The sequence below is a fragment of the Lithobates pipiens genome, unplaced genomic scaffold, assembly GCF_037356315.1.
Source record: "Lithobates pipiens isolate NorthernLeopardFrog02 unplaced genomic scaffold, aLitPip1_a1.2 Scaffold_16, whole genome shotgun sequence".
Classification (NCBI taxonomy): Eukaryota; Metazoa; Chordata; class Amphibia; order Anura; family Ranidae; genus Lithobates; species Lithobates pipiens.
The window spans coordinates 569011747-569155925 of NW_027507748.1; the positions used below are offsets into that span (position 1 = coordinate 569011747).

Genomic DNA, 144179 nt, shown 5'->3' on the forward strand with positions numbered 1-144179 from the left:
ACAGACTTGCTTGTAGAACTACAACTCTAAGGACCAGCTAGCACTGATCGAATTGTCTGACAAGAGCATGATCAGACCATAGAAAATGACCTTTGCAAGCAGGGACCGGGACCTCTGCAAGCAGGACTCATGCCTGAGCCCAGGCATGAGTCCCCCCCCCCCCCCCCCAGCCTGGGGAGCTACTCTCAAAGGCCCCGACAGTCTAACACTCCATCTTCCAACCAAACTCCACACTTCCCCAGCTGGGCTGACCCTGATTATTTGAGAAGGCCTACCCCCTGCCAACTCATCAACTCATCTGTTGGGGATTGGTCAAGGCCCTCAGAATACTCCAGCCAGCTCCTCTTAGACCCCTCCCAACTGCTTCTGCAATCTTCTTCAAGCATGCAGGGAGGAGTCACAAGAGAAGCTGCTGCTGAGTGATTGAGCATACCTGAGTCACTTAAACCCTGATCCAGAAAAACACACAGACTTGGCTGCCAGCCAAGCCTGAATTTACCTACACTAACAAAAAACCTATCCTTAGCACTCTAGCCACGCTATGGAGTGCTACAGCACATTTTGCGTTTTCCCGTGGGCAGTGGTCAAAATGTTCTTATCCTGAACATGATTCTTATGCATTCAGGAGAAGGAGGTTGAACCTCACCTAACTGCAGCAGCTCCTAAACTCTGCTAAAAGCCGATGTGTACATGGACAAATAGGCTTTTATGGAGTTGAGTTTAGAAGCTTTGACAATAAAATGACAATAGCTCCTAAACGCATGTTTAGGAGTGTACACAAAGTCTAAGCAGGAGAGCACACCGTGGTCAGTTCTCTAGTTATTCTAGGAACTCGGCCTGCTCTCCTCCAATGATCAGACTTGTCCAGACACTTAGACATGTGCAATTTGTTCCATTCCAAATTCGTTTTTTAACAAACTTCTGCAAATTCGTTAATTTGGAAATATCCGAATTAATGAAAAACCTGTTTAACTACTTAAGGACCGAACCTCTTTCTGAGATTTTTTTTTTGCTAGAACATTACTTAGAACCCCCAAACATTATATATTTTTTTTCTAACACCCTAGAGAACAAAATGGCGATCGTTCCAATATTTTCTGTCAAAATGTATTTGCCCAGCATTCTTACAAGCGCACTTTTTTTGAAAAAATACACCTTTTTGAGTTAAAAAATAACACAACAGTAAAGTTAGCCCAATTATTTTTTACATTGTGAAAGATAATGTTACGCAAAGTAAATTGATACCCAACACGCTTCAAAATTGCGCCTGCTCATGGAATGGCGACAAATTTTTTTAAAAATCTCCTTAGGCGGTGATTACAAAATTCTACTGGTTGCATGTTTAGTCACAGAGGAGCTCTAGGGCTATAATTATTGCTCTCGCTCTACCGATCACGCCGATACCTCATATGTGTGGTTTGAACACCGTTTTCATATGCAGGTGCTTCTGCACGCAAGCTCGGCGGGACTGGGTGTATTTAAAATTAAATTTTTTTATCATCTACTTTACCTTTTATTCTGTTCTTTTAAAAAAAAAAAAAAAAAGTGTCACTTTTATTCTTATTACAAGGAATGTAAACATCCCTTGTAATAGAAAAAAAGCATGACAGGACCTCTTAAATATGAGATCTGGGGTAAAAAAGACCCCAGATCTCATATTTACTCTAAAATGCATAATAAATGTTTTTTTATGTCATTTGAAATAAATAAATAAATGTCCCTTTAAGATCTATGGGTGGAAGTGACATTTTGAAGTCACTTCCTCACTCGTCTCCATGCCAAGCCAGGGACAGGATACAATCGCCTCCGCCTCTGCCGACTGCTCCGAGAATGGGCAGAGGGCACCACAGAGCGTTGGGAGGAGGGGGGTCCTTTCCTGCCGCCGATAAAAGTGATCTTGCTGCGAATCCGCCGCAGAGACAACGTTTATCTTGAAGCGGACCGCCCGCTGAAGAAGAGGATACCGGAGTTATGGCAGCTAGCTGCTACCATAACAACGGTATTCCTCTTCAATGTAGCAATGTAAAATTATGGCGGGTGGTCCGTAAGTGGTTAACAAATTTTTCTGTATACATTTTCAGTATAAATTTGAATTTAAAAAATTTGTAAATTTGTAAATTCGTAAGTTCCAAAATTCCTAAATTCGAAAATTCCTAGATTCATAAATACGAAAAATTTGAAAACCCAAAAATTCTAAATAATAACTAATAATAACTTAACTATTACTAACTATTAAATTATAGGTATTGGAATTTCCTTTCAAATTTGGCTGTTAGTGAGCATAACGAATATGAATTTATCAGAATTTACAAATTATTCAAAATATCGAATACTATATCTAAATGATTGAATCAGAACAAATCAATAATTAATAATTAACAATAATAATAAAAACTTTTTATTATTGTTATTATTTATTATTAATTTGTTCCATTCCATTTGTTTAGATGCGGTATTCGTTATTTCGGATAACTTGTGACTTCGGATAAATTCGTATTCATTACGTTAACTAAAATCCAAATTTGAAAGGAAATTCCAATACCTATAATTTAATAGTTCAGATTTTCTTTCTTATTTTTGAATTTACAAAATATTTGAATTTACGAATTGCGATCATAATGAATGACCCGAAAAACAAACAAACAAAAAAAAAAACATACTGATGTGCTGTACTGTACTGATCCTGCTCCTGATCCTGAGGTCTGACCATCATTTCCTCAGTTGATCCTTGGATCGCCGAACCCCAAAATTCTTCTGCAGACTTTTCACAACTTTAGGTATGATCTTGGCCTTTCTCCCATTTGGATTTGGGTAAGGTCAATGCTTCCCATCATTGTCATCCCTCTTCAAGATTTCCACCATCTCCACCATCTCTACAAAGGACATATTTGAGACCTTAAATTTACTGGATCGGGACGTTTGTGGCTCCGGGCTTTCGTTGTCCTCCTCATTGCTGCTCTCCACTGCATGCACTTGCTCTTTCTTCGCCATGTGCTCTCCCACTGCGCCCAAAGGGAAGGGGCGGGGAATATACTAGAAAGAAGGTCGGTCAGGCAGAGTTTCACACATGAGCAGTGTATATAAAGCGTAACACGCGTGCGTCGTACGTACAATCTGAGGACGGAGTAGCGTAAGCACCGACCATGCTAACGAAGGTACCATTTTAACTTGGGGCATAAGTGACCTATACTGCTTATAAATTGAGGCCTATATTGGGACAAGATTAGGAGAGTTTAGCCTGACATTAGGGTTTGTCTTGTGTTGTGTCTTGGTACAATGTATAAGGGCGCTCTGAGCATGAGGGCCAAGCAGACAGTATCTTTAGAGAGACAAGGGTCCAATGAAATATATCCAATACTGAGGGCTGCACTCAGAAAAGAGGAGCAAACTCTGAAATAAAACAAGACAGAGGCACCTCTAAATGCAGAATTAGTAGCTGTGTATTTCCCCAAACAAGATTAAAAACAAGAGGCTGAAAAGGAACTTACTAATGTTCCGAAATGCTTCTCTTACTGATGAGTACATCCGGTTCATGCTGGCTCCCGTCTCTCACTGCTGACATCACTTCCGGGATGTCCGTCCATCATGAACTTGGTGTGTGTATCCATTCATCAGCTTACCAGTAGCTCTATGTTTTTGGTACAGCACAGGACACAACTGTGAGAGTCTTTACATGCCGGGGACCCATCCGCCTGCTGGACCATTTGCACTATCAATGACTACATGCATTTTAATTCACCAGATTTTGTAAGTGTTTTTAATCTTGTTTGGGGAAATAAACCGCTACTAATTCTGCACTTAGAGGCGCCTCTCTCTTCTGTCTTGTGTTGTGTATTGCAGATAAAATGGATAGATTCAATGATCGTGACTTCCTCCCCAACTTCATTGATAAGTAAAGGGAGCTGCCCTGTCTCTGGCAGGTGAAACACCCTTTTTATAATAATAAAATAAAGAGGAGGGCAGCGCTGGATCAATTGCTGGAATTTGCGAAGGCGGTGATTCCCACGGCAACCATCCCTTATTTGACATGCAAAATTGGTGGCCTGAGGACCACATATAATAGGGAGCGCAAAAAGGTCCAGGATTCCATGAGATCAGGAACAGCGGCAGATGACATTTATGTCCTCAAGCTCTGGTACTACAACAGACTGTGGTTTTTGTTAGACCAGAGTGAAATCAGGCCATCATTGTCAACCCTTCCTTCCACTCTTCCTTCCACACTTCCTTCCACCTCAGATGAGGCTTCCGATGTACAACCTGGGCCTTCCACCAGGAAGATGTGGATGAGCCCAGCTTGAGCCAGGTATAGCATTGTTCAACATATTTCTTGTCCAAATATGTAATGATGTTAACTAGATGTTAGTATTGATCACTAATTTCAGAATTAACAAAGTGGTTTACATATTAATAGACAATAGTAGCCAAAAATGATTGGGACAAGAATGACAAATGCTGGGGTCAGAATGATAGTCTTTTCTATTTGTTAACATTCAGTTTGCAACGGTCATGAGCTTGAAATTGTGTGTGATTAACCACTTCCCAACCAGCGCACGCCGATGTACGTCGGCAGAATGGCACGGGCAGGCATATTGGCGTACAGGTACGTCCAATCTTAAATGCCGCCCTGCCATTGCGAGCGCGCTGCGTGCTGGTCAGGACCCCCGCAAGTCCGGCCGCGGGTCCTGCGGACTCGATTGCCGTGGGCATACCCACGATCGTCTCACGGGGCGGCTGAACTGGGAGATGCCATTGTAAACAGCATCTCCCAGTTCTGCCTAGCATCAAGTGATGCTGATCTCTGCTCCATGTGATTGGAGTAGAGATCAGTGTTCACTAAAAGAAAGCCCAGCCCCCAACAGTTAGTAACACACCCCTAGGAACACTTAACCCCTACACTGCCACCCACTGGTTAACCCCTTCACTGCCAGTGTCATTTAAACAGGAATAACTGCATTTGTATAACAGTGATTGCTATATAAATGACAATGGTCCCAAAAATGTGTAAAAAATGTCCGATGTGTCCCCCACAATGTCGCAGTCACAATAAAAATCGCTGATCACTGCCATTACTAGTAAAACATTATTAATAAAAATGCCATAAAACTATCCCCTATTTTGTAAACACTATAACTTTTGCGCAAACCAATCAATAATCGCTTATTGCAATTTTTTTTACCAAAAATATGTAGAAGAATACGTATCGGCCTAAACTGAGGGAAAAAAAATGTTTTTTTTATATATTTTTGGGGGATATTTATTATAACAAAAAGTAAAAAAAAATGCCTTTTTTTCAAAATTGTCACTCTATTTTTGTTTATAGCGCAAAAAATAAAAACCGCAGGGGTGATCAAATACCACCAAAAGAAGGCTCTATCTGTGGGAAAAAAAGGACGTCAATTTTGTTTGGGAGTCACATCGCATGACCGCGCAATTGTCAGTTAAAGCGTCACAGTGCCGATTTGCAAAACGTGGTCTGGTCTTTGGCCAGCAAAAAACTAAAACTATGTCCCATTTAAATACACAGGAAAGTCTCAGCCAGGAGGAGGCCATGGAAAGTCTCAGCCAGGGGGAGGCCGTGGAAAGTCACAGCCAGGAGGCCGTAGAAAGTCTCAGCCAGGAGGAGGCGGGGGTAAGTGGCAGCCAGAAGGTGGCCATGCCCAGTAACCTGACCAAATCCAAGGTTCCTCCCCTCTGCCTTCCAACAAAAAGTACCAGGAAGGGGAGAAACATGGAGACGTCAGCGCTTTCTTTGATTCGGGAGGCTACTGTGGCCCTCAGAACCCCCCCCCCCCAATATTCAAGAGGCCTATGCCTGCATGGTAGCCAGAAAATTGTAAGAAATGGAGGTGGGCCAATGCCTCATTTGTGAGGAAGTGATCCATCTGGCCCTAAATAAGGGGTTGAGGGGTGAACTCACAAGCAAAATCCACCTGTGTGAGTTGGACCATCCTCCTCCTCCTCCACCTCCTGCCACAACTCCAACACCAGAGCCACAGCCTGGAAGCAAGCATGGAAGGAAGCGTGCAAGTCTGGTCTGGTCAGGTCTGGTCTGGGAAAAGACACAGGCTGTTGTAAGAACACAGCCTCGGGACATATATGTAATTTGCTGCTGTTCCTGATCTCTCGGAGTCCTGAACCAGATTGTGCTCCCTATTAAATGGACTCCTTAGGCTTCCAATTTTGCCTGTCAAATAGTTGATGTGTGCCCTGGGGTACAAAGGCTTTGCCGATTCCACCAGTTTATCCAACGTTGCCTTCCTCTTTATTTTGTTATGATCCCTAATAAATGTCTATTTTTTTAGCACAAATACTTGGCTATGTGTTTTACTTCAAAAAGCAGAGTTTGTTTGTGAGTAGGAAGGTACATTTTAAAAATACAATGTCAAATTAACAAGGGACACCAACACCAACTCCCTCTCCTTGAGGTTAAAAAATACAAGATAATGGTGTTGTGGTAACTTGATACACAAAACGAAAAAAATATTATGGAGATCACTAGACACACAAAACGAAAAAAATATTATGGAGATCACTAGAAAAAAAAGGGAGATCAGGAGATCTTGACCAAAAAAAAAAGTAGAACACTATAAAAAAATATATAAACATTATTATGGAGATTTGGCGATAAAAAATAGATTATTCAGGAGATCATGGGAAATGATAAAGAAATCAGTTTGTTTGAATATCAGCAGCAAAACAACTTAATTATTCTAGCATTATGAAGAAGAAGAAAATGAGCTGCATTAAAAGATTAAAAACTTTGCAGCGTGGCGAATGTGCTATCTCCATTAAGAATGCTAGTTTTACCAGACTGAGCGTTTCCATCTTGTAATTGATTCAGAGCATTCGTAGAATTTTGTGCGTCGGAATTGTTTACACGCTCGCAATTTGCGACAACGGATTTTGTTGTTGGAAAATTTGAGATCCAGCTCTCAAATTTTTGTTGTGGGAAATTCCGACAGAAAATGTCCGATGGAGCTTACACACAGTCGGAATTTCCGACAAGCTCACATCGAACATTTGTTGACGGAAATTCCGATCGTGTGTACGCGGCATTACAGCCAATATAGTCACAAAAAACAGAAAATGACATTGAAAATGTCTGTGGAGACGGGATGAGATGACATGTCTGTGGAGACGGGATGAGTTCTGAGACCTTCCCCTTATAACGGTGGTTAAGGAGGGTTGCCAACCAGTAATCATCCTTCTCCTTTGTGCCATGTATTCTTGAGTCTTTTTGCAGGCTTTGAAGCATGAGGTTGCCCATGCGCCTCAAATTTGCCAAGGCTTGAGAAGCAGATTCCTCAGGGTCACTCAGGATGACAGCATGTGGAACTTCCTGCTTCCAGCCACATACTACTCCCAAGGGTCCTGGGGATGGAAAACCATCACTTACAGATTGACGCATTTCTTCCTCTTCTATAAAGCCTATGAAAGTGCCAGAATCCTCCTCATCCTCCTCCTCCCCTCTCTCCTCCTGTTTGTTCTGTGACATAGGAATGATGATGTCTGGATAAAGTTGGCCTTTAGAGGAAAGGAAGTCCTCCTCTTCCTCCTGCTGCTCTGCCTCCAGTGCCCTGTCCATAATGCCATGCAGAGTCTGCTGCAGCAGGGACACAACAGGGATTGTGTCACTGATGCATACACTGTCACTGCTCACCATCCTTGTGGCCTCCTCAAATGGTGACAATACAGTACAGTGCACCCTTAATGATCAGCCATTGGCATGGGGAAAAAAAAAGCAGAGGCGGCCTGAGCCTGTCGTCATGCCGTACTGGCACAGGTGCTCGTTGACGGCCCTCTGCTGCCTGTATAGCCACTGCAGCATTTCCAAAGTTGAGTTCCAGCTGGTGGGCATGTCACAAACCAGGCGGTTTTTACGGAGAGGTGGAATTCCTGCTGAATTTCAGCCAACCGAGCACTGGATGTATATGACCACCTGAAATGGCTACAGCCTCTTCTGGCCTGCTTTAGTACATCTTGCAACCCTGGGTACATGCTTAGGAAATACTGAACCACCAAATTGAGGACATGTGCCAGGCATGGCACATGTCAACTTTTCCTGTCTAAGGGCGGATTTGAGGTTTGAGCCATTATTGGACACCACCACCATTCCTGGCTCCAGCTGGTGTAGTGTGAGCCACCTCTGGGCCTGTCCCTGCAGAGCTGCAAGAATCTCTGCTCCGGTGTGGTTCCTGTCCCCTAAACACACCAACTGGAGCACTTGCATGGCACCTTTTAGCCTGACTCTGGTAATAGCCCTTTGAACGCTTAGGAGGTACCTGATGTTCATAGGACAATTCTGAAGAGGAGGGCATGGAGGTGGCGGAGGAGGAGGGGTAGAGCTCACAGGTCTGGCATCATCACCACCAGCTGTATGGAGACGTGGGGGCACAACAAGCTGCAGCACCGAGCCCTGGCCTGCATCCTTTCAAATTGCAAGCAGCGTCACCCAGTGTGCTGTGAACCAAATATATCTTCCCTGCCCATGCTTGCTGGACCATGTGTCAGCAGTAAGGTGGATATTACGGCTGACTGCCTTGCCCAACAATGCCAGAACATTCCCTTTTACGTGATGGTAGAGAGATGGAACAGTCTTACGTGAAAAGTAGTAGCGACTGGGAACCTGCCATTGTGGTACAGCTCATTGTGTGAATTCAAGGAAGGGGGCAGAATCCACCAGACTGAAAGGCAGAAGCTGGAGAGCCAACAGCTTTGACAAGCTTGCATTCAAATGCTGGGCATGTGGGTGGCAGAGACTGTATTTTTTTTCTGCTGCAGCAGATGGGGCAGACAAATTTGCTGGTTACAGTATACAGCTGGTGGTGTGCTGCTGGCAGATGTGCTGCTAGGACCTGGGACACCCTGTGCCATACCATCATCCCTGTCAGTGGAGGCTGCTGAGAGGTAATGACTCGGTATCACAAGGACAGACTGAAGTGGGTAAGGAGGAGGAGGGACAGATTTGTGCACCTTTTGTGTGGTTTTTAGGTGCTCTTGTCAACGGCTGATTGGTTGGATGCTAAATGCCTTGTTAAGCATGTGGTACCCAAATGGTTGGCGTTTTTTCCACGTTTGATGTGCCTGAGACACAGGTTGCAGATAGCAACAGTGTGATCTGCTGCAGATGTGCTGAAAAAGGCCCCGACAGCTGAGCTTTGGGGAGTGGGCCTAGAAATAACAGCTGCAGAATGTGTTGGAATAGGGTGGCTGCTCGCTACTCTTTCTTGATGTTGGCCTCCTTGGGGTTGTGCCGCCTCACTTTCAGGTTCCAACTCTACTCTATCTGGCACACAAGTCGCATCAGCGACCTGATCATCATCTTCATCTCCTCCATCTTCCTCATTACCACTGGAGACAACTTGGCAATACTCTGCAGCTTGGGGAACATGAATGTCAATTTGTCTACCAGTGTTCCTCCTTCTCTCTAGACTCATGTTCCTGTCATCCTCAACTTCAGAATCAACATTTGAATCCAGTAAGGGGCTGGGCATCATCAAGGGGCAAGTGGCTGATGCTGTGGTCAAATAACTCAGCTGACTTCTCAATGGCTGATGTTGGGGCTATGGCAGGAATAGATGTGTACAAGGAGGCAGGTTTATCCACTCTGGCAACAGCAGGGGACTGCACACTTGTCTCTGCTTGCGTGACAGCGGATGAGGAGGATGAGGAAAGTTTAGTAAGCCAGTCCACCACCTTCTATGCATGCTATGGCTGGATAGCACACAAACTCACTAAACAAAGGAAATGATGCCTTGCCTGAGGACTGACCACCACGTCCACCTTTGCCTATGAACACATTTGTTGCTGGCTCCCTTACAGGGCCAAGGGAATGTCTGCCTCTCCTTGTTGTCCTCCCAAACATTATTGGGAGGGAGGGGGCAATGCTTATAAGCAAATGTAAAGAATAAGTTGAAATCTGTACATAGATGCACTTTAATCAATGTAAAGAGGTGTTTGGTGTACTTTAATTCGAGTACTCACACTACACTGACACAGTCCACAAATACACTATAATATACTGCAATATAATATGCCAAACGTACTGTGACACACAGAACTATATGGCGTTGAACTGGCAGTAAAGCACACAAAACTATATGGCATTAAACTGACAGTAACGCACACAAAACAATAAGACGTTAAACTGGCAATAACACACACAGAAGTAAATGGCGTTAAACTGGCAGGAAACGCAATCAAATAGACAGTGTTCAACCGTCACTACATTGACGTTATCTGAACTGTTCCAACTCTAGCTATAGACTAATGTAAAGAATACCGACACTGTCTCACTACACTACAGTGAAAATATCACAGCTGTCTCTACTCTAGCTGCACACTATGCAAAGCTGAATGATGGTCCTCCTCACTACACTCACACTATCCCTAGACTGACACTAAACTAATATTCTACACTGACAAGCAGCTTTTTTGAAGCAAAATAGCACAGTATAGCACACTAATAGCACTGAACAGAGCCTTATTCTATCTCTCTCCATGCCAAAATCACACTGAAAATGGCTGCCATTGAAAGAATACTTTTTTACTGTGGGGTGGGAATGGGCCATGATTGGATAAAGTCATGACAACAGTGTCCAATCATGACTCTGACAGTGCTCTGTGCCCTGATTGGCTAAATCTTTTACTGCTTCAGCCAATCAGGGCTTGCAATGCACTGTTCAGCGCCGCAATACATTATGGTCGGTTCACGGTCGAATGACTGAACAATGAAAGTTGGGCCTGAACTTATACTCAGGCCTAATCGTTCGCCCACCCCTAGTATCACCTAAGTCTAGTCTCTTCAGTGGATATATGTAAGGGTTTACAACAACTTTAAGCTCGGGTTTCTTTTAGAGCACTACTAATGTCTTTTGATCCAGGAAGTATGGATATATTTTTTTTTTCCAGGAGGCTTTTACTGGGTAGTGTGGGCCATTGTAGCTGTCTTTTGATCTAGGGATTATGGCTGTGCATCTTTTAATCTGCTGGTCAAATGCTGGTGTGTGTCTTAAAGTGATTGTAAAGTCTCAATTTTTTCCCCAATAAAAATAAAAAAAAACATGTAATACTTACCTAATCTGTTGCAGACTATCTCTCTTTAACACCTCCAGCACATCACTTTCTTGCTCTTCCAGGACCAGCTAGCACTGATATTTAGACCTGACACTGTCTCAGCAAGGCCTTAGCAAATGCCCTTTGCAGGCAGGGACCACAGGCCCCTTTAGTGTATAACAAATGTAAGTAGGTAGTCCTGGTGCTAGTTATCCACGTTGCTACTGAGCCCAGTACAACATCTTCAGGCCCTGCCAGTCCTGGCTGCAGCTGCCTCTCTCCACTACCCGTGTCTCCACAGTCCACTTCACTGGCTCTGCACCCATCCCAGACTGGAATCTCCCAGTCCTCTCTGGCATGCCTCCCTAGTCCTCTCTTGACTGTGAGTCACTCACCAGCCCTCTTGGCTGCGACCAGTTGTTCCTCCCTGGAGACTTGCCTGGCAGTGCTCTCTCCTGCTGTCCTCTCTTTCTCCTTCTGTGCCTCTTGTCCAGGATCTCAAGCCCAAGGTCACCCCCCCCACACTGGGGGGCTCCCTCAAAGGCCACGACAGCCTGGCACTCCATCTCCAGCCTTCTGAACAACTCCTCCCCAGCTGGGCTGACCCTGGATATTTAGCAGAATAGTGGAACTTCCACTCATCTGATTCCTCCCCCCCCCCTCCGGTGCCACAATTGGCACCTTTTGGGGGGGGGAGGGGGGACAGGATATCTGTCTTTGACAGGTATCCTTTCCCACTTCTGGGAGTCCAGGCCATGGTCCATGACGTCACCGCGGGGCTCCCTCCTCCTCCCCTGGCCGCCAGGCCAGTAGGAGAGAGGAGTGGGCCTTGTGCATATGCAGTAGGATTCCAGGCATGAAGCTGAAAGGCTACACTGCCAGGTTCCCTTACCCGCAATGGCGGCGGCAGCACCCAACAGCTGATGGAAACATCAGCTGCCGGTGCTGACACTGCGGGCTCCCTGGACAGGTAAGTGCCCTATTATTAAAAATGAGCAGCTGCAGTATGTGTAGCTGCTGGCTTTTAATTTTTTTTGTGGTAGAACACTCCATTAAGGAGGCCTGCCCCCTGCCAACCCAAGTTGGGAATGGGTCAGGGCTCCTCAGAATACCCCAGGCAGCTCTCCTCCTTCCTTTCCAGAAGATACTAGAATATTCTGGAAAGAAGTGGGAGGTTTTGTTGATGCTGCCTGTGTGTCACCAGATCTGCCCTGAGTTACTCCCAACCCAGATCAAATCACACCCAGGCTTGGCTGTAAACCAAGCCTGAAAATGTACCTACGCTATCAAAATTCCTAGCCATACTATTTCTAGCACACTAGAGGGTGATAACTGAGCAATCAGCCATGTTTGATCAATCAGTTCTCAGTCTTAGAGCTGTTGGGAGACTGATGAAGCATTAGATAGATGCTGCATCCACCTAAGTAAGTATGATTGCTAAAGAAAGAAAAAAAAAGTCTCTTTTAATTTCCATTTACTCGTGTTAAAACCAGATAGTTAGTAGGGCTATTAAACCTGATGGGTTTACTTCCTCTTTGTCTCCCTGCAAAGGTAAAGCATAATGAACTACTATGCATCGCATAGTAGCCCATTATGTGTCACTTACCTGACACAGGAGCCAGCGATGTCACTGCTTTCTCCTGTAGCACAAAGCATCTATCTTCTTCCGAGTATCGTTGCTGTTAGCGGCCGGAGCAGCGATGATGTCACTTGCACACGGGAGCCGTAAGTGAGGCATGTTTGCCTTCACTTGTGGCACACCCAGTGCGCCTGCGCTGTTGTCTACGGCGCGCATGTGCCGTAGACAGTGGTGCCCTATTTTTGGAAATTATCTCCTTAACAGTGTAGGTTAAGAAGATATTTCATGGACCTACAGGTAAGCCTTTATCTAGACTTACCTGTAGGTCAAAGTGGTTTGTAAAGGTTTACAACCAATTTAATGTGCTAAGGGAAGGGGGCCAGGGTGCAACTTTTTATCCCCTCTTACATATAAAAATATTTGATCTGATATGCAGTAATACCTTTCAATTATGGGTCTTGAAGTTGGCCTTAACCACTGATTCTACATGCAGCAGGACAACCTGCTTCCTGTTTTTTGTGGCTTGTATGTTTCATTTTCAGAATAATGAAGCTGGGAATTTCCCCGTACTGCATAGCCAATACCGTTACATTACAGGAACAAAAACATATGCACTGCTCTTCAGTGTATTCAGAAAAACTTCTGAAAAGGCTTTTGCTTAGGATTCTTTTAACCCTATTGAATAGCCGTGTGCTGCTGTGTAGTTGTACTGGAGGTTGAATGTTCACTGAAGTATTTCTGACAGGTTAGAGGTAAGTGCTTCTAGTAACCACTATATATATGCAACATACTTCAAAGTATAAACAACAAACCTCTCTAGTTATAGTATCATAAGTAGGACAGAATGGTATTTCTTGCATTTGGATGAGGAACTGACAGGTCTGAGCGTTTTATGTGTAAGTTCAATTATATAAACGACTGTACTTTGCTATGACTCAAAAGAACCCTGTTCAGTAAAGGAATGCTTGCTCTTCTATTCTGAGAAACGTTTGCACATGCGTATACACAAGTGTGGGCTCTGCATGGAAGGGTTGTTTTATAATGTACTTAATTAATTAATTAGTTCTTCACAATCTTGTTAAATTGGCAGGATTGTGAGACAATGCTGAGTACCAAACAAATCAGAATAAAATACAACTATCAGGGAAAATTTATTTAAAAAAAATCTGTTTTTCGGAAATGCAGAATGGCGAAAAAGAAGCCTATTTGTACCACGTGCCATTTAAGCAGTATTTTTATTGTTTGAAAACGTCTACCTTGCTTGTTTATACTGCTGAGTGTCACTTTGAGCCCATCACCTGTTTACATCATCAGTACCTACTAATTACTGGGTCTTTTTTATATGATTGCCAAATCAGGAGATTCCAGCGGTAGAACCTCTGCACAGCAAAGGTTAGTCTTTGATACAGAGGATCCTAGCACAAGAGAATTAATATACAAAGGTTAGGTTTATGTAAGGGGGAGTTGTTTTTAGGATTACAGAGAGCCTTAAGGCCCATACACAGAATAAGAAGATTGGAAGAAAATGTTCGTACAACAAACGATCGGCCGATTATCTCATTGTCAGTATAGTGTTTTCGACAGCCGATTCCGACTTTTCGGACGCCAAAAACTGAAGGTGCAGGCTGGAAAAATTTTATCGTAAGAGAACACAACGTCCATTTTTCGTTTAATCAGTACAGTTTTCGTCCGATTAAAAAAACATTAGAACAAGGCTACGTGTCCTCGGAAAACCAAAGGATACATTGCAATACAATTCAACACATTACATCACTTTCGAAGTTGTATATTGTCATACAAGAATTTTAGTTGAGTAACCTCTTCATTTTTCATATGAGACTAGCATGCAACAGAAAACAGACGATCATTCGTCTGATATTCTCATCATGTGTACAAGGCTTTAGAGTGAGGGTTAGTATTGGGGTTACAGGATGGGCTAGGTTTAGGTTTACAGCAAAGGTTAGTGTAAGGGCTGGTGTTAGGGTCACAGAAAGGGTTAGCATTATGATTACAGGGAGGGATAGTGTTAGCGTTACATGGGTGGCTAGTGTTAGGGTTACAGGGCAGGCTAGTGTTAGGGTTAAAATGAGCCACTGTAAAGCCCCGTACATGATCGGATTTTCCGACAACAAAACAGGTTCCACGTGGTTTCCTCTGTGAAATACAGTGCAAGCCTTGAGACCGGGTTCACACTGATGTGGTGCAAGACACTGTATGTAATTCACACAAGAATCGCAGCACATTTGTGTGCCAATTATATGCGGTATCTCTGGGGTGTAATTTTAGCCATGGATTTGTATGCCTCATTTCACACCAAACTGGTGCAGGACCCTTTTTTTGTCTACACTGATCACTTGAGTGTTCAAAACCCATGCAATCCGATTCTGCAAATCGTTCTGTGTTTTGCAAACCGATTGTGGGGTGCTGTTAACTTAACATACGCTTTGCAATCAATTTGCATGGACGAATTGCGCATTCACAATCTTATGTCCTGTACAGACGATCGGGCTTTCTGACAATAGAACCGTGGATTTTTGTTCGAAAGATGTTGGCTCAAACTTGTCTTGCATACACACGGTCACACAAATGTTTGCCAAAAATTCCGAACATGAGAATGCAGTGACGTACAAGACATACGACGAGCCGAGAAAAGGGAAGTTCAATAGCCAGTGTGGCTCCTTCTGCTTGATTTCGAGCATGTGTGAACTATTGTCCGACGGACTTGTGTACACATGATCGACTTTCTGACAACAAGTTTTGTATGTATATATATAAAATTAATTGTGTTTTATAGTTGGCCCCCCCACTTTTGTCCCTCTCCCCCCATGTGCCGACCCAAATATGAAAGCTGGAGAAGCCACTGGAAGGGATTAACACTAGGGGGCAATCAAGGGGTTAACTACGTTCCCTGGGTGTTTTCTAACTGTGTGGGGGATGGGCTTACTGAGACATGCTGTCCCCTGTCAGAACGGGGGATCCGCCTTGTTTACATAGATCCCCGTTCTGCCTCTCTGTATCTCAGATGGGCGGTGGACATCGAGTCCTCGGGACCCCCGCGCATGCACCCACTGTATCTCATGCACGGACTGACGTACAGCTACGTTAGTTGGAGCAGCCAGGCCGCTGTGTATATGTGTGGTGGGCAGTTGGAATGTGGTTAAACAATGATGTTTTGAAGAGTGCTGCAGAACAAAATCAGATTGACACTTGCATCGAAAAAGGAACAATTTGGTTGTTTCAGAGCCATAAAAACAGTTCTGCTTACTATTAGGGCTCGTTTACACATATATATATAGGAGTCTATGACAAAGCTAGCTTACAGAACCTAAAGCTTTTGAAGGGCTTTTAGTCAGTGTTAGCTTCACTTTCTTTTGGAGGTATTGCAGGAATGCAATATCCCAGGCTGCACAGGGAAACCAAACAAGCGAACTGGAAAGACGTCATCAGCAGTTAATTTTGGTTCATGTTTATATATTCTGAAAGATCCCGCGTGCAGTGTGGAGCAGCAGTAAGGTGAGTGGGGTTTTATTATGTAGCGGCATCCCCGACCTTCAAAGGCCTAATGGTGACCTCCAGAATCAGGGATTGCTGACATCCTTCCTTGTAGTGTGGGTTATTAGGCATGGTGGGTGTATTGCAAGTTGGAAACATGGGCTCCAGTCACTCTTTGGAATGTAAAAAAAAGAGATTTATTGTCTCTGAAACAGAATTGGGGGAGAAAGGGTTAGGGCAAGGACACCCTTAGGCAGAAGCAATAGTAATTGGCAGACTCTGAGACAAAATAATAGGCAGACAGCAATACAGGTAGAAGGCCTTTAAAGTGGTTGTAAACCCACTACAAAAAAATAAAAATAAAAAAACCTGCAAGACAAAGGCATAATGAGCTAGTATGCATAGTATACTAGCTCATTATGAAATACTCACCTTAGATCGAAGCCCCCACTGCGGTCCCTGCACACTGCTCCGGCCGGCGCATCGCTCCCAGAGTTATTTCCAGATATCGCGGGTTCTGGTGCTGTGATGACATCACTCCTGCGCATACACATCAGCTGAAGCAACTACACAAACAAGCTGTTGCTTCAGTGCGCATGTGCCAATAACGTAGACACATGCTGATACAGGGGATATATTCTAAACCATGCAGGTTTAGGAGATATCCACGGTAGCTACAGGCAAGCCTTATTATAGGCTTACCTGTAGTAAAAAGTGGATTCTAAGGGTTTACAACCACTTTAAGCTGGATGCAGCAACTGTGTTTGTAGAACTGCTGTCTCCTATGACACCTGAACTTTTAACATTGAATAGATATCCATACATGTAGCTCACAGTAACCCCTTATTCCGCGTACACACGAGCGGACTTTTCAACGTCCAAAGTCCGACGGACTGAGTCCGTCAGACTATTCGATCGTGTGTGGGCTGCAACGGACTTTTGACTCGCCAAAGTCCGAAGGACTTTAGAATATGGAACATGCTTCAAATTTTCCCGACGGAACTCCGCCGGACCCGGGTCCCTTCGAAAACTCCGCTCGTGTGTATGCTATTCCGACGGACTAAAACCGATGCTAGGGCAGCTATTGGCTACTGGCTATGAACTTCCGTATTCGAATCCAGTCGTACGTCATCACGTTCAAATCCGTCGGAGTTTAGTGTGATTGTGTGTGGCCAAGTCCGCTCCGCCGAAAAGTCCGTCAGAACTCCGTCGGAACTCCGGCAGAACTCCGACGGAACTCCTTCGGAAGTCTGTCGGACATAAGTCCTCTCGTGTGTACGGGGCTTTATAGATCTTTTCTCACATCTCACAATATCCTACTGTAGATCTTCACTCACTGAGCTCCTGGTCTCTCACTAGACTTCAAGATCCCAATCGTCACTGGATGCCCTGAGCTCTTTCACAGCTAACCCACTGTAAACTCCTCAAGCTTCACCCCCACTAACCCGCTGGGTTCCTGGCTTGGCACTCTGATTAAGCTTTCCCACTTCTTCACCATACCCAGCTGATGAAAAGGCTGCTTTATTACTCCTTCAGACTTCCATACACTGGCCTCTGATAACAGAAATGTTTGTCTCTTGCTGGCGACTATTCCTCCTTTTAGCTCTGGTCTTACTCATCACTTACCCCTGGCGACAGGAGTGGTTGTCCCTTGTGGCAACTGCTTCTCCCTCACTGTTGGCAATGATCCAGCTCCCTTTGCTCTGTATTGGAAATCCATGACCGACCGGAAGTGTTCGGCTGATGGTACACATGGAAGTTCCGGTCGTTGGAACGCATGATTAGACCGGAAGGCCCACATCAGGGGGACATACGTCACTTCCGTGGGGATTGTGCCGCTATTTCGGGCGGACGTCTCAGTATTAAAGCGTTTTTTAGCGGGATACATATATGTTACCTTTGGGAGGAATGTTCAACATTCCGGTGGATGGTTTATTGTTATTGGGATATAAGGGGGATATATAATTTATTGCTCTCCGTTTTTTAAGTTGTTTCCGGCCGCTGAAACGCACGTTGAACCAGAAGTTCCGGGTATTGGAACGCATGGCGGACTGGAAGTTTCGCATTTGGTTTATCCTACCTTTTTATGTGTTGGAACGCACGCTAATCATGGCGGGAACACACATTATGAAATGGCGGTTTCCTTCACATTTTGAAGACAACACCTGCAAAAGGTTAATCTTTTCAATTGGTTATTTTCCTTTAAGATTCTTATATATAGCTCTCTCTCTATTGTCACGGTCATGCCCCTGAGGACGCACGTTTGTGACGAAACGTCGGGCGAATGAGAGACTTGTGACACTAGAAGGAGCACGGGAGTGGTTTCTATCCTTATTGTTGGATGCTGCTAATATTTTTGATGCTGTTTTTACCTTATCTGAAATGTGAGTTTAAAATCTTTTTATTAAAGAGTGATTGACTTATCATGGAGTCTGCGCAATGAAACCATTCTGTTTATATTTTTTATGTGGCCATTGGGGAAACAAATTTTTCTGAGAACGCTTTTTGAGGAGGTCTTGAGAAGCACAGAATTAAGTGAGGAGGGAAAAAGATTTTCCTTTATGCCCTTTGGACGGTTCCCTCTAAGTGGATCAATCATGTTGTGATAAGGAGAAGTCTGGAAATACGATCTTTTACAATTTAATCCTACATGCATTTGATATGCAGACTGACGATAAGAGTCAGTAATATCGGGTGTTGGTGGTGGTTCCCTTTGTTCCTCGTATGAATTTAAAGACAACGATTTTGTCTAGATCATTTTCCTGGAATCCGTTCATTAATAATTTGAACTTTACATTTATTACTTTTTAAAGCGCTATATCATAATTTATTTCCAGCCTGAAGCCCCAACCCCACGCTGCCTCTCTCAAACCTGGATAGGCCTCAGACAGGCTACCAGCCAGTTGCTCCCAGGATAGGCCTCAGGCTTCTGGCCTAGAAGCCCGGAGCCTTGTGACACACGTCCACCCAGACAGTCATCCAGGTGGCACAGGACATTGATCACCTGACTCCTCCCGAATAAATAGGCGCTCCCAGCAGGCCAAGGGACCAAAGAGACCCCTGCCAATTGGCTGAGTCAACCTGTTCACTCCTAGTCTGGATTCACTATGCCCTTATCATTCTACTGCCACAGGCAACAATGCCACTTAGTGAAGGAAGAGAATGGTGCATAAAATCCAGTGTTAGGGAAAAAGCTAGTGAATCATTTATCAATCAGCCAGGCTAGTTACCACCTAGCAAGCCAAATTTGTTAGAAACCCTGCCTACTATCAGGGTGCTACAATTATAAGAACTGCTTTGCCATTACCTTATTATATGAATTGTATAATGCCATATCTTCTCAATAAAGACCCACTTTGTTTGTTAAAAAAAACTAAAAGCAAGAGTAGAATAACTAGCAGACTGCACACATGGTGTGCGACATGGGAACACTATAGCAGAAGTTGAGTGGGACATAAGAGAGAGGACTGAACAGCAGAGGATCAGCAGAGATGGGGGACCAGATCTGGAGAAACTAGCAATGTCAAATTTGGTGCGCAGCTTTGGAACAATATGGCGGGAGGTGAGCGGGGCTGGAGAGAGAGGAGGATCAGCAAATCAGAGGATTAGCAGAGCTGGGAGTTACTACTGAGCAGAGGATCAGCAAAGTTAGGGGTACTACTGAGTGGTGCATCAGCAGAGCTGGAGATACTACTGAGCAGAGGATTTGCTGAATGAGGGTGCTAATAAGCTGGGGATGTACTGAACAGGGGTAATAATGAGCTGGGGATCTGCTTAGTGTGGTTACTACTGAGCCAGGGTTCTACTGGGCCCCTTTAAAATAAAATAAAGATCCTGTTCCTTTAAAGCATTATATACAGCACAGTGCTTGTGCTGTGCCATTTTGCCCCCTGTATCACCTGTAAAACCTGGCTGATCCTGCCAGTTTCTACCCTCCCCTCTCTGCAATGACTCTGATATATCAGAGCTGCTGAACTCTGACACCAGAGTCAGTGTATGTGTCTCCGTCATCCGCAGCTCTGCTCTGTGACTCCTGTGTCCACGCCTCCATCCTCTCCACCCTCCCCTCTCTGACTGTCTGCTCCGTGTCCACGCTGCATCCTCCCATGCTGCTGCTCAAATTAGGATTAACTTTACATTATCCTCTTTGTTGATTAATCGAATGTCCCCCTGTGACTGTGCTTTATTAAAAATGCAGCTATATACCTTGTTTATCTAGCACCGATTGGCAATCACATGACATGCCACCTCTCTCTTCTCTCACATGGCAGACGCAGCGGGTGGGCTGAGAGAAGAGAGAGGCGGCATGTCACATTATCGCCGTTCTTTGTTTAGTAAACAAGGTATATACAGTGGTGTGAAAAAGTGTTTGCCCCCTTCCTCATTTCCTGTTCCTTTGCATGTTTGTCACACTTAAGTGTTTCGGAACATCAAACCAATTTAAACAATAGTCAAGGACAACACAAGTAAACACAAAATGCAATTTGTAAATGAAGGTGTTTATTATTAAAGGTGAAAAAAAATCCAAACCATCATGGCCCTGTGTGAAAAAGTGATTGCCCCTAAACCTAATAACTGGTTGGGCCACCCTTAGCAGCAACAACTGCAACCAAGCGTTTGCAATAACGTGCAATGAGGCTTTTACAGCGTCCTGGAGGAATTTTGGCCCACTCATCTTTGCAGAATTGTCCTAATTCAGTTACATTAGAGGGTTTTCGAGCATGAACTGCCTTTTTAAGGTCATACCACAACATCTCAATAGGATTCAGGTCAGGACTTTGGCTAGGCCACTCCAAAGTCTTCATTTTGTTTTTCTTCAGCCATTCGGTGGTGGACTTGCTGGTGTGTTTAGGATCATTGTCCTGCTGCAGAACCCAAGTTCGTTTCAGCTTGAGTACACGAACAGATGGTCGGACATTCTCCTTCAGGATCTCTTGGTAGACAGCAGAATTCATAGTTCCTTTTATCACGACAAGTCTTCCAGGTCCTGAAGCAGCAAAACAGCCCCAGACCATCACACTACCACCACCATATTTTACTGTTGGTATAATGTTCTTTTTATGAAATGCAGTGTTCCTTCTACGCCAGATATACTTGGACACACACCTTCCAAAGAGTTCCACTTTTGTCTCATCGGTCCACAGAATGTTGTCCCAAAAGTCTTGGGGATCATCAAGATGTGTTGTGGAGAAATTGAGATGAGCTTTGATGTTCTTTTTGCTCAGCAGTGGTTTTCTCCTTGGAACTCTGCCATGCAGGCCATTTTTGCCCAGTCTTTTCCTGATGGTGGGGCATGAACGCTGACCTTAACTGAGGCAAGTGAGGCCTGCAGTTCCTTGGACGTTGTTGTGGGGTCTTTTGTGACCTCTTGGATGAGTCGTCGCTGCGCTCTTGGGGTAATTTTGGGTGGCCGGCCACTCCTGGGAAGGTTCACCACTGTTCCATGTCTTCGCCATTTGTGGATAATGGCTCTCACTGTGGTTCGCTGGATTCCCAAAGCTTTGGAAATGGCTTTATAACCCTTTCCAGACTGATAGATCTCAATTACTTTCTTTCTCAATTGTTCCTGAATTTCTTTGGGTCTCGGCATGATGTGTAGCTTTTAAGGATCTTCTGGTGGACCTTACTGTGTCAAGCAGCTCCTATTTAAGTGATGCCTTGATTGTGAACAGGTGTGGCAATAATCAGGCCTGGGTGTGGCTAGAGAAAGTGAACTCAGGTGTGGACAACCACAGTTATAGTATGTTTTAACAAGGGGGGCAATCACTTTTTCACACAGGGCCATGATAGTTTGGATTTTTTTTCACCTTTAATAATAAACACCTTCATTTACAAATTGCATTTTGTGTTTACTTGTGTTGTCCTTGACTATTGTTTAAATTGGTTTGATGTTCCGAAACACTTAAGTGTGACAAACATGCAAAGGAACAGGAAATGAGGAAGGGGGCAAACACTTTTTCACACCACTGTAGATATAGATTCATTTTTAATAAAGCACAGTTACAGGGGGAAATTAGATTTATCAACAAAGAGGATAATGTAAAATTAACCCTGTGGGTTAGCAAACACTTTAAAGCTTCAAAAAAGCATTGCTGAAGCATTGCTGAAGAATTACTGAAGCAACACAGAAGCATCAAAAACGTGTCAAAAAATTGTTCATGTTATATTTTGGTTATATGGTATTTTTTTTATTCTGTAGTGCTTTACGGCGTACAGTAGACATACAGTACATACACCTTAACAATATAGGACATCTGCAAGGATTAAAAATTCAGTTCTGGGAGGCGTGGCTTAGCGTATGGCGGTGTAGTGTGTGAGTGCTGACTCTCCCCCTCCAGCGTCCTGTTAAGAAGCTGATGGCAGCCCGCAGCAGTGAGGACCGTTGATCGCTGATTCCCTGCCGTGTCCCTGCTGAGCTCTCCTGTCTTTACACAGCGCTCGTTGATAACCCCGCCGGACTCGCTGGGCATCCGTGCTGAGCCGTGCTGCGTTGTGTTGTACCGCCTCCCCCCCCTGCTGGGAATCAATCTGGTCGGTGCGGTGAGTGGACGGGCGGTTCGGCGGTGCGGCAGAGTGTGTGACAGAGGAGGGAGTGGAGGAGATGGAGGAGCAGATGTGAGAGAGAGCGGAGGCGAAGGCGGACGTGAGTGTCATTGTGAGAAGTCAGCCCTAGGAGCAACAGGGCTGTTAGTGCTGCTGGTGTTCCGTCTTTCTGCCTTTCTGCCTAGATCCATCCTATCCCTCCCCATTCATTCAAGCCCATTGTAAAGATAGGAGCCTTGGGAGAATTAAGTGAAAGCAAGTTGGCTGCTGGAATCTGCTGGTCTGGAGGTATAGAATTGGAAGAAAGTATACAGCATATGGAGAGGTGAGCCTATATATAACTGTTGGAGAGTGCTGAATTTACACTATCCCATAGACTGAGTTAAGACTGTTAAAGAAATCCATGGTGAAGCCTGTGCTAAATAATAGTTGGAGAGTGCTATATCTATACTATCCTATTACAGGGTTGATATTGATACTGATAGAGATATATAGGGCATTGCCTCTTTCCTTTTTCTAAATCTGGACTTTGTCTCCTCACCGGGGATGAAAAAAAGAGGAAAAAACTGCGCAAAAGGAGTTATCCCAACAGGAGATTAGAGGTTTTTTTCCGAATACTCGAGCAGCAACAGCTCGGGCGTCCACATTAGAGACAAGGGAGACAGCTGGTATTGAGATCCCAATGGCAGCACCCCGGATGAGTCTCCCATTATCACCAGATGCAGCATTGGACATAAATCAGGCCCGGGCAAGATCTGAAACGGGGTCAGAGGCAGGATGTTGGGGAATAACAGGGGAATCCTCAGGCGGTATGGATTTAAGATCAGTGATGCAAGCCCTACCAACTCACCAAGAAATAGAGGCCCTGAGAACAATTATGCAGGCTCTTCCAACGCGCCAAGAAATGGAAGCCCTGGTGTCCCGATTGGAGGAGGGACACAGAAGGGAAATGCAGGCAATACGTTCAGAGGTTCAGGCTTTAACAGAAAGGGTAAATGTGGAAACATCAGCCTTCAATAGTATAGAGGAAAGGGTGTCTAAATTAGAAAGTGAGCAGATAGCACAGACGTGCATCACACAACTAAAATTTGAAGCGGCTGAAGACCGAAGCAGGAGAAACAATCTCAGATTTAGAGGCATCCTCGAAAGTATTGAGGAGGAACATCTACATAGGACCGTGATCTCTATCTGCCATAACCTGGGGGTTAATATGGCCCCAGGTGAAATTGAATTTGACAGACTTCACAGAGCTCTAGGCCCACGCTCTATAGACTTATCCAGACCGAGAGATGTAATCGGATGTCTACATAGATACGCTCACAGGGAGATGATTAGTCGGAAAGCATGGGATGTAGGCCCGATAGCTTATGAGGGTGCCAAGATCAGTATTCTACCGGACTTATCAAAAGCTACTTTACAGCGGAGGGCTCAACTGCGGCCAATACTGGAGAAAATAAAATCTTCGGGGAGCACTTACCGATGGGGATACCCAATCTCCCTGACGGTTAAAAGGGGAGGGGCTTCTTTTGTGCTTTCATCTCCACAGGATTTACCGGCTTTATTTTCCTTTTTGGAAACTGATGGGTGCGAGGTGCAGGATTGGCTCCAGCCTATAAAGAAAAGACGTGTAAAAGAGGGGGCTTTAAGGATTGGTGGGGAAAAAGTCCTGATGGGAAGTAAAGAAGCAACTGCACAGCAAATAGCTGATGCGGGCTCTTTCCCCTAAATTTCTTGGTCAAAGTGTTATAAGAGAATAAGGCTTAGGCATATATATGGGGTGATATTTTCCCTATTGTTAAGGGTCAAGGTATAGTACGACCCTGGATAATTTACTTTACTTCATATGAATTATATATAGGACGATATAAAATAACATGCATATGAATGCCATGTTACCCCTCCCCCCCCCTATTTTTTTTTGGGATAGACACAAACATTAGTTAATAAAATAAAACTTGGGTGTTTTTTACACAATAAAATATGGAGAATTGATATCACTGATTTAGAGTTCACAGGTATTTGGTCTAATATAGGATTCAGGGGGTAAAAGGGTGGGGGTGGGAGGGGTGGGGATTAAGGAGGGTAGGTGGGCGGATGGGGGGTGATATAAAGATTATAACTACAATATACACTAAAAAGTACACACTAAAAATATACACTTATTGTTGGGTTAAGGGGATAAGGATTAGGAGAACCTGATAGAAATGAAAAGATAAAAAAATATATATATTTTTTTGGGGTTGGGGAGAGAAAAGGGGTTCTGTCCCTAAATAGTAGGGTATGGTTGATGGTCTGGGGGACTATAGATGGACCTGGATGGGAATACATGGTAAGGGTATGGGAGAATTATATATATTGTGGGTTGTACAGTATTGAATAAAGGGAGAGGGAATTGATGAGAAAAAACTGGATTAAATTACTGAAGTTGCGGGAATGGATGTGAATATAAAGGGACTATCTGGAGGGGGAGTAGCACTGCATGTGCTCTGTATTTGCTAGCTACCCTCCCATACCTTACACCTACGGGAAACTGAGAACCCATAGGTAGGTGTGGGGGAAACTTGATATTCCCCACGGGGATTCGGCCTTCTCCTTTGGTTTTTTTTTTTTTTCCTTTTAGCCCAGGCATGATGGCGGGATTACGTGTAACATCACCTGATACTAGAGGACTCAATGTTCCCGAAAAACGTAAAATGCTATTAAATGACTTAAAACGCTCCAAAACTGACATTGGCATGGTACAAGAAACACACCTAAAGGAGGGAAAATTTCCCTACCTTCAAAATAGAAACTTCCCAAATGTTTACCATGCCATAAATCATGAAGCTAAAACCAAGGGAGTGGCCATCTTCATTTCTAATCGAATAACATGGTCTCTGTTGGATAAATGTCAAGAACCAGAAGATATTTATTTCTTAAAGGACTTATAGGAAAGGTTAAAATAACTCTTGCTACAGTTTATGCCCCAAACATACATCAAGATTAGTTTTTGAATAAAGCCCTATGAAAATTAATGGAATTTAAGGAAGGGATTCTTATTATTGGGGGGGATTTTAATGTCCCTCTAGATCCAAAATTAGATACTTCAAATGGGACATCTGTTTCTGAAAAAATTAGGAAAAATATCCTTCGCAAATTAAACGAATTTCAGTTGGTTGATGTATGGAGGGCTTTCCATGCAGACGAAAGGGATTATACATTCTTTTCAAACCCCCACCAACGGTATTCACGCATCGATTTCTTTTTGCTACCTCAACGAACACTATCGTTAGTACAGGACATAAGTAATGGAAATATAACATGGTCTGACCATGCGCCAGTTACGATCAATATTTTTCTGAAGGAAGCTACACATAAGATGGATTGGAACTGGAAACTGAATGAAAGTCTTTTGCAACGTCCTGAAATTAGAGAAGAGGTGGTAAGGGAAATCGATTCGTATTTTAAAATGAATGATAATGGAGAGACTAAAATGGGGATAGTGTGGGAAGCCCACAAAGTAGTAATTAGAGGAATTCTAATAAAACATGGGTCCCGAATAAAGAGAGCCAGAGAAGAGGAAACAGGTAGATTATTGGAGAAGATAAGGGAGATAGAGATACAACATAAGAAGTCAATGGAAAGGGACATGGGGATAGAATTAGCATATTTAAGAAGACAGTTATCTGATATCCTACGGTATAAGGCAAGGGCTATTTTACAACAAGAGAGTAGAGTAATAGATGAATCAGGAGATAAATGCGGTAAAGTATTAGCAAGGACATTAAAAAAGCAACGACTCCGCTCCTATATACCCTATATTAGAACAAAAGGAAATCTCAAATGCTCACTACCGAAAGATATTGCAGAGGAATTTAGACAATACTATACTTCACTGTATAATCTTTCAGCTCCCTCCTATCCCTCCTCATCATTAGAAGAATATCTTGAATCCTCAAATTAAGTGAGACTGTCATCTCCAGCGCGAAGAAAGCTCGAGTTACCAATAACAGCAGAAGAAGTAATTTCGGCAATAAAGATGCTAAGGCAAGGAAAGGCCCCTGGCCCAGACTAGTCACAACTAGTCCCCTATATGGTTAAAACATTTAACATACAAGGAAAAACCGAGCCTCCACCTGTAGAAGCATTAAGGGCACATATTGTACTTATTCCAAAAGAAGGAGAGGATCAATCAATATGCAGTAACTATCGTCCAATATCATTACTAAATACGGATTATAAAATATTTACAAAGATACTCGCATCTCGCCTACAGTCATTTATGATGCAATTGGCCCAATTGGACCAAGTGGGGTTTGTCCCCACACGTGAAGCTAGGGATAGTACAATTAAGGTCCTGAACTTAATTCAATATGCAAATCACAGGAAGCTGCCGAGTATCTTTGTCAATACAGACGCAGAAAAGGCCTTCGATAGGGTCAATTGGCCCTTCATGTTAGGAGTTTTAAAACAAATGGGCTTTGGTGATCGAATGTTAGATTGGATAGCAGGAATATATTCAAAGCCACAAGCATTGGTGAAGGTCAATGGGAGGGATAAACTCTGAAAATTTTCCAATGTCCAATGGGACGCCATCAGGGATTTCCCCTGTCGCCTCTTTTATTTGCGTTGTCATTAAAACCTTTGTTAAATAGAATTAGACAGAACCCTGATATTAAAGGTATTCCTTTAGCGGACCAGGAATATAAACTTTCAGCATATGCGGATGATTTATTATTTTCACTCTCTAGTCCACAAATATCACTACATAATCTATTGGAGGAAATAGAGCGTTACGGAGCTCTGTCTAGTTTTAAAATAAACTATAGCAAGTCAGAGGCGATGGGGATATCACTGGAGGGCTCCATTCAAAAAAATTTAGAGGATAATTTTAAGTTTAAATGGACAGCTACAGCGCTGAACTATTTAGGGATACAGATTCCACCTAATTTAATAGACGCATATGTATTGAATTTCCCACCCTTATTAAGGGAAATTAGTACAACGTTGAATGAATGGAGTAAATCCTCACATTCCTGGTTTGGGAGAAGTAATATTATGAAAATAAACATAGTCCCCAAGTTTCTTTATCTGTTTCAGGCGCTACCAATCCGGATTCCACAGGCCTTTTTTAGTAAAATTCGAACAATTTTTACAAAGTTTATATGGGCAAATAAGCGTCCTAGGATTAATAGGAAGTTACTAACAATGCCTAAAGAGGCGGGTGGAATCGCAGCACCAGATTTATACAAATACTACCAGGCTACTCAGCTCGGTAGAATTTTGGATTGGTGCCGACATAGAGACAGTAAAAGGTGGGTTGCCATGGAACAACAAGTAAGCCCCATTCCCTTAGATAGAGCCATGTGGTGTGGTACGGCTATACCTCCTTTATTAAGAGCCCATCCTTTAATAGGACCTACGCTCCAGATGGGAGCTAAAGCCGTACGTATCCCCAGAATCTCAACAGCAAAATCTCCCTTATTTCCCATTCTTGGGAACCCACATTTTCTGCCCAGTCTGGAACCAGGAATATTTGGGAAATTAAGAGAGAGGGGATGTTTTCAGGCATCACATTTCTTGAAGTCTAAAAAATGGCTATCAATTGAAATGTTAATGCAATCAGGAGGACAATATGAATTACCCCTATGGCAGGTGTTACAGGTTAAACATTTCTTGGACACTTTGGATTCATCTGAGGATTTTGATCGACCACTTACTAGGTTTGAAGAGTATTGTGAGAAGAAGGAGCCCCTCTCTCATATTATTTCTAAAATATATGCTTTACTAGTCTCTCCTTTGGAGGATATTGATATAATGAGTTTGGATAAATGGGAAAGAGATCTTGGACAAACCTTTTCCCCCGGCCCAACGTCAGAAAATAATACATTTGACTTTTAAATCATCTAGATGCGTTAAGATACAGGAATTAAATTATAAAGTATTAATGCGTTGGTATTATACTCCATCACGAATGCATACTTTTTTCTCAGAGTCATCGGATAGGTGTTGGAGGTGCGGTAAGGAGAGAGGCACTATTGTCCATATTTTTTGGCAATGCCCAGTGATTAGAGGTTCGGAAAATTTCTCAATTGTTTACTGAATATCATCTTGAGGAAGACCCGGCCTTTTTTCTATTACAATGTACACATATCCCATTAGAGAGATACAAGAATTCAATGCTATGTCATTTGGTGAATGCAGCTAAAAGCTGCATCACCATTTGTTGGAAAGAAACGGGGGCTCCACGAATTTCGCAATGGTTAAATAAAGTAAGGAAAATTGGGATCTTGGAGAGTCTGATCCCTATGCCTCTCGAGGAAAGGGAAGCTATAGCGCAAGTCTGGGCCCCATGGGAAATATTTTTACAGTCAGAGGAAGGGAAGAGGTTGATTGGAGAGGAAACTGAGGACTAGATCAACTGGTTGAGTGATGTAAACCTTACCTCTTGGAGGGGCGACGCCGGACTCCTCCCCTTTTCTCCCTCTTCCCTATCCTCTTTCTGTTCCTCCCCCCCCTTCTTTTTTTTTTCTCTCTCTCTTCCAAAGGAGAAGGTAGGGAATCGTACGGATATTGTTTTGTTTGTTTATAAAAATGGCAAGATATGGTTATTAGAAAGTGTTTCTTATATATAATTATTATTAATAACCCATGTACTGTTTTGTTCTTGCAAAGAAATAAAGAATAAAAAAAAAACAATATAGGACAGGAAATAAAAGTTTTTTGAGGTACCAGCTCATAAGCGTATAGTCTTAACAGGAAAGAAAGAGAAAACAACAAGGGTGACCGCGTACTGTTAACAGTGAAAATAAAGTCTTAACACATTTCACACCATAGGTGCCTAATCATAAAACTTGCCTTTTCCCTGTGTGCTATGATTTTTTGGGCTTTTAAATATTGCAATAAAGAATATGTATTGTCACTGTTAAAGCAGTTGTAAACCACTAAAACAAAAAAACTGCAATATGATAGATTTACCTTGGAACGAAGCCCTCCAGCGCTGTAAAGCAGGAACGTGCAGTCAGGGGAGGCTGAGCTTCGAGGTTTGTAAATTTGGGAGTTAGGTGGCTACCCCGCCACTGGGGGGGGGTAGCTACCCCACCTCCTATGGTTCCAGAGATACGGGGCTCCTTGCGCAGCCTGCCAGAAGCTACTATACATACAGCGTGGCCAGTTTAAATACAAGCTGGCACATGCTGTTTGCAGCCGACTGACAGGATGAGCTCACCGTGCCTTCTGACTGCTTGTCAGAGGCACTGAGCTCAATGGACAGCTTGGAGCCTTGAACCAATGGTAAAGCACCATTGGTCCAAGCTGTCCAATAAAAATGCTGCAGGAGGCTCTCCTCTCATTGCAGTGTCATAGAAAGGGGTATGGGTCTAAAAGACACATGCTCCCTTCTAGACATGTGCGGTTTGTTTCATACAAATCGAAAATTTGTACGAATTTACAAAAATTCGTACATTCGGAAGCATCCGAAATATGAATTTCAATGCTTCCGATTGTATACGAAATACGAAATTTTGTTGACGAATTTCAGATCCAAATTCCATTACAACGGAAAGTGACTGGTGTTTTGTTGACCAATCAGAGGTCTTCTTCTGCTGCTGAGGTTGGGAAAATTACCTTTTTTAATATGGGAGTAGGAGACTGGTACTGGTAGTTGATGGAAGATTCAGAATCAGACAAAATAATAATGTTCCTTAATATTGTTTTATTATTGTCATAATAATTACGATTATTCATTATGATGAAGTTAAAAAAACAGGAAGGCAGCACAGCACAGGGATGGTGGGAGCCCCTCATAATGAGCACATCAGGGGTACAGCCCCAGGAGGAAGTCAGCACAGCACAGGGATGGTGGGAGCCCCTCATAATGAGCACAGCACAGGGATGGTGAGAGCCCCTCATAATGAGCACAGCACAGGGATGGTGGGAGCCCCTCATAATGAGCACAGTAGGGGTACAGCCCCAGGAGGAAGTCAGCACAGCACAGGGATGGTGGGATGGTGGGAGCCCCTCATAATGAGCACAATGAGTGTAGTATGCGGTATTGCAGTATTGAGAAATGTATTTTTTACTTTTTAAATTCATCATAACAAACGTTCGTAATTGTTATGAAAAGTTAACGAACCTAACGAAAATTCCTTATTTCGTACGAATCCAAATTGAATTTCGGACACAAATTACGAATTAACGGCTAATACAAAATGGAACGGAACGAAACAAAACAAATTTATTGATCGTGCACATGTCTACTCCCTTCCAGTCCAGCCCTCTTACCTACACGGGTATAAGGTTTACCCATAATACCATGTTTTTCTCACACAGTTAAGAGGGAGAATCTGCTGCTACTGAAAAGGTACCTTTTTTATTCCAGCTAAATAATATATTATTATGCTATATGTTATAACATAATAATTTATTATTTTGCTATTTACTGTGAAATTACTGGTTTGAAGTTATAACTTCAAACTTCATTTTTTTGTCCGTTAAGACACCTGCTTGAGTAAAGTTTTTGAAAATATAGTAAATTGCCTTAAAAATAATATATAATAATTATTTGTTTATTACTTACTTATAGTAATTAATCACTTGCCACCAAGGCCAATTCTGGCACTTCTCTCCTACATTTAAAAATCTAATTTTTTTCCTAGAAATATACTCAGAACCCCCAAACATTACATCATAAAGTGACTCGTTTTTAAATATTTTTGTTTAACTAGTAGAACTGTAATCACCTACATAATGAGAATTAAACACGTAACTTGTGAATATTGAACCTGTGTGTCTGGTTCTGATACTAGCCAGTGCCTCACCAGCCACTAACCTCATCGAACGTGTAAAGTCATCCCTGAGGGGGCTGACATCTTCCCCCTGTCTGTCTTCTGGGTTTGCAAGCTCCAGCTATGTTACATAGTTACATAGTAGGTGAGGTTGAAAAAAAGACACAAGTCCATCAAGTCCAACCTACGTGTATGATTATATGTCAGTATTACATTGTATATCCCTGTATGTTGCGGTCGTTCAGGTGTTTATCTAATAGTTTCTTGAAACTATGTGATTGGCTGGAGCCACAATGATGTCACTTCCACTGTAAGCCGGACCTTAAGGGTGCATGCGTAGCAAGTTTAGGAGATATTCACAGTAACTACAGGTAAGCCTTTATCATAGGTTTACTTGTAGGTACAGAGTAACAGAGTTTACTAGCACTTTTAGTGTCTGTGCCGTGAAATGTGTTAACGCTTGATTTTCCTTGTTAATAGTGTGCGGTCAATGTGCAGGCACAAACCTGGACCTGCCCAGCTGTCCAATCTGAGGCTGGAGGGGCGCAGCTGAAATCTGGTGGAGGGGGGGTAGCCCACCCCAGCACCCCAGCACCCCCCTAGATCTGCCCATTTTTACCATGAACAATTCTGTAGTCCAGGAGTGTCCAACCAGTGGCCCCGGGGCTGCATGCATCCCAAGAGGTCTATACATGCAGCCCAACACAAAATTGTAAACTTGCAGCTATGAATGTTCACATCTGGAAGGATGTTGGGGATGCAATGTTTGGCATAGCACCAGCGGCGGTGGCCGGTGTTCTGGCATATAGTGTCCTGCCAGCGGATACTGTCCGCCCCGTACTGCGCATGCGCAGTGCTTGTGCAGTACGGAGCAGAAGAAGCTTCGTAAAATTTCCGAAGATGAATGGCGCCTGTGCCGTGAGTCGAGGTGGTAGCCCCACAATCCAAGTGGACATAGGGCTGGCAAAATTAGAGGGCCCCTCGCGGGCTCGCTTAGCTCGCCACGCTTCAGCCTCGCTGCGCTAGGCTCTTTTTATTCCAACTCTATGTCCACTTGGATGGTGGGGCTAGAACCTGGACTCACGGCGCAAGCGCCGTTCATCTTCGGCTATTTTTGGAATCTGCGTGTGCTGTGTACTGCGCATGCGCAGTACACAGCGGACACTGTCCGATGGGGGGACTCAATATGATAGGACACCGGCACAGAAAAACAGGGCCCAGGAACACCTGAAGGGATGCGGGGGATGCTGTGTTTGCAGTAGCACCGGGGAATTTCCGCTAGCTAGTGCCAGCAAAGTAAGTGTCACATGGCTGGATCTGGGGGGTGCTGCGGTCAGCTGCACCCCTCCCCAGATTTTATATGTGCCCCCCAAAGCCAACAAAATGTTGGACAACCCTGTTGTAGACAAACACAGCCAGAATCGATTGTTGGCATTGGAGTTTTTTCCTTTTTTTGTCCCAGTTGCAATTTTGTCTCTTTATACATCTAAGCCCTTGTATACACGGTCGGACATTCCGACAACAAAATCCGTCTGATTTTCTCCAAAACTGGTGTTGCATACACACGGTTGGACAAAGTTGTTGGAAAATCCGATAGTTAGTAACGTGATGGCGTTATTTAGTTACGGCGGGACTACGTTCAGGCTAGTAGCCAATAGCTTTGGTCTAGGAATTTGATATGAGCATGCGTGGCACTTTGTCCGATCGGAATTCTCTACACATTACCGGACAAAGTCTGCTCGGATCATGTTGTCGGAAATTTTTTATATCCAGCTCTCAAACTTTGTTGGTCGGACATTCCGACGGAAAAAGTCAGATGAAGCCCACACACGGTCGGATTATCCAACAACACAGTCTGATCGGGCATTTTCCGTTGGAATGTCCGACCGTGTGTACAAGGGCTTAAAGGGTATGCAAACCCAGTCAATTAACTTCTATTATTTGGTCCCTTTTTGACTGCTAAGTATACAAATTAAAGAGGAAGTAAACCCCTTCAAACCACTTTGACCTACAGGTAAGCCTAGATTAAGGCTTACCTGTAGGTCCAAGCAATATCTCCTAAACCTATATGGTTTAGGAGATATTTGCCCGAAAATGGGCACCGCTGTCTACGGCGCATGCGCCGTAGACAGCGGCGCGCAGGCGCACGAAATGCGGCAAGTCCAAGAATGGATTTGCCTAATTTGTCGACTCCCGTGCGCATGCGCGGGAGTGACGTCATCGCGGCTTCGCCGAATGGCAGCGTCGGAGCTGCGAGACGCAACTCCCGTGCGCATGCGCGGGAGTGACGTCATCGCGGCTTCGCCGCTGTCATTGGTCAGAGCTGCGAGACGCCACCAGCAAGATGGACGCGGCGGACTACAGGGATCAGCGGCGACTTCGCTGGCTCCTGTGTCAGGTAAGTGACACATAATGAGCTACTATGCGATGCATAGTAGTCCATTATGCTTTACCTTTGCAGGGAAAAAAAGAGGAAGTAAGCCCATCAGGGTTTACTTCCTCTTTAAAGCAGTTTGTTATTTCTGTTTGACAAAAAAAAGACCCTGTGCTCTCTGACGTTTTCTGACTATTGTTCCCAGCAGTCTCCAAGGACTACAGAACCCCTCCTTTTTATCTATGGAGACAGGGCCGTCTTTAATTTTGATTGGGCTCTGGGCAAACATTTTCTTGGGCCCCCCCCCCCCCCCCCTCCATTCTGAGACATACAAAAAAATAACAGATAGACTCAAAATCAGTTTACTGCAGCAGATCATGCAGCGATTGCTGTGCTATAAGTTACAGTTTATCCTTACCGCTCACTGGCTGGTTGCTAGAGGTTACAACACATAATTTCTGCTTGCCGTTTGGTTGCTAGAGGTTACTGCACATTATTAGCGCTCACTGATTGGTTGATATAGGTTAATGCACAACATTACCACTCACTGAGCAGTGGAGCAATTCCAAATAATTGAGCAAGTAAAGCGGCACATTAATACACATACTACAGGAGAGGGTCAAAGAGTGTAGACATACTGCGGGAGATTACCAGAGACTGTGGACATACTGCAGGAGATTACCAGAGACTGCGGACATACTACACAAGATTACCAGAGACTGCGGACATACTGCAGGAGATTACCAGAGACTGTGGACATACTGCACAAGATTACCAGAGACTGCGGACATACTGTAGGAGATTACCAGAGACTACGGATATACTGCACAAGATTACCAGACTGTGGACATACTGCACGGGATTACCAGGCTGCAGACATACTGCATGGGATTACCAGGCTGCGGACATACTGCACGGGATTACCAGGCTGCGGACATACTGCACAAGACTACCAGACTGCGGACGTACTGCACGGGATTACCAGGCTTCGGACATACTGCATGGGATTACCAGGCTGCGGACATACTGCACAAGACTACCAGACTGCGGACATACTGTATGAGATTACCAGGCTGCGGACGTACTGCACGGGATTACCAGGCTGCGGACATACTGCACGAGACTACCAGACTGCGGACATACTGCACGAGACTACCAGACTGCGGACATACTGCACGAGACTACCAGACTGTGGACATACTGCACAGGATTACCAGGTGACAGTTTTGCAGAGTGCACAGAGGACAGAGGCTGTATTCGCGCGCTAGCCAGCAGAGAGGGGGCGGGGGCGGGAGCTCCACTGACGCTCTGACCCCGCCCTATATAGCCTGTATACTTGGAACAGAGCGGCTGTAGTTAGAGCAGTGATCGGAGTGGGCACGTCAGTGGAGCTCCCGGCCCCGGCCCTGGGGCCTCTGTATTCCCCAGCCAGTATAGAGGGGTGGAGCCGGGAGCTCCACTGACGCATCAACTCCAATCACTGCTCTAACATGGGGCAGGGTCAGTGCGTCAGCGTAGCTCCCGGCCCCGCCCCCTCTCTGCTGTCTAGAACGGGAATACAGCCTCCAGCGTTGTCTATGTACTCTGCAAAGCCATCATCGGGCCCCAATTCAAGGGTGGCGTGGGCCCCCCTACAAAGATTGGGCCCAGGGCAAGTGCCCCATTTGCCCTGCGCTAAAGACGGCCCTGTATGGAGAAAAGAAGAGCAGTCATTTTTTGTAGTTTTGTCATAGAGTGACAATGCTTCTTTTCCATAGATAGAGTACAGTGAGTGAGTGTTGTTACTCTGACAAGAAATGTGTTACTGGCAGGATCATTATATTTTTTGTTTCTGGGTTACCGTACATTCACTTTAGGATACATTTTCCATGGGTCTGACGTGCACAGTCCTAGCACGGAATAATTATTGGTTTTAAAATACTAAATCTGGACTTCAGTCAGAACAAAAATAATTTTCTTATCATTCAATCATATCATTTTCTTATCATTCATTTGATCATTTCTTTCCCTTTCCGCAGAATGAAGCATAATGGTAGAAAACATCCTGAAATGTGATAGTTTGCCAGTGCCAGGGCAGTGAAATTGAATAGAGGTGTAACAGCACATCAGTCGTTTCAGGCTTGCAGTACTGATGTCCTGCTGTAGGTCTGCCTGTAGGGGTGGAGGCATTCTACTCAGTTCTTGTGTGTCTCCCTGCCCATAGACTTTGGGGGCAGGCAGGGCAGGACTTAGGGTGGTGGGGGCCCCTGGGCTTGAGTCACTTTCGGGCCCTACCTTCTATACATTACCATATTTATCGGTGTATAACACATGCCGGCGTATAACACGCACCCCAAGTTTAGGAGGGAATTTTAAGTTAAAAAACTTTTAGGAGGGAAGTTTAAGGAAAAAAAACGTACATTTAAATGCCCATCAATGCAGCCTTATCGGTGTCCATCGGCAGCCTTGCCCATCCATCTGCAGCCTTGTCCAGTGTAATTTGCAGGCTTGTCATTGCAGTCTTGAAGTTTAACAATGGCGCTGCCGAGATACAGAGTCCTGTGTACAGAGTCCTGCTCTTGGGCCCTCTCGCAGTCCCGAGCGGAGCCGAGAGTAGTCGAGTGTACTCGGCTCGGCTCACAGTCACGCCCTGTCCCTGTGTTATGTCCATCATAGGGCGGGACTGGGCATAACTGTGAGCGGAGCCCAGATGGGTATACTTGGCTGTGTATCTTGGCGGGGCCCCCAATTGGGTGGGGCCCATGGGCTTGAGCCCAGTCAAGCCCAATGGTAAGTCCTGCCCTGGGGGCAGGGTATGTAAATCAACTATTGATAGCCTGTCACTGCACAGCGCTCCATTGGCAGTGATGTGCGGTGCCTCGGAGGACTCTCCTCCTTGTGCCATCACTGATATTAAAATATATTTTTCTATCAGTCTTTTCATTTCTGATGTAAGAAATAAATAATGAAGATGTATAAACTGATTTTTTTTTTTTTTTTGCACAATACATTTTTATTGAAGTTTTTCAGGAAAAAAAACTATTTACAGAGTACACTAAATAGTAGGTACACGTCAAGGTAACAGAGAATGATATAAACACAATATCAGTAACATTGACATTCCCCAATACATTTTAGCCATACATAGTACATAGTAGTTGCTAATCATTCAAACATCATAACCTAAAGAAGGGAACATAAGGAACCCATTTCCTACTTCTTATGCAGGCCTGTTTCAATACCTACTGCCATGGAGAAAGATAGATCACCCTAAGCGTAATCAAATCCTCTTATAGGAATGCAGAACACGTGTTAAGATAATATACTGTCTATGATAGCTAAAAAGTTAGAATAGGTTGGAACAAGGTAGAAAGAAAAATAGAATAGAGTTAAAAGAGAAATTCAGAAAGAACTAGAGTAGTTAAAGTTAATATCAGAGATGGATTGCTGCATGTTAGAGCCCTTTAGGCTCCATCCTATTAGTTTATCATTAACATGTTTAACCTGAAGAAGATCATTAGTCATTAGTTGATTAAGTATATTCATTAAGTATATTCAACTCAATTGTTGGGAGTTGTTATAGCTGTCCCTCCAGGCCTTCCACCGGCCGTCGCACATTCTCCCCATGCCAAATCTATCTGCTAGTATAGATTCATAGACATGGTGAGTATGTGTGATCTTAATAACTTCAGAAAATTCGGTACACTATTGGACTTCCATTTTTGAGTTATAAGGGTTCTGGCAGCTAGGAGAATATGTGTGACAACCGTCCGGTGGTGTGTGGGGAAAACTTCAATGCCCAAATTGAGGATAGCAAGCCCCAAATTTGGTTTGGTAAGAATACCTGTGGTGGAGGATATCAGTCGAAAAATTCCATGCCACAAGCTAGTCAGGTGTTTGCAGGACCAAAAAAATGTGTTTATTACCTACCTCTCCACATCCCCTCCAACACAGGTTAGAGATGGTAGGAGAGAATTTGGATAGGTTAAACTGTGCAATATACCATCTCAGGGTGAATTTTGGGAAAGTTTCCAGTGGTTAATACACTTAGAAGCTATATAAGTTATATTAAAAGCTGTTTGCCATTGTTTTTGAGTAAAAGCTTCCTTTATGTCTTCCTCCCATTTCTGGAAGGGTTTTGTCTTAATAAAAACATTTTTATGCTGGAAAAGGGTGTAGAAAAGAGGGATACCTTTCATAGATACAGATGCAGTTGAGTAAAATTTCCACACCGGGTCCTGCACATATAAACGGGGTGAAGTCACAGATTTAAAGAGGTGAGAAATCTGCCAGTATTTGTATTCATCTCTATACGAGAGGTTGTATTCCCTTTTGAGTGATGCAAAACATTTGAGATGATGACCTTGAACAGGAAGTGTACGGGATATATATACAAGATTTGAGGGAGTAAGAGCATCTTAAATGCGGCCAGGCGACCTGACCAGGTTAGTTCAAATTTGGATAAAAGTTTGGTTTCTGAGGTTAATTTATTCAATAATGGCAGATAGTTAGCATTAGCGAGCTTGGATGGGTCTGCGGTAATATGAAGGGCTAGATATGAAATTCTATCATTGCTCCACATGTAGGGGAATGAGGATTTCAATTTAACCTGATGCTCTAGGGGTATGACTAAGGGTAAGATAATTGATTTAGTGTAATTAGCCTTGTAATATGAAATTTTGCTAATATTTAGTAATCCAGAGTTTTGTGGGCATAGAATAACGATCGGGCTGGAGATTTAATAAATAAATAGGATAATGTAATCTGCAAAGAGGTTTATTTTATGGCTACTATCTTGAATGGGGAACCCCATAATGTTGGGGTGAGACCTAATTTTTTCGGCTAGGGGCTCTATAAGAAGATTAAAGATTGATGGAGGAAGGGGGAACACGGCAATTCCATTAGTAATGGTAAAGGGCTTGGAAAGAGTATTCGAAGTGTAAACCTGTGCAGAGGGTGTCGAATAAAGGCCAAGATTGCTGCTAGTATAGGTCCCTCAAAGCCATATTTACTAAGGGTGAGTCTCATATAGCCCCAGTGTATCCTGTCAAGCTCATTCTCCGCATCCAAAGAGAGGAGCATTGAAGGTGTCTGGCAGGCCCTTGCATGTTGTACAATATTGATAAACCTTTCGTGTTGAGTCCGAAGCTTGTCTTCCACTCGTAAAGCCTGATTGGTCTGGATTAATCAAAGTGGGTAGAATATGAAGTAATCTTTGGGCAAGAGTTTTGGCATATAATTTAACATCTGTATTGAGCAGTGATATGGGGCGATAATTTGCAGGGTTATCTGTACCTTTCCCAGGTTTTGGTATGGTGATAACATACATTTTAAGCATTTCTTCTGGAAAGGTGGATGATGTTATATCTTGGGAGTAAATAGATTGTAGTGTGGGAGATAATATGTATTTAAACGTTTTATAATAATCATTAGGTAGGCCACCTGGCCCCGGGCATTTACCTGATGCAAGCGCTTGTCAGGGGCGGATCCAGGGGGGGGCAACTGGGCAATTGCCCCCCCCCCCCCAGAAAATAGTACTTACTCCAAGGCTTTCTCCCTCCACCACCTCACTAGATTTGCGTTACGAGGCATCTAAATGCAGCTGCAGGGACTTTAGTCCTGCTTCCCCTGGCTCCCATCAGTTAATTTAGAGGGGGCCAATGGGTCACTATGGGAGTCTGGAATCAATGTGACACCGGGGCCTCTGCTACATGCTGGCAGAGTTGCAGCAGATCGGTGCGAGTGTCACTTCACTTCCCTGTCAGGCGGAGTGATCTCCACCCGACAGGTGCTTCCTAGTCCCGCTGGTGTGACGTCACCATTCAGAGGCGCGCAGGATTAACAACAAGATGGACTTGTAGCCAGCTCAGTGAGTGATCACTTACTTAGCTAAGGCATAGTTATGTTAATGAGCTACGACTGGCATTGTTACGTTAATGAGCTACAGTGGGCATTGGTATGTTAATGAGCTACAGCGGGCATTGTTATGTTAATGAGCTACAGCGGGCATTGTTATGTTAATGAGTTAACACCTTGTCTTACATGTGAAATGGTTAACGCTTTGGGGGTGGGGTAATTGTAAATGGTAATTGTAATATGGCACATGGAGGGGGTTAATGTACTCATTCATGTATTAGTGACCAGTGGCAATTAACCCCTTTGTGTTGCATTAATGACAGCGGCACCATTGATGTTAATAAACACCTTTTATGCTACAGCATGAAGGGGTTTATAAACACTGCCACTAGTGCCACTAATGCTGCACAAAGTGGTTAATTAATTGCCACTGGTCAGTAATACATCAGTGAGTACATTAACCCCCTCCATGTGCCATATTACAATTACCAGTCATCATCCTTATCATCATGATAATTACACAGTACAGGTGCGTTGAGCCATAGCACCTGCATTGTGTGATTATTATGTTAATAACGATGCTATAGAATGACAGAAAAATGTATCTTTATGCTTCATTCACACAGGGCGTGCTGCAGACATGCATCTAACATGCAGGGCTGTCTTTTACTGGTTTGGAGATGCATAAAGTGTTACATGCATCCCAATGCCGGCATCCCATAAAGTGTTAGCCCTTGTACACACGATTAGAGATTCCTATCGGACCGTTTTGTCGGATAATCCGACTGTGTGTGGTATGCATCGGACTGTTTCCGTCGGAATATCCATCGGACCCAATTTTCCAACTTGTTGGAAATATTTTCCGACAAACTGGTCCCATCGGACATACTCCGATCATTTGTAGAGAATTTTGATCGGACAAAGTGCCACGCATGCTCAGATCAAATTCCTACATCAAAGCTATTGGCTACTAGCGTGAACGTAGTCCCGTCGTAACGAAATAACGCCATCACGTTCTGAACGATCGGATTTTCCGACAACTTGGTCCGACCGTGTGTATGCAACAGTTTTCGGACACAATCCGTCGGACAAAATCCGTCGGACAAAATCCAACGGATTTGGTTGGCAGAATGTCCCACCGTGTTTACAGGGGCTTACATGCATCCCACACAGCCGCTATATCCCAATATGTCATGCATGCGGATCCCAGAATGCATGCAGGGTTTATTCAAGGACCCGCACCAACATGTCATATTGGGATATAGGGGCTGTGTGTCTCAGTAGAAATAAATCGGATAAAACCGCCCCGCTAGCGGCCTTTACCGCTGACGCCAGCCCTCCCCAGTGTGAAAGCAGCCTTATTTTCTGGCAGTGCCCCTCCTGAGTCTAGACTCTGTATCCGCCCCTGGCGCTTGTATTGTTTTTTGAATCTCCTCCTGCGAAATGGGTTCATTAAGGGTCAAGAGCTGGGCTTGTGTTCGTGCTGGAAGTTTGATATCTGCTAGAAAGGATCGAATGGCTTCTTCTGTGGGCTGGGGGGTAGTATTGTCATTTTTAATATTGTATAAGGAAGCATAATATGTAGCAAATGTGTCTGCAATATCTTTAGGGTTTATTATTTAACTTTTATCGGCATTATGTGCCAATAGGGAATTTTTGTGCATGCTCTATAGTCTTTAAGGCGTCAAGCTAGACATTTTCCAGCTGAGTAATATGTTAACTTAAGAGCTTTAATATACTTGTCATGTTGATTTAATAAAAGATGCCTAAGTTCAGCTTGGAGCTTGGCCAGTTTGTCTGCTAGTCCCCAACCCGGAGTGAGCTTATTCTGCATTTCAAGCGTTTTAATTTTCTGTAGTAGGAGGTCCAACTGACGGGATCTCTGTTTTTTGATTTTGGAATTGGCTTGTATTAAAATTCCTCTAATGAAAGCTTTGTGGACACACCCCATTGTCATTGGATTAATAGCTGAATCCTTATTAACTCTAAAATATTGATTTAGTTGGTTGGTTAGATGGGTCACCTGGGTCGAGGTCTGAAACAAACTGGCTTTCCATATATATGTCATACCAGGAGTTTGTTCCTCCACCACCGTGATAGAGACCAGTATGTGGTCAGACCATGAAATATCATGGTTGGTGGAGGTGGATACTGCCTGTAGTAGAAATTTATCAACAACAATCATATCTATGCATGAATACGTATTATGTCTGGAGGAGTGAAAGGAATAATCATGCTCATTTGCATGTTGACACCTCCAGACATCATACAAGTCTACATGAAAAGTATACTGTAAAGAGGGTAACGGCCTTCTAGATTTGGTAGTGGTGTCCGTCATGTAGTCAGTTGTAAGATTATAGTCCCCACATAACATCAAAGCACCTTTTTTAACTTCCGAGATTTTATTGATCAGTCTTCTACAGAATCTTATCTGGTGGAAGTTAGGTGCATATAAACTCACAATAGTGTATATCCAATTGTTTAAGTCACCCACCAGAATTGGATATCTTCCCTCCGGATCTGCTATAGTCTTTTTATGTATAAAATTCATGCTATCTCTAATGGCAATAACTACCCCTTTTTTCTTCTGAGCAGAGCCTGTGTAGATATGAGGAAAGTTTTTATGCTTAAAGAGTAGTGGTTCTGAGCTGGAAAAGTGAGACTCCTGGACGCATTACACATCTGCATGCAGTTTTTGGGCTTTCTTCCAAAGGGAAGATCTCTTAGCTGGGTGATTCAGCCCATGCACATTAAGTGAAACTATATTTAATACCATTCTTGGGGGATTGAAATATAGGTTATGGTACCTTCATCAGGTTTAGTACTTTCCTTGGTATCCCATGTTCTGACGATTGACGTCTGACTCGGCTTTTGAGTAGATTTCCATTCAGCACGTGCAATTCCATGTCTGAATAAGAAAGAAGAATCTAAAACAAAGTACAAGAAAGATAATAACAGTAAAGAGCTTCTCAACTTTTGCAAAGCAAACCAGTCAAATAAAAAGGGAGATTCAGACAAGAATCTGGTGGGATTAATATTACCCATAACATGCAAGGGGGGAAATAAAGCACTCAGTTTTTCTTGGTGCCACGGGAAACTAGTAACATAAAGCAAAGTTTCTACGTGAGGTGTTCAGCTGTGGTGTTTGGAGGACTTTTTCTTGTGGGATACTACTTGCCAGGTATCCTATGTATCAACTTTGATAATGGGTGAGGATGACGGGCCATCAGTTGTACTTGCCGGGAGGATATCCCATGATCTGATTAAGGCGAGACCTTCCTCTAGGTTGTTGACCACTGATGTTTTGTCATCTTTAGTGATTGTTAGTTTGGACGGGTATTCCCAGTGATAGACAATTGCATGGTTGCGTAAGGCCTTGGTGATTGGCAGGAGGGCTTTACGTCTCTGCATAGTAAACTGCGAGAGATCCAAAAATAGTTGAATGGAGGCATATCACTCCGAAGGCTGTTTGTTAGTGCGGAACGCTGACATAAAGTGTTCTTTAATGTGGAAGAAATGCACTCTCAATGAAACCTTTCTAGGGACGTTATCTGAGAGATGTGGTGGTTTTGGTAACCTGTGGATTAGATCGATTACTAACTCTGATCCTGAGAGGTCTGGCAAAAAGGCTCCCATAAGGTCCTGTGCGTATTGTTGTAATTGCCCCAGTGGGACAGATTCAGGGATGCCTCAGAGTTTTATATTATCTCTCCTGGACCTGTCTTTTAGGTCCGCGACCTTTGCTCTCAGCCATGTTACCTCATCGACATGGTCGTTATGAGGGTCAACAAGGGAGTTGAATGTAGATGCGAATTTCCCCCATTTTGTGTTCCACATGGTCCACCCATCCTCCTATCTCATTCACCTCCTTTTTGATCCCCCTCATGCACTCCATCGTGTCTGCGTGTAGTGAACTACGGAGGGAGGCTAACATGTCCTTTAGTTTGGTATCAGAGAGCAGTTGGTTATTGGTGGGGAAAGTGTTTATTGTGTCCGTCAGCTCTCTGGTATCATCTAATGCCTCCTGTGCTGCGCTCACCTTATCCTCGCCAAGATCCACTGCCATCCGAGGCCTGGATTTCACCAGGCTGCCTGATAGCGGTGTCGATGCCCCCGGTGATTGGCGCTGTGATTGGCTCTGAGATCCGGGGCTAGGTGTCGCTGAGCCCAAGCCACTAGATGAAGGTGGAGAAGTTCTGCCGGCGCCATCTTGGCTTACGCCTCGCTCCGCTCTCGGAAAGAACTGCGGTAGTTTCTGTAGTTGTGCTGAACCCCTCCGCTTGCGAGCCATCTCCGAGCATTGACTGATACTTTCTGTACTCTCTGGAGCCTAAAGGGACTTGATCGAACACCTCTGATTGCTGCTATTCCCGGTGTTAGCGCAGAACTGTCCGCTCAAGCGTCCATGCAGCAGCCCGGTAGCCACGCCCCCCCCCCCCCCCCCATAAACTGAGTTTTGAAGGAGGATAAAGTGTTACTAAACCTACAACAGTAAAATCGGTGTGTATATGCAGTAAAGCATGCTTGGTATACTCACTCTGGAACCTAAGGGATTCATCCTCTGCATTGGGTAAAAAAGCTGTTTGATCCTATATGCACAGATCCCCCTCTTCTTCTTCTGACTTCAGAAGATGTTCACATAATACAGAGACTTTGGAGTCAGGCTGCACATGCTCAGTTTGGTGTGTATTGCTAGAGAGTTTTTTTTTCCCTTGGAGAGTGCATGTGATCAACACAGGGCCAATCAGCACTATGCAGACATAGGGTCAGGGGTCCTGGATCCTGATAGGGCAGCTCAGTGCAGTATGAAAACTCCTCCTACAAACTTTACCAGGAACTGATAGAAGCCACAAGACTGCTATATACTGCTGATGAGAAAAGGTTTTTAGCAGTTTATATTTACTAAAATAATCGCACTTCCATTTTCTGTGTACTGTGGGAGACCAGACCATGCAGTGTCCTGTATTTAGTAACACTTTAATCGAAGGCCGCGTACAAACGCGCGGACTGTTGGCCCAACTTTATCCGTCCAACAGTTTGAGCGAACAGTCCGCTCAAACTTAGCATGGACGGACATGGCCACACACGACGGACGAACAGTTTGCTGAAACCGTGCGCGATGACGTGAACGGCACGTACGACGGGACGAAAAATACGACGTCCTATACACTGCAATGCAACCTTCCGACGTGGAAATCCTTTCTGAGCATGCGCGAGACTTAGTTGGCCGAACAAGCCTACACACGAGCGAACAGTCCGCTGAAACCTTGTTTCAGCGGACAGTTTTTCGGAATTTCCGTAAGACCTTGTTCGGCCAACTGTCCGCTGAAACTGTCCGCTGAAGCCCCACACACGAGCGGACTGTCCGCCCAAACACTGTTCAGCGGACAAGGTTGGGCGAACAGTCCGCGCGTGTGTACGCGGCCTTAGAGTTTAACCTTAAATAACTGAAAGAAGATTGTTGTATAGATGTGTGTGGGATGAAAAGAAGAAGCACAGAACAATATTACTTCCTACAGTTTTACATGGAAGGCAAGAAGCTGAACAACATTACTTTTCTGATACCTTTCCTAAAGCAACCCTGTAATCAGACCAACTAAGCAAAGCAATACAATTGTAGAGCAGAACATAGATGGGTCATTTTTTTTTTTGTTCAACCTGCTGGTTGAATGAAAAGACTTGATTCTCCCATCTACACATTCGGGGTAAATCCTTGTTGAGCCTTTGTATTCTGACAGCAGGGAGATTTCCCCACTGGCAGAATACACTGATCAGCGCTGCTGACTACAGCCTGCAGTGCTGATTGGGAGAGGAAAACCCAGTAGGGTGGTTGTAGAGAAGTTGATTGGTAGACATTTCACCCTGTGCGCCCACGAGCTCCTTCTCAACTACTTTCATTTGCCGGCATGGACCAACCAGACTCCACTCACTGGTCCTTACACCCTAGGTAAAACAGAAATTAAAGGGCCCTTCACACTGCTACACAAGGATTCTGCCACTGATTCTAGTTTAGTCCCATAAATTCAAAGAGGTCTATTTAAAAACAACAGTATAGCCATACCATGATGCGTGATGTGCTTTACTGATGTGGAGTGCACTCCACTGGCTCCAGGAGTCCAAAGTAGATGCAGCACAATAGCATTATATGGGGAACTGTTTAATAAAAAATACTGCATTCAGCAGTGAGAACTCTGTAGGATACTGCAGGTTGCAAACCATGGTGTGAATTTTATGAATGGAAAAATCATGGTATGGAGTAGCCTTCTAGAGTATGAAAGAAAGAAGATAGCAATATCTGCTCTCTGTGATAAATATGGTAGCTCCATTCCACACCTCCCCAATTAATCACAATTATCACTGTAACTCCTGGGCTCACCTTCCTATTCTGCAAGCTGGACATTTGTGGTTGCTCACCCTGACACTATTCCCCTCCTGGTTGCATCACCAGAAGTCCTAGGGTTAAAAGAGCAGAAGGTGAACCATTCACATGCCGCTACAGTCAGAGTGCTGAGTGGTTAGGGATCATTGAACTCACTATTCTCCCCTTCAGACACTGAATATATATGTAGCAGGGAGGGCAGCATTTTTGCAAACAGTTGGTTTTCACTACTCAAAAGCACTGTGGTTTTAAAATGTCATGTCCTCCTGTCCTACTACAATTGCTCCTAGCCTATCACATTATGAGGGATGTAAATTGGATTACAGTAAATTATGTGGCACACATTAGCAAACAAGTTTTGGCGCTGAGAACAGTTTCTCTTTCAATTCCACACAGAAACAAAATTTTAAATGTAAAAACGATTTTTAGAGAAAAGTTGCTAGAACTGATATATGTGCTGGAAAACTGGCATAATCTTTCAGAACCATGAAGGGCTATTGGTTGCATTGAATTTTACTGGAAGCCAGTGTCATATGGGGATTGGTTAGCTCAGTGGTGGTGAGCGTTTTCAAAGTTTGCATCACTCCAACTGTGATTAAGGCTTTTTTGGCCTACTTCTATTATAACAAAAAGGAAAAGTTCAAACAAAGTTGCCCACACAGGAGTTTTTTTTCTTTCTTTTTCAAACAGATAACCGAAAATGCAGAGACACTGGAATCTCCTATCAGCGGCATCACTGCTATTTGCACTGGTCAATCAGATCCAGCTCTCTTGCTTTCCTGGCTCATTCAGTCTTAAGCCGGCCATAGACTGTTTGTTTGAATCTCGGCTGGTTTAGCAGGGACCGGCCAAGATTCGAGCCATGTATGGGCAGGCAGATCGCACCCAAGGTCATTGTTTGATCAACTTGGATATAACCAGCATGTCAGATTTTTCATGCGATAATTTCCAGCAGCCCCCCACTGGGAGAACACAATAGCTCCATGGTAGGGATTCCCCCATCAACACTGACTATCTTGATGGGGGAATCAAACAATTTTCCTTCATGCAATCCATGGTTGTAGGAAAGAAAATTGCTCCATCTATGGCCATCTATGGTTGGCTTTAGTTACAGCACCTCTCTGCATGGTCCCACTTTTGGCCTCTAAATAGGGTTCTTCTAGCACCACGGGTTCTCTCACTATTCTAATGCCACATACACACGACCAAACTTTCTGGCAGAAAAGGTCTGACAGATATTACAATCGTGTGTGGACTTTATCTGACTTTTTTTCTTCAAAAATTCAGACGGACCTAGCAAAAGAACAGGTTTCAAATCTGTCCGACAGAATCAATTTCTATCGGGGAAACCGTTCGTCTGTGTGATGGTCCGTCGGACCAAATACGACGCTAGGGCAGCTATTGGCTACTGGCTATTGAACTTCCTTTTCTAGTCCCGTCATACGTCATCACATTCAAAATGAATGGACTTTGGTCCGTTCATGTGTGGGCAAGTCTGTTCAGACTGAAGTCTGTCGTAAATCCGTCGAAAGCCGGCCGTAACTCAGTCGGGAAGACCGTCTGACCTTTTCTGTCGGAAAGTCCGGTCACGTGTACGCGGTATAAGACTTACAGAATTCCTTTAGTCCTCTGTACTCACTAATTGCCGCAGCTCTCTCAGTCTTGTGTGTATGGAATCTCTCCAACATAGATTCTTATCTGGATCATCTCTCCTGACTGGAGCACGCCTCTATCTCCAAACAAGGGCACACACCTATCTCCACACAAGGGCCCTGAGCTATGGCCAGCCTTATAACAAATATCCACACCTATACACTCACACACAGGGGAAGACCTGGACACATGATTGAAGGCTTTGTCCCACCCAAGATGCTTTGGGAATTTCAAGCTCCAGGGACTGATCTGGGATTACAAAACCTTGAGAAAGCTGTAATCACAGTTTTCTTCAGTCAGGGTAAACTTGAGTACAATTGTAAAAATCCTATTCTATCACAGCTGCTGGTCTCATTTCAGTATCCTGTTTTTTCTGAACTGCATTCTCCTTATGTGGCTGTCCATCTGCAGGGTGATTCATGTAGACAGCCTCTGGGTGGAGACCAAACCTGTTTAAAGCCAACCAAGCCCCCAGTCTCATGCTTGTTATAGTGTTTGCAACACGTGCGCCAAGCTCGCTGTTCGTCTGCTCTTTGCCTTTCCCACTATTTTTGATTCCCTTGTTGATTACATCGAATGAGATTTTGACTACACTCAGAACTCAGCCTGTCCTGAACTTGGACTGTCACTGACCCCTCTGCCTGTCTGCCCAGGCGTGATGGCTAAGCACTATAGCATTGTGTTTAAGACCTGGGGCAATGGAGTACCGGTAGGCCTGCTTGCCTTATGGAAAAGAGGGCTGCTATAGGCAAAGAACACAGAAGCCAGCTACTGTGCCTGACCACCAAAACTAGGGGTAGGCATGACACCCTCTCATTAATTTGAGTTTGTTTTGAAGCCTTAGCAGAAAGGCAATACTACTATGCTTTCTGGACTGTCTTGGACTATCATTGCTGGACAATGCTGTATGTATAGCAGTGCTCATATCAAACTTTAAATTTATGACTTGCTTGTTTACAATTCATCATATACGTAAAAGAAAGTGTCCAATAAAGTGGTATCAGGCGAATAGATCAGGTTTTCTTGTGGGTGATTGAAAAGTTCCTTAAATTTGTACACCACATACGGTACCCAGGCTTGTCACCATGTGAGAAGAAACTCACCCCTTTGGGGATAAACTCACCAGAAATCTGATAAAATCAAGCCTCCCAAGTATAACTTTTGGTTGCCACTCCTCGGGAAAATCCACTGACTCTGCTAGTATTCCTATTAGGTATGGGCAGCTCCAATAAAAAAGGATCATGTGAGCAGATAAGAAAAACACATAGCATAATCCCGTTTATATATACTTTATTGAAGCCAAACAGAAGCCCCCTTGCAGGTTATACGTACAAAATAAAGAATTAAAAAGGCTGTTAATGCAAACTGTAGCATTTTTTTTACCAATCGCTGGTATCAAGGAGACATCAGTGCCCAAACGAACGCCTTACTTCGTTGCATTCAGTGAGTGGCAACCAAAAGTTATACTTGGGAGGCTTGATTTCAGGGGTCAAGTCCTGGGGAAAAAAGTGTGGGAACTCCCACCCAAGATCCACTCGCCCACCAAAAATAAATAAAAAAATGATACGCTCATATGCACGAACGCTTTAAAAGTGGTATTTTTCATCCAAAGTTTGTATTGTGTGTATGAAGCTTAACTGTTAGTACATTAAAAAAAAACATTCCTCAATAAACATAAATATGGTACTAATTATCGGAATAATCATCATTCATTCAATTGCACTTCCACGCAAATGTGAACATCATGTTCTGAACTTTATTGGGGAATTTAATTTTGTATATAGAGTGTTTATGTGGTGAGTGTACACTTTTAATTGAACAGAGTTTGGATAACACAGGGTTAAACAGAAAGGTCATAAATGAACTGCACATTATCTGGACAGAATGCTTGGGGAGATAGTGATGTGTTCCTGCTTAGGAGATGTATGTTTGCTTGGGGGGCTGCAAACTCTGCAGGGCTCCAACACACACTCGCTGCTATTCCAACCCTTCACATATTTCCACATAAACTTCCCTCCTGGCATTAAACTTTGCCAGGTATTGCCAGGCTAACTAAAATCTCTTAGCAGCAGGGACCTGATCTACCCGTCAGCTAGCTGTGATTGACAGGTAGATCGAAGCGCAAGCTGTCATGGGGCCCCCCTACTGGCAATGCCTGAATGGTCAGGTGTGCGGCACTTACTATTGCGAGCTGTGTCAGTGGCTGCTGGTGTAGCACCTGCCACACAGTTTGCACACTTCAAAGTCTTGCAGGACACAGCTGCTAACGGGAACTGAGTTCCTGTTGTGGAAAAAGTACAGGAACTCCGTTCCCATGCGTTCCCGCAGGACTTGAGCCCTGCTTGATTTTATCAGATTTCTGGGCGAGTTTAACCCCCAAAGGGGTGAGTTTCTTCCCACGTGGTGACAAGCCTGGATGTGTGGTGTACACATTAAAGAACTTTTCAATCACCTACAAGAAAACCTGATCTATTCACCTGATATCACTTCACAGAACACTTTCTTTTACTTATATGATGAATTGGATACAAGCATGTCATAAATTTAAAGTTTGATGTGAGCGCTGCTATGGTGGTTTGAAGTCGTATGATATGTTGGACTGCTTTAAATTTCCAATTGTGTATATATGTTTTATTTTTTTTCAGTAGCTGTTAACTAATATACCTTATATTATAAGCTATACTTTTGATATCTATTACCTTTGAGGATAATTAATCCTTGGCGCTAAGCGGTGTGTCTGCGTCTTATTTGTGCACTTTGTATTTTATAAATGCTGTATATATGGATGAGTAGAGTGATGACAATCTGGTGACAGAATTGCAGATAAATGAGGAGTCTGTTGTGCTTTCTAAGGGATTACATCCTGTGTAGAATTACAGATATAAAGGGTATTTCCACGTTTGCAGTCAAATTTGAGAAAACCCCATTATGTGTGTTTGTTCCCATTTACACAAAATACCTAAAAAATGTATCTTAGATGTTTCTTAGGAGAAAGTGAACAAGTTTAAAATAAGCTTGTCCCAATGGAAAGTACAGAGTTTTCCTCATTAACATACAATAAGGAAGCCAAGCTTCTAAATCTTTAACTCTGTGTTAAGCCTAGTACATATGGATGAATGTTGGGCAGCATGGGCCGGTTCAATAGAAACTGGCCTACATTTGGCCGTATGTACTGCAATTGGTCCGACAGAAGCCAGCCGTTCAGACGGCTTCTGACAAATGAGCATGACCAAAAAAGGTCTGTCAGTCGGCTCCTGATCAGCGCTCCCAGAGTGTTCTGACGTGGGGGCCGTCCACCTGTCAGAACACAATAGCACAGCAGGGGAGATTGCTGTGATAACTTCGGATAGTTAGTACAGCGGGTCCTCCTGAGCTGTCAGTTTTTTTTTTGTTCAGCCCACTGGGTTGAACGGGAGAAAAAAACTACTAGCGTGTACTAGGCTTTAGAGCAGACAGTCTTCAAATCTTGTTTACAACTGATAACGAGACCTGCCATGACAGTACAGACAGGGTTATTTATGATTGATTATTATTTATATGAATGCGGCCCCCACACTGATATGAATGCAGCCCCCACACTGATATGAATGCAGTCCCCACATTGACATGAATGCAGCCCCCACAAAGATATGAATGCAGCCCCGACACTGACATGAATGCAGCTCCGACACTGACATGAATGCAGCCCCCACACTAACATGAATGCAGCCCCCACACTGACATGAATGCAGCCCCGACACTGACATGAATGCAGCCCCCACACTGACATGAATGCAGCCCCCACACTGACATGAATGCAGCCCCCACACTGACATGAATGCAACCCCCACACTGACATGAATGCAACCCCCACACTGACATGAATGCAGCCACCACACTGACATGAATACAGCCCCCACACTGACATGAATGCAGACTCACCATTGCTATCAGTGCAGCCTGATTCATGTCCATCTGCAGCCTCGGCGGCGACAGGGAGGGGGGCAGGACGAGCACAAAAAGACATACAGGAGAAACTCCTGTTTTTATCGGCAGCCTCTTTAATTGAAAGTCCTGCCTCCTATGATGGACAAAACAGTTGTCCAATGGCAGCCCGGAGACGGGACTTCCTTTTACACAGGATGCCGTGTAAACAGGAAATACTCCTCTACTGTATGCATGGCACTCGTCCCGCCCCCTTCCAAGGCAGCCAGCATATCTATCTTTTGTGGCCCCCGGAGCTCGGGGATTCGTTGGGGGCCACAAAAGATATATATGTCAAAATTACCAGGCAGGCCATCCGAATCCGTAACCCGGGCCACGATTGGCCCGCGGGCCGGACTTTGGACATGCATGTCATAAGTGGTTTTCTGTTTAACAGTTTTCTCACTTGAACCACTTAACGACCAGCGCACGCCGATGTACGTCCTATTTTTGAAGAGGGATATCTCGGTAATGGCAGCAGCTGCTGCCACAACCGAGATAACCATCTCTTCAGGCGCCGGTCGTCTGTACGATAACGGTGGTCTCCGTGGTGGATTCGCCGTGAGATCACCGCTATCGGCGGCGGGAGAGGTGCCACCCCCCCTCCCGCCGCCCTCCTGCATCTTCCGCCGCTTCCCGGAGCCGTCGGTAGCGGCGGAGGCGATCGGGTCCTTTTCCTAGCTGGGTATGGAGATGAGTGAGGCTAAGATGGCCCCCACTCGTCTCTATACCATAGGAGGGCGGAAGCGACGTCAAAACGTCACTTCCGCCCATACCTCTTAAAGGTATATTTTTTTGAAATGTCATTTTTTTTTTGCATTTTACTCCAAATATGAGATCTGAGGACTTTTTGACCCCAGATCTCATATTTAAGAGGACCTGTCATGCTTTTTTCTATTACAAGGGATGTTTACATTCCTTGTAATAGGAATAAAAGTGATCCATTTTTTTTTTTTTTAAACAGTGTAAAAATAAATAAAATCAATTAAATAAATAAGAAAAAAAAAAGTGTTTAAAAACCCCCCTGTCACGACGAGCTTGCGCACAGAAGCGAGCTCATACGCGAGTAGCGCCCGCATATGAAAACGGTGGTCAAACCACACATGTGAGGTATCGCCACGATCGGTAGAGCGAGAACAATAATTCTAGCCCTAGACCTCCTCTGTAACGCAAAAAATGCAACCTGTAGAATTTTTTAAATATCGCTTATGGAGATTTTTGAGGCTAAAGGTTTGACGCCATTCCACGAGCGGGGGCGCAATTTTGAAGCGTGACATGTTGGGTATCAATTTACTCGGCGTACCATTATCTTTCACAATATAAAAAAAAATTGGGCTAATTTTACAGTCTTTTTTATTCAAAAAAGTTAATTTTTTCCAAAAAAAGTGCGCTTGTAAGACCGCTGCGCAAATAGGGTGTGAAAACAGTATTTCAATGACCGCCATTTTATTCTCTAGGGTGTTAGAACCCCCAAACAAACAAAAGAGGCCTGGTCCTTAAGTGGTTAAAGCAAAACTTCACTCTCTCAATCAACATTGACTATTTGTAATCCTTAAGCTGCTAGCATTAGTAAATAGATAAGAAAGTATATCATATTTACTTGTTTTTTTACATTTCCTCAGTTATTTTCTGGTTACCAGGCCTAGGTAAATGATGTCATACATCCCAGGATTCTTCAGGAAGGGAGGAGGATTTTCTCAGCTAAGCACACCCTCCTGCCTGCATGCCTACGCTAAAGACCGATGGTTTCCAGGAAGTAGATGCTAAATGGACCATCTGCCCTTACTCAAGATGGCCATGGGCAGAACTACTAAGGGGTGTTTTTCAAAACAAAGCATGGAGACATGGATGGTTGGGGGCGTTTGCTTTGAATATTATAAAATATTTAAATAGTGTTTTTGGTTTGTGGTGCTCATATGCAGTCTTGTTCCACTTGTAGGCATGTGCAGTCTACTTTCTCCACTGCAGGTGGCTCTCTTTTTCTTGCAGTTGAAGGTGAAGTCAAGAGGAACATAGTTCCTCTATGGTTTTCTGGGTCACTGGGAAAGCATTCCATTGGATGCTGCTGCCCCATGTAACTATGGCAGCTATCTTGGGTCAGGCAGGGGCTATTTAAGGCCCTGGCTCCCAGATTTGGCATGCTTTTGAGAGTTGGTAGAGTAGGGACAGTACTAGCAGCAGGGAAAGGTTCCTGATAAGGAGTGAAAGTGTGGGGCTCACAACTTCTCTGGACACCTGCCTCTTGGGCACAAGACGGCCAGGCTGCATTCCTCCCCTCTCTGCAAACACTGACAACTGGGCTACATTCTGCTTTCTACACGGTGTTGGAACTGTGAGTGATCCTAGTTGGGTTACTTTCCCTTGGGGGTTATTTGTGACCTGTTTCTGCATTGTTTTAATAAAAGCTCTTTCATTGCATTAGGACTGAGTGTGTTTTTCCTCCATACTGCACTGCACCCCACCTACACGCTTTAACATTTTTCATCATTAGGAGGGTGAAGTACAAACTACATATCTCACACTGACATTAGTGAATCCTATGTGACAGACAATCACAGTTCAACCTGTTCAACCACCCACTTTAAGACCCATTTGACATCTGTGTGGGTGCGATTCCTTGAACCCACGCTGTCTGTGTTCAGGTACCCGCACTCACATGGCTGTCGAATTGTGAGCAACAGTTGTGTCCATGCAGCCACTGCATCCCAATTGACATGAATGGGACTGCTTGCATGGGGGCACAGGGACACCTGGGGCATCCCTGTGTGTACAAACAAGGCCCTCACAAGTGTGAACAAGGCCTAAGATGTACTGTGACACACACTTTCCTTTATGGTGTAAGAATATAAAAGGATCTTGTGAGCCTTCTGATATACATTCCATTGGTTAATAGGAAGGAAGGTTGTGGTGGTGGGGTATTTATTAGGATCTGAGAGCTGTGATAAAAAATAGAGATAAGCTTATCTTCTGTCACATAAACCCTATTGTTATATTTCTTGCTTACCAAGTATTTGCATTTCTTACTTGGAAGAAGTTTTACAGATGAAAGATGACAAACTGCCAAAGAAATGTGAATTCATGAAACAAATTAAGTTTTGTTTGGTTATCCCACAGTAACAATGTACGGTGTTCTGTGGACTATTTGTTTATGCATTAAACAAACAGCAATTGGCCTCAGAAAGTTTTCCACCCTGTACACACAGGAGGTACACGGCAGATCATTCACAAACATACTGCACTCCAGTGTCCCAGATGTAAGTGATATTGTGATCGCAGAATAAAGTGGATCTATATTCAAATGTCAACAAAAAACTGCATTAAAATCTTGCCAGCATAGATAAATAAAGGGAAAAGAAGTGTTGTAATGCTTTTACTGTAGAAAATACTGATTATTGCTCCCTTTAGTGTTGGTCACATGCCAGAACCCTGGGCATTTGGTCATGTGATCTAGTTGAAGGGCAAGGTCAGAGATCAGCCTGGTTGATCTTCCTCTTTGGCTGAGATCATGAATGCAGTGACTGGCATTGAATGAACAATGGACAAGATTTAGTTTTTTCCAGGAAATGTAAATATTTTAATACTTATTTTACCTTTTACTTATTTATGCTAGCTAGGCTGGTAACTTAGCTTTAAATTAACATAAGTCGTTGGAGAGGGGTGTCATCATTCACAAAAACAGTTCAAAACAACTCAAGCCAAGAGAGACTAGTTTAGCTGCCAGCTTGTGTTGCTGTTGGCTTGTATTTTTGTGAATGAAGGCGCTCCTCTGAAGCCACTATCATTCACAACAACACAAGCTGACAGTAGCTACTCCACTCTCCCTGCCCTATAATTGGTGGCAGGTGGTGATTCTAGGCTTAGTCTTTGTTATCCCACAAAGATGTTTAAAGAGGATATCAGAAGAGGCACAGGGTTGCACAATTACATGGATTTCTTACAGCTCTCAAAAGAGGAGGAGGCAGAGGCTGTGAGATTCTCCTGTGGAACTGTTATGCCCAGAGGAGGTGGCAGAGGAGTCAGAGGACTGCAGAAAAAAGGACGGGGGGAGGGGTGGCTGTAGCACTGGCTGTAGTCCTCCTCCATGGGAAAGACCACAAATTGGACTTCAGCCTGGGGAGGAGCTAAAGTTAGCACTGCCATAAATAAAAATGGCATTATATAAAACCCCTGCACAGATTTGAATGGGAACAGAGTGCAGTGGGTAATGGTTCCCCTATGGAGTTTATCAAACATTTTAATTCTCTGATGAAACTTCTTCATTGAGTTACAGTATTCTAGCAGGCAATAACACTAAATATAGAAATAGCAATGTGGACCACAATTGCAAAGCAAAGCAATTCCCTGTCATTTCTATGTATGGTATTGTACCTCTAGTGCCCAGCATCACCAACTGACCTCATATCTGAGTCGACCCAAAGGAATTGTAGGATCAGTAGTTCCTCAGAATGGCAATTGCTTTTCTGTATGACTATGTACCTGGACTTCATATCCCAGGGATTTTTGCTATCATCAGAGAGAATGATAGCAAAGGGACCAGCTAGCAGAGAGAATGAAAACAAAGGAGCCAGAGACGCATGCTACGCTCTCTTCCTTCTGGGCCTGGTGTGTGACGGACCTCTCTGTTCCGAGAGGGTGAAGTTGCGGCCTACCACATGATGTAAGACATTCCAACCCGGTCAAGAAGGGCCCATTCCTGCTTGCTAACCATCAGGCATCTAGCCAGCATCAAGTCGATAGTCCAACAACCCGCGCGTTGTGCTGTGCATCGGATGATCGTCGCAAGTGGAATTGCTGCGAGGACGCCTCTTTCGGGAACCGCTGTTCGTAAGGCATTGAATCAGCCTGGTCATTGGTGAGAAGGCAACTGCCCACTTTTAACAACTGTTCTTTGCTGTCTCACTGGGACACTGTGCACAGACAGCTTTACCCTGGGGAAACACTTTACTGCATCTCTATTTAAACATTGTACATATACACCTGTTGCATCAACCCTTTTCCATGAAGTATCATTACCTTGTTGCTGCACCCTTTTGGATATAGTTAAAGAGCCCAACCTGCTAGAGAAGAACATCAGGCCTGCAACTGGGACACAACTGTCATTACTACAAAAGGGGCCCTCATACTGTTCTTGTTCAATTGATCTCTAATTAGGATTAGAAGTTGAGAATTTTTGAGTATAGCCTTAAGTAACAAGGCCTAAACCTAGGCATAAAATAGTACCATTATCCAAAAATTATATAGGAGAAGAAAAGGGGAGGGGTAAGAGCATGAGGACAGTTGCTGAGGCTGGCCAAACATATGCTTTAACCAACAAAGTTTGTAGTGGACTATCTCAGTATCGATAAACAAAAAAGTAATTCTTAGATAAAAATCATAAAAAAAAATCATAAATCACATTAAAATGGTTTGAATAAGCAATGTACAAATACTCAAAGGTTTCCCCAAAAGATATCTGTAGATGGAATGTTTCTCATAGATTAACCATTCCTCTACTAATTTCACGGTACATACGCCGCTTTGTCAGGAGGAGTAATCTATAAACCAAAACCATATAATATGAGGTCAAACCTTAGGAGTTTCAATTTGTATGCAATCAGGCAGGCCCTTGCACTACATGGTTTTGGTAAATCTGAAGACAAAAATCAGCAGAAAATCTGATAGTGTGTATGGGGCTTGAGACAAATAATCAGATAAAACACAAAACACATAATGGAAAAAATATACCAAACATAATGTAAGCAGGTAAAGTTCAGCAGTAATATTGGAAAGTTGCTTACCCACCAGGTCAATTGTCAAGTACAAGGCCCAGCCATTCAAAAGGCTCCCCCCGTGGCAGACAAGGGGGGTTGTGTGGAATTAGGTCTAAATAAATATAAGAGTAGATGTATACAAAGTGATGGGTCAGATATTGCCCATACAGGGAATAAAAAGTGCACTGGGGAAGGAGGGCAGGGAGGGGGTGAAAAGGGGGAAAGAAAGGGAAAAGGGGAAGGAAAGGCGAGAAGGAAGAAAAAGGGGGTTTGGAAGGTGGAGGGTTTTTTTTTAAGAAAAGAGGAAAGGAAGGAAAAAAGGGGGTGGGGAAGGGGTGGAAGAAAGGGGAGGAGGGCAGGAGTGGACCACAGATAAGGGGGAATGAGAGGGACAGGCAGGTAAAAGGAAGGTGGTGCATATATACCTGGTAATTAAGAGGTATAACCCACCCGTTGAGAGATCTTTAAAGATCTATTGGATAATTGTATACAAAACTCCGGGGGGGGGGGGGGGGGAGAGAGCATGGCAGGCAGGAGAAGAGAGTGCAGGCAACGAGGCCACATATAATGCAGGGGTGTCACGAAAGGTGATGACTGGACTATATAGTCATCCTAGAACACCACTAGATAATTATAGACTCAAAGCTTATTGGACATGGCACCGGTGCCTGGTAAGGGGTCTCTCTGTCTGTGGCCAGGCCAGTGCCAACCATCATCAGATAAGTCTGTGGAAGCAAAAACAAATGCAACATTGGTACAAGGAAGGGGTGGGGGGTAAACCCACCCAGACTGGCCACAGGGTCCCAGTCCTACCTTACTGCTGTCTGCCATTCACGACCCCCCTGGAGAAGAACATCCACAATTCTAGCTAGCCGACCAAGGCCCGCTAAATGAGCTCTCCAACCCAGAAGCCGTGCACACACCACCCAGTGCCGGTGTGTGACGCCAACGGGTCTGGTTCCCCGCGCTGCGCAGGTACGAGATAATGCGCTACTGCGCAAGTGCACGCCATCTATGCCAACTGAGCTGGGAGGTTCAAAGCTCAAGGGGCTCACTTGTGCACCCTATCAGTTTACAGTTTATATATTTTTCATATATTTGCTAAAGCTACAGTAGTAGCACTAAGATTAAGACCTGAAGTCTCCTTGCATATACAGTAGAATAAAACTGTGTATGGGGGTATACATTCAGGTTTTTTTCAATGTATAGGCGGGTACGTCACATATATGTATAGTTTTACTTTCTTTAATTTTATTTACCTGGTTTTCCTTCCCCCTTTTGGCTATTATCCTACTCATAATAATTAGTTTACACATGGGTGACAATGTGGTGTGCACACTAATTGACCCCATTGTCTATAATAAGTATTGGTTAATATAGAATTTGGTCATTTTATAGAGAGAATAAGCAGTCTAGCACAGGTAGTGCCATTAGCCCTATATTAATATTACAAGTCACCAGGGGAGTCACAAGTCTGCCGCTGGGGAGAAAAAAGTGAACAGCCAGGAAAGAACTGGCTAAGCGTGCAGGGAAAGCAACAACTCCAGTTAATTATATTAATAATACACAAAAATAATACAAAATAAAACATTCATTACAAGAAAAGATGTGGGGCGAATTAGTCCCGATTCTAAAGTAAAGCGTTATTAAAAATTTAAATAAAAAACTGTTTGGAAATTTGACTATGATAGCTCTAGCTCCAGGACAGGTATGGATGGCCGGGTAACCCAAGATGTCATAGGCCAGTGGGGAATTACCACAGTGGTTAGCAGGGGCCCACATTGTTTGGTACTGGGTATGTGTCATTAAGACAATATTGCCCCTTTGTCCGATTGTTTATTAACAAGTTCGGAACATTTTTGTAAGGACTTAAGTGCTTTAATTTGTCTGACTTTGAGATTGGATGGAATCTCATGCCAGTGCTGTTTCTTAGGGTCCCTGATAGCTTCATGCAGAAAGGCCCACATGGCAGGGCAGGTCATGAGATCAGGAAATTTATGGGATCCCAGTCAGAATTGTCTAGTCGGGCAAATCTGAGGTGAGGAAGAGGTGGGAGCCGTGGGTACACAGGGAGAGGGGAGGGGGTGGAGAAGGAGCAATGCCCTCCGTTGTCCATTCATCATATAGAAGCATGAGGTTGTGGAGCACCCAAAACTCCTCCATAGTGAAGTGTTTTGTTCGGTCCGCAAGCTCACGTTCAAGGTTAAGCTGTTTTCGATCCTTGTCAAAGATAAACTTAAAAGTGAGGTTGTGGGCAAAAAGGTAGAGATCCTTAATGGTCTCTGTGACGATAAGTGCATCAAGTGGACAAAAGCCCAAACCCAGCTGAAGTACTGAGGACTCATCCTCTGTCAGCTGGTAGGGAGTCAAATTTATGATGTTTTGTTGGGGGTGTTGGGTGATGGGAGTGGGGGCTTGAGGACATATGTGTCCAGGTTGCCCTGTTATTTTTTTGAGATCTAAAAAAATATATAAAATCTTCATTAACTTAAGTGCTTTTGTTAGTTAATAGTGACGATCCCAAGATTTTTGGGATGGTTCCATGTAGGGTGGAGTTGTTAGTGGTCCGGTCAGTTGGGGCCCAATTACCTACCGTGGATCTTGGGAGTGCTCGTGGGGTTTTAGGAGCTTTCTTATCTTTTTTAAGGTTAGCAGGAGGAGTCCCACCACAGTATCGTAATCTTTTACGTAAAGAATTAATGACAAATGCAGTTGTGGAGCATAAGTTACTTTGTTGAGAAAGGGAAGATGACAGGGAGGAGTCAGATTCAACTTCAGTGGCAAAATTCTGGGTATAGTTGCTTAATGGATGTCCCCTTCTACCAGGGTTTTTTTCTGGACCACTTCTAACCAATCTTTTAATTCCTTCCTTTTCGTTGAAAAGGTGGTGATACTGGTTAAATGTGAATATTGGATAGTGAGCCTTTCAATTTCACTATCTAATAAAGTCATGTCATTGGTATACTGTATGATGAGAGATCTCATCATTTCCAGGCTATAATGAGTAAGTGTGTTTTCCCAGGATTTTTTAAAATTCAGGGATAGATTTTTGATAGTAGGGCATATCTGGACTCCTAAACCCATTGGATAAGTGTTTTCAGCTATATAATTTAAAATATACAATGTGCCAGTGCAAATGGGATTTTTGCTTCAATAGACTAGACATCCTGTTGAAAAAACACCTAAACATCCCCATCTGTTTTATGGCCACTCAGACAGGAGGTCTGTATATTGGTCATAAATCCTGCCCAATCAGTACCGGGAATGTCCATTCTGTCAAAAGGCACAAGCCAGAAAGCAAATTTCAAGGCATAATAAGCGTTGAATGGGTCAAAATTATGTAACACAATAAAAAAGAGAGGCACTCAGACGCTGCAGGTGTTGATGGTATGTGGAACAAACCGCATGTCCGGCTTCAGCCACAAGCGAGAGAAAGGTGTGCCCCCTCCCCTTTCTTCCGCTTATTCCCCACCCCCTTTTTTCCTTCCTTTCCTCTTTTCTTAACAACAGCCCCCCCCCCCTCCAAACTCCCCCTTTTCCTTTTTCATCTCACCTTTCCTTCCCCTTTTCCCCCTTTTTCCCCCTTATCCCCCCCCCTTTGCCTGTTCCCTGGAGCACTTTTTATTCCCTGTATGGGCAATATGTGACCCGTTACTTTGTATACATCTTCTCTTATCTTTATTTAGACCTTATTCCGCGCAATCCCCCTTGTTCGCTGAGGGGGGGGGCCTTTTGAACGGCTGAACTTTACCTGTTTACATTATGTTTGGTATATTTTTCCATTATGTGTTTTGTGTTTTATCTGATAATTTGTCTTATAGATTACTCCTCCTGATGAAGCGGTGTTTGTACCATGAAACCTTTGAGTATTTGTACATTGTTTATTCAAACCATTTTAATGTGATTTATGTATCTCTTTTTATATGTAATAAATTAATACATTTTTATCTAAGAATTACTTTTTTGTTTATCAGTACCGAGATAGCCCACCACAAACTGTCCTCACGCTCTTACCCCTCCCCTTCTTCTCCTATAGCAGTGATGTCACCCCAGATGATTTGGAACTACATTTCCCATGATGCTCAACTACACTGCAAAGTACATGAGCATCATGGGAAATGTAGTTCCAAAACATCTGGGGTGACAAGGTTCGCCATCACTGTCCTATAGGATTAGAAGTTGAATAGGCCGGCCTGGGTTTCCCCTTTAGAAGTTTTGCCATAATTATTGCTTAACTCTTGCTTCTCCTTTTCAGGTAATGCTCAAGTGGTACTACATTGTACATACCTATATATAAGATACTGTTATCTCCAGATTGTCTTCACTTGTATTATTGCAGAGGAATTCTTCTTCTGAACTAGGACTGTTTACCAAAGTTCAGTTGATCTATTACCTCCTTTGTGCAATAAATCTTACTTGAGTTATTCAGTAAACTTAATAGAATATAAACTCATTGAGTGGTTTGATTTATTACTTTAAGGTGGTGCAAAGATGTTTGAACTCAAAGTGTCAGATGGGTTTGAATGTTCTCAGGGTCATGATGGTGCAGATGAGCAGGTCCATCCAAGCAGTCCCCAAGGGGGCAGTGCTACATATACAGTATATAATATGTAAATATAACATGCTATGCGCATGCGCCGTAGACAGTGACGCGCAGGTGCACTGAGCATGCCGCTGCTAACGGTAATAGTTAGTGGCGGCTCCCATGCGCATGCACAGGAGTGACATCATCGCTGCTCCGGCCACTCACAGCCCTGGAGTAGCGATACTCGGAAGAAGATGGACGCTTCGTGATACAGGGGACAGCGGTGACATCGCTGGCTCCTGTGTCAGGTAAGTGACACATAATGGGCTAACTATGGGATGCATAGTAGTCCATTATGCTTTACCTTTGCAGGGAGACAAAAAGGAAGTAAACCCATCAAGGTTTACTTCCTCTTTAAGCCTTGTTCACATAAAAAAAAAAAAGAATTGGCATCTGGGGTGCATTTTTAAGGTAAGTCAAATGCACATAGGATGTTTGAGCATAATTTCTAACAGTGTTAAACACTCATCAAATGAGCTGAACAACATGAATTAATACTATAGCCGCGTTTGTTCAGTGCAAATATTGTGAACAAGTGTGAACAAGTGTGAACAAGGCCTTAGAAGGAAATTTTGTTTTCTGGTATACAATCATCCAGCATGAAAATGTTTACACAATATGCTGATTTTAACTCTTTTTGAAGCCCAGATTAGCAATCCAGAAGGGTGGGTGTATGAGAGTATTGTCGGGCTAGGTTTAAAAGAGAAGTATGGGTTTTGGGTTTTAGGAGTTTTTAAATCATAATTACCTAAGTGGATGCAGCATCAATACGAGGCTACATCTGTCCCCCGCCAGCTCTAACACTGAGAAACGAGCAATCAAACACTGCCGATCACTTGATTCTCAGAGCTCCATGAGCAGAGAGCTGGTGACGTTCAGTCGTCGGCCCTCTTCTCTGCCCCCCCCCCGCACTCACTAGAGTGCTGGGCTGTGGAGGGGGCGGGAGCGGCTGGCTCAGGCACTCAGTGGCTGTCTAATAAAAGCAGGTCACAGAAGTGCAGAACATACCTGTGATCTATAAGAGAAATACAGCCACATTAGTTTTGGCTATACTTATCCTTTAAGCAGCCTTGGGCTGCATGGCTTCTTATTGCTATAACCTATTCATTTTATTCACCCAACATTTAATATTGTAGAAAAAAAATGGCTTCACTAAGCTTAGGTCACATAAACGTTGGCTGGTCTAATAGGGCACTATTTACCACAGTAATAATAATAATACTAGTTATCACTTATGACACACTAATTTGAGGCAGTATTTTCTAAAAAAAAATGTCCACATAATTGAGGTAAATTATGCCGTCTTCCCCTCCCCTGGGCTATCTTAGCTCCAACCTGCAATAGGCTGAAAATGTTTTGAAGTTATATTTACTGTAAACCTTATAAAAACCACAGGTCTCTAATAAGTTACATGTAAATGTGTGGATACCTTCACCTGCTTAAACAATTTATTTTTCCTTTTTATTCAAATTTTTCCAACACAGATGGCATTAACAATGGAAAGAGCCTTTTTTGAACTTTACCAACAATTCAAAGTGTTGCAAGCTGTATGTTCACGACAAGCAGAACTTCTTCAAAGATTGCTTTCAAAAGATGCTCATATTGCTGGTAAGACAAACTGAGATGACACTGGTCCCTAAGGCAGGCCATACACAAAGCAAATTTATTTCCTGCACGGGTTGCAGGAAATAAATGTGCTCGATTCCCCCATCAACACAGAGGAATCCCTCCTGCCGGGCCATTGTCTTCTCCTGGCGGGGACAGTGATTATCGCTAGCCGCTATAGCAGCCTCTATCGACCCAGATAGCAAGGATAACTTGTCAAAAATTTGTGGCAGTGTTGAATTTTAAGTCTGTTAACTTGCTGCACATTTTCACTGGTAAGTTGTACACTTGCAGAGCACTTTAAACACAAGTCCTAGTTGACACTTTTCCAATTTGTAGCAAATTTGCGGGGCAAGTCTCTAGCAAGAGCAAAGTTGCAATGGTGAGTCTACAGCAAAAGCTCTACAGGTCTACAGCATGAAAATTCAGGCACAGTGCCCCTGTGGTGGGATGACTATTGCACAACATGACTGAACCAGAACTTTCAGGAAATTGCGGAATGTTTGCAAAGAAAGTTGACCTGGAGTCATGCAATGCGGACTTGCTGCAGTTGTGCAACAAACTTGTGAAGCCTGGCAAGTCTAGCAATAGCTTAGCAAACCATTTTCAAACTTGCGGCACAAATTTTTGCTATCGGGGAATAATCGCAAGAGAATCTGGCAGGCTGGTTGTACCTAATTTGATCGATCAGCTTGGTACATTCAGCCATACCATTAATGATTTGAATCTTCCTGCTGAACTGGCTGAGATTTGAACGGTGTATGGCCAGCCATATAAAGTAGGATTAGATCTAGCCCCTATCAAGCAGGGAAAGACCTGGTTCCACGTGAAGCAAAGTCAGGCCTGGTCCTGTGATGCAAGGTCAGAACTATTCTCACATGAATCAAGGTCAAACCTGGTGCAAAAAAAGTAGGTTTAAACATGGTTCCACATGAAGCAGTGTAATACCGCACCCCAAATAAAGCAGGGTAAAACCGGGTCCCCCATCAAGTAGTGCCACACCTGGTCCTGCATTAAGCAGGGTCAAACCACATGAAGCAGGGTCAGATTTGTTGCCACATGAAACTGGATCACACTAGGCCTCAAAGGAAGCAGGGTTAGACCTGGTGCTGCATGTCACTCGAACTGATTTATGAAACGTAAAGCCAAATGAAAAATAGATCAGCTAGCAATAACAGTTACCAAAGTACCATGTGGTATTTTCTTGCTTGGAAAAAAGGAAAGGCAACTCAATGAGTTTATCACCATCGAAAAGTACAGGAAAACAGTGTGGGTTAGTTTCATAATAGATAAAAAAAAAGTACCATTATTCCTTAATTCTTCAAATTTGTAGATTGAGGAAACTAGCTGAACTCTAAAATCGTAATGAAAGAGAATGAAGCTGGGTGCTCTTCCAGATAGAGGAGCACGTGGGCTCTTTCTCCTTCTCTTATGTGATCCACAGGTCCCCCCCTGCAGTTTTCCTGGGTTTTTGCTGGAGCATCAAGGTAGTTTTGTCAGTGCGGACCTACTGCTTAGACCAGCCAGGGCTGCATCAGAGAGACAGCCATGGAGGGCTGGTGCAGAGGGGACAAGGGCTATTTGCTGAGTCCATAGAGGGGAAGGACTTTTGTGTCACCTAATATAAGGAGCTGGTGGTCGTTAATTAACTAGTCAATGTTCTGAGGAAGGGGGTTGGTCTCAGTTATGTCATCCATATGGACCTATGATGTTTGAGGAGGACTCCTGGTTTCTGTTTTTTCAATATTCTTACAGTCAGCCTTCATAGGTGACCTATAGTTTTTTCTAACCATACCTGAGACTACCATTCCTAATTTCAAAGAGCAAAATAAACAATATGGTGAGCTGTTAAAGGGGGGAATGGTTGTACTTGACCGCCTGCACTGCTACCAACTTTCCAAGGGTTTGGCCTGATGCAAATATTTTGACTATGAACAATCAAGTGGAATGGAATGGACACCTAGATATCCTATTTACTTCCCCATTCATTTCTCCCCAAGAGTAGATACAAAAGATCTTCCTCTTAATCTAATTCTTAAATGTATACAGGACCTGTATCCCTGCCCCCTGACAGCAGGGACTGCCACACTTTTTCTATGGTTTCTGCAGCAATTTTTTTTATATCTTTTCACATGACAACACTGACCAGTATGAGAGTGAGAGCGATAACAACAAATCTAACACACCTGCTCCCCATTCACAACTGAGACCCTGTAATCACATGACAACGGGGAGGGAAAATTGCTAATTGGGCCCAATTTGGAAATTTTCACTTGGTGTAATCACTTTTGTTGACAGTGGTTTAGACATGAATGGCTGTGTGTTGTGTAATTTTGAGGAGATAGCAAATTTACACTGTTATACAAGCTGCACACTCACTACTTTACATTGTCGCAAAGTGTAATTTCTTTAGTGTTGTCACATGAAAAGATAGAATAAAATAGTTACAAAAATGTTAGGGGTGTACTCACTTTTGTGAGCTACCGTATGTGTAATGTTCTTTTGCACTCTGATCACATGCAGTATCTCACAAAAGTGAATACACCCCTCACATTTAACAGTGTAAATTTGCTGTCCCCTCAAAATAACTCATAACACACAGCCATTAATGTCTAAACCGCTGGCAACAAAAGTGAGTACACCCCTAAGTGAAAATGTCCAAATTGGGCCAAATTAGCAATTCCCCCCCCCCCCATTGTCATGTGACTTGTTAGTGTTGCAAGGACTCAGGTGTGAATAAGGAGTAAGTGTGTTAGATTTGGTGTTATCACTCTCACTCTCTCTGGAAGTTCAACATGGCAACTCATGGCAAAGAGCTCTCGAGGATCTGAAAAAAAAAAGAATGGTTGCTCTACATAAGGATGCCCTGGGCTATAAGAAAATTACCAAGACCCTGAAACTGAGCTTCAGTATGGTTGCCAAGACCATACAGTGGTTTAACAGGACAGGTTCCACTCAGAACAGGGCTTGCCAAGTTGCGTGCATGTGCTCAGCGTCATATCCAGAGGTTGTCTATGGGAAATAGCTGTATGAGGGCTGTCAGCATTGCTGCAGCGGTTGAAGGGGTGGAGGTCAGCCTGTCAGTGCTCAGACCATAAACCGCACACTGCATAAAAATGGTCTGCATGGCGTCATCCCAGAAGGAAGCTTCTTCTAAAGATAATGCACAGGAAAGCCTGCGAAGAGTTTGCTGAAGACAAGAAGACTAAAGACATGGATTACTGGAACCATGTCCTGTGGTCTGATAAGACCAAGATAAACATATTTGCTTTAGATGGTGTCAAGTGTGTGTGGCGTCAACAAGGTGAGGAGTACAAAGACAAGTGTGTTTTGCCTACAGTCAAGCATGGTGGTGGGAGTGTCATGGTCTGGGGCTGCATGAGTGCTACTGGCAGTTCATTGAGGGAACCATGAATGCCAACATGTCCTGTGAGATACTGAAGCAGAGCATGATCCCCTCCCTTCAGAGACTGGGCCGTTATTCAACATTATAATGATCCCAAACACCTCCAAGATGACCACTGCCTTGCTAAAGAAGCTGAGGGTAAAGGTGATGGGCTGGCCAAGCATGTCTCTAGACTTAAACCCTATTGAGCATCTGTGGTGTATCCTCAAACAGAAAGTGGAGGAGTGCAACGTCTCTAACATCCACCAGTTCCGTAATGTCATCATGGAGGAGTGGAAGAGGACACCAGTGGCAAGCTCTGGTGAACTCCATGCCCAAGAGGGTTAAGGCAGTGCTGGAAAATAATGGTGGCCATACAAAATATTGACACTTTAGGCCCAATTTGGACATTTCCACTTAGGGGTGTACTAATTTTTGTTACCAGCAATTTAGACATTAATGGCTGTGTGTTGAGTTATTTTGAGGGGACAGTAAATTTACACTGTTATACAAGCTTTACACTCACTACTTTACATTGTAGCAAAGTGTAGTTGTCGCATGAAAAGATATAATAAAATATTGTGAGAAATGTGAGAAATGTACTCACTTTTGTGAGATACTGTATATGTCCTTAGTAAAAATTTAAGATGAAGAAAAAAAAACACACTTTAATAATATGCATTCTTATCTTTTACATTGTAGAGAAGCTCATGTCAAAACCAATTCAATGCTCTGATGCTGGAGACCCCATATGCTCAAAAAGTCCTTTCTTTCGGCAGACAGGTATGGGAGCTCTATCAATAGAAACGGCAAAAACCATTACTGAAGAGCTATATCAGCCATTGGAAACTGAAGACAAATCGACCTTCTCATTTGATTGTGATGTACGGTTTCCTACAAACAAAGACCGGTACCCCTTTCTAGCTAGTCAGGGTGACAAATCAGGGCTTGCCACATATATGTCAAATACAGATGTCAGCCTGGATGAAACAGAGATAAATGGCAACTTTGCACTGTTCATCAAAACATATGCACCAATATTTCCCAAGGTGCCTGGCGCTGGAGACAAATCCATCCCTGCAATGTCTGCGATGAACTTCTTACCAATGGATTCAAATCCTATTCTTAATATGGATGAAGAAATGTGTTTTTTGCAATCAAAAGAACTATCAAAAGGAGTCATTCTGGAGCCACAAATCAACAATTTCAGTGAAATAAAAGGCCCAGCCAAGGTAAGCAAACTCACTTTTTAAAGGCAACATACCTATGAAATTGCAACTCATGCCGCGTACACACGATCAAACAATCGGGTGGAAAAGTCAGGCGAACTCAAGTCCGCCGGACAATCCCCCCGTGTGTAGCCTCCGGCATACTTTTTTGACCCGAAAGTACGGCGGACTTAGAAAGTAGTTTTGCACTCCAATCTTCCGGCCGGACTCGCATTTCGGCGGACAATCCGGCCGTGCGTATGCCAGTCCGCCGTACTTTTGAAATGAACAGACTTTTCCCGCTCGGAGGAAAGTCTGCTCATTTCCAGCGGGTCTCCAGGTAGGCGGGGCCCGCGAAGGAGACGTCGCTGGCCCCGCCACCTGGTATGGACTTAAAGGGGAACCCCAACGCCAAAAAAAATCGGCGTGGGGGTCCCCCCAGGTCCACATCAGACCCTTGTCCGAGCACGCTACCCGGCCGGCCAGGAAAGGGGGGGACAAGCGAGCGCTCCGCCCTCCGAGCCGTACCAGGCCGCGTGCCCTCAACATGGGGGGTGCCTTGGGGTAGGGGAGGCGCGTGGCCCCCCACCCCAAAGCACCTTGTCCCCATGTTGATGAGGACAAGGGCCTCTTCCCGACAACCCTGGCCGTTGGTTTTCGGGGTCTGCGGGCGGGGGGCTTATCGGAATCCGGGAGCCCCCTTTCATAAGGAGGCCCCCGGATACCGGCCCCCCACCCTATGTGAATGAGTATGGGGTACAATGTACCCCTACCTATTCACCTGTAAAATAAAGTACAAAAAAAACACAACACACAAGATAAAATAGTTTATTGCACAGCTCTGGGGGTCTTCCGTCTTCAGGGGTCTTCTCGCCGGACTCCTCCGCTATCTTCTTCTAGCTCTTTTGCTAGCGGAGGAGCCCGGCTTTCTTCCTCGCCGCGGCCTCTTCTTCCGACTTTGGGGGTCTTGTCCCCCTCTTCGGTTCTTCTGCCAGGCCAAAATTACAAAAAAACTTATACCTTTGCAATCTTTGCACATCTTGTGGTTTTTTGTAATTTTGCACTTTTTGCACTGTTGCACTTTATCATTAATACCTAATATAGGTTTATATATCTTTTCGCTTGTGACTAGCCTGCTGACATTGGGCATATGGTTACATCAGTTAGATTTAGTACTTCACACTATGCACTTATGATGTCTGTATGGTATTTATAGTTTGCACTTGTATTATTTTTAGTATATTATAGGTAGTATTGTATGTAACTATCAAGTATTGGACCTATATCATTTATCCTTAGGGTAAAATTATATGGTCTATCCGGCACTTGTCCTGCCTACTCCACTCTCCTGTTTTTCATTAGTGGATGCTGGGGGGTCTCACCACTAATACTCATCGGGATTTTCTAGTTTTTGGTGTTGTATGTATTTATATATATATATATATATATATATATATATATATATATATATATATTTGTACACATATATATACACACACTTCTTTTTAGTCACTAGAGGTAGCGCCTGGGCCCTTTTCAATCTAAAAGATTTTTTTTTATACCTGATTTTAGTAAATTATATTTTCCATTCTCAACTAAAGCACACATTTTTTTTCTTATAACACTTAGAAGAGAAAACAGCTGTAACAAGGGATTTGTGATCTGTTCAGACAGATTTTGTACAGTATATCACATGAACACACTGTCATAGCTTAAAATATGCTGATAAGTCTGTCTGTAAATGCAGAAGTCAGTGTTGCCAACCCACAAAGTGAAATTTACTGTCAGGATGCCAAAATGTACAAATTTACAAACAGCACCAATTTTTTGAGTTCCTCCATACATCAGTGTGCGTGATTTCCCCTTACAGTGCAAAGGAACTCTGAAGGGGAATTCTGCAGATCATGATCTAAGGGGGTACTCTGATGTAAAGAGGGGGGTGTCTCTGGTCACCTTTTATCAGAGCCCACTGAATTCCCCTTTACATTGGAGTTCCCACTTACATTAAGGTCAGCAGCATTGCCCTTTACATCAGAGTTCCCCTTTACATCAGGGTCTGCAGAATTCCCCCTTGCACTGTAAGGGGGAATCCTGCAGACTGTGATATAAAGGGGAATACATTAAACTCTGATGTGGGGGGTAATCTGATGACCAGAGTCCACCTTCCTCAGAGTGAATACACTAACGTAAGAGGGGGGGTTACTGATAAGAGGGGGAATTTTTATATCAGTTCCCCCTTATATTATTGTATTCACTCCCCCCCAACATCAGTGACCCCCCCCCTCAGACTGGCCTGGTGGCACTGTCACTGACCTCTTCTCAGGTGCATGGTGCAGGGCTCAGTCAGGCAGCTCAAGGTTGGTGGCTCTGGTTTTACCCTATAGTATCCTCTCCACAGTCCACAGCCATCTGACTCCTCCCGTGATCCCCATTCTGGCGGCGTTCTCACTTTTGATGCCTCTCCATGCTCCCAGACATTATACAAGACAAGAGATGGTCAGAGATTGTGGATATGGTACAGAGGTGGTCAGAGGATGCGGACGGGATACAGGAGGTGGTCAGAGGATGCAGACGGGATACAGGAGGTGGTCAGAGGATGCAGACGGGATACAGGAGGTGGTCAGAGGATGCGGACGGGATACAGGAGGTGGTCAGAGGATGCAGACGGGATACAGGAGGTGGTCAGAGGATGTGGACGGGATACAGGAGGTGGTCAGAGGATGCGGACAGGATACAGGAGGTGGTCAGAGGATGCAGACATGGTACAGAGGTGGTCAGAGGATGCGAACAGGATACAGGAAGTGGTCAGAGAATGCAGACAGGATACAGGAGGTGGTCAGAGGATGCGGACAGGATACAGGCGGTGGTCAGAGGATGCGGATGGGATTCAGGAGGTGATCAGAGGATGCGGATGGGATACAGGAGGTGGTCAGAGGATGCGGACGGGATACAGGAGGTGGTCAGAGAATGCGGACGGGATACAGGAGGTGGTCAGAGAATGCGGACGGGATACAGGAGGTGGTCAGAGAATGCGGACGAGATACAGGAGGTGGTCAGTGAATGCGGACGGGATACAGGAGGTGGTTAGGATGCAGACAGGATACAAGAGGTGGTCAGAAGATGCAGATAGGATACAGGAGGTGGTCAGAAGATGCGGACAGGAAACAGGGGGTGATCAGAGGATGCGGACAGGATACAGTAGGTGGTCAGAGGATGCAGACATGGTACAGAGGTGGTCAGAGGATGCAGACATGGTATAGAGGTGGTCAGAGGATGCGGACAGGATACAAGAGGTGGTCAGAGGATGCGGACAGGATACAGGAGGTGGTCAGAGGATGCGGACAGGATACAGGAGGTGGTCAGAGCATGCGGACAGGATACAGAAGGTGGTCAGAGCATGCGGACAGCATATAGGAGGTGGTCAGAGGATGCAAACAAGATACAGGAGGTGGTCAGAGGATGTGGACAGGATACAGGAGGTGGTCAGAGGATGCGGACAGGATACAGGAGGTGGTCAGAGGATGCGGACAGGATACAGGAGGTGGTCAGAGGATGCGGACATGGTACAGGAGGTGGTCAGAGGAATGCGGACATGATACAGAGGTGGTCAGAGGATGCGGACATGATACAGAGGTGGTCAGAGGATGCGGACATGATACAGAGATGGTCAGAGGATGCGGACATGATAGAGGTGGTCAGAGGATGCGAACATGGTACAGAGGTGGTCAGAGGAGTGCAGGAATGCGGACATGTTACAGAGGTGGTCAGAGGATGCAGACATGGTACAGAGGTGGTCAGAGGATGCAGACATGGTACAGAGGTGGTCAGAGGATGCGGACAGGATACAAGAGGTGGTCAGAGGATGCGGACAGGATACAGGAGGTGGTCAGAGGATGCGGACAGGATACAGGAGGTGGTCAGAGGATGCAAACAAAATACAGGAGGTGGTCAGAGGATGCGGACAGGATACAGGAGGTGGTCAGAGGATGCGGACATGGTACAGGAGGTGGTCAGAGGAATGCGGACATGATACAGAGGTGGTCAGAGGATGCGGACATGATACAGAGGTGGTCAGAGGATGCGGACATGATACAGAGGTGGTCAGAGGATGCGGACATGATACAGAGATGGTCAGAGGATGCGGACATGATAGAGGTGGTCAGAGGATGCGAACATGGTACAGAGGTGGTCAGAGGAGTGCAGGAATGCGGACATGTTACAGAGGTGGTCAGAGGATGCGGACATGATAGAGGTGGTCAGAGGATGCGAACATGTTACAGAGGTGGTCAGAGGATGCGGACATGGTACAGAGATGATCAGAAGATACAGACATGCTACAGGAGATAGCAAAACAGAGTTTGTTAACATCTAACCATTCTTGCCTGATAACTGCTGCCTGTGGGCATCACAATAGATAACAGCCACCAGCCAGCCAAGCAATGTATTGATGGATTCAGGCCAGAAGTCCGGTGGTAGGAGTCTCCAGATTCCAGCAGCCAAGGATGGATGGTGCAGGCAGGGGTACAGTGCTGTGGTGGTGGTGGTGGGAATTCTGAGTTCCTGACTCCAAACATGCTCCTCCAGCCATAGTGCCAGGGTTTGTTCTCGTGCCCCGCTTCACTGATGCAGTGCTGAGATGCACCGTCCATTCAAAAATAGCACCAGGCAGAGACATTACATCACTTGCTCACTGTGCATGCGGCATAAAAAAGACAGAGTGTGGGTACGAGCCCGGCGGGCTTGAGAACGGTTCATGCGCAGTATAATGGCCTGCAGCCATATTTTTTACGGCCCGTAACGGGCATTTACTGGCAGCCCAAAATTGGGCTGAAATGTACGGGCTGCCCGTAAATTAACGGAAAGTTGGCAACACTGGCGGAAGTCCTGCTTAATTCTTTTACAGTCCTCTCTGAATGTGGACATTTTCATCTTTTCTAGTGGTTATTGCTTCCTACTTAGATTTTTTTTTTACATACACACATGAGCATATGTCTGATCAGGCTTTTTGATTTTACACCTGTTAAATGGCACGGCTGTAAAATCTGTTAACTCTATGGCAGGGGTGTCCAAACTTTTTTCAAAGAGGGCCAGATTTGATGAACTGAACATGCTCGAGGGCCGACCATTTTGCCTGACATTCTTTGAACCATTAAAATTCGGTCTAAGTGTGTTCGGCCGAGCACTAATACACTACCCAACAAGAATTCTCATGCCTTTGTGGCTGTGTGTGGTGAAGAGATGAACTCAAGTGTATTATTTGGATACACCGTATTTTTTGGGGTATAACACGCACCTTCACTTTAAGAGGGAAGCTTCAGGAAAAAAAATATGTAATTTTAAATAAAGAACTGAAGCAAAATAAGGGTCAGTGCCCATCTGCAGACCCACAATTGCCAGGAACGCAGCGCCCACCATTGCCAGGAATGCAGCGCCCACCATTGCCAGGAATGCAGCGCCCACCATTGCTAGAAATGCAGCGCCCACCATTGCTAGAATTGCAGTGCCCACCATTGCCAGGAATGTACCCACCATTGCCACGAATGCAGCCCCACCATTGCTAGAAATTCACTCACCATTGCCAGGAATGCAGCCCCACCATTGCTAGGAATGCAGCGCCCACCATTGCTAGGAATGCAGCGCCCACCATTGCTAGGAATGCATTGCCCACCATTGCTAGGAATGCAGTGCCCACCATTGCCAGGAATGCAGTGCCCACCATTGCCAGGAATGTACCCACCATTGCCAGGAATGCAGCCCCACCATTGCTAGAAATTCACTCACCATTGCCAGGAATGCACCCACCACTGCTAGAAATTCACTCACCATTGCCAGGAATGCAGCCCCACCATTGCCAGGAATGCAGCCCCACCATTGCACGGAATGCAGCCTCACCATTGCACGGAATGCAGCCCCACCATTGCACGGAATGCAGCCCCACCATTGCACGGAATGCAGCTCCACCATTGCACGGAATGCAGCCCCACCATTGCACGGAATGCAGCCCCACCATTGCACGGAATGCAGCCCCACCATTGCACGGAATGCAGCCCCACCATTGCCCGGAATGCAGCCCCACCATTGCCGGGAATGCAGCCCCACCATTGCCGGGAATGCAGCCCCACCATTGCCGGGAATGCACCCACCATTGCCGGGAATGCACCCACTATTGCCAGGAATGCAGCCCCACCATTGCCGGGAATGCACCCACTATTGCCGGGTATGCAGCCACCATTGCCAGGAATGCAGCCACCATTGCCAGGAATGCAGCCACCATTGCCAGGAATTCACCCCCAATTGCTAGGAATGCAGCCACCATTTCCAGGAATTCACCCACCATTGCCAGGAATTCACCCACCATTGCCAGGAATGCAGCCACCATTGCCAGGAATTCACTCACCATTGCCAGGAATGCAGCCCCACAATTGCAATTGCCAGGAATGCAGCCACCATTACCATCAGTGCAGCCATGGAGGGCAGGACGAACGCCAAAGACATCCTACAGGAGAATTTCCTGTTTACACAACGGCCCCTTTAAGAGAAAGTCCCGCCTCCTCTGATGGACAGAACAGTCGTCCAATGGCAGAGATGGGACTTCCTATTACAGCTGCCATGTACACAGGAAATTCTCAGCCTGTGTGCACGGCACTCGTCCTGCCTCCTCCATCCAAGGCAGCTGGACTATATATCTTTTGTGACCCTGGCGCTGGGAGATCGCCGGGGGCCACAAAAGATGTATATGTTTAAATAACCAGGCGGGCCGTTCAAAACCGGACCGCGGGCCGCGATTGGCCCGCGGACCGGACTTTGGACATGCCTGCTCTATGGGGTTTAATTATTAAACATTCATTGGACAAATGTCGCAACCACTCGTCCACACATGCAAAAATAAATTTTGGCTCTAATGGATCAATTCCTATGTTGCCAGCGTCATCTAGTGGCTAAATTCAGTATAGCTTTTTCAAAAACCTCAATGAGAAAATATACCGCATTTTGCCCACTAAACAGCTCATACAGCAAAAATTAGTCAAATTGTTTGTTACCCTAACACTTCATATTCCTAATATGTGACTGCTGTAGCATGTACTTGTATGAGAAAGTATCCTGCTCTCTTTGTATTACTTTTTTGTGTGAAATCCTGGTGTTCCTGACAGTCCCTCTGCTTTCCTATTACATACTGACTACACTAAGCAGGAGAACACACCACGGTCAGTTCTCTAGCTATGCTGGGAAGCTCAGTTTGCTGCTGCTTCTCCCCCCAGCTCTTACGCAGCTGAGAACAGAGGGAATGTGATCACTTATAAGAAATAAGGGAAAAAGAGGTATTTATAATGTATTTTTATATCTATACAAAAATGTTTTGCCTTTCATTTCTATTTTAATCTGAAACTTTAGGCATACATGAATGTGTGTGGCATTTATCCAATGAAAGTTTTATAAATAAACCCGTTTCTGTACTTGCATCATTCATTTATGTATAAGTAGATGGACAAATGTGGTTTCTATACACTTATCAGGGTGATGTCACAGGGGGAAATATTACTATTTTTTACAATATTGTTAAAATGTACTATAAACTACAAGGTATATTTTTTAGAAACCTCATTAAATGGACCAAGGTGGTAACATTTTACAAATGTGTTCTTTTACGATTTCAACAAATTTAATTGCTTCGACCTGGCAATCTGTTGGCATGCTGTCAGGTGATTGTGCTGGTTGATAAATCTTACTAAGTGCAGTGTTTAAGCAATTCTTTTCTCACACTCATGAGAAATGTTCATCTCCATTTTTCATTAGCAAGATCCGTGATCTTGTCACACCTCCATTAATCTGCATTTTGATGCTGGCCTCAACTTAGCTCAACTCCAGTCACAGATTTTCTTTTTTTGTTTAAAAAAAAGAATAGCCAGATGAGAGAGATTTAAATCAATTTAGGGTTTGTATTTATGTCTGTGGCCCCGTTTCCTATACTTCCTGTCGCTGTGACCCCATACAAGCAGGAATCAGGATGCTGGACAAGAAAGCATGGACAGCAAAAAATATTGCCAGAGGTTGTAACTCTCCCACTCTACTAAAACATGCTTTGGTCCTCATTGAAGAGATGTCATTGTTATATGGATGTGATTGGGATTAGAGCAGGATTGATGCATGGCTTATTTCTTGTATTTCACTGTATCCTTTCTGTTAAAGTGAGCCCTTCGATTTGCCAAGCCTGTTGTAAAGGTAAAGTAGTGCACAGTTCATCCCTCATCACTACATGAGAGGACAGCAAAAACCTATTAAAATCCACAGAACACAGCACAGTTTCCCAACCCAACTAGTGGTCCTAAGTTACGATCATTCAAGCTCTGCATTATTCACCCAGACAAGAGAGTTGAATATGGACAGTCAGTGCCCCCTTTGGTAATATGTAATTCCTGGTTACATGGTATTTTAAAGTGGAGTTCCACCCAAAAGTGTCAGCTCTGCTTATTAGCCTCCCCCTCCCCCTCTGGTGCCACATTTGGCACCTTTCTGGGGGGGAGTGGGTACCTGTTTTTGACAGGTATCTGCTCCCACTTCCGGTTGATCTCGCTGTGGATCACTCGGAAGTTTAGACCCTCTCCTCCTTCCCCCACCACCGGGTCATTCAGAAAACGCAGCGTGCTTTGCATATGTGCAGTAGGGAACCGGCTGTCAAGCTGAAAGGCTTCATTGTCAGGTTCCCTTATTATAAATGGTGGCGGCAGCACCTGAGTGGCGATGGAAACATCAGCTGGGGTACTGACATCACTGGATTCCAGAACAGGTAAGTGTCTTAAAGAGGGAGTCCACTGGAAAAAAAAAATTATTAAAAGCCAGCAGCTATAAATACTACAGCTGCTGACTTTTAATAAATGGACACTCACCTGTCTCAGGGTCCAGCGATGTCGGCAGCCGAGGCCGATCGATCGCTCGGCTCTCGAATGCTGTCGCCGTCATTCTTGGTGAGGGAATCAGGAAGTGAAGCGTTGCGGCTTCACTTCCGGGTTCCCTACTGCGCATGTTCGAGTCGCGCAGCGTAATGGGAATGGTCCGCGCTGTCTCTGGGACCCGTGTGTGTCACACCTGTCAGGAGATATTTACCTGAAGACAGCCACCGCTGTCTACGGCGCATGCGCCGTAGACAGCGGCACGCAGGCGCACTGGGTAAGCTGCAGATCGCGGCTATATCCCACGAGTGTCGGCTCCCATGCGCATGCGCCGGAGTGACGTCATCGCTGCTCCGGCGAATCACAGCACCGGAACAGCGAGACCCACCAAGAAGATGGACGCTCGGAACTACAGGGGGCAGCGGTGACTTCGCTGGCTCCTGTGTCAGGTAAGTGACACATAATGGACTACTATGCGATGCATAGTAGTCCATTATGCTTTACCTTTGCAGGGAATCAAAGAGGAAGTAAACCCATCAGGGTTTACTTCCTCTTTAAAAGACTCCTTTTAACCTATAAACAAACATTTGAAGGATTTTTTTTTATCCTTACCCTAAACGCCCTGTTGCTATGTAGTTCTCGTAATCTGCTACTTCCTGGTCCGTGGAGCTCCTTGTGACTTCCTCCCTCACCTATGCTCCTGGGAAATTATGACACATCATTTCCCAGGAGTCTGTGGGCAGTACTGTGATGTTGCCATAATAACGGGGCGGGGCCTTCATCCTTCACCGCACAAGATCAAGAGGCGCATGCTGGTTACCCAGCATGCACCTCTCTAAAGCTAATCCAGGAAGTGATCTGGATTTGGCTGCACATGCCCACAATCATGATGGCAATGGCCACAAATGGAGGAAGACAATATTTCAGTAATTAATTTATATTTTACATAAATCGATCATGATCTTTGTATACTCTTTTTTTTTTTTTTTTTTTTTTATTTCATTAGTAATAATGCTAGAATCTTAAAAAAAAAAAAAAAAAAACTTTTTGCGCCAGATCTCCGCTTTAAATCCATATGGTACATAGCATCATTTCTAACATATGGGTTAAAAAAAACATCTGGAGCTGGATTAATAGGTCCAGCGGCTGCGTGGTAAAAGTGGAGCTTAATATTAGTGATCCTCTTTATGTAGGAAGTGGGAGACATAATGTTCCAGGGAAGGATAACAGGAGCTATGATTATCTTTCATCTATGAAATGTAGTTTCTGTTCAGTCTACAAGTGATCTCCTGAACAGTCAACGTGAAGATTACCTTGGGGCTATAGAAAGTTAAACCTATTAGATACAGTACATTTATGCAGATAGGATAAGGCAAACCAGTCCTAGATTTTTTTTTTCATTAAAGTGGAGATCCGCCGAAAAAAATAAATTAAAAGTCAGCAGCTACAAAAAGTGTAGCTGCTGACTTTTAATAATCGTACACTCTCTTGTCCCATGGTCCAGCGATACGGGCGCAGGAAGCCCCGCTCCTCTCCCCCTCCTCTCCACGGTGCCAGCACTGTTACTGTGGGTGCCCGGCTGTGGCTTCACAGTCGGGCACATGCTGCACATTCCGCAAGCCCCGCTACGCGCTGTAAATGGCTGGGCAATCTTCTGGAACCTGTAACATGTCCCATAAGATTGCAGGGAGGGAGGGGGGAGAGGTGAACTTACTTCCGGTGCCACGGAGCCCCGAGAAGAAGTGGGAGCTGGATACCTCTTAAAAGAGGGTATCCGCACCCCCCCCCCCCTTCCCAAAAAAATGACATGTCAGGGGGTCGCAATTACTTAAAGTAGAAGTTCCCTTTTTGGGTGGAACTGCGCTTTAAATCCATTAATTGGTCACTCCAGTTTATATTATTTGCCTTTAGTGAATTCTCATACTGTAAAGGTAAATAAGAATGATGGGTTTCAATACCTCCACAAGGCTGAAGCTTCTCTTACACTTTAAATTCTCTTACGCATGGGCACATCCCTCCATGAAATATGTCCAACTAGCATACTTCACAAAATGTATGATTTAAACTATTAGAAAAAACCTTATTGATACTCTACTACTATAACTTAAAACTCTATCCACACAGGAACATTCTATAACAGGTAGAATACAGTAGCACTGTTAAAAAAAAATAACATTCCCCATAATTATTTTTCTTCTTAGGACTTTTATTTTTGGACTCTGTGGCAGTATACGTATGGGTTAACCCCACCTCCACTCCTCCCCTATAGGACTCACTCCCATAAATCTTTACTCTGAGCCAGAGGCCAGGTTCTGTAACTAGCCTCCTGAAGACACTTGCAGGGGAACTCCTGCTGCCATGGAGTCCATCAGGAAAGGTTATGGTAAGTATTTGATTGAAATTTGAAATTTTCAGTTTTCCTGACCGACTACATGGCAGCATATGTATGGGAATTAACTTGCCATACACCCCATGGGTGGGCAATGCTAATCCAAAGGCTGTCAGGCCACCTTGAAGCAAGGTGACAGGTGCACACCGTAGGGATCAGGAGTGCACCGCAAGGTTGTGGACCCTACGACTGACTGCTGCAGACGGGGGACAGATCCCACTGGGGTTAGAGCGTAAGATTCCCTGGGGCGCGGAGTCTAAGAGCCAGCAGGTGTTCACCAGCGCCTCTAGTGGTGAGGATGGACTTGGCTGCAACTGGCTCCAGGTCGCGACCCCCAGGGTCCCCCAGCTCACACCCAAAGTAGGCAACAGGAGGATAGGGATGGTGAGGGACAAAGCCAAGGTCGGGGCCACAAGCAGACAAGAATAGTCCGGGACACGCCAAAAGGTCAGGATCACAGGAAAACAGGGATAGTCAAAGACACGCCCAAGTCGGTAACGGAAACCAGTAGAAGAGCACACGGCAGGAAACAGGAAGCTAACACACAAAGGAATACACAATGGTTGATCAGCACTGATGGCCTGCAGTGCACAGGTTAATATAGGGCTCCCTGATATGGCCTGGGGTGGAGCCATGCTTAGAGGAGAGGTTATAAAAACCACCAGGTGGAAGTGGCTGGCCTCTTAGTCTGAACACATGAGGGGAGGTAAGCAAACACAGGAAGATCACTGCATAACCATGACAAAGGCTTTATTTGTACCGTCAACAGACAGGACCTGCAAGTCAAAATAAACAGTGGCTAAGGAGGCAGACTCTACACAATAATGAGTCATAAACGTATTGATTGAGGACCACAAGGCCGCCCTACAGACTACTTTGAGACTCACGTGCTGCGAAGTGGCCAAGGTGTAGCCCAACTCCTGGTTGAGTGAGCAGACACTACCTCCAAAGGTGCCAAGCCTTTGGCTCCGTGAGCCTGCTGGATGGCCTAGGCAATACATGCCAGATGAGGCAGGTGTTCTGAAGCCTGAAGGAAGTTGTAGCTTTGTAGATATAACATCACAATATCTGAGGGATTCCTAGAACTGAAGGAAGGCACTTCTGGGAGTCAACTCAGGATTCCCTGTTTACTATACATGCACTTTAACCAACTAAGCCACAGCGCACACTCTCCTATGTCTAAAGGATATAAGTTAGAACTCTAAGGTTGGCTAAATAGTTTCTCCGCTCCCATGAAAGACCGATGCACCCTTGGGAATTGAGTCAAGCGTAGTTAACAGCTATGCTCGAACTGGAACAGCGTTAAGAAAAGCTTTCGATGACCAGTAAATCAATCTCTGAGACTTTTTTTGCGGACGTGATGGCAAAGAAAAAATGTGAACTTGACAGAGAGGCCTTTAACAGAGACAGCCCTAGAACACTCCACTCCAATTACCAAGGGGGAGTTGGGAACAAAAGGGAGACTCCATTTGGAAAACCTCCGCTTACTCCAAGGTCTAAGCCAGTGGCGGTGCGTCCATAAGGGCGCATGGCGCCACTCCCTCTCTCCTGCCACTCCGTCTATCACCACCCCCTCTCTCCTGCCACCCCCTCTATCACCACCCTCTCTATCACCAATAGATAGATTCATGCATTGCATTGAAATGACAGGCGTCATGATTGAATGCCAGGCGTCCAATCATAGCAGAGGACGAAAAGAGAGGATGGGAGAAGACATCAAGGAACTGTCCCCCCGAGACAGGTAAGTGCAGATGACGGGCCGGCGGGGGGCACACTGGCAGCATTTGATATGGCGCAGTGACTGCGTTTGATGGGGCACAGTGGGAGCAATTGATGGGCACAGTGGTGGAAAAATATGGGCACAGCGGTGGCACTGTACACCTGTACTGCAAATGAGTAAATGAGCAGTTTCTCCATTGCAGCCACCAGGGGACTCACTCTCATGACTGAGGTTATGTAGATTACCTAAATACTGCTTCCTGGCTTCCACTGCTGGAGAAACCCCATCCGGAAGGGCCACCTCCTCCAGCTTCCACTTGACCCTTGGAACCGTAGACACCATAGTGCCAATTATTTTAGACACTGAAAGGCGTGCAGGTGGGAAGAAGACAGGTCCAGGAGTATTCTGCTCCAGAACATCGGGATCCAGAGTCAAAGCAATGGTCCCCTTGATTATATTGAACTGAGGCCTGAGGCATACAAGAGAATGCTCCAGGTGATTCGTTTCCAGATTCAGCTAGCTGCCAGACGAATTTGAGGAGCATTAAAAAGACCTGAGCTCTGGGCTCTTGCAGCTGCCCTTTCTTTGGGACAGTAGGAAAAGGACATCCACGTAACTATGCAGGTGTATGCTCCTTTTTTTGATAAAGACTATAACAACCAATAAGACCCTGAAAACACACATGGTGGTGTTAAAAGCCCAAATGGCTGGGGCTGGAGATGGTCTTGACCTACAGTGAACAGAAGGAACTTGCGGAAGTCTTCTACTATGGGCACATGAAAGTAAACATCTTAGGTCTACTGGAAACAAGACAATCACCTGGCTGGACCCCTACAAATCAGGGACAATGTTTCCCTGAACTTCTCCTTTGCTGAAAATTGTCTCAGGTGAGTAAGGTCTAAAACCAGCCATCGCAAGCTGCTTCGCTTCATGACCATAAAGAGGGGCGGGTAAATGCCTTGAAATCTCGCGCATTCAGAGACTGGCACAGCAGCATTTTGCGACACCAGTGACTTTATGTAAGGCATGAGTATATGCTTCCTTTATCTCAGAGTGAGGTAAACTCCATTGAAATTAATCCAAGATGAGGAGGACTTCTGATGGACCATGCATGTCCTGAAAAGACCACTTTGACATCCCAATAGCTTATTCTAAAATCCCGACCTGGTCTGTAAAAACGTGTGACCCTCGCACATGCTCCAAACTTAGTTCTCTAGACTGTTGTTTTCTGAGCCTATCAGGCACGGTCCTTAGACAGGACCCCAACTTGCCAACTGTGGCCCAGGTTGCGGCGCTATCCAGCTTGCCAAAGATGAAGCTCCCTCAAAGAGAATACTATATTACGCCTGTTAGACCCCTTTCACCCTGGGGTGGTGGGTTTGTCAGCGGTAAAGTGCCGATTTACCGTCAATTTTGCAACACTATTGCTGCGATTTGCCAGCAGTATAGCCGCGCTGCCCCATAGATTTCAATGGGCAGAAGCAGTGAAGGAGCGATGTATACATCGCTCCTTCACCGCTCCAAAGATGCTGCTAGCAGGACTTTTTTTAGCGTCCTGCCAGTGCACCGCTGCATTGTGAAAACCCTTGGGGCTTTCACAGTGGAGAGACAGCAGCAGCTCTTTCAGGGCACTTTGCAGGCACTATTTTTAGCGCTGTAGCGCCTGCAAAGCATCCCAGTGTGAAAGAGGTCTTAGAGGCAGGATCAGCAAGCCCAGGTCACAGCCATAGCACTCACTTGCCGTAACTGACGAGAGCATAATCCCCCTTCCACTTTGTGGATGATGTCAATTGGAGCCTCACCATGGAAACTGACACCAGCTCCAGCTCTACTTCGGGCTATTCACTGCATCTTCAAGGCAAAAGCGACATGTTTTGCTCAGAAGGGAGGTATATCTCACTAATATAAAATAAAGAATCAACCAGCGCTAAACACAATAAAACAAGTGAAAAAAATTTGAAAGAAATGCAGCTAGAATACTATAGGTCAAAATACCAAATCCCACATTACAAAGTAAAAAAGTAACAGTACAGCGCAAATAAATAATAATATAAAAAGTCTATAAAATGAAAAATAGATGAATAATAGATGCAGTGATCAGGAAGAATCCGCTTGTGCAGTGTGTCTTCAATCAATATAACAAGTGACGATGTGATCCCTTCACCATTGAACAAGTTGGACTCTCACCTCAAATAATGGACCCCTGATATATCAGACAGGTCAAAAACACATGTTCCCATCAAGGGTAGATCATAAGATTTCAGCAGACCAAACGGAAGTACTCCCAGGAAAGATCCTCCTCCGTGTCATCAGATCAATATGATTTCATGTATAAATATAAAGAACAAGCAAATCTAGTGCTCTCCGTTGATATAAATTTATTTTAAAAGCAAGTAAAGAGAAATTACACTCACATTTGTAAGCACCGATCTCCAGTGCTGAGTGTTAAGCAAAGAAACGAATACCATGCGTGGATCAGTGTGTTAGCCTGCGGATGACGTCACGGCGCGAGTCACGTGGTCCGTACGCGTTGCGTCCCAAAAAGTAGGCGGGACTTCATCAGCGGTGACAGCATGACGTCGAACGGACGCTTTTAAGCCAACACACTGATATTAAGCCAATGAGAAGCAGAGTTATGCGCAAGGCAAGTGCCAGGGGAAGCACGTATCAAACGTGACACCGGAACACAGATCTGCGCACAATAACACTATAAGAGAGAGAGGAAAGATGTATTTAAAAACAATACAGATAAAAAACAAAAACAAAAAGCAAAACCAGAGGTAAGCGCAAATGTTGCCTACTGAATAGCAACATGCAGCAATCCTCTAGTTGTTCCCACATGAACTATGTGAAGAAAAAATATAAAAAAGTATTATTGCCAAAAAAAAGCAATGCGATATTATAGCGCTGAAATAAGGCCACACATGTGTATATCTCCTAATCAGTCCAACATTACTGGCAATGAAAACATAAAATGTAAAACAACATAGCCGCTGATATCATCAGCAAGCTACATTGATCCACGCATGGGTTAATACAAAATAATGAATAATAAATAAAATATAAATATAAATATAAAAATATAAAAATACAAAAATAATAATAATCATAAGAGAATATATATATACAAAATATATATAAAGAAATATATATAAAGATATACTAATCAAAAAATAAAATTTAAAATTAAAGAAGAAAAATTATTATCTGTCCGAAATGAAGCAATTTAAATCAAAATCCACGTTCAAGCCTCTCGGGGCTAGAACCCTTGTTTCATGGATCCAATAAGACTCACGTTTACTTAATTGGCGTATGAAGTTACCTCCACGCCAATGTTTGGTTACCTTCTCAATCCCCCAAAAACTCAAACTCTTAGGGTTCTGAGAGTGTACCGATTTGAAACACATTATGAGTCTTAAGACCCTTTTTAATATTATTCACATGTTCGCCCAACCTCACATGTAGGGGTCTAGACGTTCTACCGATATATTGGAGACCGCATCCACATTGTAACATATATACCACCCCTGCAGTAGAACAGGTGATAAGTTTATCAATCTTATATTCCCTGTTATTACTAGTGGCGATAAAAGATTTTCTCCTTTTTATATTGCATCTGGAGTGTCTGCATGCCGTACACCTACCACACGCATAAAAGCCAGATAGAAAAGAGAAAAGTCTACTTTCAGTATGCACCGGGGGATCGATAACACTAGGTGCTATCTGGTCACGTAATGAAGGGGCTTTCTTGTATATGAAAGAGGGCCGTGCAGGTAAGAGAGGACCCAACACACGATCCTGTTTCAATATGAACCAGTTTTTAGCAACCACTTTTTCAAACTTTTTGTGCTGTACATTATAATCCAGAACCATTCTGAAGTTAACCCCTTCCACTTTTGATTCTTTTACTTTATCTCCAACTAAGAGAGATCTGTCCATCTGTTGGACCAAAGCTATTTCATGATCAAGGGAAGATCTATCATATCCTTTTTCTTGAAATTTAGAGGATAAGGTATGGGCCTGGAGCATAAAATCATCCACACGAGAACAATTCCGCCTCAGTCTTACATACTGTCCTCTGGGGATATTGCATAACCAAGACTTATGGTGGCAGCTCCCCAGAGGAATGTACGAATTCCGATCGGTTGGCTTGAAATGATTTTTTAATACTAGCCCATCATTCGCTTTAATGATCTCCAGATCCAAGAACACCATAGACTCTTGGCTGATGTTCCATGATAACTGGATGTTTTTATCATTAGCGTTCATGGTGCTGATAAATTTATCCAAACCAACCCGATCACCATCCCATACAAAGATCAGGTCATCAATGAATCTATTGTAGCAAATTAGTTCCTTGGGGCGGTTCCGAAAAACAACATCCTCCTCCCAGTGGGCCATGAATAAATTGGCCACACTTGGAGCAAACCTAGCCCCCATGGCAACCCCCCTTACTTGTAAATAAAACTGATGGTTGAACCAAAAATAATTCCTGGACAAACAAAAATCTAAGCATTTGAGAATAAACCTTTTATGGCACTCAGACAGATCGGAATAAGTGGACATAGCCCACTGTACTGAAATCCGCGCATCATTGTGTCCTATAATAGTGTACAGGGAACCAACGTCAGCGGTTACAAGAAAACAAGAGGCCGTAATCTCTAATGATTCAAGAATTTGAATAATGTGTTTAGTGTCTTTAAGGAATGCCTTAGTTTTCAACACCAGGGGTTGTAAAAAAGTGTCAATGTACTGACCCACTCTCGAGGAAATGGAGTCAATACCGTTGACAATAGGCCTGCCAGGCGGATTAACACAATCCTTATGTATTTTTGGCAGGCTATATATAATGGGGGTTCTGCAGAATAATGGATCAAGATATAATCCCTCCTTTTTATTAAGAATGTTCTTATTTTTCCCTTCTTCTATTAGCCAATGTAATTCATCCTTGTACTGCAACATAGGGTCTTTGTTTAAAATTTGGTATGTGTCAGTATCACTGACAAGTCTATTCATTTCGGACATATAATTAATTTTATTTAAAATGACCAACCCCCCCCCCTTTATCTACGGGGCGTATGATAATGTCATCCCTGCTCCTAGGGGATTCCATTCCCAATTTGATATACTGGGGGTCCTTTACTTTACGTACTTTAAGAGTGTCTAGATCATTTATGACAACATTTTTGAAAACCTCCAGAAACTTGTTATCAGTATTTAAAGGGTTAAACGTAGATTTGTTACGGAGATTGGAATGTTTATTTTCAAATGTTTTCACTTGTCTAACCGGGTTGGATAAGAAATATTTCTTCATATTCAAATTCCTGATAAACTTTTGAATGTTAACATAGGTATGGAATTTATTTAAATTCCTAACCGGAGCAAATTTTAAACCCCTATCCAAAACTTTTAACTCATTATCACTTAATGGGCACCCACTTAAGTTATAGATACCTGCTCCTACTGGGGTTTTTGTTTTTTGAACTCTCCTGCCCCCTCTCCTTCCTCTCTCTCTTTTCTTTTTCGAACCTGACTGCCCGACCGGGGGGTTCCATAGGGTTGCTGTCTCCACCACTCCTGATGGGTTGGTGGGGGTACAAATGGTGGATTGATAGGTTGGTGGACAGAGGGTTGCACATAAGGGCCCCTCCCGGGTCCACTCTGTGCACCCGAAAAATCCCCTCCCTCTCCAGCTCCTCCGTACTGTAATGGTGCATACCTATTAGACACAGGCAAGGAATACCTAGGTGGACCTCCATAAGAAGCCCTCTGATGGGAACCATAATCATACTGGTATCCACCCTGTCTACTTGGGGAATGATAGCCATAATAGTACTGGGATTCATTAACAGGGACTTCCCTAGAATCCAAATTCCTATCATGATTACCATTACCTCTACCTCTTTTTCTTCCATAATTATTACGGGGTCCCTTACTATATGTGCCACCCCTGGGGGCACCACTCCTAGTGTTGATGGACCCAGACACAGGATACTGCAAGATAGGGGTGCCTTGGGAACCAGGAGGGTGTACGGGGGCCGTAACATCAACCTCTATAGGGACATTATGGGAGATATCTCCCTCAGTTTGGTTCATTTTCTGCCATTTAAAGACATTCCCCCCATTGAAGTCATCAGAATCTCTCTTGGAGTATCCTGTGTCTGGGTCCATCAACACTAGGAGTGGTGCCCCCAGGGGTGGCACATATAGTAAGGGACCCCGTAATAATTATGGAAGAAAAAGAGGTAGAGGTAATGGTAATCATGATAGGAATTTGGATTCTAGGGAAGTCCCTGTTAATGAATCCCAGTACTATTATGGCTATCATTCCCCAAGTAGACAGGGTGGATACCAGTATGATTATGGTTCCCATCAGAGGGCTTCTTATGGAGGTCCACCTAGGTATTCCTTGCCTGTGTCTAATAGGTATGCACCATTACAGTACGGAGGAGCTGGAGAGGGAGGGGATTTTTCGGGTGCACAGAGTGGACCCGGGAGGGGCCCTTATGTGCAACCCTCTGTCCACCAACCTATCAATCCACCATTTGTACCCCCACCAACCCATCAGGAGTGGTGGAGACAGCAACCCTATGGAACCCCCCGGTCGGGCAGTCAGGTTCGAAAAAGAAAAGAGAGAGAGGAAGGAGAGGGGGCAGGAGAGTTCAAAAAACAAAAACCCCAGTAGGAGCAGGTATCTATAACTTAAGTGGGTGCCCATTAAGTGATAATGAGTTAAAAGTTTTGGATAGGGGTTTAAAATTTGCTCCGGTTAGGAATTTAAATAAATTCCATACCTATGTTAACATTCAAAAGTTTATCAGGAATTTGAATATGAAGAAATATTTCTTATCCAACCCGGTTAGACAAGTGAAAACATTTGAAAATAAACATTCCAATCTCCGTAACAAATCTACGTTTAACCCTTTAAATACTGATAACAAGTTTCTGGAGGTTTTCAAAAATGTTGTCATAAATGATCTAGACACTCTTAAAGTACGTAAAGTAAAGGACCCCCAGTATATCAAATTGGGAATGGAATCCCCTAGGAGCAGGGATGACATTATCATACACCCCGCAGATAAAGGGGGGGGTTGGTCATTTTAAATAAAATTAATTATATGTCCGAAATGAATAGACTTGTCAGTGATACTGACACATACCAAATTTTAAACAAAGACCCTATGTTGCAGTACAAGGATGAATTACATTGGCTAATAGAAGAAGGGAAAAATAAGAACATTCTTAATAAAAAGGAGGGATTATATCTTGATCCATTATTCTGCAGAACCCCCATTATATATAGCCTGCCAAAAATACATAAGGATTGTGTTAATCCGCCTGGCAGGCCTATTGTCAACGGTATTGACTCCATTTCCTCGAGAGTGGGTCAGTACATTGACACTTTTTTACAACCCCTGGTGTTGAAAACGAAGGCATTCCTTAAAGACACTAAACACATTATTCAAATTCTTGAATCATTAGAGATTACGGCCTCTTGTTTTCTTGTAACCGCTGACGTTGGTTCCCTGTACACTATTATAGGACACAATGATGCGCGGATTTCAGTACAGTGGGCTATGTCCACTTATTCCGATCTGTCTGAGTGCCATAAAAGGTTTATTCTCAAATGCTTAGATTTTTGTTTGTCCAGGAATTATTTTTGGTTCAACCATCAGTTTTATTTACAAGTAAGGGGGGTTGCCATGGGGGCTAGGTTTGCTCCCAGTGTGGCCAATTTATTCATGGCCCACTGGGAGGAGGATGTTGTTTTTCGGAACCGCCCCAAGGAACTAATTTGCTACAATAGATTCATTGATGACCTGATCTTTGTATGGGATGGTGATCGGGTTGGTTTGGATAAATTTATCAGCACCATGAACGCTAATGATAAAAACATCCAGTTATCATGGAACATCAGCCAAGAGTCTATGGTGTTCTTGGATCTGGAGATCATTAAAGCGAATGATGGGCTAGTATTAAAAAATCATTTCAAGCCAACCGATCGGAATTCGTACATTCCTCTGGGGAGCTGCCACCATAAGTCTTGGTTATGCAATATCCCCAGAGGACAGTATGTAAGACTGAGGCGGAATTGTTCTCGTGTGGATGATTTTATGCTCCAGGCCCATACCTTATCCTCTAAATTTCAAGAAAAAGGATATGATAGATCTTCCCTTGATCATGAAATAGCTTTGGTCCAACAGATGGACAGATCTCTCTTAGTTGGAGATAAAGTAAAAGAATCAAAAGTGGAAGGGGTTAACTTCAGAATGGTTCTGGATTATAATGTACAGCACAAAAAGTTTGAAAAAGTGGTTGCTAAAAACTGGTTCATATTGAAACAGGATCGTGTGTTGGGTCCTCTCTTACCTGCACGGCCCTCTTTCATATACAAGAAAGCCCCTTCATTACGTGACCAGATAGCACCTAGTGTTATCGATCCCCCGGTGCATACTGAAAGTAGACTTTTCTCTTTTCTATCTGGCTTTTATGTGTGTGGTAGGTGTACGGCATGCAGACACTCCAGATGCAATATAAAAAGGAGAAAATCTTTTATCGCCACTAGTAATAACAGGGAATATAAGATTGATAAACTTATCACCTGTTCTACTGCAGGGGTGGTATATATGTTACAATGTGGATGCGGTCTCCAATATATCGGTAGAACGTCTAGACCCCTACATGTGAGGTTGGGCGAACATGTGAATAATATTAAAAAGGGTCTTAAGACTCATAATGTGTCTCGCCATTTCAAATCGGTACACTCTCAGAACCCTAAGAGTTTGAGTTTTTGGGGGATTGAGAAGGTAACCAAACATTGGCGTGGAGGTAACTTCATACGCCAATTAAGTAAACGTGAGTCTTATTGGATCCATGAAACAAGGGTTCTAGCCCCGAGAGGCTTGAACGTGGATTTTGATTTAAATTGCTTCATTTCGGAAAGATAATAATTTTTCTTCTTTAATTTTAAATTTTATTTTTTGATTAGTATATCTTTATATATATTTCTTTATATATATTTTGTATATATATATTCTCTTATGATTATTATTATTTTTGTATTTTTATATTTTTATATTTATATTTATATTTTATTTATTTTTCATTATTTTGTATTAACCCATGCGTGGATCAGTGTAGCTTGCTGATGATATCAGCGGCTATGTTGTTTTACATTTTATGTTTTCATTGCCAGTAATGTTGGACTGATTAGGAGATATACACATGTGTGGCCTTATTTCAGTGCTATAATATCGCATTGCTTTTTTTGGCAATAATACTTTTTTATATTTTTTCTTCACATAGTTCATGTGGGAACAACTAGAGGATTGCTGCATGTTGCTATTCAGTAGGCAACATTTGCGCTTACCTCTGGTTTTGCTTTTTGTTTTTTATCTGTATTGTTTTTAAATACATCTTTCCTCTCTCTCTTATAGTGTTATTGTGCGCAGATCTGTGTTCCGGTGTCACGTTTGATACGTGCTTCCCCTGGCACTTGCCTTGCGCATAACTCTGCTTCTCATTGGCTTAATATCAGTGTGTTGGCTTAAAAGCGGCCGTTCGACGTCATGCTGTCACCGCTGATGAAGTCCCGCCTACTTTTTGGGACGCAACGCGTACGGACCACGTGACTCACGTTGTGACGTCATCCGCAGGCTAACACACTGATCCACGCATGGTATTCGTTTCTTTGCTTAACACTCAGCACTGGAGATCAGTGCTTACAAATGTGAGTGTAATTTCTCTTTACTTGCTTTTAAAATAAATTTATATCAACGGAGAGCACTAGATTTGCTTGTTCTTTATATTTATACATGAAATCATATTCATCTGATGACACGGAGGAGGATCTTTCCTGGGAGTACTTCCGTTTGGTCTGCTGAAATCTTATGATCTACCCTTGATGGGAACATGTGTTTTTGACCTGTCTGATATATCAGGGGTCCATTAGTTGAGGTGAGAGTCCAACTTGTTCAATGGTGAAGGGATCACATCATCACTTGTTATATTGATTGAAGGTATATCTCACTACCTTGCTCCACTCACCCAAAATGATGTCCCCTAGTTCCATTAGGAATGGGGAAAAAATAGAACACTCCCTTTAAGGCTACATCTGCACTATTGTGACCCCAAAGTTGCACGATTTAGAGTGTGACTTTAGAGTGCAACCCGATAGCTTTACAGTGCAGCCCCGAACCAGCTTTACAGTCTCTGGATAAAAACTGCATCAAAAGTTGCACCAAGATACTTCCGGCAACCTTCCCAGTGTCACTGCAACTTTAAGTCGCATAGATTGAAACGGGTGCCATTGAAATCAATTGTGTCCAAGTCACATGACAAGTCACACTAGATGAAAACGGAGCCCAAGGTGCTTACAGAACTTTCTCTTGCTTTGCAGGAGACTCTACAGGTTCTATTCAAGTATTTGCACCCATCATTGGAAAAGGAGTTACCAGGGTAAAGAGACTCATCTCCCTCTGCCTCACTGTCTCAGGTATTCATAGATGGATGGCTTGGTTGAGATAAATCCAAATTTTCCTGGTCATCCTAGTGGGAGAACACACCGCAATGGCTGATGAACTTTGCTTGTGGCTTCTATCCACTCTTTAAAGGGATTCCTGCACCACGTGCCTCACCAGAGATTCCATTTGCTGGAAATCACCATTCCCTTTTCCAACTGCCTGGGCTTAGCATAGCTCACACAGAGACTTGCCCTCTGGGACCAGAGTCCCACATCCCCAGCAGTCTCTCTCCTTGGAGCAGCTGACATAGAGGTGGGTGCGTACAGGAGGATTCATAGTTCATAGTTCTGCTATGAAGGCTGGACCTTGACGGTGACCTATGCCAAATACGTGTATTGTCAATCTGACCGAGAAGGACTCACAAAGGCAAAATAGGGTAGAAATGAAATGGTTAAAGAACCCAAAAAGAGTACCTAGGTCAGCAAGGAAAGGAAAGGGTTAAACCCACCCTCTCATACCTGCTACACAAGGGCTGGCTACACAGGGGGGCAGTGATATATCCACAGTGTGAACTGTACAAGCAGACAGACAACCTGCACAGATGATCAAATCATAGCAGAAACACACAGAGGGAGCATACCAGGGTGTTAATGCAAAGCATATACCTATGATGATTGCACACAGAATTTAGAGAAACTGTTGCAAGCTGCCCACAGAGAATTCCCAATATCAACAGTACTGACCGCTGATTGAATTTCTCCACTGAAATGACGCCACCGCTGCTCCCAGCGCCCATGCCCTAAACCCCTGGGCAAAAGTAACCCAGGGACGCTCGGCTGGAAGAGAAAGCAGCAGCTTGGAACGTCAATGCACTCCAGCTGCCATAGACTAGAAGACATTAAAGCCAGGGAAGAAAACAGTCAAACAGAAAAACACACAAACTGCTGCCATAGAATATGTAATATAAAGGTATACATCACTGCACATGGCAACACATTCCTGCTTCCACTATCAAACCAGACCAGGTAGGCTGATCACGCCATACTTGGGGGAGATAGGGCCACCCGCTAACAGCTGGGTTATCTGGCCATTGCACCACTTGCTTGCCAATGGCCAGGCTTCAGCTCTTCCATGCCCTCTTCCATTTGCCCACTCCATACCTTGCTAACAGCAAAGGCTTATCTGAGTATCGCAACCTGTCTTCCCAGTGGTCGCCGTTGGCCAGTCTTGATCACAGAGAGGAAAAAACTTCAGGTAGTCAAATAACCAAACCAGTCCTTAGGAGGAGGATCAAAAAGGAACGTGGCCTCTGGCTCAGAGCAAAGATTTATGGGAGTGGGGTCCTATAGGGGAGGAGTAGAGGAGGGGTTAACCCATACGTATGCTGCCATAGAGTCGGTCGGAAACCATTTTTGCTGGATCAGCAGGAAAACTAGATGTAAATTCTAAATGTCATAGTGTAACCTAAGCAACACCATTACTACTTGGCTGCATTCCTAGATCAGATCCACCCCTTATGGAGAGATCAGCCTAAAAAATGTAGTCCAAAAAAGAAAGCCATGTACTCCTCAGAAGAAATTTAGGAGTCATGCTATTAGCTAATGCAAGCACATTACCTACCACCTCTCAGTATCAAGAGCAGGACAGAGACAGCAAAAACTAGCCTGGTAGGTCCTTTATTGTGCTATCCAAAAGTATATACAGTAAAACCTTGGACTGAAAGTAACTTGGTCTGAGAGTGTTTTGCAAGACAAGCAATATTTATTTATAAATTTTGACTTGATAAACAAGCGACCTCTTATATACATGTAGCATCATGTCACAACTGAGTATAAAAGAGAAGAGAGGCGCCTCTAAGTGTAGCTATATGGTTACATTTAATGAAGGTACAACATTTAGCAATTCACATGGTTGATGATTAAAACAGGCACATCTAAGTATGCAGGCATCTGGGGTAAAGCTGTCAACATAGACCATCCTCCTTAGTGCCATCCACGTCATTTCTTCCACACTACGCTCCATGAGCAGTTCAAGCCTCGCGTTCAGATCGCTCTACTGCAGGGTAGTCTTCCCGTTCACAATTGCAGACAGACAGTGGTGAAAGCCGGCGGTGCGGAGGATGGTCTATGTGGACAACTTTACCCCAGATGCATGCATACTGAGACGTGCCTGTTTTAGTCATCGTTCATGTGAGTTGCTAAATGTTGCACCTTTATTAAATGTAACTATATTGCTACACTTGGAGGCGCCTCTCTTCTCTTTTACTTTCAAAAGTTTTTATTGATTTTACATATCCAGGAAAAACAAAACAGCACAGTACAGATCTCTCTTCTCTTTTATACTCTGTAGCTATTGATGGATTTTTCTTCTAACCCCCTTGTGGAGGCTGCCTTTTTTGGATAGACATGTTTTTGGTTACATAACCTATCACATTGCTGTAATCTTTTTATATGGACTATAAACTGAAGGACTTATGAATAAATAGCTGTGAAATGAATCATCTGAGTTTCCATTATTTCTTATGAGGAAATTCGCTTTAGATTGCAAGCATGTTTCCGGAAACAAAATATGCTCGCAATCCAAAGTTTTACTGTATATATGGCTATACATATGTTTTAACATTGGAATTGCTGAAAAAAACTTTCAGTTTCAGTACTATCTACCTGCCCATAGTAAAAACAACTTCCGTACTGTACAGTACCCTCTTACTGCAGATATGATTAGCAAATCATTGCCTGGCTAATGCTGATTACAGTCATTTACCGGTGAATATTTATAAATGGTATGGTCTAAAACTGAAATAATAATAGGTATGCTACTGACTGTTACTAACTTACACCATTTCTAATATTATTTTAATGTTTGTAATTTTATTATGAGGTTTCTCATACTATTAAAGACCTCATCGCTCAACTAGCTTGAAAAATACAAGAAAGTGCATTACCTATTCTGTCCACACAGTGGCATGTTCAGCATGTATGTTCCAAAAAACGAGTACTTGTATAAAGGGCACTCTGTATTTAGATAAGTAAGAAATCAAAACATTTTTTGCAGTTTTTTTTTTAATGATTTTAGATGTTGATTTTAAAAAAAACTTCTCGTGCTTAAAGTATGACTAAGGGCAAAACTTTTTTTTTTTTGTTTTGGATCGATAAGAGAGGGATTAGAACCCCTGTCAGTTTTTATTGCTGTCCTTGTTCCCATTAAGGAGATTCGCCTTCTCTATTTATCCTGTTTACTATTATCATTTAAAGTGGAAGTAAAAGAAAATCACAAATTTTGGGTTGTCCCCAGAAAAGTAATAGAGGGAAAATCTTCCAACGGGTCACTAGTTCTGGTGACCTGGGGGTCCCGAAGGTGTTCTCTTAATTTGCAGGGATTTCCTCTCACTTCCTGTTTGGCTATGGGACAGGAAGTGAATGCAAATCTCCGCAATGGGACACAGAAGGTGAAAAAAATTTGACAGGGGTTATTACTAACCTTTACTCTATCCAAAACGTAAAAAAAAAAAAGGTTGCCTATAGTTATATTTTAAGTCTTTTTTTGTGTTTCTGTTTATTTATCTATAACTCATATGTGCTGTTACATAGTTAAAGGGGTTTATTTATGTAGCACTGACCCCCGAAAGAGCGGCTGAATTTATTGGGATTACCGTTACCTTCTTCATCTCCTATGCGTCTAGGGGTGTCCCGAGGTAGATGGCCCAAAAACTGCAGAGACTGACGACTGATCCGCTTGAAGGGATTTTTATTTGCAAAAATAGTAACTAACAAACAGTCTCTCAGTATAGAATCAGAGGGTTTAGGTGAAAAGTCCAGGTACTCTTGGTATCAAAGTCAGTATGAAAAATAACTCTCTTACTTTGAATAAATCCAGAGAATAGCTATTCACAGCTGGATCCTCACCCTAGTTGGATCGTCCTTCTCTCACCAGGCCTAGCAGCCAGTAGGGTGCTTGAGTCAGGAACAAGTCTCTGCCACAGACTTTGTTATAGACCATGTAAAGGAAACTTTAAACTTGTAGAACACTCGTGTGGTACCAGTATCTTGCAGCCGGTCCAGTGATACTGCACGAGATTGGATTCACTTGGGTCCTTCAGCTTTTCCAGGCTCTTGTTGAGAAGCCAACCCTTGCGTGGCCTTCTCCCGAAGAGTCCTCCCCTGAATAACTTCACAGTTGTTGGGCCTCTCTACAACCCGAGACGGCACCGGACCACCTCTGAATCCTTTTTGTAGTTTCCTTGCCTCGGGCTAGCCAGCCCCGAGATGTAAAGTCTGGTTGATCCGCACCCAAGCCATGGAAGTCCTGGGGGCTGGTCAAGAGGACCAGGACCATGCAGTCAGAACATATTTCTGGACCGGAACCCTGTAACACGTGACATCCAGATCTTAATTACCCCCTTCGAGAAGACACAGCAAGAGTGACACTCCCACTGGGCTGGTTCCGAGAGAAAGTAACCTTAAAGCACCCAATAAGACTGTGATTCCACACCTGCCAAAAGTGACAGTGCCCCTTATGGCCAGGCAGAACACCCTTCAGTTCAGTCAGACTGATGCTGAGGTCAAAATTTAGAGTAATCAAACCCAAAGCAAACTGCAGTTTAAGGGTAATATTAAATTTCAAAAACACATAGCATGTGCTCTTCAGGAGCAGGCACTACATTTACTAAAGACAAATCCACTGTTCACTATAAGTGCCCTGCAAGTGCACTTGGATTGCAGTCACTGCAGATCTGAGAGGGATATGCAAAGAAAATAAAAAAACAGCATTTTTGCTTGCACCTGATTAGATGATAGAAATCAGAAGAGCTTCCCCTCATTTCAGATCTTCCCCTCAGATTTACAGCGACTGCACTTCCAAGTGCATTTGCAGTGCAATTGTAGTGCACAATAGATTTGCCTTCAGTAAATCAACCCCAAAGAGTTTGCTGATTTATTGTTACATTGCTTGCTGTATGAAAATGAACATTACAACAATGTAAAATCTGTTAGACCAGTGGTGGTCTACATTCCAAATAAGGGGGCCTTAAGTACTGTCCCTCAAATCGCCAAGGAGCCTGGCATACTATTCAGTGTCACAGACAGCAGACACACAACGGGAGATGGTCAATGATCATCTCTTGCATCTTATTCATAGTCTGAAAGGGTGTAAATACTATAGGAGATATTAATCCTCGTATATACGCTTAGATTTTCGAAAGACCGAACGTCTGTTTTTTGTGGCATGCTAGTCCCATGTCGAAAGTGAGGTTACTCACAATACGAAATTTTTCGTACGACAGAATACAACGTCAGAAGTGACCTAATTTGTTGAACAGTTTTGTATGTATTCTTTTGTTTCTGAGCATGCATAGTCTTGCTCTTACCTTTTTTTCCGTACGAAACCCTTCATATGAAACGAAAATCTGATGTTGAGTTCACATCCAACGAAAATTTTATAGTCTGCACACCCAGCTTTTGTCCGACGAAAAAGAAAAATTGGCTATCAAAAGTACCGTAGTAACGATCCTAAAATCGACAGACAACTCGTCGTACAAAATTTTCCATCCAATCTCTGTATCGTGTGTATGGGCCTTTAGAGACTGTGGACATGCTTCAGGAGTCATAGACAATACATGAGACTAGAGATCACTGCTCAAATAGGGACACACTGATGATTTCTGCAGGGTCTCGAGGAACGCACAAAAAGTGCCAAAGTGACGCAGGTTGGGCACCAGTTAGACCAGGGGTCTTCAAACTACGGCCCTCCAGTTGTTCAGGGACTACAATTCCCATCATGCCTAGTCATGTCTGTGAATGTCAGAGTTTTACAATGCCTCCTAGGATGTGTAGTTTCGCAACAGCTGGAGGGCCGTAGTTTGAGGATACCTGAGTTAGACAGTGTAAAGCCTCATACACACGATAGGACTTTGTACAAAGTTTCCCGTGGATTTTTGTACAAAGGGCGTCGGCCCTGAACTTTTATTGCATACACACAGCAGGACTTTTTCAGCCAACTTTCACCAAATCATGTGGTTTTTCTGCTCTTTACCGCCACCTTTGGTCAACTTCTGTATTGTTGTCTGATTTTTTGTATTGGTTCTGAGCATGCCTGTTTGTACTTTGTACAAATGTCCTATGGTTTTCTGTACACACGATCAGACTTTGCTCCATCGGACTTTTGTTGCCAGAAAGTTTGTCCGTTCGCACAGCCAACAAAAGTCAGATGAAAACCAAAAAAGTTTGTCCGATGGAGCGTACACACGGTCGGATGTTGCTCCAAAACAGCTAATTTGCATGTTTGTTGTCAAAAAGTCTGATCGTGTGTATGGGCCTAAAAGCCAAAACCTTTTTTTTTTTCAGTTAGCATGATGAAAGGTTAGAGCCCCTTGTATGTTTTTATTGCTGAAGAAAGTGGAAAGATAGCGCTGGACCTGAAGGGTAATCTTAAGCCTCATACACACTATAGGACTTTGTACAAACTTTCCCTTGGATTTTTGTACAAAGGGCGTTGGCCCTGAACTTGTATTGCATACACACAGCAGGACTTTTTCAGCCAACTTTCACCAAATTATGTGTTTTTTCTGCTCTTTACCGCCACCTTTGGTCAACTTCTGTATTGTTGTCTGATCTTTTGCACTGGTTCTGAGCATGCGTGTTTGTACTTTGTACAAAAGTCCTATGGTTTTCTGTACACACGATCAGACTTTGCTCCATCGGACTTTTGTTGCCAGAAAGTTTGTCCGTTCGCACAGCCAACAAAAGTCCGATGAAAACCCAAAAAGTTTGTCCGATGGAGCGTACACACGGTCGGATGTTGCTCCAAAACAGCTAATTTGCATGTTTGTTGTCAAAAAGTCTGATCGTGTGTATGGGCCTTTAATAAACTGGTTCCTGGGCAGGCAGCTTTTAGGCCCCTTTCACACTGGGGCGTTTTTCAGGCACTACAGCACTAAAAATAGCGCCTGAAAAAATCTGGGCCCTTTTACTCCAGTGTGAAAGCCAGAGGGCTTTCACACTGGAGTGGTGCGCTAGCAGGACGGTAAAAAAAGTCCTGCTAGCCGCATCTTTGGAGCGGTGAAGGAGCGGTATTCACCACTCCTACCCATTGAAATCAATGGTGCAGCGCGGCTATACCGCTGCTGCAGCGACGCTTTGCAGGCGGTTTTAACCCTTTTTCGGCCGCTAGCGGGGGTTAAAACCGCCCCACTAGCGGCCACATATCACCGATAAAAATAGCGCCACTTTACCGCCGATGCCCGCACCGCCCCAGTGTGAAAGGGGCCTTACACTCCAGAAGATCTCCAGTCATCTTGGCTTTTAGACTCCTTTCACACTGGAGAAGTTTTTTAAGCGCTACAGCGATATAAATAGCGCCTGCATTGTGCCTGAAAAAAGTCTCAGCTGCAAACCCAGTGTGAAAGCCCGAGTGCGCCAGCAGCTCCTTTGCAGTGGTGGAGGAGCGGTGAATACACCGCTCCTCCACCGCTCCTGCCCATTGAAAACAATGGAGCAGCGCCGCTATATCACTGGGAAAGAGCCGCTGATGAGGCGTTTTGCAGGCGGATTTAACCCCTTTCTGGCCGCTAGCAGGGGGTTAAAACCACCCTGCTAGTGTCTGAATAGCACCGCTACAACAATGGTAAAGCGGGTTAAAAATAGCGCCTCTTTACCGCTGACGCCCAGGGTGGATCAGTGTGAAAGGGGTCTTAGTGTAATGTAACAAGAATTGAACTGAATGCGCCACACTAATGCTAAGAGGTTCAGATACAACTTTATTCCATTCAAAGTCAGGGGTACAATCCAAAAAAGTAGCCAACGTGTTTCTGAGGTCCAAGTGCCCCTTCATCAGGGCTAGAGAGAACATAAGAAGATTTCCAAATAAATGTGATAGTTATACGGGGTTATAATAAAACCAAACAGTCAATTGTAACGGGAATCAGCCAAATATTTTTTCTTAATTTTGGATAGAGTTGGAAAGAATTAGATCTCCTGTTGGGTTTTTAACTCTTTCCAGAGCCCCATTACTGAGATTTCCCCTCACTTTCTCTCCAAAAGTAAAACAGAAATAAAACAGAAAATTTTATCAAATACCAGTCCATGGCAGCATACTTCTGCCCACAGGACCAGTGCAAAGCTACACTGTAAATAATATTGTGCTGGGTCTTTTAGTAGAGTAGTGGGAAGCTAGAACCCCTGTAAGCACATTTTGCTGCCAGTGTTACTGTTTTACTTTTTTTTTGTTACTGTGTTACCCCTTACTTCTGTCTGATAAAACGAATGTCACTGGGATGGACACTAACGCTGACCATACATGACTCATTTTTGTTCCTTCAACCAGCAGGTTGAATTAAATTAATGACTTGTTTCCTCCATCTCTACACATTTGGTGTGGATTGGGGGGATCCTGCACTATTGTATTCCGACAACGGGGAGACTTCCTCATCGTCAGAATACACAGATCAGTACAACTTCACAACTATAGCCAGCAGGGCTGATCAAGAGAACATTTTCCAACAGTCTGGTTGTACGCAAGTGGATTCATAGATTGACTTGTGTACAACCAGCCTGCCCAAACATGGAGGAAAATTCAGGTGGTCCCTGCTGAACCAGCTGAATTTGGATTCATGTATGGCTGGCTTAGGTGAGGAAAAATCTCGCTGATGAAGCACCAAAACAAGTAAAAATCCAATAATGATTCTAATCTACTGCCACTCGAAAAAAAAAAAAAGTTGGAACAATGTTTGAACACTGTTTGGACAAAAAGTAAAAACCTTTTATTTTAATGTATTTATTATTTTTCTACACTATTAAATTGATGTCCTTTGCTTTCTTCTTTCTAGTCCTCATGGCACCCAGATTGTCTATCAGAAGAATGTCACCTCAACCACCATGATGACAATATCTCAGACGTGGGCCTCAGCTCTCAGATATGCGAATTCTGCCAGGCAGTGTTCCCAGCTGGAGCGGCCACTGAAGTTGAATATCTGCAGCACATCACTGGACACGTAGAATGACCTTCAGCACTGTGTGATATTTATTGACTGGTTCCAGGGTTTACATATAACAGTTTTATGGGAATAAACTGCCTTGTATATAATTATTGTCTGCATGATGAGCTTGGGTTTGGTCTGAACTTAGGTTCGGCCAAACCCAGAAGTCAGTTGTCATTTCTCAGAGAATCAGATCCAGCCAGCACATTTACCACCTCACAGTTGCCAGTACACAAAAGGTTGGGAATTATGTCATCACTGACCTAATATGGCCACGTGACCATATTAGGTCAATGACAACAACCTAATATGACCCTATTAGGTCAATGATTTCATGACCTTTCCTGCCCCGTTGTGCATGTGCATTTGTGGGGCAGAGGATTCCCTGCCTGCTGCACATTGGCTTGGCACTAACAGGTGGACATGGGTTCAGACTGAACACAGAGTTGAACCCAAACGCTTCCCTACCCTGTTTCCCCCAAAATAAGACCTAGCGTAATTGTCTGTGATGGTTGCAATATAAGCGCTACCCTCCAAATAAGCCCTACCCTGTTTCCCGGAAAATAAGCTCTACAAGGACTTTAACTAGGGCTTATTTGGGGGGTAGGGCTTATATTGCAGCCATCACCGACAATCACGCTAGGTCTTATTTTCGGGGAAACAAGGTAGTTACAAGCCCAACACTTTGTGCTGTTACTTTATCTTTAAAAGGGTGCTTTCAAAAAGGAGATGTGTATATATAGCTATCCTTGTTGAACACATTCAAAGGAATTTTATGTTTTTCTTAGGCTTTTAATGTTTTACCAACCACCAATTATGCAAATATTCTACAACAGCTGGAATTTGATTGGTAGCTAGGGATTAGGGAACACAGCACTATTTTCCTAGATATAGCTTTTATGGGGTATGCTCAAATTAGTGCAAACACAATCATTGCTGTGGTTGACTCTTTTGATGACAGACCACCCTAACTGTATTGCTTTGGACAAATTATTAAAGTTGAACTCCAGTCGAAACTTCAGTTTTGCCCAGTTGTACAGGCCCTTCTCCTGTACTGAAATTGCTTACTGTGATTCCACTGCAGACTCTGAGCTTCTCACAGTGTGCATTAGAAGCTGCAGCAAGTCAGATACAGCCTGCCTCATTTGCAGGTTGAAGGGCATTCAGAATCATCCAGCTCTTGTGGTGATGTCATCGGTTTAATATAAGGTATATAATGAAAATGGAAGGGTTTTATTTAAAATGTATTAGCATTTTAATGGTAGTGGTGAGGGACAGGGGATATCAGTTGGAACCAGAGAAGACAAAATAGGAGTAGATTAAAATTTAGCTTTACGTTTTTGGGTGCTATTTGTGGAGCAACATTTTTATTTGTTTACTTATTCAATTTTTATTCTCAATTTGCCATTTCTTTTCAATATATACAAAAAAAAATTTTTCTGCTGTATTTTTCTACTGTTCGTTACTACATTATTATCACAGCATAATCCTTTGTTGTCTAAAATCCTTTAATCATGCATCATCATCATGCATAGCACTCTAGCATATTGAACATTTGGTTACAATACCTAACACGTGATCCTGTGGACCGAAGTTACTAAAATTATTATTATTATTATTAAATTATTATAAAATGGAAAGGTTTAATGAAACATCGGATCACGGGTAGGAGGTTCTCCATTTTACTATTTTGTAAGCCCTTTGTACCTTTTTAAGATGTTTATTAGGTATTTATGAAAACATTGCTTTCTTCTGACATACAGTATAATCTGAGCCCTAGTATTAAATGAAAACAAGCATGGAAAGTCTTTTTAATATTTACTGCAAATCATGTCCAGTGAACAATAATTAAATACTAATTGATAATATTGTGTGTGTGTCTTTTTATTATTGTAATCAGTTGTATAGTTCAATTTCAGTGTATATTTTGTTGCATGCAAATTATTAGAATAAAATGGGAATAGATCATATCCAGTAAGGGAATAAAACATATTGCTTAAGTTGCAGGAGCTGACAATGATATTCCAAGCTCATTGCGCTAAAATCTGCACTATTTGAAGAAAAAACTCAATGTATAAAATCTGATGTTTTCTGGAACAAAAATAAGGGTTTGCTGTAATTAATTAGATTGCAGTTGTAGTCACAGAAGCAGATTCTTTCTAAACTCATTATAGTAAAAGCTACACATTTTTGAGAAGAAAATAACGGCCCATTTAGCAAAATAAATGACTGTTCTATGAAAAGTAGCTGTCTATCTATAGTCACAGTCAGAGTATTTTAAATTGCTTTTTTGATGCAAAAACATAGTGGTTGGTTTGGATTAAATATATTGCTGTTCTATTCCTTCAGCTCTTAGACATCAAGCCAACAATGAATAAAAAAAAGAAACCCTGCACACAAAAATTCCCTTGAATGCCCTTTAGCTAATTTTGAACATTTGCTGGATCATTAGGGGACAGTTCACCATGGTGGGGCTGGTTTTGAATGTGAAACTGGTGAAAACGCTAGAAGAATAGTTGTCATGGGCGTAGCATAAGGGGTTGCAGGGGTCACAATCACAATCCCGTACCTATCTCCAGGGGGCCCCTGCAGCCTCCCATATTCATCCCGTATTCCTCCCATACTCATCATATTATCATATCCTCCACAAAATCCATCTCTGATCTGCCCTAGGGCCTCACAGGCACGCTCCAGTACTGGGCTTCTACTTTGCTTTCCACAGTCCACACCCCTCTGTTGCCATTGGCTGGGGAGAAGCTGTAAGCCATTTCCTGAATGGACAGGAGCACAAGGTGAAAACAGCCCAGGATGGGGAAGTTTCTGTGCTGTGTGCTGGTAACATGGAATGGTAACCAAGCTCAGTGAGGCAAGAGGAGGAGAGTGCCGTCCTGTAGCCACGATGGGACCAATGTCACTGGTGAGGTAGGACACTGCTCAGTGTCTGCTAGTAACCAGCTGGGACTCTCTGTACCCCCCCACTTGGGGATGTCTACTTACCACACTTCCCTGACGACTAGGGAAAAGACACACACCTCCGGGAAGGGGCCTTCCCCCAACACTCGACAACACTGACAGAGAAACTTTCAGAAATGACTAAAACAAATCCCTTAACACCTCCTCAGGGGGGCCCTTGAAGGGCTGCAGGCTCCAGATTTTGTGGCACATGGCTTTGTCCTCCCAGATCTAAATTGCCCCCTCCACCCTGCATGCTATGCCCAGCTGCTGAGGGTGTATCTGCCTACTGCAACTACACTGCCGTTCCGACCAGAGAATTTCAAGTCAGAAGAGAAACATAAAAAGACAGATACACCATGTGAAGACTGAAAGACTGCGTGTAAAGGAATGTGATTTCAGCCCTGTGTAGTGTGTAGCGGGGGGGGGGGGGGGGAGCTGTATACAGTGCTGGGATGGGAAAGGAGCTCTGCCAAGTGACCTGCCAGGGGTCCCTGTGCTCTGATTTTCCAGTGGTAATCCTTGTCCTCTGATGTTAAGAGGAACTCTGGGAACGCAAAACTCTTAAACCACTTTGAGTGTCTTGCCGTTTGAACGGCAGCCGGTCTGACAGAAGCCTCATAACCGAAAAAGGTCTGCTGCCCTTGCTCCTGATGAATGGTCTCAGTCAATGGCTAAGACCGCTGACCAGAGTGTTTTGGCGGGGGAACAGCAGGAGAGATCACTGTACTAACATGGGATTCTTAATATAGCGGCTCCAGCCTGAACTGTCAGGTTTTCTTTTCGTTCTTTTCGTTCACCTGAATGAAAACTAGCGTTGTGTACTAGGCCTAAGGGAAGGTTATAACCCCTCTCAGTCTTTTTGCCTTCTGTCCCATAGCCAAAGCAGGAAGTGAGAGGAAATTCCTCCAAGGTAAGAGAATTCAAGGTTGTCATCAGGGTCACCACAATTATTGTCCCCACTGGAAGATTTGCCCTCTATTTCTGTTCTGGCAATAACTCAAAATTTGGGATTTTCTGTCTCTTTCAGTGATAAAGGTAACCCTGACAAATAGAGAGGGTGACGCTCCCTAATCGTGACACAGACAACAATAAAAAAAAAACTGACAGGTGTTCTAATCCCTCTCCACTATTCAAAACGTAAATAAAATTTGGTCGTAGTTGCAATTTAAATTTTAAATGATTGCAGTTCATCCCATCCCTATAGGCCACTTAACTGCCGAAACTCTGGATGACAGTTTGTTGACATTTAAGTTTTAGAACTGCTTTGTCTCCGTGAGTAGACCCCTTCTCTTTCCTATAAAAAGTTTGCAGGAGTTTGCACAAGTTTTTTTTTTTTTGGGATGCCAGCAATGTGGAAGAGAAGAGAAGTTGCCCCTCAGCAGGATGGTGCCACTGTATCTAGGGGATGCCAGAGGGAGGACCAGTGGGGGCCTATTTAGTATATGAGTAGCGTGCCCTGGAACAGTGAGTATACCACAGCACCCCTCCTGGACTGTATGAGAACTATGTAAATCCTAGAACCATTCATTAGCTAAGTTATGTGAGAACCAGTTGTGCCTTTTATTTAGCCCATGTTAGGACTTTTACCTTCAATACTTGAAGATTGACTAAAACTGTGGACATTTGTAAACTGTTATTACAATTTATTAAGCAAATTTAAGCAAGCAAATCCCAGCTTCCTTACTGTCTCAATGAAGCAAAGTACAGCTTTACTAAAGACAGAGAGTAAATTCAGTAAGAGTGGAGTCATGTTAACTGTGAACTGTTTGGTGCAAACCTGGTCAGCCACAGAGCTGGTGGTGGTTGGAGAACAAGTGTTGCCTACCTGGTGGTGAGAGAAGACCACTCAAGTAATGCAGGTCAGGTGACCTAGGCCCTCCTCTAGCACAGACCCAGAGTGTTCAGATTGACTTTGGGAGCTCTAACCTGAACCACGAGAAAGTCATAGGCCTATGTGACAGTGTGTTTTGGGCAAAAAGGGGTTCAACAGCTGTGACCAGGGCGACGAGGAAGAGACTATGGCCTATGGTCTGCATCCATGCATGTGTTAGAATATGAGCTTGGCAGAAGAAGAAATAGTCACGTGTTTGAAGATCTGTTTTATAGGTGGGATACTCTGCTGCATGTGCATGTGTATGGTACAGAGCAGATCCGCCTACAAGTTGCACATTCTGAGACTAGTGCATGCACTTGGCTGTATGTACAAAATATAGCACAAATTAAATAAAGCTCCATTTAGGCCTTACAGTGAAAAACTAATCGATTTACATTATGCTTCTTGTTGCAAAGCTCAGAGGAAAGTGGGATCATCTAGCGACTTTTATTAAACCATCTGAATCTACCTTCCTGTAATCGTCTGCACAGAAAGCTTGAGAGGCATGAAAATACCCATATTTTTTTATTGTAGCAAGGTCCTGGAGCCCAAGAGGCCTAATGGTGACCTTAAGGGTTAGGGAGAGCTGACATCTTTCCTTGTAAAATGGGTTACCAGGCATGGTGGGTGTGATGTAAGAAGAAATGATGGGCGCCAGTCACTTTTGGATGCAAACAAGAGATTTATTGTCTCTTAACAGAACTGTGTGGGAGATGGTTAGGGCCAGGACACCCTTGAGTAGATGCAATGATAATTGGCAGACTCCGAGACTTCTATAGGTAGACCGCTGTCTCCTATGGCAACTAATCTTGCAACAGTCACTAAGGATAGTTGTACATAACTCTTGGTAACACAGAAGAGTCCTTTACTTATCTCACAGTATCCCACTGTAGATCTTCACTCACTGAGCTCCCAGTCTCTCACTAGACTTACAGATCCAAGTCATCACTAGATCCCCTGAGCTCTTCCACAGCTATCCTGCTGTATACTCCTCAAGCGACACCCCCGCTAGCCTGCTGGGTCCCTGGCTTGGCACTCGCTGAAGCTTTCCCACTTCTTCACCATCCCTGGCTGGTGAGAAGACTGCTAAGGTACTTGCTTCAGCTTACTCACAGTAGTCTGCAGTAACAAGGTGGATGATCCCTTAGTGGCGACAGCCTCCCCCTACCTCCGACCACAACTGGTTCCCCCGTCTGGCTGAACTTTCTCATCTCGGTTGGACTGGACATGCTACACTGCTTCTCCTGCTCCTGGATAGGCCCCAGGCAGCCTAGCAGCCAGGTGTCCCTGGGATAGGCCTCAGGCTTCCGGCCTAGCAACCCGGGTTGACATAACACACATAACACACGTCTACCCAGACAGCCACCCACGTGGCACAGAACCCGATCACCTGACTCCACCCGAATAAATAGGCTCTCCCAGCAGGCCAAGGGGCTTAAATGCTTAACGCTTTCCCATTGGCTGAGACACCCCATCCATTCATAATCTGTCCTTGATATGCCCTTGTCTATCTAATGTCTACCAGTTACAATGCCACCTAGTGAGAGAAGAGAAAAGTGCAGCAATTCCAGAATTAGGGAGAAATCAGTGAATCTCTTATCAATTAGCCAGGACAATTACAACCTGGAAAACTAAATTGGTTGGCAACCCTGCCTAAACACCAGGCTGCTACATTATATATGTATTACATTTCTTAAAAAACAACTTTAAATATATGTCATTGGATCCAATTACAAAGTTATTTTAGGACACATGATTATGCAGTATGTCTAGACACCAACAACAAAAATGTAGTACTGTATATTGCAGCTTACCAGTCCTCAGATGTGGTGGACGCATTAGCTTTCTTTTTGCAGACTTTTTCTGAAAGTACAGAAAATGACTGTGGCACTTGTCAGAAATTCAATCTTAACTTCCTGTGCACTTAAATTAAATCTCAAGCAATGGGATTGATTTAATAAAAGTGGAGAGAGTGCAAAATCTGGTGCATCGCTATATAGAAATCGGCTTCCAGGTTTTATTGTTAAAACTTAATTGAACAAGCTAAAGTTAGAAGCTTATTGGCTATCATGCACAGCTGCACTAGATTTTACACTCTACAATTTTCATAAACCCCAATGTTATTAGCCTTCCCAGCTATCTTCTGTGAACTACAAAACATTTCCCCTCTATTTTTTTGAGACAAGGAGAAGGGGGGGGGGGGGGTTGTTGCAAGTCCAAATCAAGAGAGCAAGCTATAGTGAAAACATGGCTCCTTCTTAGATACAGTTCATTGATTGACTGTTGCCCCCCCCTTCCCCCCAGGACAAGAAGTATAATAATGGTAAGATTACTGTGTAAAAATGAAAAGATCCTGAAAAAGGAATCCAAAACAGCCACCATTTCTAAGTCCTTGGTAAGCTGCATTATGTTAAATCTTTTGTTTTCTGACAATCCACCCATTGGTGATGATGCTGATAAAATCTACAAACTGTGCCTCCCAATTTCAATGTAACTAAGGGGCTATAAAATATAGAAAGGAAAGGTTACTAGCACATTGTATTGCTATATAAATAACATATCTTGGTTAAAGCGGAGTTCCGCTTAAAAAAAAATTAAAGTCAGCAGCTACAAATACTGCAGTGACTGACCAGGCAATCATCTGGGACCTGTGACGTGTCTCAGATGATTGCCGAGAGGGAGGGGGGAGAGGTGATCTCCCTTCCGGTGCCACGGTACGCCGGGAGGAAGTGGGAGCTGGAACCCTCTAAAAAGAGGGTATCCGCTCCCCCCCTAAAAAAACATTACATGATAAATGTGTCATGTCAGGGGGTCACCTTCCCTTAAAGCGGAAGTTCCATTTTTGGGTGAAGCTCCGCTTTAACTTTAAACCCCCAGCCTGTGACATCACAGTGAAGGAGCACCGCCATTCTGGTCAGGTCATCACTCTGCAATCTCTTGCTGTCCCCAGCTCCCATGTTATATTTGAGTAAAATGCAATGTAATAAACCTTGATTGTCTTATAATCGTGGTTTGCATTCGCTTTTTAGCACGCAGGGGATTACTAGTATCTAATATAAAGAAATATTTCAGATACTTATTCCAACAGTATTTAAAAATGTGTATTAAAAGATGTTTTTTTTTGTCCACTTTTCATTTAAGTCCAAGGACTGTTAAATGATCTGTAGACACACTGTGGGTGCAAAAAATAGATTTTCTACTTCTCAACAATATACTGAAAATAAGCACTGACAGCAAACTCTGGGAAAGCTATTAAACAGATGATGGGATGATGTGGCTAAACAAATACAGTTTTAAGTAAATTTTAATAAAATGGAAAAAGCATTAGGGGATATTAAGGGACATTATTGAAGTGAAAAATAATTGGAGTTGTGAAAATGTGTACCTAAGGGATTATCAGTAGAATTCTGTCTGAATATTGTGCCTGGAAACACCACTTTTGTTGTACTTGATTCCATTTGTAGGCATGAATAAGAATCTAAAGTAAAAAATGAAAAACAAAAAATTACTACCTGAGGCTTCGATTACACTAGTACTCAGTAGACATGTGAACACTGAAATATTTTGTTTGGGAATTTAGTTTTCGTCACAAAAATATTTTTTTTTAGTTACTCCCAAAATTCATTTTCATTTATTTTGTTTCATTAAAAAATGCATTCATCCGAAAATCCGAAATAATTAAGGATGAATCTGTCATTGAAGGCTTATGGTGTCTGTCGAATGTTCTAAGAAGATTTGACGGAACAGAATATTACGCCTACAAGCTATAGTAGAATTCTAATGTTATATGGCACTAGTAATAATTATATTTAATAATTATTATTAGTAGTCGACCAACATTAGAATTTTTCTATAGCCTATGGGTGGAGCATTTGACCATTAATGTCTACTTGCGGTGACTGCTTCGTTGAATCTTCATGTTGAATATTTTCTCTCTGTGTTGAATAATCTTGGACTAATAGACTTAGGTTAGGCACATTTGACCTTTTTTTACTTTTGACTCTATAATGTTGAATCTTTTCTCTCTATGTCAAATCTTTTCTCTCTATGTAGAATAATCTTGGACTTATCTTTACCGTTGGCCCAGATACTCATGCTATGTGATCACATGTTTGTAATTGCTTATATTTCATTTTGTGTGAAGTTACCTATGCATTGTATGTCGCATAGCACTAAATAAACTAGAATAATCTTGGACTTATAGAGCTAAGGTTAGGCACATTCGACCACCGGTTCGATGGACACAGATCGCTATTGTCAGCGTCATGTTGAATCTCCTATCTATATTGAACTGTTGTTGCAACAAAAATGAAAATAAAGCAATTGTTTATGTCAAATCTTTTGGTTTTCGGATTCTGCACGTTTGTTATCGCTTGTTTAGACTGTAATGGAAATTTCTAAGTTCTGTATATAATTGTATTCTATTTTGTATATATTGCACAATGCCCTCACTGTACACACGGCACTAATAATGTTTTCAATACATGTTTTGCATTCTTTCGAGTCCTGATTAGAATTAGCCTGCCTATGTAACGCCCCTTGTTACCATAAACATACAATTGTAATATTAATGTGATGTCTATGTAATCATGTGTATAAAAACCTTCAAATGCATCATAATAAAGGAGAACAGTTATTTGGAAAGATGCTGAGGGTATCTTTTGTGTCTGTTCCCTACTGCAGTAGTTATTATTAATTTGGAACCACTAATCAATATGAGAGTAGGAGTTGCCTATCTACAAAATATCCATTTCAGGTGGCAAGCCAGCCAGGAGGGGTTTCCAGGTGACCCTGAGTATCCGAATCAAGGAGCTTGAGACGATCCAGGAATTTCTGATAATCAGCCGGCTGAGGTAAGCCTTCTGCTTACATTTGAGTTATCAGACTTCCATGATCGGTAAGGCATTTTTGGCACAAAGGGTATCTCTTTTACTCCCCTTAATCTAACTGTATTGATTAGTGGTTATATGTTATGTTGTCACTGTCTACTGTCCATCGGAGTTTTATAGATAAGAAAGGGAAAAATAGTGCTGTTCACAGGTATATGTAGTATATCTGCTAGATAGGGTAGTTTAGAGGCAAGAGGGTATAGAGGTATATACACGTAGAGAAGACTGGCCAGTCATTATGGGCATTAAATTAAGTAAAGGAATGAAGAGTAAGAGACCTTCAAAAATGCCCAGCTCAAGAGGGTGGGGTGTGGTTTCGCCTATACTGAGCCCCTAGATTAATGGTTAAAGTGGACAGGGATCCACAATGGGTAACTGGGTTACCACCAAAGTCCACAGGGACTAAGGAACAGCTAGAGCAAGATGGATCAAGGGTGACAAATAACACAAGAAAGAAAGGGACATTTTGATGTTAAGTTGTGGGATGAATTTGGGGTCAGGCACTACAACTAGTAAATTCAAGAAACAGTAATGAGAGTTAAAACAGAATACTTTATATGTTGTCAGAGAAGGAAGATGGGATGAGCACTATGGCTGCCCGTCTGATCATAGAAGGTACAGTATGGTATTACAATACATTGGATGCAAAGGATATCAGAACAAAATAAAGAAAGCAGAAATTAAACAGGGAAATTAAAAGAGTTAAAAGAAGGTGAGAGCATGATATGCATGTGTTGTGTACAAATGGGAAAAATGTAAGCGATTTTAGAGAGATATTTGTGTATTTTTGTGAATGCACGCTAAAACTAGGATTTTTTAGCCACAGAAATATCAAATGTAAAGTGTAAGCGCTAAATATATGCTGCCACAATAGTCAAAATAGAAAGTGAAGACAAAAAATAGTAAATATAGAAAAAATTAGCAACATATATGCTGAAAAAGGATTTAGAAAACCCTATACAATGTATTCATATAACTATGAATTTTTTGTGAAATATAACCACAAATATGAGGATGTTAACACAAATAGTGAAATGTATAAACACAAATAATGATTAGGTAGAGTCCATATTTTATAATAATAAATACATAAACGTGAGTCCCAACAAAGTTTGGTGAAAACCGGAATCCAAATCAGGTGTGACCATAAAAATTCCACCGCAGTGCAACTCCCACCACCTTAAGAAGCACAGGCTTACCGGATGGAAATGACCCGAGTAGACATATATCTAAGAGGTCAACAATCGCTTATAGTTCCAAATACTGAGGCACTGGTTCAGCGTTTCTTGGTTGTATGGATCCCAAGACTAGTGGTTCTTTCAATATGATAGACTGTATGTAGTAACAGCTTTTAGAGAGACAACTCCGGCATCAACCCAGACATGAAATGGAAGGATAGAGCCAAGATGGTGTAATAACGTTTACATTTTTTTTAAATAAAAATATAAAAAATATATCAAACTCACATTCCAGTGGTTAATAACGAGCATATCAGGTAAAATAGGCAGTGGTAGAGTCTTCCCGATGCTTTTCGACCTATGGGTCATCATCTGGGGTGAACTACTACCACTGCTGTACTGCCTTATATAGGTTACATACCGTAATACACTGAGGTTCAATTGGAATCCACCCCTGTGTGTCACAGGTGTCCACTTCTAGTTTAGAGGAAAATGGCGGCCGGGCGTGCATTCCACGCTTCTATCTCATAAAGTAAGCTGCGTTCCACCTAGTGCGCTCATATGGTCAAACCTTATATTTAAAGTTACCATCTAAATGATGTATCATAAATTAATATAGCAGCCTAGAGTGTAACGGAAAAATGGTGCATTAAACATATGCCCAAACGCAAATTTATACAATCCAAGTTGCGTTTCAGGCCTCAAAAGGGATCTGTATAGTAACAACACCACATCATTTCCGGTGGAACCAAGACCGGAAGTGAATAAACGTCACTTCCGGTGACCTGTATAATGATAACACTAGATGTAGTGAGACTGAACCAGCTGATAACCAGCTGATAATAATTTGCACTGACAAGGGGCAGGAATGCTTTGTAATTAGAGCACTTTCACACTGGGGCATTGAGGACGTCGGCAGTAAAGCGCTGTTATTTCTAGTAGTGATTCACCATTGTTTTAGCAGTGCTTTTCGGCTGCTAGTGGGGCGCTTTTAACCCCCACTAGCGGCCAAAAAAGGTTTAAATGTGCCCACAAAGCGATGCTACCGCGGTCCTTTGCAGGCGATTCGGCAGGGCTGCTCATTGATTTCAATGGCCAGGGGCGCTTCAGGACCAGTGTATACACCGCTCCTAAAGTGCCTCAAAGTTTCTGCTTGCAGGACTTTTTTTTAACGTCCTGCAAGCGTACTGCTTCAGTGCAAAATCCCTTTCACACTGGAGTGTAGGCATTTTGCTGGTGCTATTTTTAGCGCTAGAGTGCCTGTAAAGCATCTCGGTGTGAAAGAAGCCTTACTGATAGATTTCAGCTGGTGTCTTGGCTTTCTGTGCCTTTTTGCATCTGACTTTCTTCATGTGTTCAATACTTTTGTATACTTTATGTCATTCCATTTTATTACAGATGACTTAATTTCTGAACGTATTTGTTTTGGCTTATTTGTGGGTATGGATTGCATGGGTTGTTGCCGACATGTGGCAAACATTTCATGTCAATAGTATCTTTAGAAATATATTTACCTAGAAAAATGGTGATGTGTTCAATACTTATTTTACCTGCTGTGGATGCACCCCTGTGAAGAAGTGAAATAAGACTTAAAAACCTTTGGCCATACTCCTACTTTAAAGTGATTTGAAAAGTTACATTTTAAAAAATGAAAAGGTCTTGCATAGAGCAGCCCAGATCCTCCTCCTCTCTGGTCCCCCGCCGGTGCTCTTGGCCCCCCTGCCTTGCCACTTGCTAAAGGGGGCATTTGTTCATTCTCGCTCCTGAGCCCCACTCAGCCCTGCCCCGATACCCCTCCTCACTGGCAGTGAATGACAACAGCTGCTCTTCTGCACATTGCTGGATTAAGATCAAGCTCAGGTAAGTATGGGGGAGGGGTGCACTGAAAGGGGAGGGAGCTGCTTGCAGAGGTTTTTTTACCTTAATGCAGAGGAATCATTAGAGTAAGAAAACCTTTGGCATTTATAACCACTTTAACCCCTTGTCATTCGCGCTATAGCTAAAAGATGGCTACAGTGTGGACTTGATTTGCCGGAAGGGCGTCCCTGGACATCCTCCTGTGCTTGAGTGGCCTGCGTGCTCCCTGAAGTGCGTGCGCAGCGCGCTCTGTGATCAGCAAGTCTTTGAGACTCGCCTGATCACAGATCAGAGTAAGAGGTCAATCCCGACCCCATACCACGTGATCAGCTGTCAGCCAATGATAGCTGATCATGTGACATAAACAGAGCTGGTAATCAGCTATTTTTCCTCCTCACCCTACTAGTGTGAGGATGAAAAAAAAAGGTGGCTGCGAGAGTCCCAATCGTGGAGAGTCACCAGCATCACCTACCAGTGCCCACCAGCTTCACCTACCAGTGTCCACAGTACCACCCATCAGTGCCCATAGTGTCACCTATCAGTGCCCTCAGTGCCGCCTATAAATAACCAATCAGTGAGTCATTACCAGTGCTGCCTATTAATACCACCAACCAGAGTCACCTACCAGTGCCCATCAGTGCCACCTACTAGTGCCCATCAGTGCCACCCATCAGTGCCACCCATCAGTGCCACCCATCAGGGCCCATCAGTGTCACCCATCAGGGCTTACCTTATCTGTACCTATCAGTGCAGCCCATCAGTACCCATCAGTGCAGCCTCATCAGCGAATATCAATTAAGGAGAAAAATTACCTGTAGGCAAAATTTTATAACAAACTATGAAACATGTTGTTTTCAAAAAATTCTGCCTCTTTTGTTGTTAAGCAAAAAAATAAAAACCCAAGTGGTGATTAAATACCACCAAAAGAAAGCTCCATTTGTGTGAATAAAATTATAAAGATGTCATTTGGGTACAATGTTGCATGACCGTGCAATTGTCATTCAAAGTGTGACAGCGCTGAAAGCTGAAAATTGGTCTGGGCAGGAGGGGGGTTTAAGTGCCCAGTAAGCAAGAGGTTAAGTAGTGACAAAGTTATTGTCGAAATAAACAGGTCCACAGCATAATTGTAAAAGCTGCTCTGATCTATAGGGTGTGAGCAGCTGTGAGAGGGGAAGTGGTTAAACCTTCTTTATATCATGGAAACTGAATGATGACAGAGATAAAACAGTTTACAGCGATGGCACTACATACAGTATGTTGCAGATCATATACTTCTTCAAGGCACTTTCCATTAGTAATATAACATGCGCTTCAGACCACAGAATGCCTGAGGAGTGCTTCCCTTGGAGGTCTATAGTATTACTGCTATCACAACTGCAATCCTCAAAAGTCCTTGCAGATATCCAGCTGTCGGTGGGAGACTGTTCCAGGAGGATGGCCAAAGAGACACCATGTCAGGGAAAACCTACTCTTTCCCTCCTTGTTAATCACCTCTTCATATCATATCACTGCTCCCACTCTCTCCCTCACCATTGAGACTCTGTCCCTAACCTACTCCCACAGGTTGGGTACACCAAATCTCCTATTTAAAGTGTTACTAGACCCACAACAGTAAAATAAGTTTGTATATGCAGTAAAGCATGCTTGTTATACTCACTGTAGAACCTAAGGGGTTAACCCTACGCATTGTGCAAACAGGCTATTTGATCCTGTCTTCTCTGATCCTCCCCTTCTTCTTCTGTCCCTAATCCACCTGCTGATAGTACAGAGCCATAGGACGCACTGTGCACATGCTCAGTTTGGTGTGTATTGCTAGAGAGTTTTTTTTGCCAGGGTTCATGTGATCAGCTCAGGGCCAATGAGCACTGGCCAAGACAGGGGGTCAGAGGTCATGCAGCCTCATAGGACAGTCAAAGGAGAATGAAAATTACTCCTAAAAGCTTTAACCAGACACTGATAGAAGTCACTATACTGCTAATGAGAAAAGATATTTAGCAGTTTATATTTACTAAAATAATTGCATTTCCACGTTCTGTTTACTTTGGGAGACCAGATATAGTGAATGCAGGGTTTTGGGTTTAGTAACACTTTAAGAACTTCTCGTGTCAAGATGGCTGCCCTGATCTCTCAGTATTTCTTCATTCGATAACATACAGTGCCTTGCAAATGTATTCACCCCCTTGGCATTTTTCGTGTTTTGTTGCCTCACAACCTGCAATTAACATGGATTGTTTGAGGATTTGCATCATTTCATTTACAGAACATGCCCACAACTTTGAAGATGTTTTTTTTTATTGGGAAGCAAACAACAAATAGGACAAAATAGCAGAAAAAGTCAATGTGCATAACTATTCACCCCCCTAAAGTTAATACTTTGTAGAGCCACCTTTTGCAGCTATTACAGCTCCAAGTAGCTTTGGATAAGTCTCTATGAGCTTGTCACATCTTTCCAACTGGGATTTTTGTCAAGTCCTCCTTGCAAAACTGCTCCAGCTCCTTCAAGTTGGATGGTTGTGAACAGCAATCTTTAAGTCTGACCACAGATTTTCTATTGGGTTGAGGTCTGGGCTTTGACTAGGCCATTCCAAAACATTTACATGTTTTCCCTTAAAGTGGATGATGTAAACTCGGAAAAAAAAAAAAAAACAATGTCACAATGTAGAGAATACGATTTCCTATCATTTGAACCCGGTCTTGCCACACAGAGTTACTCCAGCTCTGAGCAATCATCTTTTATTCTTCAGTGAGATACATCTTGACAAACAGGGACATTTTGTCAAAACCTCCCCCTTGCTGTGAATGACAGGTTATTTACATATCTCGTGCACTAGCCTGGGACAGGCACATCCTGTGTAAAAAGTTCACAATTCACATCCCCTCCCCTCCCCTCCAGCTCTCCCAGGATTGGCTGCCTTTACTGTGTTTTGACTGGATGTTTCTCAACATGGGATGTGATCCTCCTGTATGCTGCAGTGAACAGGGAGAAGAATATATACAGACAAGTGACCTGCACTGAAGATGAATGGAGAGGAGACAGCGGCTCCTCTCCATTCATACACTGAGCAGATTAACACACAGTTTACTCTGCTCAGTTATCCCAGGACACAGAGCGATCGGTAACAAATGCTCTGTGTCCCATTCAGAAAAGAAAGGGGCTGGTAATTGACATACCAACCCTTTTCTCTGCTCTCCATCCTGACAGATTCCCCCGCGTGCCCCCCCTCGCAGCCCACCGTAGAAGAGAGGATTGGAGAGGTGAGAGAAGCTGGCTGCGGGGAACGAGGGGGGGCGGAGGAGGAGAAAGACCGCGGAGGATGTGGAAGACACGGAGGAGTAAGCTTTCTTCTGCACATGCGCAGGAGTAACATGAGTGCGCTCTGCTTTCATCACAGAACGCACTCTGTCACTTCTGCACATGCACGTGAGTCTCACCAGGCTCGAGGCTTGTCCTGGCTGGCCGTGGGAGTGTAGTGGTGGGCGGAGGTGTCCTCTGATGTCACGACTCCGCCCACCGAGCGCAGAGAATTAAAACGCCCAAAAAATGGGGAAGATTGCGGGGCTCCTAGCAGGTGAGGGGGTGACTATTTAAATATAAGGATACATGTAGGAGTCACGTAAAGCCTTATATAAATTAACTAAGCTAATGCTTTAAAATTGATGACAGCGGGTTTACATCCACTTTAAAACACTTGAGTGTTGCTTTAGCAGTGTGCTTGGGGTTATTGTCCTGCCGCAAGGTGAACCTCTGTCCTAGCCTCAAATCACACACAGAGTGGTACAGGTTTTGTTTAAGAATATCCCTGTAATTAGCACCATCCATCTGTAGCGGCGGCTCCTGAAGAGCACGCACTATGCGTTTTTTCTAAAATTAAAGTTGCCCAAACTGCAGTTTGGTTTGGGTGTATTTATCTAAATTGGGCCTCAGCCTGACTGGACTGTGAGATGTTCAGCCTGGCCACAGGGGGCACTGTCTCTTTTGGCAGGCATGGAACTGTGGTCTGGTCAGGCACTTAGGTTACTCTCTCTCGGAGCCAGCCCAGTGGGAAGGGTGCTCTCGCTGTGCTTCTGGGAGAGGGTACATAAGATGCGGATGTCACATGGTTCGGGGTTCCAGTCCAGTATGATGTGCTGATTACATGGTCCTGGTCCTCCGGACCAGCCCCCAGGAAGGCTATGGCCTGGGGGGCGGATCCACCTGATTTTAATGTCTTGGAGCTGGCTAGCCCAAGGCAAGGAAACTAAAGGAGGATTCTGAGGTAGATGGGTGCCGTCTCCGGTTCAGCAGAGACCCAGTGTACTTCAAGCATTCCAGGGGAGGACTCTTTAGAAGAACACCACGTACAGATTGTTTTTCTTAACAAGAGCCTGGAAGGGCTGAAGTAACGGAGAGAATCCGGTCTTGTGGATATCGCCAAGCAGGCTGAAAGATCCAGGTATCCTACAAGTGCTTCGAGTTTAGTTTCCCTACATGATCTGCAACAACGTCTGTGGCAAAGACTTTGTTCCTGAGTAAGCACCAAGTTGGCTGCTAGGCCTTGTGAGAAAGGGACTGTCCAGCTTGAGTGATCATCCAGCTGCGAATGGCTATTCTCTTGATGCAGTCAAAGTAAGCAAGTTCTTTAACGTTTTTGGACTTTGACACTAAGAGTACCTGAACTTCCTTTTCCAAACCTTTGATCCCAAGTTGAAACACTGTTCAATTGTCTGAGTTTTGCAAATAAAATCCATTCAAGTGGATCTATTGTCAGTCTCAAGTTGCTGGGCCATCTATCACGGAACATCCCCTAGACGTGCAACAAGGAGAACGGAGGGTAACGGTAAGCCCAAAAATAACCAGCAGCTCCTTCGGGGGTTAGTGCTACACATCTTTCCTTCAACTCTGACCAGTTTCCCAGTCCCGACTGCTAAAAAATATCCCCACAGCATGATGCTGCCACCACCATGTTTCACTGTGGGACGGTGTTTTTTGGGTTATGTGATTTGTAGGGTTTGCGCTAGACATGGCCAAAAAGTAAAATTTTAGTTTCATCAGACTCAGCTTCCTCCATACATTTCGGGAGTCTCCCACATGCCTTTTCGCAAACTCAAAATGGGCCATTTTGTTTTTTGCAGAAAGTAATTGCTTTCTTCTGGCCATAAAGCCCAACTCTATGGAGCGTACGGCTTATTGTTGTACTATGTGCAGATACTCCAGTCTCTGACGTGGAACTCTGCAGCTCCTCCAGGGTTACCTTAGGTCTCTGTGCTGCCTCTCTGATTAATGCCCTCCTTGCCCGGTCCATGAGTTTTGGTGTGCGGCCGTCTCTTGGCAGGTTTGCTCTTTCCATTTGTTATGATAGATTTGATAGTGCTCCTGGATCATCAAATATTTGGATATTTTTTTATAACCTAACCCTGACTTCTACTTCATAACAACATTGTACCTTACTTGTTTGGAGAGTTCCTTGGTCTTCATGGCAGTGTTTGGTTAATGGTGCCTCTTACTTAGGCGTTGCAGCCTCTGGGGCCTTTCAAAAAGGTGTGTATATGTAATGACAGATCATGTGACACTTAGATTGCACATAGGTGGACATCATTTCATTAATTACGTGACTTCTGAAGGTAATTGGTAAGAATAGTTTTATTTATATATTTTTCTAATCTTACTTCACCAACTTGCCACATGAAGAAACTGCCAGCATGAAGAAACAGCACAGTGCCACCTTCAGGTCAGCAGCTCACCACCTCCTATATGTATAGGTTTTCAACAATTTGCAGTAAAAACTGTTTTAAGTTACAAACTTTTGCAAATATATGTGTAGCTGTACCCCCGTGAGGGCTGCTAATTGAACTGTACCCCACTGATCACCTTGACTGACTCTGCATATTCTCCATTACCTCTGAAACCCTGGGTTCAGTCATCTTACCAACTGTATTAGTAAATAGAAACTCACACGGTATTAGAGAAACAGTTCAAGAATGTTTACTATATTAATGAGAACACAAAATAGGTAAATTTCAACTTTGTCAAATAGTAAGAAACACTCTTACACACAGGTATTTTATCTATACTAATCAAAAGAGCACTATAATGGTGCAAAGTTACTTTAACTGCGAATGAACACAAATATTAACCTGATCACAGAGACTTATATGAACAGGTTAACAGGGGGATAGACAACTGGCACTAAATCTTCTGTGTCAGATTTCTCTCTTCTGCCTCCTTAACTCACAGACAATTAAATCTTATACAATATAGAAAAACAATATACAGACTATTATATCCAAATTGGCTGGCCCCCTTTAGCCGAAGTCCAATGCAATTAAAGCAGATGAGGGAAAAAAAGATAATACAAAGGTAAAAGGTTACTCCTCAAAATCCAGGTGTCTTCAGCTAGCCCCTTTGTGTTGTAACTAAAGTAATCCTTGATAACAGGGTGTAGCAAATTTAGAAGAGCTTTAGGTTTTCCTAGCTGTAATATAATATTCTTTGCTATGATCCTAATGGTGTTATCCAGTATAGCTACTAAAATCAATGATGTGAACTTGGCATAGATGTCTGCTTTCAGTGTTTGGTATAACATAAGATCTAACTTCAGTGGAACTACAAGTACCACCAGCTGAACTGTGTAAAGGATGTCTGAAAGCAGTGTCTCTAACTATAACATGGGCTATGCCTGTTCACCACTCTGGAAGGCCCAGGAGCACCAGGACTATGACACGTGACACTGATGTGGCACTGATGACACGTGGCACTGATGTGGCACGGATGACAGATGGCACATGGCACTAGGGACAGGTGGCACTGAGGACAGATGGCACTGGGGACAGGTGGCACTGATGACACGTGACACTGATGACAGATGGCACTTATACGTGGCACTGGGGACAGGTGGCACTGGGGACAGATGGCACTGATGACAGATGGCACTTATATGTGGCACTGGGGACAGGTGGCATTGGGGACAGATGGCACTGATGACAGATGGCACTTATACATGGCACTGGGGACAGGTGGCACTGATGAAAGATGGCACTTATACGTGGCACTGGGGACAGATGGCACTGGGGATAGGTGGCACTTATCCATGGCAGTGGCACTGGGGACAGGTGGCACTGGGGACAGATGGCACTGATGACAGATGGCACTTATACATGGCACTGATGACAGATGGCACTTATACGTGGCACTGGGGACAAGGGGCACTTATACATGGCAGTGGCACTGGGGACAGGTGGCACTGGGGACAGGTGGCACTGGGGACAGATGGCACTTATACGTGGTACTGGGGACAGGTGGCACTTATACATGGCAGTGGCAGTGGCACTGGGGACAGGTGGCACTGATGACAGATGGCACTTATACGTGGCACTGGGGACAGGTGGCACTGATGACAGATGGCACTTATACGTGGCACTGGGGACAGATGGCACTGGGGACAGGTGGCACTTATACATGGCAGTGGCACTGGGGACAGGTGGCACTGGGGACAGGTGGCACTGATGAAAGATGGAACTTATACGTGGCACTGGGGACAGATGACACTGGGGATAGGTGGCACTTATACATGGCAGTGGCACTGGGGACAGATGGCACTGATGACAAATTGAACTTATACGTGGCACTGATGACAGATGGCACTTATACGTGGCACTGGGGACAGAGGGCACTGGGGACAGGTGGCACTTATACATGGCAGTGGTACTGGGGACAGGTGGCACTGGGGACAGGTGGCACTTATACGTGGCACTGGGGACAGGTGGCACTTACTTATACATGGCAGTGGCACTGATGACAGATGGCACTGAGTACAGATGGCACTTATACGTGGCACTGGGGACAGATGGCACTGGGGACAGGTGGCACTTATACATGGCAGTGGCACTGGGGACAGGTGGCACTGGGGACAGATGGCACTTATACGTGGCACTGGGGACAGGTGGCACGTATACATGGCAGTGGCACTGGGGACAGGTGGCACTGATGACAGATGGCACTTATACGTGGCACTGGGGACAGGTGGCACTGATGACATATGGCACTTATATGTGGCACTGGGGACAGATGGCACTGGGGACAGGTGGCACTTACTTATACATGGCAGTGGCACTGGGGACAGGTGGCACTGGGGACAGATGGCACTTATACGTGGCACTGGGGACAGATGGCACTGGGGAGAGGTGGCACTTATACATGGCAGTGGCACTGGGGACAGGTGGCACTGGGGACAGGTGGCACTGATGACAGATGGTACTGAGTACAGATGGTACTGAGTACAGATGGCACTTATACGTGGCACTGGGGACAGATGGCACTGGGGACAGGTGGCACTGGGGACAGGTGGCACTGGGGACAGAGAGATGGCACTGGGGACAGATGGCACTGGGGACAGGTGGCACTGGGGACAGAGAGATGGCACTGGGGACAGATGGCACTGGGGACAGGTGGCACTGGGGACAGAGAGATGGCACTGGGGACAGAGAGATGGCACTGGGGACAGATGGCACTGGGGACAGCACTTTACATTGTTTTTTTTATTTTTTTACTCACAGTGACAGGCTGCACGTCGCTCTCCCTCCTCACAGGCTGTCTCTGTGAGGGGGAGAGCCGGCGATGAGAGATGATCTCATGATATCATCTCTCATTGGACAGATCAGTGCTAAATGGTCGCTGTGATTGGCCATTTAGCATGATCTGTGATTGGCTGTGTCCAAGGGACACTGCCGACACAGAACTTCCCTGATGCGCGCCCGCGGCACGCATCAGGGGAAGTAAACAAAGACGTCCTCCCAGCAACTGCCGTCCGCGCTGTAGCCTGCTATAGCGCGGATGCCTAGTGCAAAGTATGGGCTTGCGGGGCTCGCGGGGCCCCCTATTGGACGGGGCCCATGGGCTTGAGCCCCGTCAAGCCCTATTGAAAGTCCGGCCCTGGCCACACAGACCTCCTGCTGGCAGAGTCAAATGGTGTCCCAGGAGGCTGATGTAGGCCCGCGCCAGCCCCTTTTGTATTCTTTCTCAGAAATCTCTTCTGTCCACACAGCATTCTGTTAATTGTAGTTCAGATCAGTCCCGCTGGCATAGTCACTTCAGCATTCTGAACTACACATCCCATGATGCTTTGCTCTGGATCCCGTCGCAGGAAAAAGGACATTGGCACACAGAGTCCAGTAAACACTAGAGGGAGGCAAGCCCACATTAATAACACAGAAAATGTCTCTGGATTTTAGGCATATTAACCAGCGCTGGCTACATATGTGGAAACCACTTTCTTACCGAGTCTCCACTGTAAAGTGTGGTCCGCATCTTTAATCTATGAGAGCCTCCATCTTGATCCTCCATCAAACTACAGTTACTTCCTGTCAGATCATTTGGCTGATTACCCATTGTGTTAAACTTGTAAGTAATGAGATGTGATTCGTACTTGATAACATTTGTGTACATCTCTGCTTCTACATCTGTGATGTTTGATGCCTTAAATAAAGAATACAATTGCCAGATTTCACTGGCTACTTTATAAGTAATTTACTAACTTTAGTTAGCGTGGTTGGCAGTAATACTTTAAATGAGGGGTTTGCTTTGAACAATATGTATTGCCTGCATTTGACACTGAGGGGCAGTACAACACAAGAAAACAAACTCCTGCAATGTTCTTGATACTTAGGTCCTGATGTAATCGTGTTAGGACTAAGAACTGTGGTTAGGGCTTGTTCACGCTATCTCCATTGACCCGCATAGGTCAATGCAGGTTCAACACGAGGGCCCGGTTCCAACTACAAAGCTACAATGAGGTTACGGTAAATTGAGTAAAACTGAAACATGCAGGCATAGTGCACTTTTGCACAGCGCAACTCACAGCACTTCAGCTGTCATTGTGTTATACTGTTGTAGCAACACCGAGCATTCCCTTACACAATGGAAACCAGCCTGCACACATTTTGCCATGGGTCTAGTGTCAATGAGTGCTTACTCAACCTCAGAGGGCCGTCACATATGTAAGTCGTCCCTGAAAGTCAGATTCTGGTTAGTCTGGTGAAATAATTCCACTACACAGCAAAAGTGTATGCCCTATCTATAACATGAAGGCTAACTCAGGTAGTTTTTCTTTCATTTAAAAGCTATTTGTGCAGCAGTTTATAAAGTTGTGAACACAAGGCCGGTGATGGTAAAATCTAACCCTGGGCAGCTGTCCCTGTTCCTAAATCCAGCTCCCTGATGACAGCATGTAATCCAGTAATAGGTGGCAAGAGTGGACAGAATATGCATCTAATGATTTATAGTCAAAGTTTGATTTTAGCCTCCATCAGCACCCAAGGCAAAATGGCACCTCATCCCAATTGAAACATTTTTTATGGTAAAGGAACCAGAGAGAGGGGGATTTTTACGGTGCTTTAGTTATCATGAAAATACAAAGAAATAAAAAAATATATAATTTTTATTCTGAAAGATTAAAATTAACACATAACATGTGTCGCATAAATGAATATATGTAGAGAAATAATTCTGACTGGTGGCTCCTCTCGGTTTGTGACCTCTAATGTGTTTTCCAGGGGAACTATTGGCTTTCATTAGGAGGTCATACGAACACTCAGGGCGTCTCTGATGGGGTTGCTTCCCTTGGAGCGCCCGTTACCATGACGATATTCCGTGATTGCTTCCAGAGGATTACTATGGAGTTCAGTATATGGCATAGGCTGATACAGTACATCCGTTGCCACCTGTTACCTCAGTGCTCCTCGATTGGATATCGCGGGACTGAGTAAGGCTCACTATTGTTTCCGGAGCCTTATGGGTAACATAGTCCAATGCTTCCCTCCTTCCTCCTGAGCATGCGCAGTACCGTCGGGAGTGTCCGCATCGATCCGGTGACATCAGACGCCGGCTCGGTGGACGGGGATATAAAAGGCTGGCTCTATCTAACTGAATGAGCTGGTGGAAACACTAGGGTTGTGTGGGACTATTTAAAATGCTGCACGGAAATTCTCATCCCTACAGATTATTAATTACACATTCTAAAAGCAGTGATAAATAGTTAGACACTAATTTGACCATGCTTTGTATACTTTTAGACACCCAATGACTGAGCCCTTGGCTTATGGGTGCAAGTGTGGACCGTGATAGCGGTGCAGTGTGATTCAGACATACTAACCCTCAACAAGCATACTGAGCTGCTAGTATAAAGTTCCTAATTACTCCCAGATGAGCATTAGTAAGTACTTTTTTGATAAACTGATCTTATTTTGACTCTCTTTACTTCTCTTTATGAGCTTATATTATATATGACCCAAACTATATGAATTATTATCTACTACTCTCAACACTTAATTAAACTAATTCACCTAAGATGATTTAGGGAGGTCTCTTTGCCCCCGTTTTTTATTATCATGAGATATGTTAATTATTAATTTAGGATGTCGTTTGATTAATTTGAAATAGCAATTTGTAATTTGGTAGTATTTTGCGGTTTTTCTTTTTATTACTGTCCAGACTGGTCCCCGTCTATGCCCTCCTGAGCCATTTCAGAATAAAAATGATATATTTTTTTATTTCTTTGTATTTTCATGATAACTAAAGCACCGTAAAAATCCCCCTCTCTCTGGTTCCTTTACCATAAAAAATGTTTCAATTGGGATGAGGTGCCATTTTGTCTTGGGTGCTGATGGAGGCTAAAATCAAACTTTGACTATAAATGTGCTAATTCAGTTTTTCAATACGCATTTCTCTTCATTGATTTAGCCTCAGTCACCACAACATTATGTTAATTTTTGTTAAAACAATATAATTTGTGGTATATTTTTATTGTTATTGCTATAAATAGTTATAGTTTTTTTTTTCTCCCCTCCTCTTCCCCTTTCTCCCCCCCCCCCCATGTCGACTTTCAGTGGGGAAGCATGGGAGGGCCTAATGAACAAGGCCCACGAATCACAAAAGACTAGTGAATTATCAGACAAAGATCTAAATCAAGCTTTTTCAATTTTACAATGATTGTTGGAACGTAAAGTACGAATTTTTTGGCACAAAACGTTTTTTTCTAAATATATCGAAAACAAAATAGTACCCTGGGGATTGAGAATTCAAATCTTTCCCAATCTTAATAAGATAGATGAAATCATAAAACAAAAATGGGAGGAGAATCTCCAAACTTGTTCACTTGAGATGATGAATCTATTAAGTATACAATATGACCATGATTTGAATATATTGGATAAATCAATTTCCCAATGGTATGAAGATCATGCAGTAGCTGCTACAACTTCAAAATTTAAGAAAAAAGAACTAGAAATAACTAAACATATTGAAAATTATACCTTGGAAACCATTAGTTCTAAAGAAAACAAATTTACACGTGATAATAATATTTATACTAATGGTTATGCCTATAAATGGCCCAACAACAGCCAAAATAGAGGATCTAGAAATTCACGTCAATTTAAAGCAAGAAATAATAAACATGATGAAAATATGTCTAACTTGTCTCCCTCTTCTCTCTCATCTAGTCAATCCACCATTTATCGAGATCTCTCCGGAGATTGCCTTCCCAGGAAGAGGAAGGGAAACTTGGACACGGCCTCCTCTGACTTACAGCACCCTCACTCTGGTACCCCATTACCACCCTGTGCAGAACTTTCTACTTCTAAAACGGCACCAGCACATCCTATCACGATGTTTCAACCGTCTTCTATATCTCTTCCTCGCAGATACTCTTTTTCTGCGCTTATCTCTACTTTGGTCACATCCAGTACCACTAATGTCACATCATCTTCAGGTCACCCTACAGTAAGTAATTTAGATAACATTATCATTTCACCATCAGGCACTTCTGTTCCGGCCGATCTCCGTTTGGCCCCTATTTTTTTAGGGAAGGAACCACCTCCAGGATCAATTTAATTGGTGATTTATCTTCAAAATTGGATGACGGTGAAAATTCTGAATTCTCTATAATTAACTTGTCCTCTTAAGCCGCTTACACATGTGGCGGACTGTCTGGCCAACTTAGTCCGTCAGACAATCCGACGGACAGTCCGTCATACTTTCGAATGAACGGACTTGCCCACACACGGCACTTTTTGAGCGGACTAATACGGCGGACTAAGTCCGCCATACTATCCGCCCTACTTTTGAAATGAACGGACTCGCCCACACACGCGGAGGAAAGTCCGCTCATTTCTAGCGCGTCTCCAGGTAGGCGGGGCCCGCGAAGGAGACGTCGCTGACCCCGCCGCCTGGTATGGACTTAAAGGGGAACCCCAACGCCGAAAAGAATCGGCGTGGGGGTCCCCCCCAAGTCCACAACAGACCCTTGTCCGAGCACGCTACCCGGCCGGCCAGGAAAGGGGGGCGAGCGAGCGCCCCCCCTCCTGAGCCGTACCAGGCCGCGTGCCCTCAACATGGGGGGTGCCTTGGGGAAGGGGGGGCCGCGCGGCCCCCCCACCCCAAAGCACCTTGTCCCCATGTTGATGAGGACAAGGGCCTCTTCCCGACAACCCTGGCCATTGGTTGTCGGGGTCTGCGGGCGGGGGGCTTATCGGAATCCGGGAGCCCCCTTTAATAAGGGGGACCCCGGATACCGGCCCCCCACCCTATGTGAATGAGTATGGGGTACAATGTACCCCTACCCATTCACCTGTGAAAAAAAGTACAAAAAAAACCACAACACAGGGTTAAAATATTTTATTGCACAGCTCCGGGGGTCTTCTGTCTTCGGGGGTCTTCTCGCCGGACTCCTCCGCTATCTTCTTGTAGCTCTTTTGCTAGCGGAGGAGTCCGGCTTTCTTCCTCCCCGCCGCCGGCCTCTTCTCCCGACTTCGGGGGTCTTGTCCCCCTCTTCGGTTCTTCTGCCGGGCCACCGCGCCTTCTTATAGCTCTTTTACAGGCGGTGGCCCGGTCTTCTGTCGCCGCCGTCGCCGCCACCTTCCATTCTTCTTCTTCTTCTTCTTCTTCTCCAGGAGATGTTGCCTCGACGATCTCTCCGGCCGGAATGCCAGGGACGCACTGCGCAGCCACTTATATAGGGACAATGGGGCGGTGTCGCATGGCTTTATGTCACATGGGTTGGTCACATGGGTTGATGTCACATGGGGACTATGACATCGTAAGGGGCGGGGTCACCATGTGACCAACCCATGTGACATAAAGCCATGTGACACCGCCCCATTGTCCCTATATAAGTGGCCGCGCAGTGCGTCCCTGGCATTCCGGCCGGAAAGATCGTCGAGGCAACATCTCCTGGAGAAGAAGAAGAAGAAGAAGAAGAAGAACGGAAGGCGGCGGCAACGGCGGCGGCGACAGAAGACCGGGCCACCGCCTGTAAAAGAGCTATAAGAAGGCGCGGGGGCCCGGCAGAAGAACCGAAGAGGGGGACAAGACCCCCGAAGTCGGGAGAAGAGGCCGGCGGCGAGGAAGAAAGCCGGACTCCTCCGCTAGCAAAAGAGCTACAAGAAGATAGCGGAGGAGTCCGGCGAGAAGACCCCCGAAGACGGAAGACCCCCGGAGCTGTGCAATAAAATATTTTAACCCTGTGTTGTGTTTTTTTTGTACTTTTTTTCACAGGTGAATGGGTAAGCCCCCCGCCCGCAGACCCCACCAACCAACGGCCAGGGTTGTCGGGAAGAGGCCCTTGTCCTCATCAACATGGGGACAAGGTGCTTTGGGGTGGGGGGGCCGCGCGGCCCCCCCTTCCCCAAGGCACCCCCCATGTTGAGGGCATGCGGCCTGGTACGGCTCAGGAGGGGGGGGCGCTCGCTCGCCCCCCTTTCCTGGCCGGCCGGGTAGCGTGCTCGGACAAGGGTCTGTTGTGGACTTGGGGGGACCCCCACGCCGATTTTTTTCGGCGTTGGGGTTCCCCTTTAAGTCCATACCAGGCGGCGGGGTCAGCGACGTCTCAGTCGTGGGCCCCGCCTACCTGGATACCCACTCAAAATGAGCGGACTTTTCTCCGGGCGGGAAAAGTCCGCTCATTTCAAAAGTACGGCGGACTGGCACACACACGGGCGGATTGTCCGCCGAAATGCGAGTCCGACGGACTGTATTACGGAAATTCCGAAATACTTAGTCCGCCAGACTGCACACTGAAAAAGTCCGCTGAAGCCCACACACAAGCGGACTAAGTAGGCCAGACAGTCCGCCCGTGTGTACGCGGCTTTACTCTTTAACTGAATCAGAAAATGAGGTAAAACTAGGTCTAATGTTCTGCCCCAATGCGGACATAGAAAAATTTGACTTAATCAAAGTGTATTTATTTGCCCGAAGGCTACTATTTAAAACTATTTATGATAAGTCTGATAATGAAAATTCCTCAAATTTACCAGAATTATCACTAAAAGAGAATATAGCTGAACAACAAGCTATACAAGATTTGATGGACTTATGGGAGGAGGGACATGAGGGACATGACACCTTGGATGACCCTGGACCTGTTAAACCTATGGGTTTATCCTTACCTGCCATGTCCTTCCCCCCCCCCAACAACTTTTAAGCCAAAATCAACCCTATTTCCATTGTTAAATTCGAACCCAAATATCTGGGCCTTTACCCAACAGGTTTGTAAAACTATAGAGCAATGTCCCTTTACTTCTTCCAAATTTTCTAATCTTACTAAACAGCAAAGAAAAGCGCTTAAATCACTACAAACCAATTCTGATATAATGGTCAAGCTAGCAGATAAGGGTGGAAATTTAGTTATTATGAATATTCCACAATATATTCAGATGTGTCAGAATATTCAAAAAAATCGAGAATGGTATCGACCCATTTCCACCACAGTGATTCTCAATTTTGATGCAAAATATCGTCACATAATCTTTAGAGCCTACAAATCAGCTATAATTGACAAAGATACCTGGGACTTCCTTAATGTGAAAGAGCCAAAGCTTCTGACATTTTATGCACTTCCAAAAGTTCATAAATCTTTGACTGAACCGCCTGGACGACCTATTATATCCAGTTGCCAGAGTCTCACAGAGAATGCAAGCTTTTTAATTGATAATTACTTACATCCCCATGTTATTTCTCTTTTTTCGTATATTAAGGACACTATTGACCTATTAAGAACTATTGAAGATATATCCCTACCATCCAATATTTGGCTTGTATCTATTGACATTGAATGCTTATATAATGCAATTCCACATCATAAAGGAATTGAGACTGTACGATCATTTCTAAATCAAAGAGGCTCACCCTTTGTTAAATATAACGATTTTGTTTTGGAACTTTTGGATTATGTTCTAAGACATAATGTTTTTCAGTTTAATCAGACCCACTACCTCCAGGTACAGGGGGTTGCGATGGGGACTAAATGTGCCCCATCGTATGCCAACCTGTACCTGGGGGGGTGGGAAAAGAACACTTTTGCTCGTGATGACCTGGCCCCTTTTCTTGATTATGTTGTAGCCTGGTATAGATATTTGGACGATGTTTTGTTTATTCTGGTCTGGAACAGAACTTGAACTTAAACAATTCTTCCAACTAATTTCTATAAATGATTTCAACCTTCATTTTACGGTAAAATATAGTAGGGAAGGAGTTGAGTTCCTTGACCTAAAGATAAAAATAAATTCTGATGGCACTTTAACTTCCTCACTTTATAGAAAACCAACAGCTGGTAATACAATATTACATGCAAAAAGTTTTCACCCAGAACCATTAGTACGAAGCATCCCATATAGTCAATATTTAAGATTAAAACGTAATTGTAGCAATGAAACTGATTACCAAATGGCAGCCAGGGAACTATATAATAGACTGAAAGTGCAAGGATATAGCCATACTTGCTTAAAGAGAGCATACAATAAAGTGAGGATTAGAGATAGGAATAGCCTAATTTTTTCATCCAAATCACATAAAGGTAGCAACACTGTTAGATTAATAACAAGATACTCAAATCAACATAATAACTTTAGGGATATCTTACAAAGATTTTGGCCCCTTTTATTGGCAGATCCTATGATTAATAAACATATTAAAAATCACCCTGAAATAACTTACAGACGAGCACCATCACTAAAGAACCATTTGGTCCGTAGCCATTTTGTGAACCCTGAAATTACTACTAATTTGAAAAAATGTGGAACATACCGATGTGGACAATGTGATATGTGTCCATATATGATGAATTCGTCTAAACTTAAATTGCCAAACGGTAGATGGTACTTGTCAAAATCCCGCGTGACCTGCTCCACATTGGGCATCGTTTACTTAGTACGGTGCCTTTGTGGAGGATTTTACGTGGGAAAAACAAAAATACCTTTTTCGGTCCGTATGAGGGACCATATCAAACCCATACTGAATAAAAAGATAGTTACTGCTGTCAGCAGACATGTTGGTAATTATCATGCCTTTAATCCAGAAGTTGTTTGATTTTTTGCCTCCACTGTCCTCCAGAGGGGGCATTGTTGACAAAATATTGCTTCAGTTGGAGGCAAGATGGATATTTAATTTGAAAGCAACCTGTTTTCCAGGCTTTAATGAAAATTTGAGCTATAGATCATTTCTTTAATCTATGGTGAACCTATGAGCTTACTTTCCCATGTGGCTCACCTGATTGTCCCGGGGTGGGGGGTATGTGTGTGTGGGGGGGGGGGGGTGGGTGGGTGTTGAGGGTTATGTTTTGTGGGTATGTTTTTTTTTTTTTCATAAATTAGTTTATGTGCAATTAATTATAGAATTTGTTTGTTTGTTTTTTTGCTTTTTGAAAAATATGTATTTAAAGAAAAGTGTTTGTAACCTTTTTCTACACTTTGGGCGCTTTGTCCTTTGAGCCATGGCCAATCTGGTCCCGGTTTTGGTGGGGGACAAACTGCCCTTGAATGTTTTGCCTCCCTCCGTTCTCCGTTCTGACTGGCGGCTCCTCTCGGTTTGTGACCTCTAATGTGTTTCCAGGGGAACTATTGGCTTCCATTAGGAGGTCATACGGACACTCAGGGCATCTCGGATGGGGTTGCTTCCCTTGGAGCGCCTGTTACCATAACGATATTCCGTGATTGCTACAGATTATTAATTCCACATTTTAAAAGCAGTGATAAATAGTTAGACACTAATTTGACCATGCTTTGTATACTTTTAGACACTCAATGACTGAGCCCTTGGCTTATGGGTGCAAGTGTGGACCGCGATAGCAGTGCATTGTGATTCAGACATACTAACCCTCAACAAGCATACTGAGCTGCTAGTATAAAATTCCTAATTACTCCCAGATGAGCATTAGTAAGTACTTTTTTGATAAACTGATCTTATTTTGACTCTCTTCACTTCTCTTTATGAGCTTATATTATATATGACCCAAACTATATGAATTATTATCTACTACTCTCAACACTTAATTAAACTAATTCGCCTAAGATGATTTAGGGAGGTCTCTTTGCCCCCGTTTTTTATTTTCATGAGATATGTTAATTATTAATTTAGGATGTAGTTGGATTAATTTGAAATAGCAATTTGTAATTTAGTAGTATTTTGTGTTTTTTCTTTTTACTACTGTCCAGACTGGTCCCCGTCTATGCCATCCTGAGCCATTTTTGCCTTGTCTTTGAACGCATGGTCGTGCACAAAACTCTTTCCATCTCAAGTTGGGGGCTCCCACGTGAGGCGGTGGAATTGGGGGGAGGGTAAGCATTTCCTTGAAAGCCCTAAGTGTGGAGATTTTATAATATAATGTATGGATTATATATTTGATAAATTGTGATTCATGTATTATTTGTAATAAAATTTTTTGTTTTTGATGTTATTGTTTATTAGTTTGTGTATCCCCTGAAGAAGCTATTGCGAAACATGTCGGGATAGTTGAACACAAGCTTCTCCAATTTGCTCATCACGTGGACCAGTTTTTTGCATGTTGTTTCTCTACATATATTCATTCATGCGACACATGTTATATGTTAATTTTAATCTTTCAGAATAAAAATTATTCATTTTTTCATGATAACTAAAGCACCGTAAAAATCCCCCTCTCTCTGGTTCCTTTACCATAAAAAATGCATCTAATGATGTCAAATTCCAGAGAGGCTACTGTGAGTTTAAAAGAACGGAGGGTGCCTAGGTAATGTCCAATGTGGAAGTACGCTGCTGATTCTGATATGCATTTATTTGCTAAAGGAGCCTTGATAAATTGGTGGTTAGTGGGAAGAATGTCCTTTACTAGGGATGGACCTTATGGACCCTTGTTCGGTTTGCGAAAGTTCGGACCCGAATAATGAACCCCATTAAAGTCAATAAGATCTGAATGTCAAAAATCAAAAGTGCCCATTTTGAAGGCTTATATGCAAGTAATTGGGCATACAATGGTTATAGGGGCCCGGGTCCTGCCCTGGGGGACATGTATCTATGAAAACAAGTTTGTGAAAAACATAATTTTTAAATGAGCAATGATTTTTTTTTTTTTAAGTGAAAGCATAAAAATGAAAACTCCTTCAAATATAGTGCCCAGGGGGTCCCCTTAGTCTAACTGTAAAGTGTCTAGAATCTGCTGCATCAATAATTGCATTTATAAAGCCACAAAAAATGACATTTTCCCAGCAAGCTGACATTATTTTGCTCAGCAACAGCTGGGGAGCCAATGTGTATGATGAGGCCACAATGTAGTGCACTGGGAACAAGATTAAAGATTTTTTGGATACATTCTGGTGTCACTTTGACTTTGGATAGAAGTAACGGGTGCGTAAAAATTGGTCTTTGAGTGTCGGTGGCACCTTCCCGTAACCCTATAGAGGTACTCTTGATGAAAGCAAGAATTGGCCAAGCTGTAAAAAATTGCATCATCATTACCACTGGAGACAACTTGGCAATACACTGTGGCTGGGGGAACATGAATGGCAATTTGTCTACCAGTGTTCTCCTTTGTCTCTAGGCTCATGTTCCTGTCATCCTCAACCTGAGAACCACTCTGGCAACTGCAGGGGACTGCACACTTGTCTCCTTGCTTGTGTGACAGAGAATGAGGAGGATGAGGAAGGTTTAGTAAGCCAGTACATCCCCTTCTGTACATGCTGTGGCTAGATGGCATGGGTAAACTCACTAAACAGAGGAAATGATGCCCTGCTTGAGGAGTGACCACCACGTCCACCTTTGCCTGTGGACACATTTGTTGCTTGTCCCCTTACAGTGCCAAGGGAACGTCTGCCTCTCCTTGTTGTCCTCGCAGACATTATTGGAAAGGAAGTAAGCACATGTAAAGAAGAAGTGGAAATCTGTACATAGATGCACTTTAATCAATGTAAAGTGGTGTTTTGTGCACTTTAATTTGAGTACTCAAACTACACAGACACACTCCACGGATACACTATAATATACTGCAATATAATGCGCCAAATGTACAGTGACGCACAGAACTATATGGCATTAAACTTGCAGTAAAACGATGGGGCATGGCCTAGCTCAGGATGTGAACGGACGTGTTCCTGTGTAGCTCCGGTCTTTCCCTATACAATCCTGCTCCATCCTGATCAACCTTTGCCAGCAGTCAATTCTTTCTTTGCCTAATCCCTCCCAGGGTGTCTCCTGCATCTTTGGGGGGCATTTTGGTGGATGGGAAAGCGGCGAGATAGGAAACAACCCCCGGTAAAAATGAGCATCACCACTGGCTCCTGCCATGATGGCCACCACATCACCTTCCATGGGCCGAGCGCATTACCAGCCTCCACTCCGGATCTATTTGGAGACGGCCAGGATGTGTCGCCACCACCCTCACCTGAGATTCCAGACCCTACATCCGTGCCCCTGCAAGCGACCCCGGGCTTGGCGGTAAGGAACCCACCCTGGCGGAGGTCCTCGCCATTATTAAGGTATACCATGCAGATCTTATGGGGAAGGTGGATGGGCTTAAGCTTCACTTAACTAATATGCGGTAGGACATGCACAAATTATGTGACCAGGATACTGAGTCTGAGCAACGTATTAGTGACTTGGAGGACACTCTTACTCTCCTCCTGCCCAAACTCAATATACATGGGGGAAGATTGCATCCCTGGAGGATAAGGTCGATGACCTTGAAAATAGTCTACGCAGAAATAACCTGTGCCTGGTTGGGCTCCCGGAGCGGGGGGAGGGGCCTGACCCTGTAGCCTTCCTGGAGGCTCCCCGAAGGTCACCCCCCGCTTACGATGGTGATCCGTCTCCTTAACTACAGAGACCGTGACTCCATTTTGGGAGCTGCCAGGAGGAAAGGAAGTCTCTGCATCAACAATGCCATGGTGTCCCTCTTCCCAGACTACTCCGCGACAGTCCACAACCGTAGAGCCGGTTAAAACTGAAGTTTCCTCCCTCCTCCTGGTTCTCTTTTTTTTATATATCCCTTGTTATTCACCATTATAAGTTTATAATAAGTACCTGGCCTCGGTCCCCGACTGAGTTTGAGCTGCCCTGGGGTCCACCTGCCCCCCCCACCCCCCCACTTCTTTTGAAACTCTTGTCGTCGAACACTGACTGTTTTTTTTTTTTGTTTTATAGAAGAGAAGTAATTAAATGGCCTCCCTGCCCCCCCAACTGTTGATGACATTTTAAATCTGTACAGAGTATAATTAATTTTGATATTTTCCATTCCCAAGTTCCCTTCTTATTAGGTTCTAGTTCTCCAGTTTGTTAAATAAGTATTTGGTTGCTGACGATCCTCCTATAGTTAGTGCACAAAGGAATGACGCCACTGCTTAGTAATAGAGGAATGGAGTAAATACATTATCGTGTTACAGGTAGCGTATGTGAACCTATAATGAAAAATTGAGCTGGAGGAAAACACTGGGAAAATTGAAATACACAAAAGCCTTTTAAGCACTTGCTGTCAATCTGTGGCTAAATAAATACAGTTAAAGGTAAACTGAAAAAGAAAATGGAAAATGTGTTAGAACATATGAGGGGTCACCAATAATAATGAAGGAGGTTATATTTTTGGAAATGAGCACTTGTATAAATATACTGTATGTGGCTTCTCTATCTCTACCTGTTAATATTTGCAATTTATGGATATCTAAAATAAAAAAACAAGCCATGCAATTTCGATGCTGAGGGGTTGATTTACCAAAGGCAAATAGACTGTGCACTTTGCAAAGTGCAGCTGCAATCTACAAGAACAGAATTTAATAAATGAGCAGAAGCTCTAATGACTTCAGTGTTCTTTGCAAAGTAAAGCTTTACCTCATTTTCCAAGCTCTAGAGCAACTGCCCTTGCAGAGTCTATTTGCTTTCAGTAAATCAACCCCTTATGCCGTGTGCACATGACCAGACTTTCCGGCAGAAAAGGTCTGACGGCCTTCCCGATGGAGTTCTGAACGAACGGACTTGCCCACACACGATCGGACCAAGGTACGTTCATTTTGAACGTGATGACGTACAACGGCACTAGAAAAATAAGTTCAATAGCCAGTAGCCAATAGCTGCCCTTGCGTTGTATTTGGTCCAGCATACAGATGAACGGTTTTACCGATAGGAATTGATTCCGTTGGAAAGAATTAAAACATGTTCTATTTCTAGGTCCTGACTAAGCACCGTGTTTGGTGTGAAACATGTCAGTGGCTGTGCAGTTAGTCTGTACTTAGCCTAGATGCTTTGATTTTATTATTTTTTCAATAAAGGTGAATATTTGGAATGCGGCTATCCAGCTTTCTTTTCTACTATTTCTAGGTCCGTCTGAACTTTTGAAGAAAAAGTCAGATGAAGCCCACACACAATCGGAATATCCGACGGAATGATTCCGTCAGACCTTTTCTGCGGGAAAGTCTGGTCGTGTGTACGCAGCATTAGGGTTATTGATGGACAAAGAGAAGATAAAAGGCAATATAGTGGTGACTGAAAGGGCATATAAGCATTTTAGTGGTGACAGGGAAGAAATACAGTCATTAAAGGTGAAGACTAAAGCTGGACATAGATAGACTGAAATTCAGCTGGTTCAGTAGGAACCAGACGAATTTCAATCCATTTATAGGCAGGCTGGTTGTACACCTCCTGAGCGGTGACAGGAGCCAGGTAAGTATTTATGGAGGAATAGAGGGTATAGGACAGATAGTGGGGTGTTTTTTACATTATTGCAGAAAATGCATTGACTTTCGAACCCCTTTAAGCCCTTGTACACACGGTCGGAGATTCCGACGGAATGTGTCCTATCGGACCGTTTTGTCGGATATCCGACTGTGTGTGTGGTCTCCATCGGACTGTTTCCGTCGGAGTATCCGACGGACCAAGTTTTCCAACTTGTCCGTAAAATTTTCCGACAAAATTCTCAGATCGGACATACTCCGATCATGTGTAGCCTACTCCGACGGACAAAGTACCACACATGCTCAGATCAAATTCCTAGACCAAAGCTATTGGCTACTAGCCTGAACGTAGTCTCGTCGTAACAAAATAACGTCATCACGTTATGTACAATCGGATTTTCTGACAACTTTGTCCGACCGTGTCTATGCAAAAGTTTTGGACAAAATCCGTCTGACAAAATCCAACGGATTTTGTTGTCAGAATGTCTGACCGTGTGTACAAGGGCTTAGACATCCACACAGCAATTATTCTTTATACATAGACCCTCCTATAGAGTTTAGTAATGGGGTTGACATCACTTGGCTGGGTTCACCCCTTCCTTCTCTGAGCTGGGCACTCAGCTGTCGGCTAATTGCCAGCTCCTATCTCTCCAAAGTGACTCACCTGTTGATGATTTCATGTTTGTCAGTCCTGCCTACTCAAGCCGTCCAGCCCAGATGATCTCCGCCTTCGCCTTGGTCAACATCACAGAGCCTCTCCTGCGTTCCTGTTAAAGACTTGCTTGGCTGACATTCCTTCTGGCTCCAGATCCTGCTTGTTGTTCCACTACGCCGATCTCTGGCTTCCTGACTTTCTGGCTTGTTTGACTATCCCTTCTGGTTACAGAACCTTGGCTATGTTTTGACTATGTTTGTTCTATTTTTACTTTTATTATTAAAATAGTGTGATTTAACTGTATTTCTGTCTCGGTCTGATTCATAGTTTCTGACATTTAGCCAGTCCAGGCTCTGTAGAGATTGCAACTTCAAAGTCGGGATCCACCCAGATTCCTGTGTGGCAGCTTCCTCGGCTGGAGACTGAGTCAGCAGCTCCCTGAACTGTGAGCACTGGAGGGGCAGAGCACAGAGCCTGGGAGTCACTGAAGACCGAGAACCGATCGATCAGCGGTCTTTGATTGCTCGGTTCTCAGTCTTAGAGGCTGCGGCAGACAGAAGCCGCATGGAACTGATGCAGCATACACGTAGGTTTGCTCCAACTTCTCTTGCATATACACACAAATGTTGGCCAACAATTACGAACGTAGTGACGTACAAGACATACGTGATATTTTTACAAGACCGAGCACTTCCAGCTCGTACTTGAGTCTGAGCATGGGTGGACTTTTGTCCGATGCACTTGTGTACACATGATTGGAAAGTCCGACAACAAACATTTGTTGGCGGAAAATTTGAGAACCTGCTAGCCAACATTTGTTGTCGGAAAGTCCGACAACAAATGTTCGATAGAGCATACACAGGGTCTGACTTTCCGCCAACAAGCTCATATCCATCATTTGTTGTTGGAAAATCCGATCATGTGTCCGGGGCATAAGTGTAATTTCTGTCTGCTGCCTTGTTCCTCTGCTATCAGCATGAATCATTTCTGTCAAATTTTCCTGACAAAGAGAAAAAAATGGCAGGGGAGGGATCGTCATCTGATAGACAGCCTCTGCTCTGTTGCTGTATGCTGTGTGGAGGGGGGTGTGTCCCTTCTCTCCAATCAGCTCTCAGAGCCCTCCTTAGTGAGAGCTTTCTCTGAGATCTCAGACAAGCTTTATAAATTCTGGACTTTGAATGGCTATAAAGAAGAGAAGAGAAGAGAAGAGAAGAGATGACTGCAGATAAAAAGGTAAAACTTGTTTGTAGAAGGATTTGTTTAATCTCTGTGTATCACCTGAGGTCAGTCACTTCACTGAGTATAGTTTAAGGCCCCTTTCACACTGACAGACTGATCGGGTTCGTCCGTCAGTTTTTCAGGTGGACCGGATCAGAGCATCCATTGCTCTCTATGTGTCCGTTGACACCCGCTGACATCTGATCTGATCCTGTCTGCTAAAAACAGACAAATGGGGATCCATTCCCCATTTGTCTGGCGGATTGGATCGAATGACAGTCAGATGGATACAAACAGACGGATCATTTCCATTTGACCGCCGATAGAGAACCGTGGGTCATGTCTGTGTCTACTCTGCATCAGTAGAGTGGACACGGACCTTTCATCCACCTGCTTAGTGGGGATCAGTGGAGAGATCCCCTGCTGAGTAGGCAGATCTGCTGGCGGACTCCACCAATGTGAAGGGGCCTTACGGTTTATGACCACTTTCAATCGATGGGTTGGGCTCCATTTTAAAGCTGAACCCCAGGTTTTATTTGACCTTAATTTTTTTTATATTCATTTTTTCTTTATTAAGACAAATTTCAACATACAACATAGAAATACACATTGCACAATATATCTATATAAATCTTTTCATTAACATACACCACCCCCCCCCCCCCCCCCCACCCCACCCCACCCTGAGAAAACACACTGGATCCTTGATCATATTCTCTACAAAAGAGAGAAGGGAAAAAAAAGGAAAAAGCCCTCCCACTTACCTACCCATAACCAAAACTCAATTTGTGCAAAACATTGTTCAAAGTATAATTAACCACTTGCTTACTGGGCACTTAAACACCCTCCCTGCCCAGATCAATTTTCAGCTTTCAGTGCTCTCACAATTTGAATGACAATTACTCAGTCATGCAACACTGTACCCAAATTTATTTTTTGTCCTTTTTTTCCCACAAATAGAGCTTTCTTTTGGTGGTATTTGATCACCTCTGGGGTTTTTATTTTTTGCGCTATAAATGAAAAAAGACCGAAAATTTTGAAAAAAAACGCATATTTCTTTGTTTCTGTGACAAAATTATGCAAATTATTAATTTTTCTTCATACATTTTGGCCACAATTTATACTGATACATGTCTTTGGTAAAATAACCCAAATTAGTGGATATTATTTGGTCTTTGTGAAAGTTAGAGAGTCTACAAACTGTGGTGCGAATCATACAAAATTGATCACATCTGATATACTGGTGGCCTATCTCATTTCTTGCGACCCGAACAAGTCAGGAAAGTACAAATACCCCCCAAATTACCCCTTTTTGGAAAGTAGACATTCCAAGGTATTTAGTAAGAGGCATGGTGAGCTTTTTGATGTTGTCATTTTTTTCCCACAATTCTTTGCAAAATTAAGATTTTTTTATTTTTTCCACAAAATTGTCATTGTAATAGGTTATTTTTCTCACATGGCATGTGTATACCACAAATGACACCCCCAAAAAAATCTGCTACTCCTCCTGAGTATTACAATACCACATGTGTGGGACTTTTTCACAGCCTGGCCACATAGAGAGGCCCAACATGCAGGGAGCGCCATCATGTGTTCTAGGAGCATAAATTTCACATTTAACTTGTTGACTACCTATTACACTTTTGAAGGCCCTGGAGCACCAGGACAATGACACGTGACACTGATGACAGATGGCACTGATATGTGGCAATGATGACATTTATATGTGGCACTGATGACACGTGGCACTAATGACAGATGACACTAATACGTGGCACCGATGACAGATGGCACTAATACGTGGCAACGAAGACGCGTGACACTGATGACAGATGGCACTGATAAGTGGCATTGATGACACGTGACACTGACAACAGATGGCACGTGACACTGACAGGTGGCACTGATGACAAATGGCACTGATGACAGATCGCACTAATATGTGGCACTGATGACAGATGGCACTTATACGTGGCACTGATGACAGATGGCACTGGGAACAAATGGCACTGACAACAGGTGGCACTGGGGACAGATAGCACTAACAGGTGGCACTGGGGACAGATAGCACTAACAGGTGGCACTGAGGGCAGGTAGCACTGGGGAGGATGGCACTGGGGAGAATGGCACTGGGAGAGGATGGCACTGGGGCGGATGGCACTGGGGAGGATGGTACTGGGGCGGATGGCACTGGGGGAGGATGGCACTGGGGGCAGATGGCACCTTTTTTACTTTTTTTTTACTTACGGCCGCTGCAGCCGTTCATCTCTCCCTTCTCACACGCTGTCTGTGTGAGGAGGGAGAGCGGCGCTGAGAGATGATCTCATATGTTTACATATGAGATCATCTCTCATTGGATAGCCCGATCGCGCTGTAAATGGCCGCTGTGATTGGCTGTTTACAGCGATCTGTGACTGGCTGTGTCCGAGGGACACGGGCAGCACAGAACTTGCCCGATGCGCCCTCCTGGGAGCGCGCATTACATAAGTAAACAGGAGGACGTCCAGGGACGGCCTCCCGGCAGATAGTGTCCGCTCTGTAGCTGTCTTTTTCGGCTATAGGGCGGGCGGGAAGCGGTTGAGAAGGGGGCTTTACAGCACCCTATTACATGTGTCAAACAACCTACAAAATAAATAAATAAATAAGTAGTATATGTATATATATATATATATATACATTTTAAAAAAAAGTGTATAATTTCGAATTACTATTTTCGTGTTCTATTATGTTTAGTGTTTTCATTCAATATAATCTCACTCTACTTTTTCATTTTGTATACCTCTCCACCTTTCATTTCAATCTACCCTTCTTTATGTGATTCCATTATGTGTTGCCCATCCCGTGCCTAATTTACTAATATAACATATCCTCTTCCTTTAATGATATCAATCATCTCTCCACTATGCTTCCCAGAGGAGGAAAGAAAAAGGCAACACAAAAAACAACACAAAAAAAAACACCCCCAGCTCCTCCAGATTTCCCCCACCAGATGCATCTCATAGACTATCCGATTCATAACACAGCATTGCCCCCAACACGGTTTAACCCACCCTTATTTCTGAGGCGTAATACAGTAATACAGCCATCCTGCCCATGTATCTTTAAATGTATTCTGTTGGTCTTTGATCATATGTATCCATCTCTCTGCTTCCATTATTTTTTCTACCTCCCTTTTTCAATCCAATGTAGTGTGACATCCAGACTGTTTCGAAAATCTAGGTATCAATATTTTGGCTGCATTTTGCAAATGAGGAGTAACGCTTTTCTTATAAAACCTAGCAGATGATGGCATCCCATGAAAAAGAAAATGTAATGGAGAGAATTCTATAGGTCTAAGTGTGATTTTCTTAATCCAAGGGGCTATCTCCTCCCAGAAAACTTTAATCTTTGGGCAATGTCACCATAAATGCAGAAATGAACCCGTTTGGTTACATCCCCTCCAGCAGTTAACATCCGCCGATAGATATATCTGAGCCAATCGAACCAGTGTACGATACCATCTAGTCAGGAATTTATAAGACATCTCCTGTATATGGAAATTAATTGAAGTATGTTTTGTCGCACCCATAAGCCTTTTAATCTGCTCTGATGTAAAATTATAGCCCAGTTCTCTTTCCCATTCTCAAATGAAATAGGGAGTTGTCATATTTTGGGCGCTCAGAATCAGCCTATACATTCCAGATAACATATGACCTGGCTCTGATAAGTTAACATCGGAGCCGGGTCTGATCTGGTGCTTCCACTTATTGAACAAGTCTGTTAGTTGACGGTATTTCCATACAGCCATTGGTACTTTCCCCAGTATTTGAACCAAATTCACAGATGGAAGAAATTTACCCTGTAGGCCACACCAGCGCAATTACCCTTACCGTCCATTCCCCACCGATCTAAACCTCTTTTTCTCTTCCCCGGGGAAAACCAGGGAAATTCTTCCAATGGTGTTATAGGAGATACTGGGGGGGGGGGGGGGGGGGGCAAACTTTCCCGTACTGTTCATTCTATCCCAAATGGATAGTGTTGTCTTCATCAGTGGCAATGCATATTCCGACAACCCTCTATAATAAACCGGAATTCAGGTGGCTCCGGCCAAGTTCCTACCTGCTAATATTTCCTCCAAGGGCACCCAAATTTTACTAGCAGAGTCATGGCACCAGTTCATTATACGAACCAGGGCCATGGCTCTGTAATAAAACGTTATATATCCAGGAGTCCCACCCCACCCTCCCATTTTGGTCTCCTCAAAATCTTGTGTGCCAACCTGGGATGTTTATCTCTCTACACAAAGGTCATAAAAGCCCTTCGTATTTTTTTAAAGAATGTCTGCGGGAGTGTTAAGGGTATGGTATGTAAAACGTAAATAAGCCTGGCAATTACACTAATTTTAAGAGCGTTTAGCCTGCCAAGCCATGTCAGAGTATGACTTTTTCCTTTCTACTCTTTATTTAACTTTAAATAGATTGTTTGGACCAATGCTGTCTCCTCGACGTCTGTTTTAACGCACTAACTGCCACACAGTGCATTACGTGCCGTTCCTGGGCGGTGACAGAACGGCCCCATTTACATGAATAGGTCGCATTTGGCGGGCGGGTATGATTCTTGTTGCACACAATGTTTTGCTTGCCATCTGTGCACCTTTGCCCACTGCCTGTGCATCTTAAAGGGCAATGGTTGACCGCCCAACTACAAGTGTAAACAAATCCTAAGTGTGTATAAGGAAAGGAAGTGACAATGCTAGTAGTTACATTTGGTAGGAATTAAGTTTTAGCACAAAGCAAAATGATGAACATGGAGGAAGGGGTTACGTAACAAAGTGCGCTATCAGGCTATCGTAACCATCTGCAGGCAACTACGAGACACACAAATGTCTCAAAGCATGCTCTTTATTAAACAGAAAGCCATTACATTGACAAACATGATTCTGTTTGCATAATATTGTTCAGTATCATCCCCACTTGTATTTTTATCAGTTTCAACAAAAATGAGATCTCAAAAGCTTACAATTGCTTTGTCACTATGGAAACTCCTGCTTCTTAAAGCTGAAATTCAATATTATTATGTTTTGCCAACCATCAAAAAAAAAAAAAGGTTTTAGTTTTCATGACATACTTTATTTTAGATGCAGTAATGTCACCACTGAGCTTCTGTGCTTCTCTATGCAATGCAGGCAGATCATGGCTGGTGAAAGGGGCCAGCAGAGTGCTGTGCATAGTTTCCTGAAAACATCACAGCATCCCAATTGCCACCCAGTCTGCCCCGGCCATGTCGCCTCCCTGCCTCCCCCTACTTTCTGTGTACAGGAAAGCATCACAAGAGGGATGCGGATTTAGCTGCAAGCCACTGGCATCTCCGCCCCCCTCATCTGTCCATCGCCATCAGTGTCCCCCTCATCTGTCCCTCGCCATCAGTGTCACCCTCATCTATCCCTTGCCATCAGTGCCCCCCTCATCTGTCCCTTGCCATCAGTGTCCCCCTCATCTGTCCTTCGCCATCAGTTCCCCTCTCATCTGTCCCTCGCCATCAGTGTCCCCCTCATCCATCCCTCGCCATCAGTGCCCCCCTCATCTGTCCCTTGCCATCAGTGTCCCCCTCATCTGTCCCTCGCCATCAGTGCCCCTCTCATCGGCCCCTCGCCATCAGTTTCCCCCTCATCTGTCCCTTGCCATCAGTGCCCCCTCATCTGTCCCCAGTCATCAGTGTCCCTCTCATCTGTCCCCTGTCATCAGTGCCTCCCTCATCTGTCCCCTGTCATCAGTGTCCCTCTCATCTGTCCCCTGTCATCAGTGTCCCCCTCATCTGTCCCCTGTCATCAGTGTCCCCCTCATCTGTCCTCTGTCATCAGTGTCCCTCTCATCTGTCCCCTGTCATCAGTGCCCCCCCCATCTGTCACCTGTCATCACCGCCCCCCTCATCTGTCTTCTGTCATCAGTGCCCCCCTCATCTGTCCACTGTCATCAGTTCCCCCCTCATCTGTCCCCTGTCATCAGTGCCCCCCCATCTGTCACCTGTCATCACCG

At 43.8% G+C, this 144179-nt stretch overlaps 1 protein-coding gene across 1 annotated transcript; it reads left to right on the top strand.

Moving 5' to 3' along the window:
- Positions 1–13240: 13240 nt before the first annotated feature.
- Positions 13241–102470, top strand: LOC143983701 (uncharacterized). Its single transcript, XM_077483705.1, has 4 exons — positions 13241–13386; positions 63458–63581; positions 67666–68195; positions 100453–102470. Exons 2-4 carry the CDS (start codon positions 63458–63460, stop codon positions 100624–100626), a joined length of 828 nt encoding a protein of 275 aa, XP_077339831.1. The 5' UTR covers positions 13241–13386; the 3' UTR covers positions 100627–102470.
- The last annotated feature ends 41709 nt before the right edge of the window (positions 102471–144179 follow it).

Coding starts and splice junctions, on each gene's coding strand:
- LOC143983701 (XM_077483705.1), top strand. CDS start 63,458: ATGGCATTAACAATGGAAAGAGCCTTTTTTGAACTTTACCAACAATTC. Junction 63,582..67,665: donor AAAAGATGCTCATATTGCTG/GTAAGACAAACT, acceptor TTTACATTGTAG/AGAAGCTCATGTCAAAACCA. Junction 68,196..100,452: donor AAATAAAAGGCCCAGCCAAG/GTAAGCAAACTC, acceptor TCTTCTTTCTAG/TCCTCATGGCACCCAGATTG.